At 37.6% G+C, this 144,179-nt stretch overlaps 1 protein-coding gene across 1 annotated transcript; it reads left to right on the top strand.

Annotated features, from left to right (window-relative positions):
• The first annotated feature begins 40,809 nt into the window (after positions 1-40,809).
• Positions 40,810-42,007, top strand: LOC141632656 (uncharacterized). Its single transcript, XM_074445181.1, has 2 exons — positions 40,810-41,574; positions 41,873-42,007. Exons 1-2 carry the CDS (start codon positions 40,810-40,812, stop codon positions 42,005-42,007), a joined length of 900 nt encoding a protein of 299 aa, XP_074301282.1.
• The last annotated feature ends 102,172 nt before the right edge of the window (positions 42,008-144,179 follow it).

Here is a 144,179-nt window from a genome sequence, read left to right as displayed (position 1 = left end):
GTTCACATGGCGGGATTGAAGGAATAGGTTCCTCCAATAGTTGCTCGGTATTTGGTTCTGGAATCTCCGACAGGTCGAAGGTTCTATCACTCTTTGCATTCTCGAGAAATTCCTTCTCTAAGAATGTCGCACTAGCCGCAACAAAAACACGTTGTTCGGTTGGCGAATAGAAGTAATGACCACGTGATCCTTTAGGATAACCTATAAAGTATGTCTTGACCGATCGCGGGCCGAGCTTATCTTCAGGTCTCCACTTGACATAAGCCTCGCAGCCCCAAACCCGTATAAAGGACAAGTTAGGGACCGTTCCCTTCCATAGTTCATATGGAGTCTTGTCAATGACTTTAGACGGACTTGGTTAAGTATTAGAGCGGTGACAAAAGAGCATAACCCCATAACGAATCGGGTAAAACCGTGTGACTCATCATGGATCGAACCATATCAAGTAGTGTTCGATTTCTCCGTTCGGACACACCATTGAATTGAGGTGTTCGGTGGAGTTAACTGTAGGGCAATCCCACAGTCCTTTAGGTGTTGATCAAACTCGTGAGAAGGATACTCGCCACCACGATCTGAACGCAGTGTTTTAATCTTTCTACCTAATAGGTTCTGTACCCTATTCTGGTATTCTTTGAATTTCTCAAAGGATTCACTTTTGTGCTTCATTAAGTAGACATAGCCATATCTACTCAAATCGTCCGTGAAAGTGATGAAATACCTATAGCCTTCTCGTGCGGTGATTGACATAGGACCACATACATCCGTGTGTATGAGCCCTAATAGGTCAGCAGCGCGCATTCCAACACCTTTGAAGGAAATCCGAGTCATCTTACCGATGAGACATGATTCACACGTGCCAAATGATTGAAAATCAAAGGCCGAGATAGCTCCATGTTTGATGAGTGTTTTCGCGTTTCTCATTAATGTGTCCCATACGGCAGTGCCATAGATACGTTTGATCTTTGTCACCAACCTTTAACTTTTTATTCATTACGTGTAATATTTCCGAGGTCTGATCTAAAACATAAATTCCGTTCATGGAAACGCGCTTGTCAGTAAATCATATCGTGTAATGAGAAAATGCAAGCATTGTTTTCTATTACAAATGAAAAACCAAGTTTATCAAGCGCAGAAACTGAAATAATGTTTTTGGAAAGACTAGGTACATAATAGCAGTCATATAATGACAACTCAAATCCGCTTGGAAGCTGGATCACATATGTCCCCTTGGAGATGGCAGCTACTCTTGCTCCATTCCCAACATGCGAGTCCACCTCACCCTTTACGAGGGGTTCGATGTTTCGGAGCCCCGGCACATGATTACACAGATGAGAACCACAACCAGTATCAAGTACCCAAGTTCCAGTAACTTGCGTGGTTAATCTCAATCATATGAATAAAAGTAGAAGAGAGAGAAGACATACCAACAGGTTTAACACGACCTGCCTTTAAGTCCTCATGATAAACAGGACATGTGCGTCTCCAATGCCCAGTCTTGTGGCAATGATGGCATTCCATGTTTTCACTCTTGCTCTTTGTCATGCCCGATGAGTTGCTCGCCTCACCAGGACCACTCTTCCCCGAACCCGACTTCTTGAACTTCGCCTTACCTCTTTGTTAGGTTTGCCGGAGCTTTGCCCTTACCTTTCCCTTTGTTTGACACAACGAGAACATCTTGTTTCGAGCTCCCACTGAACTTCATGTCCTTCTCGGTCTGTACGAGGAGGGAGTGCAATTCATGGGGAGTTTTCTTCAAATCATTCATATAGTAATTCGCTCTGAATTGCGAATAACCATCGTGGAGTGAGTGAAGAATACGGTCGATAACAATATTCTCGCCGATGTTACGATTAAAGGTCTCCGGTTTCTCGACATTCTCAATCATCTTTGAGAATGTGTGGGCTAACCGGTTGGCCCTTTCGGAGTTTCGCATCAAAGAAGCGAGTGGTATGCTCATAGGTCACGATTCTCGGTGCTTTCGAGAATTCCTTAGTGAGCGTGGTGAAAATCTTGTTTGCACCTTGGGCTATGAAGCGTTTATGCAAATTGGGTTCCATTGCAAAAATGAGTACGTTCTTTACCGCACTTTTGCTTCTAAAGCGAAATCGTTATACTCGTTGATTTCGTTAATTCCCGGCCGTGGGGCCTGGGTTTAACGGCATGGGCTCAAGCGGATATCCGAGCTTCCGTCGGCGGCGGCGGCATTCCGTAATGCCGCCTCCCGATCCGCGAAGTTGGATCCGTCATTCTTGATCGAGTAGGCGATTCATCGACTCATGAAGATCCTAAGCCAGGACTCACGGTCCAATGTGGCACTTGGCATTGGGTTATCACTTGAACCAGACATTTGTTGTTTAGCGAGTTTAATACGTGATCTACACTTTGAAAAAGAAGAAAAACAAAACGAAATAAGCAACTCATCGAGGTGATTTAAGTCTATTTTAAAATTCATTTTAAACATGTAGACTCTTGCACTTTGTATAATTGATCTCCCTCAAGAATGATACAAGTGATCCCAAGACTCAATTCGATAAATTGATAAGCCAACTGTTTAGCTAATTCTTAGGAAGAACTCTTGGTCGATAGATTTCGTAAATCCTATCTATAGTCCACCATGATCACAGGATCGTACGAGTGACCATAGTGTTGAGATAAAATAGGTCAATCGGTTCCAACTTACCCGACGTAGAAGGGGTCATAGTATGCCTACCGACGAAGAAGGGACTCATTGGAGTTTGACCTATAAAGACCGTTCTCAATTTTTTTGGTTTATACGAGGAAGATCCCATCAACAAAATTATAATTCATTTTAAGTGAACGAATAACTAGCGTCGGTCGTGAATGAATTTATTTGGATGATGGCTTAAAACGTGTGACATGAGAATGTCAATGAAAACTAACTCGTGACCTCTATATGTGTCAGTTTTCATGCAATAATTAGGTGGTTTGGTTTTTAGGCGGAAAATGATGCAAGTTATCGTAACAAAAAATAAATAAAGTAATGCAATACGTAAATAAAAATTTCCTAGTGTGGCCTATCCTAGTAAAAGAACATAATACAACTTTGGAATCCACCGTTGGACCCGAAAAGCTTGTCTTGATGTTCCATCTTGATCCAAGTAGCGGGAGTGAGCATCTGGTCTCCATCTTTGGTCTTCTCAAAAATTACAATTTAAAATTACAAATATAAACCTATTTACATTCTAATTAAAACTGTAATTACAAGTGAAAAATCCAAAACCGAGATGCGAGATCTCAAAATACAACCAAGACCGTGTTCCATCATTACGGTAACACGTTCTACTAAGGCCACACTAAGTTACAATCAATTGTAAAAATTAAATACGTAATAAAAAGGCATTCACGGCATTCATAATTAACGATAAATAAAATGCATCAACTAAAAACAAATTCATTCGTGACATAATTCCGTAATTATGTTAAAATTATCCAAACCACCTTTTAATGATTAAAATTCATGTGATAAAACCGCTTCTATCATTTAATTTTAATCCATTATAATCCGTCATTTTAAAGACGCTTTAAAACAACTATATGGTACGAGAGTGAACCGATTCACTATTAAGCGAGTGTACTATATCCGTATAAAGTACATATTGAAGCCAAAAGAAAATTTAAATCAAAAGAAACAAATTTTCAAAGTTGTCAAAGCAAAAAACCCTCGATCCAGTGACACAAGTGTTCGATCGAGGACAAAAAAACTCGATCGATGAACGCAAGTCGATCGAGAAGGTTGCCAAAGAGAGTGCTCGATCGATCGAACTGGTGGTCGATCGAGTACTTTTATCACTAATCTGCTCGATCGAGTACGAGGACAACTCGATCGAGCAAAGTAGGGTTCGAAGGGTCGATCGAGCACAACGGGGACTCGATCGATCAAAAACAAGACATAAATGGCACTCGATCGAGTAGAAATACGCTCGATCGAATGCAAAATTGGCTGAAACTTCAAAACCCTCGTGAAACAGTTTTGGCGAGACAAAATCAATTGCAAATTCGATCAAAAACGCATTAAAACAAATTTGACAATTGACAAAAACTTGACATGTTGCTATAATCTCTGTATAAAATAACAACATGTAAAAACAACATGAAATTTGAAACAAAACAGCCGTGTAAAACATGGCACGGTTTGGTTTTCGAGACAAAACAACAACAAGAGCAATCGTGTAAACAAGACACGGTCCCCAATGCAACCAAAAAAAACGCAGCAAATTAAAAAAATTTCTGCCGAGTAAAAAAAATATGGTTTGCCGAGTGAAAAAAATGTGAGCCGTGACATTTTTTAACCATAATTCATCGTTTCAACAATCGTTTGATGAAAAACACATATAAAATTTTACGTGGCCTCGCTCTGATACCACTTGTAGGTTAATATCCGTATACTACCCTTTAATTGCAGGACTATAACGTAAAATTTACATGCAATTTATAGTCATAAAACGATAAACACAATGAAATGATTAATGTATAGAAATAACCTCGGGTCCTTTAAATTGCGGCGTAAAGAACAGAAATCAAAGCAGATTTCCTCCTAATCGTTACACCCAAGACTTTGTCCGAGATATGCCCTTGTGCTAGAACGGTGTTCTCCGATTGCCTTGCAATATAGGGAGAACTGATGTGAGTTTTGTCGAGATGAGAGATCTCGGGTTTTTCGAGGAGAATGCTCTTCAAAACCCTAGTTTTTCTGCAAATGAAATTGTCTAGGTCAAAAAGGAGAGGGAGTCTCTCCTTTTGTTTGGTTCGGCCGGACCGAGTGCATGCATGGGGAAGTGGGCTTCCACTTCCTCTTAATTTTAGCTCGAGGTCCAGTTCGCCAAATGCTAAAATGTATATGACGGGTTTATATTATAAACTGTTATCGGTTATCGGAAATTTAGGCATCAGCTAATAATACGGGTTAGCTGAATTATTAATACGTGTCCGACAAAACAGTATTGTATAATTATTTTTAATATACATTTAATTAAATATAAATCACGTATATTTAATTTTACGAATTAACTGGTTAATTCGCCTTAGCCCATGATATTTAATCCGTATTAAATATAATATCTCAACATCACATATTTGACTAATTACTAGTCAAATAACTCGGACTAACTGGTTAGTCAATTTTGGCATCTACATGACAGTATTTTCATACCGTCACATCTCTCGAACGTATCCTATAGGTGTGACTTTTAGGGACCAGTTGATCACCGCCATCTGTATGACAATAACGTCAAACTTATCTAGCAAGCCAACCGTTATTGATAAACGTGGATCAACTGATAATAATACCAAAGTATGCCCTTTGATCCTTTTAGAGGTTTATAAGTCCTTGCACTAACTGTTAAGGACACCAACCCCAACAGGTTTAGCTAACATTGAATTACCCGAAGATATACTAATACAGCCTAGATTAGATCCAATAGCTACCATTGTAGAGAGCACGTACCCATCTTTAAAAGATCACCTAGGTGACCCTCGATACTTCACTGAAAGAGCTGTACTAGCACCTACTCATGATGTCGTCGAAGTGGTAAACGATTATGTCTTGGATCAAATTCAAAAGGAGGAGAAAGTTTACTTAAGCTCTGATGAAATCAGCAAGGAAGAGACCAATTGTGGGGTTCGGGAACTTTACTCTACTGAGTTTCTCAATTCTATCAGATGTTCTGGTTTACCCAATCACAGCTTAAAACTGAAAGTTGGAGCTATAGTCATGCTTCTTAGAAACATCGACCAAGCAAATGGATTGTGCAATGGCACCCGAATGGAGGTAAATCATCTAGGAAATCGAGTGATAAGTGAAACTGTTATTTCTGGAAGTCATGTTGGTAACAAAGTCTATATTCCTCAGATCACGTTGACACCTTCCGACACTACCATGTTCCCAGTTAAGTTCGAAAGGAGACAATTTCCTTTAACGGTTTGCTTTGCCATGACTATTAACAAAAGTCAAGGGCAATCTCTATCCCGTGTTGGACTTTATCTTCCTAGACCAGTCTTCACCCATGGGCACTTGTACGTTGCCTTTTCTAGGGTTACAAGTAAGAAAGGTCTAAAGGTCCTTCTTCTAGATGAAAACAAAGGAGTGACTAATAAAACATCTAATGTTGTTTACAACGAGATTTTCGACAAACTATAAATTTGTCTTAGATTTCCCTAATTTGATACACTATTCTATTTTTTTTTGTATTAGAAACTTATTTAAAGTAATTTATCATTATTTTAATTAATTTGTTCTTTTATTTTCCTTTCTCATTCTTCTTATAAATCTAATAATTTGATGCAACTAATATAACCACAATATTGACTATAATGTTACATTATGAAAAGCTATAGCATGATTATTAGAGAATAAAAAAGATAACCCTAATTGACTTATTGCCAATATGATCGCCCATTAAAATCCATAAGATAACCAAAATATGAGACCTTGATAAGAAACCCAAATAGTTCAACCTGCTGATCCAAGTCGCCTAATTTTACCAGTTTACCAAACAAAAAAAGCTCTACTGAAACCCTGATTGAACAGCCAGAGATGGGATTTGAAGAATTTCAAGTACACCTATCTTAATCCTAAGGCCCTAACTAGAAAAAAGCTACTTCCCATGGATATATTTACGCCATTTCCCACAACTTTTTACTACATTCATCCCAAAGGGTTGCCCACATTTACACATCAATCATTCATCGGAAAGGACTGACCATAGATACATTCATCATTTACCATAAATTAATAAACCCTAAATCAAACAAATAAAAAAGATAACCCTAATTGACTTATTACCAATATGATTGCCCATTAAAATCCATAAGATAACCAAAATATGAAACCTTGATAAGAAACCCAAATAGTTCACCCTGATGATCCAAGTCGCCTAATTTTACCAGTTTACCACACAAAAAAAAGCTCTACTGAAACCCTGATTGAACAGCCAGAATCTCATCAAAGATGAATTCGAAGAATTTCAAGTAAACACTATCTTATTCCTAAGGCCCTAACTAGAAAAAAGCTACTTCCCATGGATATATTTATGCCATTTACCACAGCTTTTCTACTACATTCATCCCAAAGGGTTGGCCACATTTACACGTCAATCATTCATCGGAAAGGACTGACCATAAATACATTCATCATTTACCGTAAATTAATAAACCCTAAATCAAACAAATGAAAAAGATAACCCTAATTGACTTATTGCCAATATGATCGCCCATTAAAATCCATAAGATAACCAAAATATGAAACCTTGATAAGAAACCCAAATAGTTCAACCTGATGATCCAAGTCGCCTAATTTTACCAATTTACCACACAAAAACATCAATTAACATACAGGATTGAGTGAAAACAACTACAAACACAAAAATAAGGAAACCCAATTGAGCATTTTGGCCATTTCAATCCTTCTATCATTTTAATATATACTCCCTCCATCTCAATCATTTGTTTACCACGCAACAAATACAAAAGGTAAACAAATAATTGCGACTAAGGAGTAAACATAAGTCCCTCAAAAGTCAAAACCTTTGATTAACACCAATACAAACCTAACATTCATACTCCCAAACCTCAGTACATCACAATATCCAAAAAAACATAAATTATCAGCAGATTCAGCACTACACTAAAAAAGTACGGAGTATATACTTAAAAAAATTAAAAAAATGCCATCTTTTCATAAAAGTGCGATCTTTATGTAAAAATACAACAAACCCAGATGAAAAAAGTGCGATAGAGATAAAAACTTTAAAGTAAAAACAGAGATTAAAAAGAGTACAAACCAACAGAAGAAGGCAGAGGAGCACAACTTACCAATTGTTGGAATAGTACTGACTATAGTACAAATTTCTGATATGACCATTACCTGTTGATCAAGTAATGAAGAAAATTTCAACCCATTGTAATTAAGAAATTTATTAATACTTTACCGGAATTAAAAAAAATAAAATAAATAAAGGCAAAATTGTTAATCAGAAAAAACTAACCTTGATCTACAATAATAACCTTAATATCAACAGATCCATCATTTTAGAATATCTGGAGTGGACTTTCAACAACTTCCAACAACATGCAATAAAAAAAAACAATTATAGTACAAATTAAAAAACATGGACTACTACCTTACCGGAATTTAAAAATAAAATAAAATAAGGTTATTGTATATCAGAAAAAACGAACCTTGATCTACAATAATAACCTTAATATCAACAGATCCATCATTTTAGAAGATCTGGAGTGCCTTTGCAACAACTTCCAACAACATGCAATAAAAAAAAATAATAACCTCTTAATTTAAAAACGTGGACTACTACTTTACTGGAATTAAAAAAAAATAAAGGCAAAATTGTATATTGACGTGGGCGTGTCGTTGTACACCCAATCAAAACACATTTATAATACTCAACAAACTACTAGTTAGTGGTAAGTCGAGGTCGATCCATGGGACGGTGTGCTTTGGGTTCTAAGTCTATCTATCTCAATTAATGCTAGTGTCACAATTTGTTTTGTTTTGTAGTTGTGTCTAGACAAATGCAAGCAATAAGGTAAAACAAGTAATAAAAAGAAGGATGTGAACAATTGATTGAAAGTGCTAGGATGTCATGGGGTCATAGGGGAGTCATGGTGTTGATCATACAAACATGTTAACAATTATAAGCAAGCAATTAGTGTTGTGGAGGAACCGAGTTGGTTTATGTCTTACGGTTCTTAGGAAGAGTTGGGTCCCAGAGCCGAATCGATTAGATTGTACAACACCTACAAGTCGACTTACTTTCCTCCTATTCAACTTCTATGCATGGTGCAACAAGACTCGAGTTGGTTTATATCTTACAATTCAAGTTGAATAGATAAGAGATGGTTGTAAATGCAAGGATTCATAGGCTTAGCATTTCATCAAACCTGACATGTGCATAAAGTTGACATCACAACAAGCAAGCAATTTAATTATGAAAACATATTAGATTAAGCATGAATCAATCCCATGTTTGGTTTCCCTTAGTTACCCACTAATCCTAGCTAAGAGACTACTCACTCATTATCAAGTTTAACATGCTAACAAGGTTGTCAATCATATTAACAAGGTAAAACACGATGAACAAGTAAGAAAGATTAACAATAATTAAAACAAGGATTAAGAGAATTATACCTATGGAGATTCCAAAATAATAATGCAAAGGATAAAAGAAGAAACTTGATTGATTGATGAAGGGTTGTCAATCCTCCAATAACCCAATAATCTTCAATTACCCAAAAGTAACAAACTTAAACAATAATTAAGGAGAGATTAATATGGGATTTGTGAAAAGATTAAAGAGTAATCTATTCTAATCTACTCCTAATTGAATCTAAGAGGAATTTCTAATGTGGAGGCTTAACCTAATCTAAAAACTCTCCCTTTGATTATTTACAAATAGGGTATATATAGTAGAGCTTCATTAGGTTAACTAAGGCTAAATTAGTAATTACATTTTTGAGTTTTAAGAAGGGAAATGCTAGTCTTTTTGGAGAGATGAGCATCTCGGCTGAAGACGTTGCGGTCCGTCCGTCCCGGAGGGGAAGACTCTCGGATTCTCGCAGGGGTGGACGGGCGTCTTTCTGCAAATCCGCTTGGATTGTGGCGGAGGAATCCGAGCGTCTTCGTGGCTTGGACGCTCGGATTCTTATCTGAGACGGGCGTCTTGCCTGTTTGGCCGCTCGGATTCTGCTTCAGAATCCTTTTTCTTCACTTTCTTCTTATTCTTGAAGGATTGGTCTTTAGTTCTCGCTTCCTCTTCATACTAGTCCATCAAATATCGTCAATAAGTTTCCAAATATGCACGAAAGACGGGAATTTCCGCCTAATTATCTTCTTTCCTACAAAACATACAAAATGCACTAGGAAAGCAAATATGAAGGTTTTGACGGATAAAATGGCCATGAAATGATATAATAGTATGCAAAATGGGTTCAATTAAGGGACTAAACGTGCGCAAATAATGTTCACATCATATATCAGAATAAACGAACCTTGATTTACAATAATAATCTTAATATTAACAGATCCATTATTTTAGAAGATCTGGAGTGCCTTTGCAACAACTTCCAACAACATGCAATAAAAAAACAATTATAGTACAAATTTAAAAACAATTTTGCCTTTACCGGAATTAAAAAAAAAAAAAAATTTAACACAAAATTGTAGATCAGAATAAACAAACCTTGATCTTCAATAATAATCTAATGAATCAACCATTTTCACCATTATTATTGTCATTTTTCGATGATTTCGTAAATTAATGAAGAAATGTCGAATCTGGTTGAATAATCTTCAATCGCAAAGTGGTGACTGAGATGGATCGAGTTTGAGAACGAAGGATAGAAGAAGTTTGAATTCATTAAGTTGATTTTGATGATGATTTAAGTGAAGGTTGAGGATAATGAATAAGATGATATTGATTTTTGTAATTTCCATAATTTGATTGTAAAAAATGATTATGTGTAATGAATTCTCCAGAATTTTTGTGTTTGGGCTGTTCAATTTGGGCTCTAACCACGACCCAATTGGAAATGAAAATAATGCATACGTATGTCTGACCTCTAAACACGACACATAAAAGCTTATTTTTTTTTGTTCTTTCAATTAAAAATTCATTATGAAAAGATTTTTCACTTAAAGTATTTAAATTTGTAAATTATAATTTCCTTTTTCAACTATGTCTTAATTGTTTCATTTTACTCCCGTCTTACAATTTACTCATATTAATATTATCATGTATTATTTTATTAATTTACTTATCTTAAACTTCTCAAATTTGAATGTTATAATTTCTGTATATATATTTTTAAATAATACACATGTTCAGTAAATAAAATTGGTTATATAATTATTTTCAGTACGCCTCCGGTTAATATTGTTATTTACTACTCCTTTTTTTTTTTAAGATTAACTTCATTATTTCTTTAATTTTATCAAACTCGAAACCGATCCCCAACCCAACCCGTTATGGACTCAATTAAATTTATAACCCGATTATTATTAAGCTCAATATCGATCAATTTGAAAGTGAATTACTGGTTACTCCTATTAACATTATCGTATGTTATCTTATTAATTAATTTACATATCTTAAAGTTATGAAATTTGAATGTTATAATTTCTATTTTTATATTTTAATATTTATAATGACATTATATTATTTCTTTTTTATTTTTAAAAAGTACACATACATGTTCAATAAATAGAAATGGTTATATAATAACTAAAATTTATAGTGATCTTTAGAAAAAAAATGTACACAACTCCGTGATTTTTCACGGGTGTTACACTAGTTAATTAACTAGATTATCTTAGTAGTTAACCTTAAAATATAATCTATTATTATTAATGTTACTACCTTAGTAAACTTATAAGAGTATTAGATCTAGAACAATTTTATTCTAAAACTGATTTTTGAGAGTTTTCCTTTAGAGAGAATATAGAGAATATTATAGAAAGACTAAAGAAAAAATAAAAATGAGAAGTCCTCATAATGGAGGGAGTGGCCGGGTAGCATGCTCTAAAGGAGTCAATGCATGATCTTCTCACTTTTCCTTTTTCTCTTATCAAAGTCTATTAGCGTGAAGGCTAGTCATGTAGGATTATGATTATGTTCTATTTAAAATAAAATAACAAAACATAATCTCCCACTAACCACCCATAAAAAACGGTCCATTACATAAAATGGATTTCCATTTTATTTTTGTCAATTGTCTTATGTCACACATTGTGTAATATGGTATGTCGTTAGACACCTACCATGTTATTTATTCAATTTAATGCATATTTAACAAGTTAAATATCATTACTTAAATAAATAAATTACACTTGACAAATTACCTAGTAATTCATAATTACAAGTATATAAAATGGGTTATGTTAATATAATCTACAACCCTATGTAATTATAATTAACCATTCTCTCTTAATTGTTTCATAAACAAATTTTTAGTAATATAACCTTTTAACTACTAAAACGAATCTTATTTAATCGAATTACAATATGATTTAATCTGTATCAATATACAATTAATTAATTTATCTATTAAGGGAATCGTCCTTTAGGTGTGACCATAAGGAATCAACTGATCACCACCGTCAACCGACAGTAATGTGAAACTTTAGTCAGCCGATTATTACCGATTAATGTTGACTAGTTGACTTATATAAATGAATCACCCCTTTACGTATTCTTGTCATGAGTTTTAATAATGTGATCGCAGTATTGTTGAGGACACATACTCCAACAACGGCGCCAAAATTTGATAGGCTATCGCACACCTATGCAAAAATAAATACCCTAGACACAATTGAATGTAGTACGTAGGGGTCGAATCTACAGAGAGACGGTAGTTGTTAATTAGTTGTTATGGAGTGAATTTTGTCTTGAGTCGATGCGGTTGATTGATTGATTTGATTTATGTTGATGTAAAACCAATAATAAAGAAAGAGTCTAGGGAAGTCGGGTCACACATGCAAATAAATGTAAATGCTTTATGTCAAACTCGGATTAGATAGCAATGATAATTGTTTAGGCTTAAAGACACCCACCTCTCGATATTAGTGTCAACCATAGAACGGGTCCTAACGATCTCTCGATATGGCTAGGTCGTCTACTAAAACATAGTCTAATCCATTTTCGTGCCTCTCGACTTATAAAAAGGAATTAACAAATTTAATCTAAGACAATGGCCAATAATCAAAGATTAACAATAAGGTACAAGCATGTTATAGAAACTATTATGTGATCACTAAGCATCCTAATTTATCATGTTACAAATACTTTTTATGCATGGCTCCCTTTATCCCCTAGACAAGATATACTACTCTTGCATTATGTAAATTAAGCTAATGATGAACAAATTGATAAACATAATGATAAATAAATAATACTAGAAATCAATTACTTCAATAATGGAAATGGAATTGGAATTGAAGAACAATGCAAAAGGAAATAACTTGGAAAGACTATTCTCCAAACAACAATTCCAGTTGGTCCTGGAGGAAAATTTGCCTGACCAAATCAATTTTCTATCAAGCCTACCATCAGAATATGTGGTCAACTGAAAAAGGGAAAGAGTACACCATAGCAAAGGGATATGAGGTCATCAGAAACAAAGGAGATTTGCAGGACTTGTCGTCCCTTATTTGGGGTCCATTAACTATTCCTAAACACAGAATACTAGCTTGGATGTTTCATCACAAAAATATGAACACCAATGAGAAACTGCATAAACTGGGACTAAGTGAAGACGATACCTGCTACATTTGTAGGAATGGGGTGGAGGACTTGGACCATCTGTTCTTCAACTGCTGCTACAGTACGCAAGTTCTTCATCTTATGGTGAAGAGATTGGGTATCACACTGCCTCATCAAGACTCAGTTGGTTGGAGATTACAAATGACAGGATCTAAACTTCGAAAAGCAATCATCAATGCGAGCTATAATGCCTGCTTGTATTGGATTTGGAGACAAAGAAACTTGTGCAAACATGAGACGATTTTGATAAGACCGGAGAAGGTGATTCACAATATTGTGAAGGAATTAAATCTTCGGCTCACGAATTACATCAATCACCCAATTGAAGCAAAAGACCGGCAGATTTATCAGAGAATGATGGAGGGTGTTTGATTGATTGATTTAGATGATGAAGAATTGGTAGGTGATGCAATCGAAAGAGGAAAGGGGATCTGGGTTTTGTTGTCTTTAATCTTATCCTTGATTTTTGTTTTCTGTTTTTGTTGCCTAAATACGGAAGTGGGCTCGGGTGGCCTGAATAAGTTGGTATGTTGAGATTGGCCCATTGGCATCTCATTGTACATGGTTATGATTTTTATTTAATATACTTACATTTTATCGAAAAAAAAAAGAAATAACTTGGAAATGAAATTGTAATTTGTAATACTTAAAGGAAATGATAACAAACTAATGAAAACTAAACTACACTAAGCTAATCTAACTACTGAAATTTAGAGAGAATTCTATGTGGAAAATGTGTGTAAGAGAGATGCCCAAAAAGTGTCGACCAGAGCTTCTATTTATAGGGGAACAAGGAAGTAACGTTTGGGCATAGAGGGGTCTAACCCCGATCGGGGACACCAAACCCCGATCGGGGTCGTGGCTTTCCAGCTCCGTCTTCTTAATTCCTCTAGTTAATGCTCAAGGAATCCAAAGTTAATGTTTAATGCCTTGTTTAATCACCCGATTAGGCTCTTAAAACATGGCATCCAATGTATTTTAGTATCCTAAGCTTCCACCTAGTTGGACTTCAAATCTTGGGCTTGATTTTTGATTTCATTTGTGCATCAACCCACTTCACAATTCTTCATGCTTGGACTTGTTATTTCCATAATATCCTACCATGGTCCATCTTGCCTCCACACTTAGCCTTGTATACTAGTTCTTGCAAATTTTTTAGAAATAAACTCCTAAGAGCTCAAATTCCTACAAAATGTGACAAACCATGCAAAGACAACTTGAATACAATATTAGCTCATAAAACCACTAGATTAGTGCAAATGACATATATATTAGAGCTAAAGTAGGGGGTTAAAATGTATATAAAATGGACTTATCAGAGGAAGTCGTACATTCCCCTAGAAGAGATGAACATGAAAGTGAAAACAATGAAAAAGGCAAATTAACAACTATTCAAAAAGGAGAAACGAGTGAGTCAAGGAGTTTACTTCGTGATTATTGTCAGAATTATTGATGGGAAATGCACATTCCCAGAATGTGCACTGTGGGTATCTCAGAACTTAGGTTGTACCGTAAAATGTGGAGAACCAAATAAGCAAATGAGACTACTGTCAGAATTCTTAATGGGAAATAGACGGTTCTTTGAACCGGTTTTGAATATAAGGAAAGAGGTGATGGATTATTATTTCATTCATGATCATTGATAAGGCTAAAGTCGTATCACCTCAATCAAAGTAACCTAAATTACTACTAACTAATAGCTAGCGGTAAGAAGGGTGTCGTATCCACATAGAGGCGGTAATAATCTATTTGCTAATGTCTAAGTCTGTCTTAAAGTAACAATTTATGGGGGTTTTTGATTGTTTGTATGCTAACAACTAATTGCAAGTAAATAATAGATGAATAACAATATATTTAAGAAGTCTAGGGTTTAGGTTCACTAGGTAGTTATTCGGGGGTGAGATTTAACTTATTGATAGAGAATTTATATTGTTTAAGGTCATAAGATCGGTCAATTTTAATATGTCCTTTAGATCTAATCTAACATGCAATTGCTATCATTAAATTAGTTCTATTCAGTTGTCGTAGCTTTTACTAGTCTTAACCCGATCAGTGAAAATCCTAGTTTATGCAATACTAATTAATTAACCCTGCAGAAGCTAATCAACTAGATTCAAACCAACAAACTGAACAACAACAAAGAGCAATTTAACTATCAATTCATCAATATTAATCCCCTTCTAACAACCTGGATCCCAATTCACCCTACATAAGAGGTTTAGCTACTCATACTAATAGCATTAACAACAATAAAGGTAGATGAAAGCATGATTAAAGATATGAAACAAGAACAATTGAATAAAGGCATAAACTTGATTAACAATTAATAAAGAACGATTAAATACCTTAACAATTAATGAGGAAAGATTGATAGATCCAAAAGTAAGAACAATAAACTAAACTAAAGTATTTTGAGAGTTTTTTAGGGCAATTCTACTGTAGCACCGAAAATAAAGCGTAAATAAACTTAGGGCACGATTTAGGTATTTATAGTAAAACATAAACGACTTAAGGAAATTGCGGAAAATACTGGAAAATATAGGTTCTCGATCGAGCCTATGTGCACTCGATTGAGGCACCAATATTCAGAAATCCCAACTCTCGACATTGCATATTTTAATTAATTAAGTTGGTTCTTTGATCAATCCCCGACGTCACTCGATCGAGCACCTAGTTCCTTGATCAATCCTCACGGTACTCGATCTAGGCACCTGCTTAATATCCACTTTCTCGTGTTGTCTTCTTTATTTCTCTTCCTTTACTCTTCCAGATTTCCGTGTCATGCTTCGTGTATTCTTCCACGCCTACTCCGCGATGCCCATTTCATTCCTTTGCTCCTCAAATGCATCATTCCTGCATTAAACATCAAATAGCGGAAGTATCAACTATCTAACATAAAAGGCATTTAAATGACATAATCTAGCTCGAAAACCATATCAAAAGCAATTAAGGGGAGGAATAAATATGTATATAATTATAACTCATCAAACTCCCCCAAACCATCTCTTTGCTTGTCCTCAAGCAAAGCAATACACAATACAAAAGGCAATCATACAAATGACGAATAAATAACTCAGAGCTAATGTTTAATGCACATACAAATCCCAAGCTATCCATATCTGTAACAAAGCAATGACCAAAGTGTTTCAATAAAACAAATTCAAAGGTACGGGAAATAGAAAACGCAGCTCAAGTCTCATGTCACCATAGTATAGACAAATGCCAAATACCTTTCAATCTTGCAATACAAATTAGTCGGATTCTCGTGGATTTCACTCATGCACTCATAAGTATGTAAGGGTCAGTTATATGTAAAGATATATAGAAGTAGAAACACTCACTCGACTTATGAAACATGCATGCAATCTAATGTGATAGAGATTTCCCCAACTAATATGTGATCGGGACAAGAGTTGGTCGTCACACATCCAATCAAACACATTTATAATACTCAACAAACTACTAGTTAGCGGTAAGTCGAGATGGATCCATGGGACGGTGTGCTTTGAGTTCTAAGTCTGTCTATCTCAATTTATGCTAGTGTCACGATTTGTTTGGGTTTGTAGTTGTGTCCTAGGCTAATGCAAGCAATAAAGTAAAACAAGCAATAAAAGGAAAGATGTAAACAAATGATTAAAAGTGCTAGCAATTAATGTTGTGGAGGAACCGAGTTGGTTTATGTCTTACGGTTCATAGGAAGGGTTGGGTCCCGGAGCCGAATCGATTAGATTGTACAACACTTACAAGTCGAATTACTTTCCTCCTATTAAACTTCTATGCATGGTCTAACAAGACTCGAGTTGGTTTATATCTTACAAGTCAAGTTGAGTAGATAAGAGATGGTAAAAATGTAAGGATTCATAGGCTTAGCATTTCATCAAACATAATATGTGCATAAAGTTGACATCATAACAAGCAAGCAATTTAATCATGTGAACATATTAGATTAATCATGAATCAATCCCATGTTGGTTTCCCCTACTTACCCACTAATCCTAGCTAAAAGACTACTCACTTATTATCATGGTAAACATGTCATTAATGGTGTCAATCATCACAACAAGTGTAAACATGATAAGAGAAAGAGGAAATAAACAATAAAGAGTAAAGGGTAAAAGAATTATACCAACTTAAGATGATCCAAATAATAAAACAAAGAATAATAGAAGAAACTTGATTGATTGATGAAGGGTTGTCAATCTTCCAATAATAACCCAATAATCTTCAATTACCCAATAATAAACTTGAATAATAAACTTGAACAATAATTAAGGAAAGATTAATGTGTAATTTGTGGAAATATTCAAGAGCAATCTATTCTAATCTACTCCTAACTGAATCTAAGAGGAACTTCTAATGTAGAGGCTTAACCTCCTAAAAACCCTCCAAAAAGCTCTCCCTTTGCTTATTTACAAATGAGGTATATATAGTAGAGCTTCATTAGGTTAACTAAGGCTAAATTAGTAATTACATCTTTGAGTTTAGAGTAGGGAAACGCTAGTCTTTTTGGAAGGATGAGCATCTCGGCGAAAGATGTTGCGGTCCGTCCGTCCAGGGAGGGAAGACGCGCGGATTCATGAGGTGGTGCACGGGCGTCTTTCTGGGAACCCGCTCGGATTGTAGTGGGGGAATCCGAGCGTCTTTGTTGGTTGCACCCTCGGATCGTCACCCTGGACGGGCGTCTCGCGTGTGAGCCACTCGGATTCTGTGTCAGAATCCTTTTTCTTCACTTTCTTTTTATTCTTGTAGGATTGGTCTTTAGTTCTCGCTTCCTCTTCATACTAGTCCATCAAACATCGTCAAATAGCTTCCAAATATGCACGAAAGACGGGAATCTCCGCCTTATTATCTTCTTTCCTAGAAAACATACGAAATGCACTAGGAAAGCAAAATAGAAAGCATTCGACGGATAAAATGGTCATGGAATGATACAATAGTATGCAAAATAGGCTCAATTAGGGGACTAAATATGCTCAAATAATGGTCACATCAAATATCCCCAAACCGAACCTTTACTCGTCCCGAGTAAAGAGGTGATAAAAACTAGACCTTTATTTAAATTAACCTACTAATATAGCCGACATGAGACAATTAGCGGGTTTCACTCTGCCCCTTCAACTCACAACAAGACAACCATGAGGTAGGATGTCTTCTTGCAAGGCAAGGTGGGTCTTGCCAAAATGGCGACGCATCCAAACATTAAGCACACAAAATCAAATAATGGATGCATCTACAAAAGAATAGCCACTTTCCTCATCTAAGTGGCGGAAATTATCTACAAGGGAAGCAATTCAAGGGTATACACTCCTTCATAGATGCAATTTCTTCAAACTACTAAGCCTAGAAGGATACCAATAAATCACCTCCAAATTGTGTCAAGCTAGGGTACATTTGTCCTCAATCGTTTAATGCTTTTGTCAAGAATAGACTCCCTGTGGTGTTAGAAACACTGGAGGATCGCGGAATTCCCCCTCTTGCCTAGACAAGAAGAAGGGTCGTCCCCTCTGATGTGACCATTATTTGCGCACATTTAGTCTCCTAATTGAGCCTATTTTGCAAACTATTATAGCATTTCATGGCCATTTTATCCGTCAAAACCTTCCTTTTTGCTTTTCTATCGCATTTCATATGTTTTGTAGGAAAGAAGATAATAAGGCGGAAATTCCCGTCTTTTGTGCGTATTCGGAAGCCATTTGACAATATTTGATGGACTAGTATGAAGAGCAAGCGAGAACAAAAGACCAATACCACAAGAACAAAATGGAAGTGATGGAAAGGGAAGAATGGAAGAGAAAACGGGAACTGCAATCCAACCCATGCGGCTTCTCTAGAATCCGGCCGTCCCCAAACGACAGAAGACGTGCGTCTTCACCCAAATCCGCCTGTCTTCCCCTGCTCCAATCCGCCCGGATTCTCTCAAACACGCCCGGGCAGAGACCACCGAATCCGCCCGTCCCGGCCCAAAGACGCCCGGATTCCCTCACAGCACAATTTCGTCTTCTTCAAGCTTCAAAGAAACACGCCCTTCCTTCGAAAAATACCGGCGTTTCCCTGCTTTAAACTCAAAAGTGTAATTACTAGTTTAGCCCTTAGTTAACCCTAATGCATCCACCTAATTTCTACTATAAATACCCCACTTGTAAATAATCAAGGGGGATCCTATTATAAAGTTTTATTAGATTAGAAAATGGCTCTCTTAGTAGAAAATCCTTCTCTTAGATTAGATTAGGAGTAGATTAGAATAGATTAATCTCAATCTTTCCACAAAATTACACATTAATCTCTCTTTAATTAATATTCAAGTTTTTTATTCAAGTTTATTATTGGGTAATTGAAAATTAATGGGTTATTAATGGGAGATTGAAAACCTTCCATCAATCATCAAGTTTCTTCTATTATTCTTTGCATCATTGTTTTGGAATCTCCATAGGTATAATCCTCTTAATCCTTGTTTTAATTATTGTCAATCTTTCTTACTTGTTCATCATGTTTTACCTTGTTAATATGATTGACAACCTTGTTAACATGCTAAACTTGATAATAAGTGAGTAGTCTCTTAGCTAGGATTAGTGGGTAATTAAGGGAAACAAACATGGGATTGATTAATGCTTAATCTAATATGTTTTCATAATCAAATTGCTTGCTTGTTGTGATGTCAACTTTATGCACATGTTATGTTTGATGAAATGCTAAGCCTATGAATCCTTGCATTTACTACCATCTCTTATCTATTCAACTTGACTTGTAAGATATAAACCAACTCGAGTCTTGTTAGACCATGCATAGAAGTTGAATAGGAGGAAAGTAAGTCGACTTGTAGGTGTTGTAAAATCTAATCGATTCGGCTCCGGGACCCAACTCTTCCTATGAACCGTAAGACATAAACCAACTCGGTTCCTCCATAACATTAATTGCTTGCTTAATTTTGTAAACATGTTTGTATGATCAACACCATGAATCCCCTATGACCCCATGATATCCTAGCACTTTTAATCATTTGTTTACATCTTTCCTTTTATTGCTTGTTTTACTTTATTGCTTTTATTTGTCTAAAAACACAACTACAAACCCAAACAAATTGTGACACTAGCATAAATTGAGATAGATAGGCTTAGAACCCAAAGCACACCGTCCCATGGATCGACCTCGACTTACCACTAACTAGTTGTATGTTGAGTATTATAAATGTGTTTTGATTAGGTGTACAACGACACGCTCACGTCAAAAATGGCGCCGTTGCCGGGGATGGTGCTATGTGATTAAGTTCTTACTTGTTTGTCTATTTTGATTTTGATTTCACCTTGAGGAACTTGTTCCTCAAGGATTGTTCTTACCGTTTTTGTGTAGTTTCTATGCTTGTAGTTGTTTCCTTGTCTTAGCTATGATGGCTCAAGACTTGACACATGGAGTATGTGGTAGATTCTTTGAGTATGACTATGGGTATGGGGAGTTTGAGGAGCAAGTCAACACAAACCTACCTTACAACTCATACAATGAAAATCCTAACTACTACCCCAAATTTTCAAACCAAAACACTCACATCGAATATCCACAACAACCACCCACCCAATACCCACTTCATAATGAGTTTCAATTGCCACAATACAACCGCTTTCACACTTACCCACAACAAGAAGATGAACCCATTCAAAATGTGATTCTCCAAATGATGGGAGATCAACAAAACTTCTTCAAACAAATGCTAGAAGAGAGCCAAAGAAGGGACATTGTTCTTCAAGGCATTGTTACTCATGGTGAGGAGTTGGAAACTCAAATTGCCCAATTGAAAGAATCCTAAGTAACCACTCCTTACCACCGTTCTTTGGACATTGAGCATGAATGTGAATTTGAAGTAGTAACTTTTGATATGGAAAATGAGAAATGGGAAGAGCCAATCTCCTTGAGCTCTTGTGACTATGAAAGTGTTGTGTTCGATGAGGAAGACATGAGGTTGAGTAAGCCAAATACTCTTAACCTTTGTGAGTATGAGGGTGTGTCTTTTGAAGTGAATGTTGAGACATTGGAGAAAGAGTTAAATGAAGCCCCCATCTATGATTCGTATGAAGATAGCAATAATGATGATGAGCCTAACGGATGGACTCATAATATCACCTTGCTTGAGGAGCCTATCCTTGAGACATTTGAGATACCCTATCATGAAGAAGAACGTCCTTCCCTTATTCTTCGTGAAGACCAATTGACACCTATCATGGAGCCAATGATCATTGAAGAGGATATGTTAGATCTTCTTCAAAAGGCCAAAGTATCATACAAGAGCTACTTGGTGAAAAAGCTCAAAGAGAAAATTGATCGTGAAGCCACTTGTGAAGATTCGGCGCTCACAATGACAAATTCTAAAGAACTCGATCATCAATGCCATGAAAATTCTCCTTCCACCTTGGAAGGATTGAAAAATCAAAATGCTATCATCATCACCAAGATTGAAGAAGAAGTTGGTAAGTAGAAGTCTACGGATGAAAATGAACCACACTTCATGCCTAGTGTTGACAAGAATCATGGGCTTGTTCGTTGGAAGCATTGGGAAAGCTCTAGTGCCAAGGACAAGGTGAAAGAAGGGACATATGACAAACTTCCTTGGCCAAATTTCATATTCAAGTTGAGCAACCCATATTCATGCTTATTTGGAGCTTGTTCACAAGCTTTCGATCTCCTTCTAAGAGCCTTGAGCTCTATGGATAAGAACTTCTATGATTTGAACTAGTTTGGTGGAGTCCTATCTCAAACCACCATTTGTAAGATATTTCTTGGACCCTTTAATTTGTATAATATTGTACATTATTGCATTTGCATATAATTTCTTGCATGAGAGTGGTGAGAGAGAGAGTCATCTTACATTTTTAATGAGCAAATTTCAGGAAAAGATAAGGAGTAATGGAAAATCGGTGAAAGGGTATGTTATTGCAAGGAAACGAAAAGAAAAGGAATAAAAGGGAGCTGAAGACGCCCGTCCCGAGGCCTGGACGCCCGTCCAGGACACACGTCAGAAGAATGATTGGCGCTGTAGCAGAAGACGGGCGGATTCTTCACAAGATGCCCGACCTTGGACAAGACGTCTGTATTCTTCACAGGACGCCCGTCCCGTATGTCACCTAAAATAAGATCTTGCGCTGCACCAGAAGACGGACGGATTTAATCCAAGACGCCCGTCCCGACCAAGACGCCCGTCCCAAGTCCCAAGATGCCCGTCTTCTTCCTGCTCTCAAACTTGGAAAAATCCCTGCATCAGAATCCGCCCGGATTCTTCACAAGACGCTCGTCTTCTATTCTCACGAGACGCACGTCCCGAAGAGAATCCGCCCGGATTGTCCCCTTTTCTCAGATAAACCCGACAGGGCCCACCCTTATCCGCTCGGATTTCCCCTTTCTTCTATTTAATCACCCCCTTTCTCCCTCATTTCTTCACCTTATCAAACCCTAAAAACACTCATCTCCATCCTCAAAATCACACCCCCCATCAAAAACACTCCACCCCCCCACATCAAAATGGCGCCATTGATGAACCTCAAGGGAAAGGCTAAGAAATTGGTTGAATCCACCGGAAAGAAACGCAAGGGATCATCCTCTTCAATTCCAAGGGAGGTAGTGCTATCAAGGAACTCCCAACCCATAATGAGGGGAGGAATTGAACAACTTGACTACTTCCAAGAGGTGCTATTTGAATCCGATGACCACCGCAAGAACTTTGTCAAATTACTAGGTAAGAACTACGAACCCACTCAATTCGTAGATACTAGGGTGTTGGAAATCCTTAAGATAAGGTACCCTACCGAGATGTTCTTTGATGGTCTTGGCATTGGAAAACTTTTCCATGCCCATGAGGAGACGTACTTTAGTCTAACCCTTGAATTTTTGAGTAGCCTTCGCATTGTAACGAATACCCACACCAATGTGGGCATGGAGTTTAGGTTGTGCAACCTAGACCATCATCTTTCACTCGAGGAATTCGCCTACAATTTCGGTCTTGAAGTGCCCACCAACTATACCGAAAAACCCGATAATTCGGTGTGGACCTTCTTTGGAAGGCTATCTCCGGGAGGGATTTTACCCATCCAAAGCAATGCTATACCTTCGCCATCCAACATCCGGTGATTCGATTCACCGAGCGCTTTGTGGCCGGTATCATCAACGGGAGGTACGAACAAGATAGGTGTACTCTCATCGATTTAACTTTTCTTGAATCCTATTTGAATGTTCGAGCGGTGAGGCGTTATAACTTCAATACGCCACTTGAGATACTTACTAGGTTCAATGATTTTGCTCAAGGAACCACTCAACTCAAGACCTTCGTGATGGGAGGTCTAATTACTATTTTGGCCCACCACCTTTATCCCGGGTTCAGTGCCCGAGGGACCTATACTCGTCATGAGGGGAGGACTTTGATTGATGAACACACCATCTTCAACCATCACCGGTGGTGTAACTACACTCAAGACGGGAGTGTAGAGTGGTACACCAAAGGATGCACTCCAATGATCCTTGAAGGTTGGAAGATACCGGGCATTGACCCAAGATTGAGCCCATATTCGCCTCCACCAAGCTACCTCCTTGATATCCAAATTCTTGACAATCCCCCTCAAAGGGAAGAGCCGCACCGCCAAATACCTTGTGGAGCACTGGGAAGGCCTATTCGCCCACCTTCCTATGTACCTATCCCACCATACCCTACCCCGTATACCGAATTTAGGCCGGCAATCCCCAATACCCCGGGTATTAATGATTTGATGGCACTCATGAATAGAGTGGACCTCGGGGTATATGAAGGGAGGGTCGACAACTACTTGGCACTTTAGCCCCAATACTATAACATGGCTCAACAAGGGTATGTTGACCCTAATGGTCCTAAGCCCTCTTGGGCACAACCGGAGCTCTTGTTCCCTAATCAAGGGAACCAAGCTTGGGATCGCGACGGCGGAGGGCATTCTAGCCAAGGTGGAGGGTACTCGGGTCAAGGAGGAGAGTTTGACCAAGGAGGGTATTGGGGTCAAACAAGCGGGTATGACCAAGCCGGGAGTTCTCATCGTTATGGCTATGATCAAGATGAGGATGACGAGTGAAAGAGGCCTACCTCACCACCTCCATGTGTATGATACCCATCTCTCCCTCTCTCTTTTGTATATACATTGCATTTAGTGTAGTTTTCACATGCATTTGTATCATATTTCATTTGCATTAGTTAGTTCATATAGTATAGTTTGCATTGTATATATCTCACATGATTCATGTAGATAGGTGCATATAGATTAGAATTCATGCATAGTCACTAATGGCCAAACCTATTCATTTCTACATTAGAAATAGTGTTTAAATCGATTTGGGGAGGTTTGATCATAAGATTTGGCAATTGTGGCAATGTTTGACGTAGTTTCTGCAATCGGCTTCCATGGTGGTCCAATAGTAGCCTAACCGCATTATTTTTTGGGTTAGCATTATTGCGCTCATGTGAGGGCCGCATTCTCCATCGTGGACCTCTCCCATGACTTTCTTGGCTTTGTTGTGATCAATGTAAAGGAGAAGGATCCTCTAGGGTGTTCTTTATTTATAGTTGTTCTTGGTTTATCACGAATTGTGATGCAAGCAAACAGACGGCTCTTTGTCCTCTTATATCGGAGTTGGGAGGGAATTCGTTTTTGGTTTTGTAGTTGATGATGGCTTGGTACGAAGGTTTGATATGGTTTTCATCGTCGTTGTTGATGGCACAGATGTGAGCTACCTCGCTCCTTCTCTCGATACATAGGGGCATCGATGTCACGTCTTCGGGTATGCTGACGAGCGCGACAAGTTTTGCTAGGGCATTAGGAAATTGGTTTTCCTTCCGTGGTAAGTGGAAGTAGTCGACTTGGTCGAAGAATTCAGCCTCTTGATTGATTTTTGCTTGGTATGGTACTAAGCTGTCCCTTCGGATTTTCCATGATCCGAACACCTGTTTGACGATTAGTGAGGAATCGCCGTGGACCCTCAACTTTTTGATGCCAAGTGTTATGGCTGCTTGTAGACCGATGAGGCATGCTTCATACTCGACGGCATTGTTGAAGACGGCGAAGTCTAGCTTGACTGAGATCGGAACGTGTTCCCCTTCTGGTGATATTCGAAGGAATCCTACCCCGAAGCCTCTCAGGTTTGATGCACCATCGAAGTATAGGTCCCATGCGTCAGTGTCGGCACAAAGGATGTCTTCGTCAGGGAGTAACCATGTGTCGGTCGTTGGATCCTCGTTGACGAGATTTTCTGCTAGGAAATCGGCGACTGCCCTTCCCTTGATAACCTTGAGGGTTACGAACTTGAGGTCAAATTCGGATAGCATGATTGTCCAGCTAGATAGCCTTCCGTTTAGAACAGGCTTTTCAAAGATGTATTTGACGGGGTCCATCTTGGAGTAGATATGAACCGTGTAGCTGAGCATATAATGTCGCAGCTTCTTTGTCGACCAAACCAGGGCAAGGCATGTCTTTTCCAGTTGGGTGTATCTTGTTTCATATTTGATGGAACTTTTTGCTGATGTAGTAGATGGCTCATTCTTCGCCGTCGACTGTTTCTACTAGCATTGCTCCCATGGCCGTGTCGGTGACAGTCAAGTATAGGGATAAGGGAATTCCCTGCTTAGGTGGCATGAGGACAGGAGGCTTGGATAGGATTTCCTTTATCCTGTCGAAGACCTATTAGCAGTCGTCGTCCCAATCGGTGTGATTGGAGGCGTGGAGCATCTTGATGATAGGTTCACAAATCATGGTGAGCTTGGCTATGAAGCGGCTAATGTATTGGACTTGACCGAGAAATCCCCGAATCTCTTTCTCGTTCTTAGGCCGAAGCATTTGCTGGAGAGCTTTGATTTTAGTAGGATCAATTTCGATGCCCCTTTTGCTGACGACGTGTCCCAAGAGTTTTCCGGAGGTGACCCCGAATGCACACTTCTGAGGATTTAGTCTCATGTTGTATTTTCAAAGGCGAGCGAAGAATTTCCGAAGGGCGTTGATGTGGCCGTCTCGCTCTTTTTATTTGACGATTATGTTATCAACATATACTTCTACTTCCTTGTGCATCATGTCATGTAGGAGAGTGGTGGCGGTTCTTTTGTAGGTTGCTCCGGCGTTGATTTGATCGAACGGCATGACAGTGTAGCAGTATGTACCCCACTGTGTAGTGAATACAATCTTGTGCATGTCTTCCTCAGCCATTTTGATCTGGTTGTATCCGGCCTACCCGTCCATGAATGATAATAGGGCGTGCTCGGCGGTGTTGTCCACAAAGATGTCAACATGTGGCAGAGGGAAGTCATCTTTTGGACATGCCTTATTCAGGTCCCTAAAGTCGACACAAACCTGAATTCTCCCGTATTTCTAAGGTACGGGGACTATGTTGGCCACCCAGTCAGAGTATTCGGAAACTTTGATGAATCCGGCTTTGAATTGGTTGTCTATCTCTTCCTTGATTTTCAGGGCCCATTCAGGGCGCATACGGCACAACTTCTGCTTCACGGGTTTAGCTCCGGGTTTAATGGGTATCATGTGCTCTGCAATCTCTCTGACGATCCCAGGTATGTCTTTGTAGGACCATGCGGATACGTCCTTGTATTCGTTTAAGAGGTCGATGAACTGATATCTTTTCGAGGGGTCAAGGGTAGTCCATATCCTAAGTTCATAAGGTGTATTGTTGGTCCCTACGTTGATGGATTCAGTCTTCTCAATGATCGGTGTCTTATCCTCTCGTTTGTCAAGTTCTTTGGCTAGGTGAGGTGGGTATTCACTCAAGTCAAATTCCCCATATTTGTTCATAATTGCATTGCAGTTAAATTGAGACGAGTCATACGCAAACTTAGCGTTCATTAAGTCGACCTGAGTGAAAAGCTCGGATTGGACAGACATCTCATAGGTACTCAGAAGTGACATAGTAGAGGAGGTGGCCCCTGGAATAAGCTCCTGGTTGCTACCTTCTACGGGACTGGGGATGACCCTAGCTGACTCAGCCTCTGAGGCAGCCCCAAGTTTGTGATAAAAAAGTGGAAAAGGGACTTTGACCGGGACATCAGGAGTGCTAGTAGCTAAGACAGACTCTGACTCAAGTTTGTAATCAGACTCGGACTCAGACTCAGTCTCATCTTCACTTCCTTCTTTGAACATGCGGCATTCTCCAGTTCTGATCTTGAGAATGCGGCCTTGACGATCGGTCCACTTGACAGTCTTCCTCTAGCCTTGGGTAGCTTTCTCTGGGTCAACATCAGAGATTAAGGTAGTGGGATCGAACTGGTTGTCTTTGAGAGCGCTGTTGATGATGTCCTCATAGTTGAGGTGTTTGATGTTGTGTTCTCCGAAGAGGAGACTCACGGCTTGCCCATCTAGACAATGGGTTGATTCAGATTTGGTTGACGCAGCCTTGGTGTTGTCGGGGATGAACTATCAGTCTTGAAAGACTCCTACGCCCGGGTGTTTGACCTTTGCTATGAGGTCGTAGATTGGCTATGGAAAGCCGTTGTAAAGCTCGGACTCTCCCTCGGGGACGAAGTAGCCATTGAGAGTCAAGTGATAGGGTCGGAGGATGACTCCTTGCTTTTTGCACTTCCGTACTAGGAGGCCCATTTCCTGGATATCTTCGTCAGTCGGTTCATAGCCTAGCCCGAAGGGGATGTTGGGGACCGTGGCCTGTTTCATGGGAGGCAAGGTGCTTTTTAGTGGGTTGAGAGGTAGGCCCTGTAAATAACCCTGGCGCATCAAGATGCGGTTGATTATGAGGTTCGAGAACGGGTCACAATCAAAGGGTGTTGATTCACCGGTTAGGGCATTCACAGCTTGGAAGCCCCACATTTCGTTGTCTTCCTCCTCAATAACCTGAGAGGCTATTCCATTATTCATGATAGCCTTGATTGGGGATGCAGGAATTGTGATTATTTTCCCGTTAAAGGGGACCCTAATTTTCTGATGAAGGGGGGAAGTAACGGCTTTGGCCACATGAATCCAGGGGCGTCCCAGAAGCATGTTGAAGGAGGCGTCGATATCGACCACCTGAAAACTGGCTTGTCTATCCAGGGGTCCTGTTGCAATGGTTAAGGTGACGATCCATGCGACCTTACGACGAGTGCCATTATAGGTGCGTACTCCGTAATTAGTCGGGACCAAGTCAGTTTCCTTGATACCCAGTTTATGAGCCGTCTTGAGGGGAATGATGTTGACCGCAGATCCGTCATCCACTAGGACCATAGGCACGTTCTTCTTCAAGCACTGCACAGAGATGTACAGGGCCAAGTTATGGTTGGCTCCAAATGGAGGTATATCTTCATCGGAGAAGATGACCGGATTGTTCAGGTTAGGGACATTCCTGGTCATGTGTGCTACCACTTTTTCAGGAAAGGAGGTAGAGGGAACTGTCAACTTCCCCAAGGCTTGTAGCAAAGCCAGCCGATGTTCGAAGGATGTGGCGATCAGTTTCCAAATAGATATTTCGGCCTTGGCCTTTTATAGTTGCTTAAGTATCGAGTTCTCAGGAATCCTGGGTTGAATGTCCACATCCGGGACGATTTGGTCATTTGTTGTTAGATTAGCTGTTGAATTGTTCGGATTCTGGTAAGGGCATCCGGATCGGGTAAGGTGACCGATCTCTTTTGCCCGTTTGCTTTTCCCGAAACAATGTAGACATCCTATGTGTCGTCTCTCCAGATACCGTTGATTTTGGGATCGCGAGGGTACCATGGAGAGGTATTCCTCGGCGGATAGTTTTCGTAGGGGAAGTTTTTATGGGGCTCGTTTTTTTGGGGTTGATTATTGTGGGTTTGATTATTGTGGGGTGCATGCTAGAATGGTTGCGGGAGCAATCCTTTCTGGAACTCGGAGCTTTGGTTGCTTGGAGGAACCTCCCTTGGGGGTGGTTTTGGTGTTGGTGGGTTGAATACCAGCCGGTGGTAGGCATCCTCAAGTTGGGTGATCCTTTCTAAGAGACTGGCTATGGCTTCTTCAACCTTCTGGAACATGGTGAGCATGGTTGCGGCGCTGAATACAAACATCCCGTCCGGGGTGTCTTTTTCCAAGGCGTTCACCTTTTCCTCAATAGGCAGGATGGGGTGTGAGCAATCCAGGGTTGGATCGTCATCGGAGATGGCGTGGATTCCCAAGGGGTTTGTCTTGTTATTTGGTTTTGTTGGCGGACGTAAAGGTAATTCTCCTTTCTCAATCATATCTTGAATGGCGTGCTTTAGCTTGAAGCAAGCTTCTGTGTCATGACCTTTGCCCTGGTGGTATTGGCAATAGGCGTTGGGATTCTAGAAGCGGGTTTTCTTGGCCTCGCACGGGTCCGGAGTGGGCCTAATTGGCTGTAGTTTCCCTTGGTCCATGAGTCTTTTTAGGGCGCTGGCATAGGTTGTTCCCAAGTTGGTGAGTGCCCTTTGAGGACGCTCAATTTTCTTTGTAGTTGGTTCGAGGAGGTTGACCTCATCGATCTTGTTTGTCTGACCGTAGGGACGAGATTTCGTTGATATAAACCCCTGGTAGGCTCTACCTGTGGTTTTGGCTAGAACCCCCTTGCGTAGGTCGTCTTCAATGCGGGTTCCGAGGATCTGTAGATTGGCATAAACTGGACGGAGATTGTTAATAAACTTCTCCACCAGAGTTGATTCACTCGGCTTACTGATCAATTGGGTGATTATCCTCCTCCAACGAGTCAAGAATTCTGTGAATCCTTCCTTTTAATTCTTAGTCAGGACTTCAAGAGTGCGAGTGTTGGCTTGTATTTCGACGTTGTCAGCATATTGTTTAGCAAATTCAACGGCGTCTTCGTCCCAAGTGGTAATGCTCTTGGGTTCGAGGGAATAGTACCATTGGCGGGGAATCGGTTCCAAGGATGATGGAAAGATCCGGGTGAAGAGTTCTTTTTTTACCCCCTTGATGGACATGTAATCCTTGAAGGCCCGATTGGGATTGAGTGGGTCCTCCACTCCCTTGAACTTAGGTACATCAGTTAAGGTAAAGTTGTCAGGCAGTTGATCCCTGACGGGTTCGAATCTTCGATTATTCTCGAGGTGGATGTTGTTTCCACGGGCTAGGAGTTGCTCTTCCAAGAGCTTGAGTCTCTTCTCAGTTTCGCTCAAAGGCGAAGTGTTGTGGTCTCCGGTTTCTTTATTTTCCAGGGTGTCATACGGGTCTCGAAACGGTCCAGAGTGACCTTAAGGGCTCTGAGCAGGCTGGCTAGTTGAGCAGTTGTAAGATCTCTATTGTCATCGTTGTTGTTGGACGAAGCTAAAGATGGGGCCATGGCTCTAAGGCAGAAAATGGCTCACGTTACATCCCAATCTGACACGGTTTAACAACTAAACGCAAACAACACAAAAGACGGAAAGACACTTCGGACCCAACGAGACGAGGGCAACCAGGTGTGGTGCCTCAGTGCTAACTCGATTTATGGTGTGACGGTGTTGACCGGACTTTAACTCACGTTCAACGTAAGGGCGTGACGCCGTTGAACGGGTCTCGAGGTGAGACGACTCATAAGTAAAGACCCATAAGTACGTTTGCTTTGACTCGATAGACACGAGGCGGAATCGGAATGGTGGACTAAAATTTTCGAAAATAGAAATTTTCAAAAGATTCATTTGTCGTTTATGTACGGCTTTCGAAGAGTAGGGATCTTCAAAAAGGTCGGCCAGTTGAAAAAGGGTTTTCTTAGGTTTGTTTTCAAAAGACGGTTTGAGTTAAATTTTCGGCAACTTTGAAAACAATCTGTTGTTTCCGAAGACGGCTTTTGAATTCAAAATCGCGTGTTTTGAAAATCGAGTTTTGAAAGGTTTGAAATTGTTGTGGTCTCCAGGACCGTGTACGGTCCTCGGGATTTGAAAAGCCTCGAAAAAGGGTGTGTGTCATTTTCGGGTTTTGAAAGAGCCATTGTATCGGCGCGAGATGGGTCAAAATCCGTGTCTTGACGCGGCGGTTATAACGGCGTAAAAAGGTGTTTTTTGAAACGGTTGTAAAAAACCGGGTTTAAAAATCGTCATTACGATGGCCTAAAAAGGTTCTTTTTGAAACGGTTGTAGAAAACCGAGTTTGAAAATCGTCATTACGACGGCATGAAAAGGTGTTTTTTGAAACGGTTGTAGAAAACCGGGTATGAAAATCGTCATTACGACGGCATGAAAAGGTGTTTTTTGAAACGGTTATAGAAAACCGGATTTGAAAATCGTCATTACGACGGCATGAAAAGGTGTACAACGGTCGGCGAAAGATCGAGGTTTGAAACGGCCATTATAACGGCGCGAAAAGGGTGTTTTGAAAGTTGGAAATGACACGGAAGGACTTATGATCACATAGCACATAAGAACTCGCAGTTCATTATATTATGCATAATGCTGACACGGGTTTTGACTTAGCAAGGGTGGGTTACACACCAAGCGATCAATCCCCGATTTTCGAGAGGGATATCAATTCAAATAAAATGTGTACGGAGGGTGCCCTAGCCTCGTGCACGAAGGAAATAAAAGCTCTTTGACGAAATAGAAGTGTGTAACGTCAATGGTATGCTTGAGTTAATCGGGATTCGAAACGCGGGGATCAGAAAACTCACGCCGATGGGACGAGCCAATTGGTCGATAAAGGTTAGGTTGTGGGCCCGGAAAAGGAACCCGACTTATGACCGTAATATTAATTAATGCATTTCAACCAAGACCTCATTCGAGTCTCACCATCTAGGGATCATAAAGATACAAGTGTCCTAGTTATCTCCAGCGGAGTCGCCAATCTGTGGACATGGGCCACCCGCGACGCCAATCCGGTCTATGGACGTGCGGCGGTCGGAAAACCACGCTCGACGGCGTATTAAATGCTGTCGACCGGATCGGTTTAGATCGGTTGGTTTCATTTCGGCAAGGGTCTCGAAATGATGTTAGAGATGTTCGGGGTCGCCACCAAGCAATTGTGGGATGCTTGGAAACCGTTCGAATCCACTTTATACCTAGGTCAACCAAGACAAAAAACGGTGTTTGACATAGGTAATAAAGATAAGGAGTCAATGTTGGGCTTTGCTTAAAGTCTGGTTGGATGTGGCTTTGCCTGGCAGTGGGATACTTGAGTGGTGTAGCTCTTGGAGATGCAGGTCTCTCATGAAAAAAAGGATTGTCTGTGCTGCGGTGTTGGCTTTGGTGTATCAGCTGTGGAGGGTCCGCAATGTGTGCAGGGTGGACTGTTACCTCCCTTCTCCTGTAAGTGTTGTTAATTCAGTGCAACAAATAGTGCAAAGTAGAGGTCAGCAATGGAAGTGGACTTCTAAGTATCAATGTATGAGTTGGTCTCCTTGGATGTAATTTGTTAGATGGTTAGCAGTTTATAGTAGGGTTACTATGTTTGTGTCTATTGGTGAATGTATGACTTTATCTTAATTATTAATATAATTTTCACATTTCACCAAAAAAAAATAAAGATAAGGAGTCGTCCCTCTTTAGCATCCTATCTCTAGAATGACTCTCGTTCGCCCTGGATAAGGTCGTCCACTATCCAAAGTTTCTGTGTAAGAGGTGAAGGTACGTATTGGGAAGCCCTTTAATCGGACACCCATTCCCACTCGCGGTAGCGACCTCTACTGATCGATCTTGGTTGTTTGAATGCAAAAATTGATAAAACGGGTAAATGCATGAATGCGCATCGACAAGTTTAAACCTAACTTGTGAAGTTTACTATTTCGGTTGTTATCCATTTATCAAGTAATTGATGTCGATTTGGATTTAGTGTTTATTTAAATGCAAGGCGGAAATTAAACATCCATTTACCGAGTTAGGTTTATGGTGCATAACGTGATCCATTTGTCTTAGAAAGGCATTTTGCAAATACCAAGTAAAATGCGGACTTTGTCAATCTGATCCGTCCTATATTCGAGTTAAACGAAGTCAGGATCGTCCTAGACAAGTGCTAGAAAGGAAGCAGGAACTGCATCAGGCAGCCTATTGAGGCGCGGGCCTTAGGGAAATGCAAGGGGACCTGTCCAGGTTTGAAAACTGGAAATTAGTGGGCCTGTTTAGGCGCGAGGTAGTAGACGACCAAAAGGGGTGTCTCCTGGTTGTTGAAAACGTTTATGTAATGGTTTGTAAAAGGGTATTTGAACCCGTTGAAAAGGTTGTTTAGACCGCTATTGTGCCAATGTGAAGAACGGGACTTGAATAGTCATCATTGTATTGACAATATTCGATGTCGGGTTTGGTTTTGCAAGCTTGACATAATTAGTTTTGAAAAATGTTTATTATGAACTAATTGTGTTAAGTTCATTGTTTTGTAATTAGTTAATATTCATCATCGTACTCGGATTTAAACCGACATGGTATGTGGAACCAAGGATGATTATGCATGTATGACTAATATGGTTGTTTTGGAAAAATGTAAACAAATGAATAAAAGGTTTTAAAGTGCTATTTAAAATGTGATTAACCAAATATTATCACCGAAATACGGATTAAACCGTCATGGTATGAGGAACCAAGGGTGAACATAATTTATGGTTAAAAAATATTCATCATAAAAATGATTTAAAACGGGTAAAAATGAAATGAAAATGGAAAGAATGAACTCAGACACGTTTGAGTTCTGACCTGGACAGCCCATTAAGGCGCGAGCCACCTAGTTGTGACTAGGGGCTTCTGTTTCAGGTCAAAACTTGGTTTTGGCTTATTCGATCCGTAATTTATACATGTTATGCATGTTTTAGCATGATAAGGTCATAAAAAAGATAAACAGACATGAAAAAAGAGGATTGATTATACCCTCATACTTACATGTTAGGTCGTTGGCGAGAAATCAACGGAAGTGTAAAAACTTGTTAGGTCGAAAAACTCGGTTGAAAACCGTTTTAGCAATGTAAAGAGTGTTGTTTTGTTTATTGATTGTGTAGTTGGAAGAAATGGGTGGTCAAGTAATTTAATGCACGATGACGGTACCAAACAATGTATATGGCTTGTATTTTCGATCGGTAGGTCGAAAATACGTGTCGGTTTGTGACTTGAGAAGTCGAGTCTAGAATTTTAAGGGAGAAATGAAGGCGGACACTCGCGTACCTTTAAATGGTGGCATTTGAGGGGTATTTATAGAGGATTGTGTGGTTGTGTGCGTTTTGAGCGACATGGCCGCATGGGCTACTCGAAGAGACGCGAGCCATTTGGCGGCTCTTCGAGCTGTCTTGTCACTATCACGCATTTGAAATCATGATTTGTTTTATCCTAGGTTTTGGATGTCATGATTGTTGCACTTTACCATTCAAGTATACCGGGTATACTTAACATGGAAGCTTTGTGATGTTTATTTTTTGTGTTTGACTCGGGATTTAAATTTTGAGTCGGTTTTTGGTCCGGTGTCGGTTTTGACTCTAGTTAGTGTCATTGTGACCCTGTCGTTGTGCATAAAACAATACAGGTACTTTTGAAAAATTTTGAAAATGTTTTGTTTTCAAAATCATTTTGAGTTTTCCGACGTATAGTTATACAAACTCTCGATTAAACGTAGCGATTCCTAAGCATGTTGTAGTCTGATAATTGTTGGGGATTCAACAAATACTGGGTATCTACAATATTCGGAATTACTCTTGATATTTACTGCTTTGTTATGAATTTATGTCTACCTTCGCAATTTCAAGCTTTATTTTTATTTAATTGTTGTTTTTGCTACATATATTTGCAATTACTTGTCCTCTTACTCCGTTTCTTATGAATTTTTCTAGATTTTCAGTTTTCATACGTTTTATTGGTATACCGTACGAATTTTCAATTTTCATACGGTTTTTGTTAACTATATTTTCAATTTTCTTATGAATTTGCCGTCATTCTAACCTATTGTTTAATTTACACCTGTTATCAGGTGTTTTTATGCATTCTCATACTATATTCGTTTGCAGATCTTGATATTACTTTCGAAGTATTACAATATCAACACATATCCAATATAACATCACACCATATTCAATACAATATCACAGCTATTACAATAACAAATTTTGTCATTAGTCTTGGTCCCCTAATGTTTAATTAATACCCGTTATCTGTTTTAATGCTTCTCATATTATATTCCTTTCCAGATGCTGATAGTTGTATACCTTCTTCTGGACCTACCTCTAACGATACTAGTGTGTCTCAAATTACTTGTATTCCACGCATTGAAAGTCCTTCTGCACCTACGTCTAATGATAATCATTTTCTTGAAATTACTTTTACTCCACGCATTGAACAACCTTCTGTTCGTTATCATGAACATCAACCTTTTTTGGATTCCACACCTGGTGGTACTAAATTATGGACAAGGAATTTCGCAATTCAGTCTAAACCTCAACTTGGTCAGATTTTCATAAAATTGGAAAACGCTATCAGTTTTATAATGTTTATGCAGAAGCATGTGGTTTTGAAACTAGGAAGTCCTCCCAAATAAAGAATGGTGCTATCTTTTATAAACTTGTTGTTTGTAACCGTGAAGGGTTTAGAGATGGTAAGAAGAGGAAGGCTGTTATTCATGATAGTGTAGTGTAGTGGACACTTATAAAGCTGTTTGATATCAAGAACAATAAACTAACTAGGATTGGTTGTGATGCTATGCTTGAATTTCGCCTTATCAAGAATGTTTATGTTGTTGCTCAGTTTCGTGAATGGCATAATCACCGTCTTTGTTCACTAACAAATCAAGAATTTCAAAGAAAAAAGAGACACCTTCATCTTTTTCATAAAAAGGCAATTATTGATCATTCAAAGGTTAATTTAGGCCCAACATTGGCATATAGATACTCTAAGGAACATGCAGATGGCTACGAGAATGTTGGTGCTCAATTGATTAATTTTAAGAGCTTTGGAAGGGATATCAAAATGTTTCATAGGAGATATGGATGCTCAATTGTTTATTAATCATTTTGAGGACCTATCTGAAACCAATCCAGGTTTCTACTTTGCTTATGAAGTGGATTCTTTCAAATGTTTGGTTCGTGTATTTTGGTGTGATGCACAGGCACGTCAAAACTACTATTCCTTTGGTGATTTTGTCACTTTTGATCCAACTTATGGTACAAATAAATATTCTATGATATTCACTCCTTTTACTAGGGTAGACCACCCCAAAAGATCAGTGACTTTTGCTACTGCATTGTTGTTTCATGAGGATGAAGATTCGTTTAAGTGGGTTTTTGAGAAGTTCTTAGATGCTATGGGTCAGCGAGAGCCGCAATGTATAATCACTGACCATTGTCCAGGAATAAAGAAGGCTGTACCCAAAGTTTTCAAGAAGACTATGCATAGATATTGCATCTGGCATATCATGCAAAATGTCACTGATAAGATTGGAAGTACAATATCAAAAGAGACTGATTTTGTGAGTTGTTTGAGTGTTGTAGTTCTGGAATCTGACTTGGAACCCTTAGAATTTGAATCTAAGTGGTCTGAGGTAATTGGTGAACATAACTTGCAAGCCAATTCATGGCTGTCATACATGTATAAAAAACGAAGGAGATGGATCCCGGCTTATTATCGTGATACTCATATGGGATGTCTTCTCCGAACAACTAGGCGATCGAAGTGCCAGAATAGCTTTTTCAAGCGTTTGAAAATATACATGGTACATTTTTTGAGTTTTGGATGTGGTTTCAAAGCGCCTTGGATCAACAGCGCCATACTCAAAAGCAACGTGATCGAGACATTGATTATACTTTACCACAATTAGCTACATCTCTACACTTGGAAGCTCATGCGTTCAAGGTTTATACCCATGCTATTTTCAAAGATTTTCAACAAGAAGCTACTGCCTCTACGTGTTCCCATAGTGTTGATGGCTTCACACTACCTATCAACAGTATAGAGGTCATTGGTGTAGCTGACGCTAGAATACATTAGACCTTACAAATAGTGTTCAATTCTACAACTAACGATATAGAATGTTCTTGTAAGTTGTTTAATAGAAAGGGTATTATTTGCAGACACATTATTTGGGTTTGCTCGGGGAAACAAGTCAACACTTTGCATGATAAGTACATTCAAAATTTTGGAAGAACACTCTAATGGGTAATTTCCTGGGATCTAAACCAAAGATACAACAAGTCGATGAATTTGTTCAGAAAAATTGGAACAATGTTACACGTCCAGTTGTCCAGTACTATAGGAAGGGATGGTACAGTTTCAGGTTTTTCTGTGAGGATGACATGAATGAGATATTAAAGGGAGGGCCATGGACTATGGGTTCTGGTACCCTTATTCTAAAGCAGTGGTCACCCACTTTTTCTAAAGAAATGGATAATGTATCCATTGTCCCTGCTTGGGGTTTATTCCCGGATTTGGATCCTTTTATGTGGTCAGAAAAGGTGCTCAGTAAGCTGGCAAGTGTGGTAGGCAAACCTCTCTTTGCTGATTTACCTACTACTTTTAAATCAAAGCTCTCTTTTGCAAGGGTCTTGGTTGAGGTTGATGTGGCTGGATCATTGCCTACTTCAGTCACACTTTCTTCTCCATATCATGGGAAAGTAGAGCAAAGGGTTATCTATGAATGGCTACCCTATTACTGTCATTGCTGCAGGAAATTGGGTCATGTCCAAGAGAAATGCAAGTTCCATACGATTAATCAAAAACTTGCTGAAAATAAGAAGAAGGTGGTTCAGGAGTTTAGGCCTGTTCAGATTAATACTCCTCACAACACAGATAGTCAGGACTCAGGAAGCCATATGCTAGGCCATATTCCTCCTAAGTCAGGGGAGGTACTCACTACTAACACCTCAGGGACGAGCTCAGAATGTCCTGGACTAGGCTCCTCTCCTGTTGTTGTGGTAGTTAGTTCTCCACCTGATGATAAAGAGGAGGGTCAAGAATGCAATGTGCTAGGTCAGCAAGACACTGTTGTTGTTGAGGTTATTAATCTGTCTGCTGCAGGGACTGATAATTCTGACAGTGAAGAGACTGGGATTCTTGTGAGCAACCGCTTCTCTGTTCTGCACACAGGCAATAATATTGGTGATACTCATTTGGTGGTCCCTTAGGCAGAGGACCCACCAGACCCAGGGAAATGATTATCTCCTCTTGGAATATAAGAGGTCTTAATGACCCAATAAAGCAGATGGAGGTTAGGAGCTATCTGACTAAGAATAAAGTGGAAATTTTAGGACTCTTGGAAACTAGGGTTAAATTCAATAATTTTGCTGCTATATCTACGACTTTTCCTTTATATTCTATTATGAATAACTATTCTCATCATTACAATGGGAGAATATGGGTTTTCTGGGATTATAGGAAGTTTACTGTTCTCTCTTCTCAAATTCATGATCAACTGATTCATCTTGAGCTTTTACATCATATCTCTCAAGCAAAGGTTTATGTTACCTTCATTTATGCCAGTAATGATGCTAACCAAAGAGAAAGGTTATGGGATGAACTCAGAGGTATAGCTGGTTCTGTTACTCAGTGGATTGTTCTGGGAGATTTTAACATTGTAAGGGAAATGGGTGAAAGAATTGGGCCAAATCCACCCTCAGTTTCTGAAATTCTTGCCTTCAAAAAATGTTTATTGGATTGCACCTTGGATGATCTTAACAGTTTTGGATGTGAGCATACCTGGACTAACAAAATAGAGTCTCATGATAGAGTTTGGTCTAGATTGGACAGGGTCTTAACTAATCCTTCCTGGTTAGTTTATTATCCTTCCACCCATGTTCAGATTCTCCATGCTGGGATATCTGATCACTCACCCATATTGGTTAATATTCTTGATGGGCATGTTATAAAAAGGAAGTTTAGTTACCTCAATTGATTGGAAGAGCACAATAATTATAAATCAGTTGTTCAACAGGCTTGGGACTTCACTGTTAAAGGGAACCAAATGTTCAAGCTCTTTGCAAAATTAAAGAATGTCAGGAAAAATCTTATTGCTCTGCATAAGAAAAACTATTCTGGGTTATCTAAGAGGGTTTTGGATGCTAAAAAGTGTCTTGAGGATTGTCAACTGGAACTTCAGAAGAAACCCCTTGATTCTGATCTTATTGGGCAAGAGAAGCTCTTACTGCACAATTATCTCACTATTAGGAAAACTGAAAGAAGCTCCTTGCAACAACGTGCTAAAATTAAAGATGTTAAGTTCAATGATGCACCTAACAGTTATTTCTTTTCTCGAATTGCTGCTAGGAAACATCAGAGCCTTATTGGGAGAATTCAGGACATTCATGGTGTTCAGAGGGAGGGACTGTCTGAGGTTAATGCTGCTTTTGTTGAATATTACCAGTGGCTTCTTGGTCAGAAAAAAGACATTGCTGATTTTGATTCTGTCAGTCTTGAGGGACATACTCTTCAGGACCATGATTGGGGTCCTTTGTGTAAGGAAGTTACTGAAGGGGATATCAGGAAAGCTCTTTTTTCTATGGGGTCCCATAAGAGTCCTGGTCAGGATGGTTTCTCTGCCCAATTCTTTAAGACTAATTGGAATATCATCAAGTCTGATTTTTGTTCAGTTGTACAAGAATTTTTCAAGAAGGGGACAATGCCTAAGCAAGCCAACACTACTCTACTTGCTTTAATCCCAAAAAGCCAGTGGTTACCACTGTCATGGATTATAGACCCATTGCTTGTTGTACTGTTCTCTACAAAACAATAAGTAAAATTTTATGTGACAGGTTAAAAGTAGTGTTGCCTGAGATTATTTGAAAGGAGCAAGGGGCTTTTGTAGCTGGCAGAAGCATATTTGAAAACATTATGCTCACTCAATCTCTGGTTAAAGGTTATGGGCAACAAGGGGTTTCAGCAAGATGCATGATCAAAGTTGATATCAGGAAGGCTTTTGATTCCTTGCAATGGAATTTTATACAACAGATGTTGAAACACTTCAACTTTCCCCCCCAATTTCAGAAGTGGATTATGGACTGTATCACTTCTAGTTGGTTTAGTTTAAAAATCAATGGTGATACAGTTGGTTTCTTTAAAAGAGAGTGTGGGTTGAGGCAAGGAGATCCTTTATCTCCTTTCCTATTTGTAATGAGCATGGAGATTCTGTCCAGGTTACTCAGATGTATGCATTCTAAGCCACATGTATCTTATCATCCTAAGTGTGGAAGACTGGGATTAAATCATCTTAACTTTGCAGATGATTTAATGCTCTTTGTTCGTAGAGATGTCCCTTTAGTCAAGGCTGCTACTCAAACTTTGGAAGAGTTTGCACAGTTATCTGGGTTGTATGCAAATCCTGATAAAACTAACATATATATGGGAGGAGTTTCTGCAGGAGTTCAGGAAGCTATACTTGAGGAGACAAAATTTGTGCAAGGAGAGTTCCCATTCAGGTACTTGGGTGTGCCCCTAAATGAAGGAAGACTTAATAAAGAGATGTTTGCTGATCTGTTGAATAATATCCAAAAAGCTCTTCATCATTGGGCCAATTATAAGTTATCATATGCTGGAAAACTCAGTTCGATAAATACTGTGATCTTTGGTCTGGAACAATTCTGGTGTTCCACTCTACTGATCCCTAAGGGTGTAATTAAACTGGTTACCAAATTTTGCAGTTAATTTCTATGAGATACTGAGGAGGGTCAACGCAAACTTATAATGAAAAGCTGGAGTTCTTGTTGTAAACCTCATGTGGAGGGAGGGTTTAATATTAAGGAAGTCTTGGCTTGGAATAAATGTTTACTGTGTAAGTGGATTTGGGCTATTGAGACTTATGCGGATAGCTCTTGGGTCCTCTGGAATCATACCTATAACATTAAGAATGGAAGCTTTTGGACATTGCAACCAAAAAACTTTCATTCTAAGAGTTGGAGAAGCATTCTGAAGGTCAGGAATATTTTATTAGCAAAGACTGGTGGTGTTGATCATGTTCGTGCCTTGCTGAAAAGTTGTGTTGCAGGTGGGAAGCTGCAACTCAGCCTAATCTATGAACAACTGAGAGATCATGATCATAAAATCAGTTGGGAAAAGACTGTTTGGAACAAGGTTGCTCTTCCTAAGCATAATGTCCTGGTAGTCTTGGCTATGCAACATAAGTTAGCTACCATGGACAACTTGAATCATAGGGGCTTGTATATAGTTAACCGCTGCATTCTGTGCAAAGCTGATAATGAGTCTCATCAACACTTGTTTTTCCGTTGTCAGTTTGTTGCATCAATTTGGCACAGATTATTGCATTGGCTGAAGATAAGGGGGCGAACTGATTGCTTGAAAAGGGAACTGCATTGGTTAGCTGGTCGAAGGAATAGGCGCCATTGGAAAGCTCAGTGGATATCAAGCTGTCTTACTGCATTAACCTATAGCTTCTGGGAAGAACGGAATTCCCGTATTTTTCGAGATGTTGAACATAATGAGGACTATATTGTACGACGTGTCCAATACTTAGTTAGTATAAGATTATTATATGCATTTCACTCTTCGTATGAGGATGAAATCCTAGAGTCCTTTAGATAGAAATATATATTTGGAAGTGTTGTCGGTTATCTTTGTAAGATTAGCCTCTTTTATTCAATTAATGGATGAATAATATAGGCTTGCTTTTCTTGCAAAAAAAAAAAAAAGATAAGTACATTCTTATGTGCTGGACAAAGAATGCACAAAAGATCCCTCTTTATGGTTCACATGGTGAGTTACTTGACGACTTTGATGCCACTGATGTAAGGAAGCTGGAGATGTGCAGGTTATGGTCAGAGTTTTACTCAACTTCAGTGTGCTGAGAACTATGCCTAACAACCAGATAACTGATTTTGCTGACACACTGAAGCAATTTAGGGTCAAACTCAATCCACCAGCATAGTCAATGACAAAAGAGCAGAAGTTGGAAATGCTTCTTGGATGCAGTTCCTCAACTGAGGTGAGGATTCTACCGCCTCGTCAGGCAAAGAACAAGGGTAATGGGAAGAGAATGATATCGACAAAGCAACAATGCATTGCCAAAGCAGAGAAGCCTAAAAAGCTTTGCAATAATTTCAAACAATTGGCTAAAAATGATAAGCGTAACTACCCTAATCCTTTTGTACCTGACGTCGAGAATCAGGTATGCTATCTAAATAAATATATTCTATTACATTGTGTCTATAAGTAAGGGGCCATATGATTCTGTTTATGACTTTAATTTCTGGAACCGTATATACGGTCTGTGCTCATGCGCCGACGACAACTCGCTGTGCTGTTTCTAGTACATTCTATCTATAAATAATAGTCCACACAATCTGTTTATGAATTTAATTTCTGAAACTCTATATACGGTCTTTGTTCATGCGCTGACAACTACTTGTTGTGTTCTTTGTATTTTCATAGGAGTTCAGATGATGATTGAGGGGTTGAATGATTCATGTTCATCAAGCTCATCCAATACATTTCTTGTGTCGTCGTCTCTTTGTTGGAGGATTCATTGTTGATGGAGCTCAATAGATATAGGATATACACCTCATACTTCATTACTAGTATAGCAATAACACTCCATACCTCATTAGTATAGTATAGGATATATGCACTGATATAGGGATTTTATTCGTACATTGCTTGACCTTTGTGTAATTTTGGTTACTATAACTCATAGATAAAGTCTTAAAAATAGTATTATCATAAGTCTGCTATTTTAATGTACATGTTGCGATATTGCATAGTTAGACGTGTGATATTGCATTGGATATGTATTGTGATATTCTATTAGATATGTATTCTTTACAGTACAATATCACAAAATATCTAATACAATATCACACTTGTCTCATATAAATACCACAAGTCTAACACTAATTACATAATAGTAATACTAATCTTTACAATATCACAATGTATTCAGTACAATACCACAAAGTATTCATTATATCTTACTTTTTGGGAAATAATGATTATCCTCTCAGTATTACAATATCAGCTGTTTTGCTATACAATACCACAAAGTATTCAACACAATATCTTAGTTTTTGGGAAATAATGATTATCCTCTCAGGATTACAATATCTGCTGTTTTGCCATACAATATCACAAAATATACAATACAATATCAGACTTTCCGAAAAGAGATTGTAAGTCAAGGGTGAACAATGTTTGCTCAATCAGAGTTACTACATCACATGTTTTAAAGCATTACAATATCACCTAATGTTCGATTTAAAGTTACAATACCATAGTTTACATAATACAATCTTGCAATGTATTCAATACAATATCACACCTGTCTTCTTTAATAGAAATCGCACATGTAAGATGCACAAATAGAAGAATGAACCCTTTGAAATATCCCAAAAATCCAAATTAAATTGAACTTTGAAATAGCACATTAACAGTAGTATGTTATATCTTCATTTCAAATCCATTTTCAAAATTTATCACACGATCTACATTGTACCATTTTTGTTTATCTATTACAGATCAATTTTCAAACCCATTTCCTAACTCAGATCAAACACTTTCTATTTTCCCATATTACTGCCTCTATCTCGACCTCTACATCGACCCCTTACTCTTGCATACTGTGCAACTGTTTTGAACCTCTGACCACCACTTGTGTTTTGCCCTTGCACACTGAGAATACTGCTGCAATTCCGAATATGTGATAGATACTCATTAATATATGTCTATAGTTAAATAAAACAAAAACAAATGTCTCACAAAGTAATGACATTATTATATCCGATGAGCCAAATTTTTATTTGGTTAATTACCTTTTCTTAGGAGACCTACGAAGGACAGGCATTTCAGCATTCAATGGCTTATGCACATCTTCACCTTTGCCTCCTTTTGCAGGCTTTTTGTTTGTCACTGCATCTCTTTTCAGTTTCAGTTGAGGCCAGACTTCATCCTTTATTGCTGTGAACTCTGCTACCCTTGCAATGAGTTGATCCCTAATTCCATTTTTTTCAACCAGCAGTAATGCTGCTGTCATTTCTGCCTAGTAGTACCTGCGACCGACCTTTCCATCAAGATCTGCTTCAAATACTTCTCCCTCATACCTTATCATGTGCAGTATTAGAAAAGTGCCGGATTCATTGTTCTTTTGTTCCGTTTTTTGCCATTTGAAAAATATGTAAACAATGTTAAAACCTATTATTTATTCAGCTTTTGGCCTTTTGTTTGCTTCTAGATAGTCACTCATGCATGAAGCCTGACACATTACAAGCAAATTATGAGAATGAAAAACACATATATTATCCAACAATTTTCATATTTCCATTATCAACTAAACCATTCAACTTACTACAATATCTGCCAGCTTGTAAACACTTGTCTCTTCCCATTTATCATAGGATGTATTGTCTAGGACTTCAACCTTGTCTTTGTTAAAGATTATACAAACACAGAAGTAATGGCCTTCAAATAGCATTGGTACGAAAACAATCTCATCTGTCAAGTTGCATGTACTCTTGTTTGCGGTAATGAAACTATACTAAACTTCGAAAATCCTCAATTAATGAGTTTCATCCTGACTTTTATCCCCTACTTGTTGATATAATGCATGAAAAGCATCCTGTTTGCAAATTAGTTATTTAACAATAACACCACTTATTCATTGTAATAATATTAAATTTACAATGACATATCAAAAATAATTTTAAATAATATTGCATACCATGTGGCGAAGGCCGAAAGACATTAAAGTTGTTGTGCTATGATCCTTGTACTCAATGTCATTCAGTATATGTGCCTAACATTCAGTCATTTTGCTCGTGACATTCACCGTCTGTTGTATTGATAGTATATCCTCTCTGAGGAGTTTTGGTTCTTCGCCGTACACAGCAATGCTCTCACAGCAAGCAGTATATAGGATAAGCATCAGTGGAAATATTCTTTTATATGCTACTAAATAAATGATGAGCATCAGTTAAAATATTTGAGGATATTGTAATAGTTTTCAATGTTACTCTATTGAGAATGTGTGGTCGTCCAATTAGCAGTAGTGTAGACACCTCGTTTTTTCACCTCCCGCGAACCACCCAGTGATAATTGGGTCACATGTTTAATTACGCGGAGTGATTTATGACATTTCGTAAGTTCATCAACAAGTGGTAGCTCAAACAGTCGAGTCAACCTCATGGTTGTCATCTAAGCACCGATATGGTCGTTTTGATAGTACTTAGAGTTCATTTGGTGTCTGGGTCAAAACCGCTTCTATTTTCTAAACCTTCTTAAACCCGAGTCGGAATATTCTATAATTTTCCGGAGTAATATTCCTAAATTTTATCTATTATCACGAAAATATCTACCTTGCCGATTAAGAAAGCCTACATCTTCTCTAATTCCTAAAACCAACCGTGGACATCTTTCTTGCTGAGGAGGAAACTTCCCAAGAGAGAACGCGGCATGTACTGCGCCTCTTGGAAAGGTCGCAGTTCCTGCTAGGCCTCTTCCTGGGCTGCTTATTCTCTTGTTTCCATATTTCCTCCGGATTTCTATCCTATTCCTACTTTTACCATAATTCCTCCGTGTGATTAGTATAAATAGAGGCCTCCGCCTCACATATTTTTCACGCGAGTGTCCGCCCATCTCTTCTCCGTTTGCATTCTAAGACCGTGCTCTTGCTTTTTGACGCCTACGTGGTTGATCTATTCAGCCACGTAAGCTCAGATCATTCTGAATGCCAGTCACGTTTGCATGACTGACCAATTTGACCATTACACTTTAATCAACTTAATCAATTTGTTCTAAATCCTCTTAAGAGGGCACTTTCATATTACACCGAGTCGACGAATCACTAATACGACAACTTAGTTAATCTGGCTTCGTCAAAGATGTAAGTCAGAGGGTGTAAATCCCAATTTATTTAATAACGAAAACCCGCAAACCTATATTCAAAAAGCTTAAGAAAACGGACCACACCATGTGGGACGGCGATTGTCAAAAGGCAGTTGACAAGATCAAGGAGATATTGGCTAAGCCACCAGTCCTAATGCAACCGCAGAGAGATCAACCCTTATCTCTGTACCTCACAGTCACAGAAACGGCCATGGGGGCTATGCTCGCATAAGTCGTCGGGAAATAAGAAAGAGTTATCTACTACCTTAGTAAGAAGTTCTTAGAATATGAGACTAAGTATGCACCACTTGAGAAGACATGCCTCGCTCTTGTGTGGGCAACCAAGAAGCTACGCCATTATATGCTTAGCTATTCCCTCAAGGTGTATTCGAAGATGGATCCTATCAAATATCTTTTCGAGAAGCCAGTCTTAAATGGACGTCTAGCAAGGTGGACTTTGGTGCTCTCAGATTTCGATCTCAAATACGTACCCCTGAAGGTCATCAAAGGACGAGCAGTAGCCGAATTCTTAGTAGACAATCCCATTCATGATACCCAAGTCATAGATACATGGCCATTTCCAGATGAAGACATTTTGCACACCGATGCAGAATCGTGGGACCTGTACTTCGATGGGGCTTCACTTCTAAGAGGATATGGTATAGAAGTGTTGCTCATTTCTCCTGAAGGCGAGCATACACCAATTTATGTCAAACTCGACTTCGAGGTGACCAAAAATGCATCAAAATATGAGGCCAGCCTCATCGGTTTACAAGCAGCAGTCAGTCTAGGTATCAAAAGACTTCGAGTCCACGGCGACTCATATTTAATCATCAATCAAATCACTGGATCTTGGAAAATCCAAAGGGAAAGTCTTGCGCCATATCAAGCCAGGATAGATCAAGTGGCTCAATTCTTTGACCAAGTCATTTACTTGCACTTACCTCGAGAAGAAAATCAGTTTGCAAACGCTCTTGCGAAACTTGCATCCTTGATCAACATGCCTGACAACATGATAGAAAAGCCGTTATGTATTGAATGACGATCTGAGCCAGCCTATGTGCATTTTCTCACTGACGAAAACGAAAGTCAAGAGGAGCCTTGGTATCAAGCCATTCTAAACTACAAGCTCAATGGCATATACCCACCCGATATGGATAAGAGGAGACAACGAGCGATTCGTCTATTAGCATCTCAATATGTCCTAAATCAAGGAGAGTTATACTAAAGAACGCCACAAGGCATCATTTTTCTTTGCCTTGATCATTCAAAGCAAAGAAAGTTATGAAAGAAGTCCATGATGGAGAATGTGGTCCTCATATGAGTGGACCAATGATGGCAAAGAAAATTATGCGTCTAGGGTACTATTGGACAACGATGGGGACAGATTGCATCAAATACATAAGGCATTGCCGCAATTGCCAGGTCTTCGGGAATTTGCAACACGTTCCACCATCTCTGCTATATACGATGACATCTCCTTGGCCATTTTCCACTTGGGGAATTGACATCATCGGGAAGATAGATCCAGCCGGGACGGGTGGCCATTGTTTCATTTTGGTAGCCATCGACTACTTCACAAAATGGGTCGAAGAAGCATCATATACTACTCTGACATCCAAGCATGTGGCTAAGTTCATACAAACCAATATCATTTATCGATATGGGTGTCCACATGAGATAATCGGTGACAACAGATCCCATTTTCAAGCCGAAACAAAACAATTGTTGCCCAAGTACAAATTCAACCATCATCATTCCTCGCCCTACCGACCTCAAAATAATGGTGCAGTAGAGGCAGCCAAGAAAAATGTTGTCATCAATAATTATCGGGACTGGCCTAGCAAGATACCCTTCGCATTATAGGGATATCGAACCTCAGTCAGGACGCCCACTGGGGCTACTCCTTTCTATCAAACCTATGGCATGGAAGTTGTACAGCTAGTAGAGTTAGAGATCCCATCTCTACGTATTCTACTAGAAAGCCAAATTCCGGAAGCAGAATGGAATTGGGATAGATATGAAGAACTCATCCTCTTGGATGAACGAAGACTACGTGTCGTGCATAATGTTCAAAAATATCAAGCACGGATTAGGAGAGCCTTCAACAAAAAAGTCAAACCTCGGAACATCAAAGAGGGAGATCTAGTGCTTAAATCTGTTCAAGCTCTTCTACCAGTTGACCCAAGGGGAAAATTCAAACCAGATTGGGCCGCTCTTTATTTAGTCAAATCCATACTCTCAGGGGGTGCAGTTAGAACTACGGACTTAGAGAGGTATAGGTTTTCAAACCCGACTAATTTAGACCAACTCAAGCGATATTACCCTTAGAAAAGAACTAAAAACGTGCCACGCGGGCCCACGTGCCGCTCTTGCGACACGAAATACATGGCACCGGCCAAATATCAAAACTCGTGCCACCTCTCTCTTGCGTTTTGGCATTTTTATTTATCCTCAGTATCATTAACCTAACTTAATTGCATTCTTAAGAGTAAGTAAAGCACCATGCTTATCCCCTATGTTCATTAAAAGCTCTTGCTTCGAACATTTATTCTTTTACATTTTCTATTTTCGAACTACGTTCTGGTTTCGATTTCATTTTCAATGAATACGTAGGCAATTCTTCACAGGATACAACCCAATCAATTTCTAATCAAAAAATGTAAATAGAAGGACATTTGCTTTCGCACTTGGAATTCGAAAGAATAAATAAAGGGAGCTGATTTTAAGTTCCTAACTGAAAACAATCGATTTATTCATCTATTAATAATACGCCAAATAATATATAAAGGCTAAAATAAAATGCTAGGCTAGGATTCAAAAAATCCCGCCATTTATTACAAATGATAGTTAATAATAATGAATAATATAAATACACGGGCTATTTCTATTCTTCCATCTTCCCCTTGCCTTTGTCATTTTTGTCATATTTCTTGTCTCGACCTTGAGGGGGATGCTCTTGCATTATCTTTGACCTAATCACCAGTGGTCTTTCTCGAGGCCTAGTCTTTCCATTCCGATCTACACTCATCTTCTCAATAGGAGCATTGTTTGGCTTCTTCTTTAGGCGGACGACTAGGAATCCAGCTTCTTCTTCTTCGGTCAAGTATTTCTGGTTCTCTTTCGCCACTTCGTGGATCTTGTAGTCAATTAACTCATGCTTTCTCAACTTCTCGCGCTCTTCCTAGGTGCTATCCTTGACCCACTGCAAATAAGAATCTGACACCCTTAACGAACCAACTGGGACAGGTATAAACCACATGTTCCTTTGAGTCCAGCACAAAGCCTAGTTACGATAAGTCTCAGAAGTATGTGCTAAAGCCACCTGCGGAATGGTATCAAGCTTAGGAATTTTCTGTCTCATACCAACTTGCCTCATTAGCCTCTCCGGGAAAATATAGACCATAAACTCCAGGCCTGGAATGCGAACATATTGAGAAGGATCAAGAGATGATACTCCTATCAACGCCCTAAGGTGCCACCAAGGGACAATCCATCTAATCAGTGGACCTCCTTCATTCTTTAGTTTATTCTCCCAGTAGTTACAAACTCGAGTAAAATAAACCATGTACAGCTTTGTCCTCATCATGATCGATCGTGATCGATATCCAGGCATGTCAACTAGGGGCTCGATCAATCGTAGCCTTTCCATCAGCAAAATCTGTAAAAGGAGACAAGTATTAATATCCCCGTCTTTCAAAAAAAAAAGAAAAAAAAACGGAAAAACGAACGAAAAGAGAGAAATAGACGGGAGCATTTTTACCTGTAAGATGATAGGACTTCCAAGATACGGGAGCTCACGATTCGTCTTTCGATTATCCAATCCTAAGATAGTCTCTCCTAATACCAAGTAAGCTGGGCTCTTGCGCAGTCCCATTTTCTCGATAATACCCAAAAACCGCGGGTCACCTCTCACTTCCGCGTCAACATGGCCCTTTGCGACAAAATAATGAAGAAGGAAAAATCTGAAGGCTCTGCGCCTCGCAGCATAAGAAATAGAAGGGTCCTCCCTATTTATAAAACGGTCCATAAAGTCAAACATCCGTACACCCTTGGAGGTTACAAGACAACCAACTTCAGCTTTGGTCAATCCTATAAAGTCCCTAAATTTATTCTTATATCCTTGGGAGCTAGACGGTAAGGCCGGTAGACTTTCTGTATCCCACCCTCCAGTTGCTGTAAATTCTTCAGGAAAGGACAAATTTCACCTCCAGGAGGCGAAAACATGATACTCCGGGTTCCAATATTCAAGACAAGCATCAAGAAACGGTCTTGCCACTTTCACTTGTTTAAAACTGATGATGGATCCAAAGACACCCATCTTATACTTCTCCGCGTTTGAAAACTCATTGGTCCATTCTTTGAGTCGGGATTCAAAAGCATCCATTTTTCTTGAAAATATTTTTTTGAGAGAAATATTATATTTGATGAGCTATGGAGTAATAAAAGGAAGAATTGTGACAATTGAAGCTAAATCGAGGCCTCTATTTATATTATTCGGCCTTTCCTAAAAACGCTAAGGAAGAGACCACCTAGGGAAATAATGCAGCAAATGCCGCGCCCTTTGGAAGCACCGCAGCTCTTGCTACGCCTTTTCCCCAGCTCGGTTTCCTGCGATTTCCGCGAGGATCTTTCCAAAATTCGGTTTTGGCTTAACTTTCCTATTCCTATAGGAATATGTATACGGAAATTTTTATTTCCTTACCAATTTTTATTCCAAATTCGTTGCGGAATCCTATTTTGACACGGGTTCGCTTTTCGAGACGATATCGTCACTTCACATTTCGTCACAAGTACACTTGCGCATTTTATTTCTTTTTTATTTTATTTTTGGGGAATCATTTCGATCCCTCACTCGTCTCAAAACTTTTCTAAACTTATTTTATTTCAAGCACTCCCATTATCCGTCGCGCGTCGAGTCATTTTTGCTCACTAAAGGGGCACTTTTCTTCTTTTTTATATATATGTATATTTTTCGACTTGATCAAGTTACATTTTGTGCTATTTAAGGCCAATTTTCATGCTATATGTGTTTTATTTGGTTTTTCTATGTGAATTTCGGCAGCATGACGGCATAAACCGTCAAAATGCCAAACCTATTTCCAAGCTAACCTGCAGGTACCAACATTTTACACCCAGAAGCAGCAAATGGCTCGCAGGCCATGATATATATACAACAAAACATTCATATGTACAACAAAATTCGAGCTTATGCCCGAAAGAAAAATAAAATGTACAAAAATACAAGTCTAGCTAAGATGGTCAGTCAGACGACCCCTCAACTCTGCCACCATCGCCTCAAGAATGGCAATGTCGGCATCTCAGACCTCCAGCTCCCTCAACAGGCAGGCCGTCTCCTCGCGTGACTCGTCCAACTCACGCTCCCTCTGAGAGGAAAAGAAAGCTGATAAATGCAAGCACTCCGAAAGTAATTCAAATGTTCATACATATCAAAGAGAAAAGAAAGGGAGGTTCATAACTGTCGACCCTGACCACCGGAAAGAGCCTCCACAGCCGACGCTCGGAGTCGGTTAGCCATCCTCCACAGGTCTGTGTGCCTCGACGATGCTACCTGTGTTTTAATAATAAAACCAGAATTAGAACCGTGTTCTTACACGATCAATTCAAAAAAGGAAGATTAGCCTAAAATGGGGGCTTACCCTCCTCACGATGTGCTGCCACTAGTCGAGTCTAGCCTCTGTCACCGCCTCAGTAAAAGACGGAATCTCCATCAGCATCGTCGTACCAGCCGGCCTAGGGTACTCAAGTGTCTCAGGAAAAACTGGGGGCTCGATGCCCGCCACCTCGATCTCCTGCCAAGTTAAATTTATCATTTTCAAGTTATATTCGAATACGTCATTTCAAATAGCTAAGAAGAAGGTATACTTACCACGATAGACCAGTACGCCAGTCTCCTCCGCATAAACATCGAGTACTCAAGCTCGGTAAGGAAGAGAGCGTCGCCGCTCGCTCCTGCGAGGTCAGTCGTCCTCTCAGCCTCTGAAGGCTCACTAAAAATCTTCCGCGGAGGATCGATGGGAACTACAAAAGCGTCACGGAGGCACTGTCGAGCCAACCGCTCACCCAAGTACCACATATGTCCCATAGGCATCGCCAGAAGCAACCTACTCGAACTCCTAGGTCAGAGAACGTCGGCTATAAAAGCTGGAGCGCCAGCGTAGTCCTCCCAAGGTCTCGACACCCACTGAAAGGGATACCAGAGGTCATTCCTATGATCACTATTATTTGAAAGAAAAGCAAGTAAAAATCAAAAGCAAGGAAAAAATGCTTACACCGTCAAGCTGCACAGCGTTGACACCCCTTCTATAGGTGTCGCAAGAAGACCGCTGGCTCTTCTACCGGTAGATGATCAAGTCTCTAACTACGGGATACTCTCTCGCCACGTTCGAGGCCCTCTTGGGAGCAAAGCCGGGGAAATACGAGTATACTCATGCCTGAAAAGCATAAATGATTACAATTTCAATTCATTCGCTCCTATTTCAAATCAAATCAAAATGATATATCAAATCAAAACGATCCATCGTTTCTATCTGTACTCGGTCGTTCAATTCAAATTCAATTCCAAATTCCAAATTTAAATTTCCAATTCAAATCAAAAATTAGTAATTAAATTCAAATTCAATTTAAATTTCCAAATTCAATTCAAATTCAATTCAAAATTTCAAATCAAATTCAAAATTCAAATTTAATTCAAAAATTTCAAATCGATTCAAATTCAAGTCAAAAGTTTCCACTTTAACTCGAATTCAATTCAAAATTTCAAATCGATTCAAGTTCAAAAAAGTTTTTTCAAACTCAATTCAATTCAAATTCAAGTCAAAATTCCAAATTCATTCAATATTCAAATCAAAAAATCCGAATTCATTTCAATTCAAATCAAAGTTCCCATTACCATCAATTTAAAATGATCTCCCACTCCTAATTCAATTCAAAGCGGCCTTTTATTTCATACTTCTAAATGATTTTTCATTTATGAGCAGTTCTATCATTTCTAAAATCGAAAGAAAAGTTATAAACTCGTTATGGGTGGACCCAAGCCCTATATTTTACCGCCTTGGGATATTTATGTTGGAGTATGTGTCCTCAACAATAGTGCGATCACATCAACAAATCTCATATAAGAATACGTAAGGGATGATTTAATATATATAGTCAACTGATCAATATTAATCGGTAATGATTGGCTAACTAGAGTTTGACATTACTGTCGTTTGACGGTAGTGATCAGTTGATCCCTTACGGTCACACATAAAGGACGATTCCCTCAATTGTAAAGTTAATAGATTGTATGACGATACAGATTGATTAAATCCTTATATTGAACAAATTGATATATAAGAGAAAATATTCTATTGTAATATGATTAAATAAGACTCAATTTAGGAATTAATATGTTATATTACTAAAATTCATTAATGTTTGTGAAACATTTGAGATAAGAGTATTTGGTTAATCATAATTGCAAAATGTTGTAGATTATATTAACTAGACCTAATGTGACCCATTTTATATACATGTAATTGTGAATTACTTGTTAATTTGTTAATTGCAATTTATTTAATATATAATGATATTTAATTAGTTAAATATGCATTTATATTACTAATGACATGTTACATGTCACATGTCACAACTTATTACAAATGAAAAATGACAAAAATAAAATGGAGTCCATTTTAAATGGCCAAAACCGGTTTATGTAAGGGTTAGTGGGTGATTATTTTATGCTAATTGGAACATAATGATGACCCTATTGCATGAAAGATACCTACACCTATTCTAGCTTTTCTTGTGAAGAACAAAAGGCAAAATTAGGAAGAAAAATTGGACTACCCTATGTGCTAAAACCGGTTGCCCCTCTATATACTAACAAGTACATTGTTCTCATTTTGCAATATAATTATTATGCTCAAAATCTCTTCTCTCTACATAAAAATTGTTTTATGCATAAATTTTGTTCATAAATTCTAATATTCACATAACATTACTGTGGTAGTAATATAACTAATATTAGAATTAATATTTAAGGTCACTACAAATATCATCTAGTTAATAATATTTGTAATATTGTGGGATAGTCTTGGTGCAACTAAGAGGAGGTATTCCACTATGAATACTTGAATTTTTTGGAGAATCATCCAAGTATCGTATTTAGCTCAAGATCTAGATTTGGAAGGAGTCCAAATTTAGTGCCCATAAATCCGTCACAAATGTATGTAAGAAAATAGTTTTCTCCTTATTTTTTATGAAAACATCTTGCATGCAACTAGATCCATATGACTATAAATTATGACTAATTTATAAAATCTATTAAATAAGTTTAATAAGGGTTTTAGAAATTTTCAATTGGTATCAGAGCTTTGGTGTTGCATCCATATCATTTTTATTGTTTTTTATGAGTTATTTGATAACAAAATAAAAACTAAAATTTTAGATTTATAATGATAAATCACAAAAATTTTGGCATGTTATACATTCTGGTCCTAAAATATTTTTAGGTCATTTTGATGATTTATGGATGATTATTGCTTATTTTTATGATTTTTAGTGAAATAATTACATTTTAAGGAATAAAATGAACTTTTATTTACTAAAAATAGTTAAACTTCACTACTGGCTGTGATTTTTTTAGTATGACCTCACATGCATATTTTGCATATTGTATGTAATATTTTGGATCATTGTGATTAGCTTTGCATGTTTTATAATTTTATGTGATAAAAATGGTATAAGTGGAGGTTAAATGACTAAAAATAGTTAAACTTCGAAACATACCATAAAACTTTAATATAATGTCACATGCATATTTTACAGATTATATGTAAAATTTGAGATAAATGTTATTTATTATGCATGATTTATAATTTTAATTGTTAAAATGATATAAATAGTGACTATTTTTAGCAAAACTAGCTAAAATGAATTTTATGGCATGAATTTTTTTTCCCTAATGTTGTATATATGATATGGATATCAGATCTAAAGTTTCATGATTAATTTTGATTGATTTGATATGTTTATTGATTTTTATGTGATAAAGTCGATAAAAGGGCAACTTTGTTAGTCATAAAAATTAATTCGAAATTTTTGTTTGAAATTTTGCCATTTCCAGGTTCTGGAAATTATTTAAGAATGTTAAAAATTTTGATTTTGATTTTTTCGTAATTTTTATGTTTAATTTGGAATTAAATGGTAAAAGTAATGTTTTATACGATTTATTAATGAAGTAAATTATAAATATTTTTGTGGGAAAATTTTATTGAGTTTTTGGAATCTTGGCAATATTCCTGTATGTATAAAAATGTGATTTCGAATTTTTCCAAATTTTTATTATTTATTGGGAATTATTTAATAATTGTTATGATTAAAAGAAGTTTAAATAAGCAATAATACAAAACCAAGTTGAATTATTGTCAAATGTTTAGTGAAGACTAATTTTTGAGTCCTAAGAAGGTTAGGATAATTAACTTGGGCTTAAATTTTATTTAAGTATTGATTTGTGATTTTAATAAGTTATTATCACACATTTCCATAAAACCGGATTATATACGATATAAGAGCTAAGTAGGGCAATTTGGCACATAAATTTGGCATGTTAGACACATATTATAATGCTGCAATTTTTATAGATAAATGTCATATTTTAGTTATATAAATTTGAATTATGTAATTTTATCTTAGTATGGCCTTAGTTTTAATCGATATTTCCCGTAATTTAAGGGGATATTGATTCGGTTGTAATTTAATGTGATCGCGTATCACTTTTATTTTTACTAGTTTTTCATATTACAAATGTATAATAGGAATAGCTATGTATTTTATTATATTTGTTATTCTGGAGTTTCTTCAAGATGGTGCCATTCAGAAGGTGTTACGACAAGACGAAGTTTTCTTGGAAGGCATGCCATATGAAGATTCAAGGGACCAAAGGAGTTGGTTTCCGAATTTGTAATAGATAATTATATTTTCTATTTAGGAAGGGCCATACTAGGAAATTTATTTATTGCTTTGCAATTTTCTTTATATGTTACATGCATTGCCAAATTGCCATTAACATCACATGCATTTTTATATATATTTATATCGTCTTTTCGACCGTCTCGATTATAATTATCGTTAGTTCACTAATATAGTTCACATAAAAGTGATAGATAATAAATCGACAAGACCTCTCACATATTTAAAATTGAGATTAGCCTTACCAAATAGTAGGACCCATGAATCCCTTTGACATTTGGGGTAGATTCGGTTTCCCGGAGTACTTTCATTTTTCATTGGGTAAGTGGGGTAATAAAACGTTATTACACGCGAAATGTGGTTGGACTCAACGGGACATCAAGACTAGTCTTATGTTCCGGGGCTAGAGATGAACTTAACGTAATTTCATCGACCGAGAGTTCTAATTGTTGAATCGGTTAAAGAGTTAACCCACCGAGTTATATTAGTGAGACATGTATCGGTTTCCCGGTGCCTTTGTTAATATGGATTTGGATCTCGGATTCATTTATATAATTGGGTGGAGATCATTATATAAATGCTGAAACATGCTAAAATGTTTTCATAAATTAATGATGAATGTTTCTTTTCCCACTATTTCGTTGTTTTATGTTGTTCTTTATCCTTTCTCCTATTATTATACGATATCAATTCGTTTGTAACGCGAGTCTCCGCTTAACCACTATTACTAACGACAAATAGAATCTCTTTCTAAATCCCCAAATGAACTGTTTAAATAAGGCATGGACTAGCTCCATAGGAATCGTTCTATTCCATAGAACAACATAGGAGTTGTCCTATGTCATATAAGATTAGCATCGTAAAGTCTTAACATGCCTATGTATGATTTCTTGTGAAGAAGTGTGAATAGAAGTAATAATTAGTCAAAATATGTTTTGATAATATCATCTATGAGTCCACGGTTCAAAAGTCTTATTGCTCAAACTAAACACTTGTCATCAAGTACTTAAGTTATTAAGAACATGACAATGTTAAATTGGTAAATTGATTTGTTGGAAATTTTGATTAACCAAATACCACAATAGAGTTAACCCTTTTGAAGGATTAACTAGAATTTATATGAAGATAAGTCTTCATCAAGTAGAAATTCTTGAAGTTAGTGGGAGAAATAAAAAATAAGTACCTATCTTAATTGTTAAGGATAGAACTAGGCTCGAAAGAGAAGGTGTTAGACACTAAAATAGATACAAACCCCAATAATTAAAGATCAAGGAAGTTGGTCGTGTGACTACAACATATTCCTTCTTGAAAATCTATGACATTGACATTACATTCTTGCCAAATACCGCATCATGAGTATTTGATACAAATTTTTGAAATTCGTCATGATATTTACCATTATCGTGTGACGACTAGCGAAAATAAGTTCAGAAATTTGCATGAATGGAATTAGGGTAGTTGTCATTTCATCCATGAACATTTGAATGTCGTAGTGTACTTATTTTAGTTTTATATTTAGAATTGTACCTCAATAATTATTATGATGTACTAAGTTTTTGTATAAAAACAAAGGGGTTTCACTATTATACAATTAAAACAAGCGTTGTGCCCTTACTTACCACGATTAAGTTTATAGTGAGACCACACAAATCAGGGTAATTATATTCAAACTAAAAATAAAATGTCATATATATACAAAACTCAAGTTGGTGACCCCAATCATTTCTCAATTCTTGATTAAAAATCACATTTAGAAACTAGTTTTGACTAGTCTCCCAAATCATTTGATTGGGAATCTTTTGGTGTGTGTGAATCTTGTATTCAAAGTAAGAATAATTCATGACTTCTTTCTAGAAAAGGATTAAGAAAAGAACAAGATATTCGCCCTATTTACACTTTAAAGTGTATGGTCGAATACAATTTCAATCAGAAAAGGTTATTACTTCTTCATCTCTTCTACCAACGAACTAGGTAGATACTTGGTATCCACTTAATGAGGTAAGAAGAGAAATTCTTTGAATAAGTTCAATGAATGTTTAAAAGGTATTAAAACCTAAAGATTATAAAACCAAAGTATTAGTACTTTGCTAAAATAGGGAATAATAAAGTGAAGACTTTTATATGCACCAAAAGGAATGTGATATGGTATCACAAGTCCACTTTCATTATGATATGATTGAATCTTTACATTTTAGTTGGAGGTAGTTTCTATTGTATAATTTGTCTAGCATTTAAATTTTCTGCTAATATAAAACATGATTAAAGCAATCATCTACTTTTCATATGAGATATGGTTAGGCATGGTACCTAAATTGTAGCTTGTTTCGATAGTAAAAATGTGCTCTCTCTTCCTACATGATCACGAGAACAAAGGGTTTGTGGCTCGTGATGCTGTCTATTAAAGAAAAGAGGATTATTTCTTAAAGACAGAGTGGGAGAATGTAACACCCCCATACTCCAAGTGCCTTACCAGGACCACTCAGGTATAAGGATACTACCATCTCGGTTGCCCGAGGTACTGAATATCATAAGACAATAAAGAAACGTACTTTTAAAGTAATTATAGATTAAGTGATTACATGTTCAAACCAAAACTAATAAAAGGAATTACAAGGTTCTCATACGGTCTACAGCTAAAACTATCAAAGCTACTAGACTTCGTCGACACGGCGGAAGACTTCTAAGCGCCACGTGATGACTCATCCGGCTATCCCATACGCGTCATATCACACCGCTCAAGAACCGCTCACCACCCCGAATGGATCACCACGATTTTTAAAACATTTAAATGGGGTCGGTACTAATCACACAATTCAATACATATATCAACAATAAGATAAACAGACAGTTGAATCGTCACACACACACACACACACACCACCAACTCCCATCGTCTCAATATCGACCGTCCACTTTGGACCCCCCGCCGATGGGGGACCGCATCGTTCCCACCTAAGCCCCGCTCATCGTACGAGCGATAACCCTGTCCCATTAATGTGCGCATCCCCTTCCGTGGCGGGTTCCACGAAGGGCGAAACTAGGGCGTGAAGTCACTCCCGCAAGTGACCCCACTCACCGAGAACGCATCTCGAGAGCCATAGACAACCAATCACAATCACAATCACAATCACAATCATCATATCAAACAACTAACTACAAAGACATCACCAATATCCCATCATGGGACTAATACCGAGTAGGAAATCCTACCCGGAAAGCACAACACGCAGACGGTATCTACAATTTGTATCAAAACGGCTCCTCTACGAATTCTCCTCCTATCATACAAACACATAAAGACTACACATCACAAACTACACACCAAAACCCCCAATTCCTAAATTAGGGTTTAACCAATCTTAACAAAACATTATAAAAACTATATTAAAAGCTTACCCTCAACGCAAGGAATCCAACGACACGAAAAACGACAAGAACCGACCGTCGAACTCAGGAATTGCTAAGAATGCGATTAGGAAGATGAAGTGGTTGCTTTCTCTCTTAAACGGGGTTTTAGGTTTTGTAAAAGTGAATTAAAACAATGACGAATATGTTTAAATACCTTAATCGCATAATTAACAAAACCCGAGAAAACTCCCCGTAAAAACGGACACTCGATCGAGTACCCAAGGTACTCGATCGAGTACCCCTACTCGATCGAGTACCCCCACTACTCGATCGAGTACCCAACAGTCGTCGAAACTATTCTAAAACGCAACTTACCCTTACTCGACAGAGTAAGGCCTACTCGATAGAGTACCCAAAGACTCATAAATACGGAGTATTACAGTCTTCCCTCCTTAAAAAGAACTTCGTCCCCGAAGTTCAACCCATACATAAAAACAACCATACAGACTCGACCAAGACACAACAACTTAGCTAAGGACTCAAGAACTCGACCGAACATAGAACATGAACTCTTAACACCCACTCCACCAACTATGTTTACTTCCACAACATGACTCACTATATCGTATCTACCACATATATATCTCTCACGACACCAACTCCATACATAACCAACTACCATCCTCTAATGCTGCTAGCTCCATAATATCATCAACTATCAAATCCAATACCAAGACACTCATAGACATCAAACGGGATGTTACATTCTACCACCCTTAAAAGGAGCTTCGTCCTCGAAGTTTACTCACACTCGTAACCTCATCATCCAACTGTCAATACTAGCGAAATATTCTCACACTCCTAAATATCACGCTACTACAAGCACGGTCATGACCTTTAATAAAATCACCCACAACACGAATCGATCTTTTATTCTACATCAAGACTCAACTTCCGAATATATTACCATATGTACAACCATCAAAATCTGTTTTATCGCATCCTACTCCTCTTAAGACAAACGTTACGTCCTCGTAACTCACTAATACCAAACCATATCTATATCTCATTACCCTCTGTACCACCACATGTCTAAGATAACCGTCTATAACCCAAACACTCACCATTCTTATATCCAAGGCTCCCATACATAAACATTTCCCATTCCTCAACTCATTCGGCAGCGCACCTAACCTATACCATAAACTCGTAGCAAATCACCATACCCACTCTTCATTATTACTGCCAAACAACATACCTCTCTACGTAAGGCACTTATCTCCCAGAAGCATAACTCACGATCCGCACTCGTTACGTACACGCACACTAGATCCTCAAATTCTTTCTTTCATTACCGCAAAATTCATACACAACTTAACATGACACTAATTTCCCCAACACCCTACACTCACTGTCTCAACAAAAGATTATGAACTACCTGCCGCTTTCAGATCATTACCACACATGTTCCACGAATTATTTTCCATTACCATGTCTACCGATGTCTCATCTGAAAACAAGATCAAAATTACCGTAACAACCTCTCACAACCGTGTCCCATCAACAGATTATCACTATCCCATGACAACAACGAAACATATACAACTCTATTTCACATCATACTCTACCTCATTCCCAACTTAACCTGGTAAAGAAAACATGAATAAGCAAGACAACTGTCTATCAGCACAAACTGAAACTCGCAGAGAGCAACATCAAACAAAACAACAACAATCTATGTATAATGGTATGTACTTTGAAACTCGAATCATAATCATCCCGCCTACTCCACCACAACCGGTGACGGCATCACAACACCGCCACCAACAGCCACACCGTAGTGCGAAAATACCCGCATCACAGCACTATGTACCGTGCCCGGATCACCACCCGAGGCACCACAATCACACCGATAGACATCACAACTGCATACAATTCCCATAAATACTGACTTAGCATAACTTCTCAGACAAGAAAAACTTACTCAAATCCACTTTATTAAATCACCACGCAACATATTATATGGATAAACAGATAAGCATCTCATGAACATCATCTCTACCATTTCCCGGAATACACATGTGTTATCAATACACATAAAATTATAACTAGCCATGTCAAATCAATCAAATTATTACCTTTTTGGATATTATTAATATAAATTACCGTGTCCAACATATATATTACCGAACATTCATAAAACAATTTTATAATTATCATACCATACCACTTCTTGTGAGGTCAGAACCTCACACAAACATTTACACAAATCACGGACCGTAATCACAACCAACTAGTCAATCCTGACCACGTAAGTCACCACTCGAAAAAGGTTACCTGCCGCCCGAGTTTAACTCATATGCCCCTCATAACATATTCCCCCATTCGCACAACCATCACTTTCTGCCAAATATAATCACACCTTCACTATTCAACTAATAGCGTCCGCCTCATCTAACCACATCTTATACCCTCTCACAATCATACACAACAATCAGGTCCCTACCAAATCAACCTCTTTAGAATTGTTACCTTTCTAATATTCCATCACTCTTAACCATTAGTGATAACACCACAATGCCACCGCTGCTCGTATATCAAATCTCTTACACTCATATCAAAATAACATGGTTTTTCTCCTATTTTTTTTTTGGTTAATATTGCAAATAACGAACATCAAACCCATCCACAAAATTACCTCAACATTATTCCCAATGCTATCTTATTTGTATTGTCATCCAACTCTCCACCAAATATCTCGTATCGTGCCAATACTCCACCAACTTCTTACTCCCTTAATTCCTCGAAACTCATTACCAATCATGTTGCCCTGAAACTCCTATATAACTTTTAGCTAACATCCTCGTGATACCATCACATATTTCTATGATTTCTTATCTTTATATCACATAGCTCTGGTGAACATTTTCCTCAGCTTACTTTTATCCTTCTTTTCTCTTTACACTCAATAATACCAATTAATAGTTCAACTCCTTATTCCTTCTAGCTAACTCTTTAGAAATCTGGTTACCCCTTCGTTGCTCCAAAACTCAATTCCATTATTTTCTACCGACATCATCTCACTCTTTCTTACCATGGATCTTCTCTTATTATGCTATCACTCATACTTGCCACTAATCTATCCATAGAACCAACGTTTAATGTTCAAACAATTGTATCCCCCTTTTTACATCTCTAGAAATCAGAATTCATTTAATACCGTTAATTACCCAAGGAAATCACACAGTAGTTTCATCTTTTAATAAACCAAACCTCCTAAACTCACTCACTGTCTACAAATACACCTCGCGACATGTCTCCACAAAGTTCACTATGTATTACTCTTCTCAACCCCTTTAAACGAACTTTCACTACATAAATCCATAACCCACACGACTCCTAACCATTTCCTTCCATAACTCTTTACACATCTCAAGCTGCCACTATCCACATTCTTACTTTCAATCTTTTCATTCTCACGTTCATTATACTCACATCATCCCTTGCCTATATTCACTTATTTTTACCTTACTCAACACACAATCATATCACTCATCCCGTCTCACAAAACGTGCGCCATGCCTCAATAAACTATACCAATCTTCCTTTTCTTTTTCCACCATCTATCATAATCACATATAACTCATGTCCTCCCCACCGGACTCATACTTATCATAGTGCCACTCTTTACATCATAAGCTTGGGTAACTTACGCTTCAGGACCAACACATACGTAAAACAATGCATAAAGAAGTAATACAACACCTTTGAATTAAACATAATATGCAACGAATGTCAAAAGACAAACATATGACCCGAAATACGCATATGACCTGCACAGACCCCACTCGATCGAGTACCAGGACCTACTCGATCGAGTTGAGGCTACTCGATCGAGTGCCCAACATGCTCGATCGAGTGCCCCGACTCTTAACCCAAACGGACCTTCGGATCTCGACTTACTCGACCGAGTAGCCCGGCTACTCGATCGAGTGACCCCATACTCGATCGAGTTCCCGAGGTACTCGATCGAGTGCCCAAAACACGATTCTGGTCAAAATAACGACAAGTACCCACTCGATCGAATCAAACCCACTCGATCGAGTCATGCAGACTCGCGAATACTACCCGCATGTTATCTCACATACCCCAACGTACTATGCATTCATTATTATTTCAACATTATGATTACAACTACGCATTCAAATCAGCGCGACTCCTCATACAATCAACAAAATAATCTACTTCGTGTTATCAAGTGCCACGTTATAAACAACCATCATGCTTTTCATCCAATTCGTTATATAAAACACATATCATTGAACCTCTATTCTTCATGTTACTACTCACCAAAAGCCAAACATTACCATCTATCATGCTCATATAACATTCAACTTTCTATTACCCGCATGTTTTAAATTTTCATAACTTTTCATAACACAAACCACACCCATACACTACAAATCCTATTCCCATGTTGCTAATACAACAACATTACAAATCCACTTCATCACACATCATCATATACGAACTACTTTCTTTTTCTACCATATCATTCATCATTCTCATATACTTTTCCAACTATTCCAACCAACATGTAAGCCAACTATCATGCAACATGCTTTCAACAAACCATATATAAAGACAATTAACATACACGTCGCACATATACACACGGACTCCACGTTCCCATACCATGTGACTGGCTTAAGTATCATGGGGCCAAGATTTTGAAGTGAGGGCGCCTACTCACCCAAAACCTAGCATCGGTCGGGGCTCCCATTACACATACACCAGGTTCATTTTATTAGACTCCCTATGTTCATTATGTTCATTAGTTACGAGTTCCAAGATCGTCGCTCGATACCATTTGTAACACCCCATACTCTAAGTGCCTTACCAGGACCACTCGGGTATAAGGATACTACCATCTCGGTTGCCCGAGGTACCGAATATCATAAGACAATAAAGAAACGTACTTTTAAAGTAATTATAGATTAAGTGATTACATGTTCAAACCAAAACTAATAAAAGGAATTACAAGGTTCTCATACGGTCTCTGACTAAAACTATCAAAGCTACTAGACTTCGTCGACACAATGGAAGACTTCTAACCGCCACGTGATGACTCATCCCGGCTATCCCATACGCGTCATATCACACCGCTCAAGAATCGCTCACCACCCCGAATGGATCACCACAGTTTTTAAAACATTTAAACGGGGTCAGTACTAATCACACAATTCAATACATATATCAACAATAAGATAAACAGACAGCTGAACTGTCACACACACACACACACACACCACCAACTCCCATCGTCTCAATATCGACCGTCCCTTTGGACCCATTACCCGCGATGGGGACCGCAGCCGTTCCCACCTAAGCCCCGCTCATCGTACGAGCGATAACCCCGTCCCATTAATGTGCACATCCCCTTCCGTGGCGGGTTCCACGAAGGGCGAAACTAGGGCGTGAAGTCACTCCCACAAGTGACCCCACTCAGCCGAGAACGCATCTCGAGAGCCATAGACAACCAATCACAATCACAATCACAATCACAATCATCATATCAAACAACTAACTACAGCACATCACCAATATCCCATTATGGGACTAATACTGAGTAGGAAATCCTACCTGGAAAGCACAACACGCAGAGACGGTATCTACGGTGTATCAAAACGGCTCCTCTACGAATTCTCCTCCTATCATACAAACACATAAAGACTACACATCACAAACTACACACCAAAACCCCCAATTCCTAAATTAGGGTTTAACCAATCTTAACAAAACATTATAAAAACTATATTAAAAGCTTACCCTCAACGCAAGGAATCCAACGACACGAAAAACGACAAGAACCGACCGTCGAACTCGGAATTGCTAAGAATGCGATTAGGAAGATGAAGTGGTCGCTTTCTCTCTTAAACGGGGTTTTAGGTTTTGTAAAAGTGAATTAAAACAATGACGAATATGTTTAAATACCTTAATCGCATAATTAACAAAACCCGAGAAAACTCCCCGTAAAACCGGACACTCGATCGAGTACCCAAGGTACCCGATCGAGTACCCCCTTACTCGATCGAGTACCCCCAGCTACTCGATCGAGTACCCAACAGGTCAGAAACTATTCTAAAACGCAACTTACCCTTACTCGACAGAGTAAGGCCTACTCGATAGAGTACCCAAAGACTCATAAATACGGAGTATTACAGAGAAAATGTTCAAGAGAGCCACAAACTGAGATTAAGACGTAGGAAGATGTTCCTTCTTGGTCAAAATCAGTAGAAATTTATTCGAAACTTAAGTTAATAGGAGTCATGTTACGTTTTGAAAGTAACGAACCTGTAACTTATTAAGATGCTTTATCTAGTCTCAACTACGCAAGAGTCCGAAATAAGAATAAGCATGAAAATGTTTATTTAGCTTGGTTTGTTGGTGGGAAAGGGTTTTGCATGCAACAACAACGCTTCATTGTATTCGGATATGATTTGATATAGTTGGATTTTAAAATCATCTTGCATAAGTTTTGTAAATCGCAACTATCTTAAGGTAGGATACGAACTTACAAAGAAATCTTAAGTAGAAGTCAAGGAGTTGAATGGTATGTTCATGTTATAAACCTTTCTCGATTTGTCGAGTAGTTATGTTTATACATGAAGTTTAGTGGGAGTAAGGTGGTGTTAATAGTCTTATATGTAAATGACATATTGATCATTGTGAATGATGATAAAATAAGGAGAAGAATAATACATCTCTAAGATATCCAGTTCGATGGATATTAGCATAAAGTTAATATTCTTATATTAATAAAAATCTTGACAAGTTCAAAAGTATTGAACATAAAGAAATTGAATCCTTTGCTTCCGCTGCTAGATTAATACATTACGCTAAGATGTATTACTATTCTTAAACCTCGTATACTTGGAGTGTGACGAGATGTTACAAATCAAATCTTTGAGAGAAGTCTCTATAAAGCCACATAGTTCATTAGTTAGTAGTCATGAAGTACTAAAGATATGAAGCTAAGCATTTAGAAATGAGATGGATTTATGAGGATGGTTAGATAATAATCTTAGCTATATTATTTAAGGAGGATATCTTCTAGAAACGTCCTAGGCAGTTGAACAATGAGGTATATACAACAGAAATTGAGTACACTTGCAATAATGAGATATGCAAGAAGGAAGGGATGATATTAGGATTCGGTTTTGTGAATTGGAGGAACTATGGTAGTCCGTTCCAATAACCGAATGTCCTATCCCTACTGACTGTGAGGATAGTGGGAGCTATTCTAAAGCAAGATAGCCTATGTCTAGATTGGATCTAGATACATATACTCAAAAAGTTTTTATAATAAAGATTATACATAACAAAGGGACAAAGTATATAGTAAAGTTAGTAAGTGCAAAATGTTGCTAAGACTTACTAATCAAGGCCTTCTCATAGGCTTAGCATGATGTGTCATGCCATTTCAATTGAATTGAGATGATCCATTATATATACGAGATTAAAAATGAATTATAGATTATGTTGTAATTGATATTGTATCAATTTTACATATGTGATAATGCACTCATCGTTTGAGTTTTATTCAAAACTCTTTTCCTTAATGCTTTGTTTTTTTCCAAATAGGTTGTAGAGACAATTTTAAACCCTATTAAAGTGAACTGGATTGACATAGTATTCGCCCCTAGTCACTTATATGAGGTGACGTCTCCTAGTGACTAGAGTGTGAGTCGATCGATGGCAAGTTCAAGTGCCATAGGGTCATAAGGGATGACTAATCGATCACTTAGGCAGACTGTATAGGACACTCTGTCGGGCAGTGACCGCTTATAGAGTTTTGGCAATTTTCTATTGCCTGGTCGTGGTGAGAGCTACTATAGTATTCTTTTGAGTCGATTCTTTGACTAGAGACTGTTCACCCAAGTCAGCACAGTTTCTGATTGACTTTGATTTTTGCCCCAAGCCATTCTGTCAAAAGAGGTGAGTGTGCATCTTTTGGCTCATGATGAACTGTGGGTGTACGAAGGGAATAGTGCGATAGGAATTATCTATCCCTTGTCAGGGTTATTTGAAATCTCAAGGCCACTCGAAGAGCAGTGAACTGGAAATGCGTGGCCACGCTCGGAAGGTATCTACGGTAGATAATTCCGGTCAGACAGTTACTCTCTAGATCGAGGAAACCACTCTAGATATAATCAAATGCAAGTACGACCTGCAAGACACCTTGCATTGAGTGGGAGATTGTAATAGGACAAGAGAATTTGTGACGCACACTTGTCTCGGACAAGTGGGAGATTGTTGGAGTATGTGTCCTCAACAATAGTGCGATCACATGAATAAATCTCATATAAGAATACGTAAGGGATGATTTAATATATATATTCAACTGATCAACATTAATCGGTAATGATTGGCTAACTAGAGTTTGACATTACTGTCGTTTGACAGTGGTGATCAGTTGATCCCTTAAGGTCACACCTAAAGAACGAATCCCTCAATTGTAAAGTTAATCGATTGTATGACGATACAGATTGATTAAATCCTTAAATTGAACAAATTGATATATAAGAGAAAATATTTTATCTTATTGTAATATGATTAAATAAGATTCAATTTTGTAATTAATATGTTATATTACTAAAATTCATTAATGTTTGTGAAACATTTGAGATAAGAGTATTTGGTTAATCATAATTGCAATATATTAACTGGACCTAATGTGACCCATTTTATATACATGTAATTGTGAACTACTTGTTAATTTGGTAATTGTAATTTATTTAATATATAATGATATTTAATTAGTTAAATATGCATTTATATTATTGATGACATGTTACATGTCACATGTCACAACATATTACAAATGACAAATGACAAAAATAAAATGGAGTCCATTTTAAATGGCTAAAACCGGTTTATGTAAGGGTTAGTGGGTGATTATTTTATGCTAATTAGAACATAATGATGACCCTATTGCATGAAAGATACCTACACCTATTCTAGCTTTTCTTGTGAAGAACAAAAGGTAAAATTGGGATGAAAAATTGGACTACCCTATGTGCTAAAACCGGTTGCCTCTCTATATACTAACAAGTGAATTGTTCTCATTTTGTAATATAATTCTTATGCTCAAAATCTCTTCGTCTCTCTACATAAAATTTGTTTTATGCATAAACTTTGTTCATAAATTCTAATATTCACATAACATTACTATGGTAGTAATATAACTAATATTAGTATTAATATTTAAGGTCACTACAAATATCATCTAGTTAATAATATTTGTAGTATTGTGGGATAGTCTTGGTGCAACTAAGAAGAGGTATTCCACTATGAATACTTTAGGTTTTTTGAGGATCATCCAAGTATCTTATTTAGCTCAAGATCTAGATTTGGAAGGAGTCCAAATCTAGTGCCCATAAATTCGTCACAAATGTATGTAAGAAAATAGTTTTCTCCTTATTTTTGATTAAAACATCTTGCATGCAACTAGATCCATATGAGTATAAATTATGACTAATTTATAAAATCTATTAAATAAGTTTAATAGAGGTTTTAGAAACTTTCAATTTCCACTAGTGCTACGGGTATTTTTATTCCGTGCATTTTCTACGTGTATACTTTTTCACCCATTCTGTAACACTCCCATTTATTTAGGAGCCTTTAGCTAGACATTCCCAAATAAATAAGACTGTTACCATCTCGGTTTCGCGAGGTAGTAAATAACAAAGTATAACAAAGCAAAGTACTTTAATTAAAACTTAGCATTTACATGTTTATTACAACTTAACCAAACTAAACTTAATATGAAATAAGATACAACTCGCAGCAGAAATAAATAAAGTGATTAAATAATATATGTGGTCTAGACTTCTAGGTAGACTGGCCAAGTCCTCACGCATCCCATAGCTCCTAAGTCAGCTAATCTTTAGCAGCTGTCAAATCTGATCCCCATTATGGTTCATCACAAGTATTCACGAATACACTGTCAACCACGAGGTTGAGTAGGAATAGCTAAACAACAACAATAAATGAATACAAGACAATATCAAATGCAAATGCAATGCATGCTCATGATCAATCCTTCGACGCTCCCGTTCATCCCGCCAATCCGTGGTCGGGGTAGTCTCATCATCCCAACCGAAGTTGAGGTAGTCTCATCATCCTAAAAACAAGTCCTGCAGAAGCTGTTCTGAGGTATCCAATCCAAGTGCTCATGATATGAAAATGCAAACAATTGAGCAACACAATTTCTTACCATCTCAGACACGAAGCCGAGATACCCAATAATCATCTCAGTCACGAGCTGAGGTAGTCAATAATCAAATCATCTCAGTCACGAGCTGAGATAGTCATTAAACAATTTATATCAACGCAACCAACCAACAATCATATATCATCCATCACAATTCCAAATAATTCAACCTATAAAATCAGATAATACCATTCAAGTAAACGTTAAAGTGATTGAGTAGCTATCCTACCTTTTCGCAAATAATCGAGTCACTCGAGTCACACAAGCAATCAAAACTGATCCTTTAAAAATTCATAACCTACATAACATAATTATGTACAATTACTATATGACCAATAATCAACCAACTAATCATGCACTTATCCTATGCCCATCACGTCCTAATCCCTCTGACAACTTCAAAGCTAAATCTCTAATTCTACCGTTTTACAGCACAGTTCAGTCACGCTATAAAATTCATAATTAATTCAATAAAAATCTAAACGATGCAAGACAAGTGGGGTTGGAACCCTAAGACACATATCTACAGTTCTTGTAAAATAGACTTTCCTCAAATTCCAGACTTATCAAGGTGTTCTTGAAAGCTTTATAAATACTGACGAATTCTGTCGCATAAAAAGTATCGATTCATAAAACAAGTTTAAAATATTATTTTTGATAAATTCCAATGCCTACCATCATCTATACTCTTCAAAGTTAATATATGCAAAAGACCAAACGAAATTTCAATTTATAACTTAGGTTTACGAACCAAACTTCAGACTACTAGTGCATTCGTGGATTCTTAGTCGACATGTTTATAACGAATTTATTCTGGAAAATTTACACAGTCAATGGCTACGAAATTTACTGGCATCAACTAGGCTTTAAAATAACCTAAGTCTATTCTTTACATTTTTGAAGATAATGACCTTAAAATGGTCTGATAATTCGGTTAAGACAACTTACAAATTTACAGAATTGCTGTAACTTTATTCTTTAACAAACTCGTCACAACTTTAACTATAGATGATTATATTTAATCTAGACATGATTAGCTGATGAACTAAAACTTAAAACATGCTTATAAGGATTAAAGATTAAAACTTTGAAAGATTAAAGATGAACTTACGAAATAAAATATTACATCCAATAAAAGTAGATGCAAAATCCTCAAATTGATTCCCAATATCCCTTTTCCCTTTTTTTCTTCCTTCTTATTCTCCCTCCCCCTCCCTAACTTTTATGTGATGTTGTAACAGTGAATAAGTGATTTATGAATAGGCTAGCATGATAGATATAGTAGTAAGGTAGTATTATTTTACGAAAGTTTCGCTCTTTATTATTATTATTATTATTATATTATTATTATTGTAACTACTACAACTATTATTACTATTACATATTATATTAGTCTTTCCATAAGTAGCATTACCACATACATCATTTACTAATTTTATTATTACCATAACACTAATATTATTAGGATCATTACTATTATAATTATTATTACCTTTAACTATTATTAATTTCCTCATTAATATTTTATTAAATCCCGAAACAATTCCCGACCATACTCATACTAGGCCTAATATAATCGGCCCACTTATCTTATACACACGGCCCAAGGCCTTATTACAAGCCAAGTCCAATTCCTGACTTTCTTACTTAGTTTATTATTTAATTAACGTCTTACTTGCAACTATTATTAGAAATGCTATTAATTAATTATTTAAACTACATAAATTATTCTCATAAATCATTATTATATTACGAGGTCTACATTCTCCCCAGCGGTTGCAATATTTTTTACCCCAACGAGAGTTCATTACCGCTATACAGCCCATGTATTTCTTTAAATACGAGTTTGATCCATGATTCTCGGAAAGTATCATCCTCTATTAAATAAAATAAATCTCAAAAATTTGGTTCCCGGAAAGTCTTGTTTTCAAGACAATTATTATCCTGCCGTTCTCAGAAAGGTCCACCTCCTTCAAGTCATTTATTATTCAGCGTTTCTCGGAAAGCCTCGCCTTCTACTCAAGTCAATTATCCTTTGACAGTTCTCGAAAAGTTCTTCCCTCAAAAAAAATAAGTATCGATTAGCGTTCTCAGAAAGTCTCGCCTTCTATCAACGTCAAGTTCCTTCGGCGGTTCTCAGAAAGTCCTGCCTCTGTTCCGGCAGTTTCTTTCAACGTTCTGCTGGCCTTCATATTATAACATCCTCGAATTTCTCATTTTGACATTTTATAATTTATTTAACCATTTAATTACTTCATTTTATATTTTTAAATTATTCAATTCAATTAATTCATTTTAAACATGATTTTTATAAAAGTAATATTTTTAAAGCTTAATTTATATAAAAATACTTATTATAGTCGGATAGTAATACTAGTGACAGTAATAATAATAGTTTTCCGTCTTAAGTTAATATGGACTTGAGACATTTTCTTGTCTAGCATAGGACCGTCACAATTTACTTGTAAGGCTAAGTTTAATTTTGGACCAATCAAATCTTGACAACACTCATACCACTCACCTCACACACTCTACATTTATATATATAATCTTATTATTATTATTATTATTATTATTATTATTATTATTATTATTATTATTATTATTATTATTATTATTATTATTATTATATTTATTATTATTATTATTATTATTATTATTATTATTATTATTATTATTATTATTATTATTATTATTATTATTATATTAAGGATGCGCGCAACTTTCATTAAAAAAACAAATAAAAGTTTACATGAAATTGGTGGGGAGCCGAGAGACAATCTTGGCTCCCACACCCTTATTATTATTATTATTATTATTATTATTATTATTATTATTATTATTATTATTATTATTATTATTATTATTTTTTTTTTTTTTTTTTTTTTTATATATATATTAAGGATGCGCGCAACTTTCATTAAAAAAAGAAATAAAAGTTTACATGAAATTGGTGGGGAGCCGAGAGACAATCTTGGCTCCCACACCCTTATTATTATTATTATTATTATTATTATTATTTTTATTTTTTTATTTTTATTTTTATTTTTTTTATTATTTTTTTTTTTTTTTTTTTTTTATTATTTTTTTTACCCGTCCCCACCCCTGCTTTTTCCCTTCTCTTTCGTTAAATCAACATCAACAACAACATTCACACAGCAACAACAACAGTCAAGCAGTAAACCGAAAACACCATTTCCGTCACCTTCAACCTCAGATCCCGACCTCATTTCTGAACTTTTTTCGCTAATTCTCGCGCCATTAGCTTCCCCTTCTCGTCCTTCTTCTCTGCATGTAAGAAAGACGCCAACTTTTCCCCTGTTTCTGTTCGGCCGTCCATATCATGGCTCGAAAATCCGTGTTAATCTCGTGTTTTGTGATGTCTAGGTGTAAGCTTGGACGACTCGGAGTGGTTTTGAGTCGGAATCGCGTCCATTGAAGAAGTTATAAGGTAACGATGATAGGTTACTCGACAAATGTCGAAATTTCCGTCTTTTGTATTGATTTATATGCTCTTTTTTTGATAAAGTTTGGTTCTTTACATTTTTCTCATTGGTATGGTAATTTCCGTCTCAATTTGATGGTTGAAATGGACTGTTTGGAATGGTTTCGTGGAGTTTGCAAGCGGTTTTTGAACTGTTTTGGAGCCGGAACGGGCTGTTCTGGTACCGTTTTGTTGGACTGTCTTTTTCTTATGCAGTTTTACGGACTGTTTTACATGGGTTTTCGAGCATTGTTAGGATGAGTGTAATGGTTGTTATTCGTGTTCTAGTTGCGTTCTGTTTCCGTCTCAAACTTATCTACCATGCCATCTTAATCGTGACTTGATTTGGACAGTTTTTATGCTCCGTTGGGTGTCGTTTTTGGGTTGCGTGATGGACGGATAACGCGCTGAAGCAGGAGAGTCTGTACTCTATTCCTTTTAGCCGTGGGAGGTGGTGTGGTGGCCGTCAAGACCTGGTTGGGTTCCATTCTAGCAGCTTTTGCAGGTGTGGTCTCGGTATGGCAGTGTTCGGTACCGTTTTTGTGACTGTTTAACAGGTTGTGGGAACAGTTTATGGTCAGTTAAGGACGGTCTTGTATGGGTCGTATGAGTTGTCTTTGGCTCGGTTTTGGGACATAAATTTTGAGTTTGCTTGACACGGTTCTTGGGCTGCTCATGGCTGCTTGTTTGGGCGTTATTATGGTGGTTGTTTGTGGACTGATTTAGGGCGAGATATGGAGTGGTGTGAAGAGTGGTTATGGGTAGTCGAGTGGTGGGTGTTGAGGTCGAGTATGAGGGCTGCCTAGCAAGTCTTCAAGTCGTGGATTTGAGTGGTTTTGGCACTAGTTAGTTTAATTGAAATATTTGAATTTCCATCTTGTGTTTTATATAACGTAATTCGTTAAATATCGTTCATTATATATATTTTTCTCTCATGATCAAAGTGTTGGGTTTCACATGATTTAATGGTTGGTTTTTACATGAGTGATTTGTTGGACTTTATCATATGACTTAATTGTTGGGCCAATCTTATGTTTTGTAGTGGGCTCACAAATGAGTCACTTGTGCTTGTTCCCATTTTATCCCGTAAATTTCACATAACATAAATTCTTCATTATCGCTTGTTATATTTTATTTAACCGGCATGTTTAATTATGAAATGAGATATTTATTAATATATTAAAAGTATGAAAGAATTATTATAAGTAATTACTTGTAAAGAGTCGTAATCTTGTGAAAATGCCATAATGTTATGCCTTCTTGCGTGCCTCACATTTACGCCCTACTTGTACTGTTCTGGCAAGTGCGGTTTGGTTAGTTGTGTTGTTCTGGCAAGTACGATTTTGGTCACTTGTGTTGTTCTGGCAAGTGCGGTTTGGTCACTTGTGCTGTTCTGGCAAGTGCGGTTTGGTCACTTGTGTTGTTCTAGCAAGTGCGGTTTTGGTTACTTGTGTTGTTCTGGAAAGGACGATTTTGGTCACTTGTGCTGTTCTGGCAAGTGCGGTTTGGTCACTAGTGCTGTTCTGGCAAGTGCGGTTTGGTAACTTGTGTTGTTCTGGAAAGTGCGGTTTTGGTTACTTGTGCTGTTCTGTCTAGTACGATTTTTGTCACTTGTGCTGTTCTGGCAAGTACGGTTTGGTCACTTGTGCTATTCTGGCAAGTGCGGTTTTGGTCACTTGTGTTGTTCTGGCAAGTGAGTTTTATCATAGTCGTCCTACCAGGGGAATTATATTTAATGAGCAGTAAAGGTCTTGCTTGGTTATAAATATTGTCATTGTTTGGATGTAAGAGTCTTTGGTCCTATCAGATACTAGAGGTGAGATGCAAGCCTTCTAGTTGCGATATGATCGTCGGGATTTATGTTCCCATCCGTTCTTATGGTGAGATGAAAGCCATATGTATGAATGTGATATTAGTAGCCACGTCCCGTGCAATGTTTGCTAAGTGGTTTTCCAAGTAATGGCTACGGTTTCTATTCTTGAAATTTGCATTGATTGATCCCTTACTTAACTGCTCCACATGATTCGGATTCTAATCTCATATCTATGTTGTATTTCCTAGAAATGCATGTCTTTTGTATAAATGACCGTATTCTTGTCTCTCGTATTATTTAATTGTCTCACATGAATGGTTGAATCTTTATTATGCTAATGTTGATCTATCTTGCCATGTTTAAATATAAACTTGATATTTATATCTTTTGTAAGTATTTTACATGACTTACCTGTTTTAGTTCTTTGTTATGTTCATTTTGAAAATTTGTGGCTGGGAGAACCTTGAGTTACTCCCCATTGACTGTGGCGTTCATGTTTACATGAATGACAGGTATTAGCTGGTGCATTTATGGGGTGAAGACATATGTGAGCTAGCGAGCACCTTGGACTTGTAGTCGGTTTAGTAGAATTGCTTAGACTCACCCTTTATCATTTGTCATTCGAGGGATATATTTTTCCTCACCTTGACTATCATGTTTGTATAATTTAATCTTTATTTCCGCATTCTTTATTTGTGATTTAGATTTTAATGAACCTGCGCTTTAAATTTGAAAAGTTTCAAAAATTTCCTAATTTCCGCTTGAATTTATATGTTATATTTTCCGCGTTATCGCAGGGTATCACACATATGATTCCCCATGGAGTTCGAGAGAAACAGCTCCCGAACAGTTCACTAACCCTTTCAGATAAATTCCTTTAGAAGTTATCTTCAGTTAACTTTCATAAGCGTTCTTATGTTCCGTCCTTCAGAGAGATACCAAGTCATCTTCAGACAAAGAAAGCTTTTGCCGAAACGCCTTCAATCCCATTTCACCTAGGGGTGTTACAGGTATGATTTCTTCTTATGGCTGGCGATCCTCCTTACGTAGTCTAATGGAGTTTAAACGACCCTCCCCGATAGTCGACAAACTCTAAAATGTTCTCGACGACAGGTCCTTGGCTCAGACCCTTTGAGCCGCCTCGCGTCGCCATAGTCTTCAGGTTGTAATCATTGATTGACCTAGAGGCTATACTTTGAATTTTGCCTAGTCCAAGCCTTAGTCAAAGTGGGGGCTCTGTAGACACCACGTTTCTGCACCTCCCGCCAACCACCCAGTGATGATTGGGCCGCATGTTTAATTATGCGGAGCGATTTATGACCTTTCGTAAGTTCATTAACACGTGCTAGCTCAAGCAGTTGAGTCAACCTCATGGTTGTCATCTACGCGCCGATACGGTCCTTTTGAAAGTAATTAGAGTTCATTTGGAGTCCGGGTCAAAAACCGCTTCTATTTTCTAAACCGTCTTAAACCCGAGTTGGAATATTATGGAATTTTCCGGAGTAATATTCCTAAATTTTATCTATTATCACGAAAATATCTACCTTGCAGAATAAGGAAGCCTACATCTTCTATAATTCCTAAAACCAACCGCGAAATCTTTCTTGCTGAGGAGGAAACTGCCCAAGAGAGAACACAGCAGGTACTGCGCCTCTTGGAATGGTCGCAGTTCTTGCTGCGCCTCTTCCCGGGCTGCTTTTTCTCCAGTTTCCAGATTTCCTCTGGATTTCTTTCCTATTCTTACTTTTACCATAATTCCTCCGTATGATTAGTATAAATAGAGGCCTCCGCCTCATATATTTTTCACGCGAGTGTCCGCCCTTCTCTTCTCCCTTTGCATTCTAAGACCGCGCTCTTGCTTTTCGATGCCTACGTGCTTGATCTATCCAACCACGTAAGCTCAGATCATTCTGACTACCAGTCATGTTTGCATGACCGACCAATTTGACCACTACACTTTAATCAACTCAATCAATTTGTTCTAAATCCTCTTAAGAGGGCACTTTCATATTACATCGACTCGAGCAATCACTAATACGATAACATACTTAATCATCATACATGTAAGTCTGAGGGTGTAAATCCTAATTTATTTATTGTATTTTATTATGTATTAATTAATGTACGAGTTTATACCACAAGTACGCTTAAAATCGTTTTCAAAACCCTTCTTTCAAATCTTTTTTTTTTCAAAACAGCATTGAAAGACGTCCTAGAAGAAACGCATCAATAGATGCGCCTTCTGGATGGATCGCAGCATCTGTTGCGCTTCTTCCAGGGGTTGCTTTTCTGCTGCTGCCTTTCTTCTTCTTTCTCGAGTATCTGTTCTTTCTTTGTCTTTCGTTTTCTCTTCTTCTTTCTTTCAAAATTCTTATATTTTCAGTTTGAAATTTGTTTTCATTAATACCTTTCAATTATTTTCGACCTAAATCCCTTATAACCGATATTTGCGGGTTTTCGTCATTCAATTCAAACCCGGATTTAAAAGGCTCGATTTGTTTATATCAAGTTTGAAATTCTTATATTTTCAGTTTGAAATTTGTTTTCATTAATACCTTTCAATTATTTGTTTTGTATGTAAATCTGTTTCCGACATCGCATGATAACCAACTTGTAGTATTTCGTTTTAATTCTTTTTTTTTATCGCTTTATGACGGTTCTTAATGTATGTAATCTGACTAAATCACCTTCACTCGAGTTGTATAATGGTAATCAACCTTAATTAATCAATGAACAATAACGATTCAACGAGTCTGACTTTCACAGTCATAACCCAACTCAAGAACAGACGCACGGTCTGATGCACCTCTTCAAAGGGACGCATCAGATGATGCGCCTGTTCTGAGGTGGATTCTGCCTCTGAACTTATCTCGTTCAGACGTAGGCTTTCTAGTTAGGTTTTAACCGACTATTATTTGTATTATCGCTAATAACTCGACATATTATCATATTTTCTTTAATTATTTTACTTCTTCTACCTTTTTATTCAAAATCCTTCTTTTTCAAGCGTACTTGTGACGTAAATTCAAGTTATCCATTGTAATTCAATTGTAATTTATTTTTTGTAATTTTCTATTTACTTCGTATTATGTATGATTTATTTACTTGACGATCAAATTTAATTAATCTAATCTCCTACTTCGGCTCAATTAAATTGCTAAAATTGTTTGTTCACTGACTTAGTCTAATTCTCACATGTTAGGATTAAAACGTGGATGTTGCATTGCATGCATACAATTGACAACATATCAAGTATAGACAACTTTCCTGATCATTAGTAGAGGCCGCTATCGAGGTGGGCGGGATTAGGCGTTCAAATAAACGAGCTTCCTAATACGTACCCTCACCCCTTACTCAAGCTCTGTGTAAACATCCGTGTTCATTGGCATCATGAGAGTCATTCTAGACATAGAATGCTAAGGGTAACGAATTTCTTAGTGTTCATGTCACTACTTTGTGTCTTGACATGATATGAAGTATTCAAAAGGTTCCAATTTTCCATAAAAATTGGTGGCGACTCCACAAAAGCAGGCTTTTCAAACCTTTCACAAGTTTCAATGCCTTACAAATCGGTAATGGCCCATGACGTGCCTCGGCCTCGCGCCGGAGTTCCATGGGAGAAGTGTCGCCGCCTCAAAACCAACGCGCGAGTGCACGTGGCGCGGGTGGCTGTGTCCACAAGTAGTCAAGTACTTCTTTTCTTAATTTCAACAAGCTTGCCAACAGTGCTTGATTACTCCTCATAAATTTGGATACAACCAGCACATAACCAGCTTTGCCACAGTTGTATGTGCACCCAAGACCATCTGAATTTCCTTTTTGACGGCTACCTAAGAAACTAGTATTGTAATCATTGTCGTCTAGTTTTTTGAACCCTAAAGAACAGTTCAGATGATGCAACCGTTTTAGTACCAAATGCAACTAGGTTGTTTACAAAAAAACGAGTGCCTTAATAAAAGTATTTAACCTTTGATTTTTGACTTGGGTGTACAAACTTTCTTCCGACTGTTTGCTTTTGCTTTTTCTTCCTCTTTTCTCTTTAGCCTCCTTTTTTCCAATAGGATTGGTTCCAACGATTCCTTTACTTTATTGAAGTTTGAAATAGTATCCATTGTTTCAGTCCTGGTATGGTTATAATCACTCAAAACTAATGCTTCTGCTATCTCAGCTGGATTTAATTCCCTCTTCATTTCATCATTCAAATCACAATCAAATTGATGTGACTCATATTTGAGCACATTTAGTCCCCGAATTAACCTCATTCCTATGCTTTATAGCACTTATTTGGGTCATTTACTATCTTTAGTTTCCCATTTTGCATATTCTTTGAGGTTTTGTCTCCTTGGTAGGAAAGGATTGCTAACCTTGCATTTATGAGGCGAAATGGAGCTAAATGGATCGCATCCAATGACCAAGCATCAAAGAGAAGACCAACACTAGAGGCCTAAGTAGATAATAAAGTGAAATGGGCAATGATGAAAGGATCCTTTCATCCCCGACATGATACTTGCGGATTGTTAAGAATCAAAAGAAGAGAAGCATGCTGTCCAGGAAACCGAGCGGATCGAGCATGATTCGAGCGTCTAAAAGCACCAGGAACCGAGCGTCTTGTTCCCAGGACGAGCGGCTTAAAGTGCCAGGATCCGAGCGGATCACAAGGCAGAACAGCCCGTGCCATATCACGGGACGAGCGGACCGATGCAGGACTAGCATGGAGGATCCGCTCATTTCCCTCGGGAGTAGTGATACCGTCGTCAGGTACCAAAAATAAAACCTAGATACACTAACAGAAGCAGCGGTAAGTAGGGTCGATCTCCACAGCGAGGCGGTCACTATCTACTTGTTAATTCGGTCTGTCTAAGGTCACAGGATGGGGGTTTTAATTGATTTCTAAACTACTGAAGATTAAGGGAAAGAGAAATAAAGGCAGAAAATGTGATAAATATAACAGATAAGAGAGAATATGTCAGGATTTCGGTTCACCATGGTAGTCAATTGATTCAATTGCAATAGCCTAGACAATCTACTGTGAGAAGGATAACGGAAAGGTCCTTCCTGTCCACTTTCTATCCTAGAATTCCACTAACTTAACTTCCGTCCTCATTAGGGTAGTCTACTGTTCATAGCGGGTCTGTTCATTCCAATCTTCCGATCCAAGAACGAAATTAACCAAATTAAAGGGTAACTTAGAAGCAGGCACTCAACTAAGTCGGTATTATAATTAAATTGCCATAGGTACAGATTCTCACAACTAAGCCGTCTAGTCTATTCGCTACATCGTCTTTATTCTACCATAGATCCCCTAATTCCAACATGAATGACTTTAGCTACTCATATTGCTAATGTTGTCAATAATAAGAATAATGAAATAACTAATAAATTATTGTAATAAAAATGCATAAACTAATTAGGGCAGAAATTAATTAATGAAGAACAAAGGAATTAAAGCAAACAAAGTATGAGATTAAGATTTAAAGAGAGAAAGATTACATTCACGAGAATTCCGGCGTAAAGAGCAACAAGATCCAAGCGATAAAACCCGAAAAGCAAAAGTTACAAGGGAAATGTTTGGGGATAGAGAAGAGTAAAGAGTGGCGTCAGTAAAAAAGTGTGTTTATGACCTAATCCCGACTTCCTTTATATAGGGAAGTCATTATTAACATAAAATAAACCTAACACGGGTTAAAAATCCCGAGTATATAAGCTAATCACTCGATCGAGTAACTTATTAAATATGCAGTACTCGATCGAGTAGAAAAAGGAGTCGATCGAACACAATTGTACTCGATCGAGTACTTTCCAGCGCACAATTCCTGCTTCGCGCACTGAACTTCAAATGACTGCCATTTCTTCGTTACTTGGGCAAACAGGGCGATTCCAGTGGCGTTAGAAAGCTAAGAGTACAAAATTTCATGTCCATTTGGAATAACCTAAAAATCGGTTGTAAAACTCGAGATATAGCTCTTAAAAGTAGGCACTAGCAATTTGAAGTTCTTCCTTTACTCGCCTAGCTATCTTACTTCTTTACGCATCATAATTAGTAGTTTCCAAGCTCCGACTCAACTTATTTCCTAAATGAATGTATAGGGACATGTATTAAGCTTGATTATGCTCCTTTCCGATTCATACCTGCAAATAATACAAGACAAACCAAAGTAGACAATTCGGGGGACATTTGTAGCTAAACACTACACAAAATACATAGAAATGCGTGCAAATGAAGTACAAAATACTTATATAAATTACACGCATCAAATCTTCCCAAACCAAACCTTTACTCGTCCTCGAGTAAACTAAATGCAAACTAAGGGAACGGAAAAAGAAAGCTCAGAGCTAGCTACAAATTGTCAAGTTAAACCAATTTAATGTAGCAAACTAACACTTATAGCAAAACGTCTGATGCAAACCAGTTGTAAGATGTTTATAATAAAGCTGAACCGTCGACCTTGCAAGACCTTTAATAATGGACTCTCACGGGTCACTCTTCTCTCATGAAGCAAAGGGTGAACATATATATGTAAGAGAGAAAGAAATATAGTCGCTCACCTAAACTACGACCCACATAAACATGCATGCAACTAATATGATAGACAATTCTAACTACCACACATACATTCCAACCAAACAAGGTCTGTCACAGCCGAGGGCTTACAAAAATATGGTAATGTGAGGCAATGGGTAAGAAAAGGCAAAACATTTATGGAAATGTGGAGGTATATGCGGCCAAGCTAGTACCTAAACAGAACCATATAACAACATCCATTTCCAACTCAATTATAGAATTAAACACAATGCCCTTCATTTGGCACAAAACTCACCAAACCGAACTGAAAATACTCCTTAATAAATGTAAATAAAGCATAGGAGCGAAACCGTCTCATCAAACAACATCTTTTTCTTTCTTTTTTTCATCACGGCTTCTTTTTTTTCGTTTTTTTTTTTCGATTTCTCTTTCTTTCTTTTTTCTTTTTCTTTTTCACGTTTTTTTTTTCCTTTTTTTTTCATCCTCCTTTTCTTCATTAAATACCAACTCCAAGTCAATGGATACAAGCCAAATTTGGCACATAAATTATATACCGCAAAATAATCTTAACTAGCTTGACAAGACTGGCTAAATTTGGATGTAGCTAAGGGTCACAGGCAAATTCGACTAATTTGGAGTTAAATGGGTAAAAATGAAAGAAAGGGGAAATGTAAGCACCTCCCTGCATGTGACACCAACCACTAACCCGGATGTATGTAGGCAAAAAGCAATTGAATTTCATATACGTGCAAATTAATGATATATAATATGCAAGGAGTAACTACTCACAATCCTACATGAAACTGGTCACAAATGACACCAGTTTATAAGGCTCTAATTCCTTAGAAATTATAAGTAGGTTGCCAAAATTTCAGGTCAAGTCTATTCGTTCAGCTAAATTTTAACATTAACTCGTAGATATGCAATAAGACAAGGCTAAAGATATTAAGTTTTATGCAAGGCTTAAGTAAAAAGGACAATTATAGTGCAATTTCATCATTGAAATCAACCGTTCCGACTCAACCTATATGCAAAAGTAGACGTGAAATTTTTGAATTTTTCAAATTTTCTAATTTTTATGAGATTTTTGAATTTTATAAAAATAACAACAATGCATACAGAAAAATTAAACGTGATAACAAAAATGCAATAAAAACATAAATGCAGACACATATATGGATGCATAACCTCCCCAAACCAAACGGTACAATGCCCTCATTGTACTCAAAAATAGGGAAAGGTAATGCAAACTGAAAAGGAGAGAGTGGAGATGCAGAAAACTTACAAGAGTACGCGAAGTAGAGACCTCCCCTAACCAGCCAACAACGTGGGAGGTCGCAAACAGCTGCCAAAACATCGTCACAGGAAGCTAATCCAAGCAATGGGCATCTTAAAACAGCTCGATCGAGGAGATGGGGCAGTCGAACGAGGGATCACCTTTGGCAGGTTATCGATCAAGAAGGATATACGCTCGATCGAGCGAAATCAGCAGCAGAAGTTCTCGATCGAGTACAAAAAGTACTCGATTGAGTCATCCTCCGTAGAAACTTGCAAAGACGCAACAAAAACGGCCCGCAAAACTAACAAAGCAAGCATAACTGAAATAGTCTATGGTATGAAAACCAATTATTACACATACGACTAAAAAAAATGTTTGAAAAACAACTAAAAATAAAATCTCTCCGGTTTGCCTCCCGAGTAGCGCTAGCTATATACAGGTCCCAGCTCGACCTTCTTTTCTTCAACAGCTGCTCCAGTCAGTTAGAATCAAAGCAACTCAAAGCTCTTAACAATAGATCATATAACTGCGCATGTGTTACACAAGAGCATAAGTAGCACCAAAGTATAATAGAAACATAGGAAAATAACATGTATAAACGTTTAAGTCTAACAAATTTCCTATGAGAGCTCCTAAATTTGTCAACAAAATAAAGTAGTTCGGGAGCAATTATCAATAATCTAAGGCTCCGTTTCAGATTAACAAAGTTGTGACGACAAGTACGGCGAAAAACTATTAAATTACTTGTCCAGCTAGGAGGGGGTATGGCATTAAAATATGGAGCATGAGTCAAATGAGGCAATGCACTATTTAAACAAGCACTAATATAATGATCGTCAACTACCTCAGTTTGGTCGCTCTTAGTGATGAATTATCGACAAAGGAAGATATTACCTCTTCCGTGCTAGGAGTGATAACTGACTCAACTGTCTTCTCATCACCCTCCTTAGTAGAATCCGTCCCGTAAATCGCAGCCTGAAGCGCATCCAGCTCGACCTTGAAAACGGGAGATTCACCGTAACCATTGTCCTCATCAAAATCGTAATCCAAAACGAACCAAGATGACATTTCATTGCTCTCCATGGCCAAGATCAAAGGTACTCAAGCCTTACCTTTGACGATCTTTTACTTAGAGTTGTCTAGGTAGGACCTGTAGGACCTAACAAAACAACACTAGAGAAAACGATGAGAACTGCCTCATGGAACTAATCCCTTGAGGCTAAAGACAGACAAAAAAATAGACAAGCAAATAAAATAGTTGCATCCCCGGCAACGGTGCCAAAATTCGATACGTCGTCAGGTACCAAAAATAAAACCTAGATACACTAACATAAGTCAGCGGTAAGTAGGGTCGTTCTCCACAGGGAGGCGGTCACTATCTACTTGTTAATTCGGTCTGTCTAAGGTCACGGGATGGGGGTTTTAATTGATTTCTAAACTACTGAAGATTAAGGGAAAGAGAAATAAAGGCAGAAAATGTGATAAATATAACAGATAAGAGAGAATATGTCAGGATTTCGGTTCACCATGGTAGTCAATCGATTCAGTTGCAATATCCTAGACAATCTACTGTGAGAAGGATAACGGAAAGGTCCTTCCGGTCCACTTTCTATCCTAGAATTCCACTAACTTAACTTCCGTCCTCATTAGGGTAGTCTACTGTTCATAGCAGGTCTGTTCATTCCAATCTTCTGATCCAAGAACGAAATTAACCAAATTAAAGGGTAACTTAGAAGCGTGCACTCCACTAAGTCGGTATTATAATTAAATTGCCATGGGTACAGATTCTCACAACTAAGCCGTCTAGTCTATTCGCTACATCGTATTTATTCTACCATAGATCCCCTAAACCCAACATGAATGAAATTAGCTACTCATATTGCTAATGTTGTCAATAATAACAATAATGAAATAACTAATAAATGACATAATGAAATTGTAATAAAAATGCATAAACTAATTAGGGCAGAAATTAATTAAGGAAGAACAAAGGAATTAAAGCAAACAAAGTATGAGATTAAGATTTAAAGAGAGAAAGATTACAATGACGAGAATTTCGGCGTAAAGAGCGACAAGATCCAAGCGATAAAACCCGAAAAGCAAAAGTTACAGTGGTAATGTTTAGGGAAAGAGAAGAGTATAGAGTGGCGTCAGTAAAAAAGTGTGTTTATGACCTAATCCCGACTTCCTTTATATAGGGAAGTCATTATTAACATAAAATAAACCTAACACGGGTTAAAAATCCCGAGTATATAAGCTAATCACTCGATCGAGTAACTTTATATCACTCGATCGAGTAAATCCAAGCTAAAACCTCTCGATCGAGTAATTTAGATACTCGATGGAGCACTTATTAAATAGGCAGTACTCGATCGAGTAGAAAAAGGAGTCGATCGAACACAATTGTACTCGATCGAGTACTTTCCAGTGCACAATTCCTGCTTCGTGCACTGAACTTCAAATGGCTGCCATTTCTTCGTTACTTGGGAAAATAGGGCGATTCCGGTTGCGTTGGAAATCTAAGAGGACAAAATTTCATCTCCAATTGTAATCACCTGAAATTCATTTCTAGAACTCGAGATATATCTCTTCAATGTAGGCACTAGCAATTTGAAGTTCTTCCTTTACTCGCCTAGCTATCTTACTTCTTTGCGCATCATAATTAGTGATTTCCAAGCTCTGACTCAACTTATCTCCTAAATTAATGCATAGGGACATGTATTAAGTTTGATTATGGTCCTTTTCGGTTCATACCTGCAAATAATACAAGACAAACCAAAGTAGACAATTCGGGGGACATTTGTAGCTAAACACTACACAAAATACATAGAAATGCGTGCAAATAAAGTACAAAATACTTATATAAAATACACGCATCAAGTAGCATTTCCTCAACTTTTATTAGGGTCTTAATAGTCATTTAAGCCCTTAGTAACCCTAATCCTTGTACCTAATCTTTAGTATAAATACCCCTTTGTACTACCTAGATTAGCATCAACTCTTATGATCTCTTAATAAAGTTGTAATCCTCTCTTAATCTCATCTTAATACTCTCAAACTAGTATTAATTTAGTTGTAATACATTTCTTAATATTAATCACATCTTAATCTCTCCTTAATTTCTCTATTGTTCTTCCTTTATTTTGGGTAATTAGAAGATTATTTGGGTTTATTTGGAGGATTGACAACCTTCCATCAATCATAAACTACTTCTATTATTCTTTGCTTTATTATTTGGAATCATCTTCATAGGTAAAATTCTCTCTTAATCTTGTTTAATTATTGTTAATTACTTTTATTTATTCATCATGTTTTGCTTTGTTGGTATGATTGACAACCTTATTAGCATGCTAAACTTGATCATGAATGAGTAGTTTCCTTATCTAGGGTTAATGGGGAATTAGGGGAAACAAACATGGGGATTGATCTATGCTTAATTTAATATGTTTTCATAATTAATTTGCTTGTTTGTTGTGATTTCAACTTATGCACATGTTATGTTTCATGAAATGCGGGCCTATGAATCCTTGCAATTTTTTATCCATCACCTATCTCTTCAATGAGGCTTGTAAGCTTATAAACCAACTTGATCCTCATTATACCATGCATAGAGTTGAATAGGAAGGATTAAGTCGACTTGTAGGTGTTGTATAATCTAATCGATTCGGCTCCGGGACCCAAACCTTCTTAGGGATTGTAAGATATACACTAACTCGATCCCATCATAACAATAAATGCTTGCATCTGATTGAGAACATGTTTGTATGATCAACTCCCATGAATCCCCTATGAACCCCATGACACCCTACTACCTTTAATCAATTGTTTATAAACCCTTTTTTTTAATTGCCTTGCTTTGCTGTCATTACTTTACTTTTATTTTGTTGATTAATTTAGATTACACATCACCTCAACCCAAATTATGACACCCTAAGACCTAGCTATTTGCAATTAGGAATCCTACATCAATACCCGTCCCTTGGGATCCGACCTTTACTTACCTCTTTACTAAGAGTAGTTTGTGAAGTTATAAATATTGTTTTGGTTGGTAGCTTTTGACGACGAGTTTTAAACCCACACCAAAAATGGCGCCGTTGCCGGGGACGGTGTTAAATTGATTTGATTTTCATTAATTGTTTTTAGTTGTGTCTTTCTTTACCTTGGGGAAGTCAATCTCCTCAAGGTTGTTCTAATTGTTTTCGAGTTGTTTGATATTTTGCATGACTAGGAGATCATAAGATAATGTATTACCTATTGATTTCGAGATTGAAAGGACCTTAACCAACAATAGAAGAGTTGCTAGAGGTACTTCAAGAGTTGTAGGTATTGGAGAGATTGTGGACATTCAACCAAATAGCATTGAGTTTACCAACCCTTTTGCAAGAGAAGGAGAGGACAACCCAATACAAAACCCACCACACAATCAACCCAGAATGGCTAAATTTTCATCACATTCCATACCAACCGAGGAGAACCTACCAAATGGTACTCCTACACCACCACATTTAACCGGTAATTTCATTGCCAAATCCGTATTCATACAACTAGTTGAGAGAACTCAATTTGGAGGGATGCCTAGTAAAGACCCTCATTCACATATGGGGACTTTTTGTGACTATTGTGATGCGATTTCTCAAACCGGAGTTACTCAAGATCAAATCCGATAGATATTATTTCCTTTTTCTTTGATCGGTACCGCAAAGTAATGGTTAAAGAGCCTAGACAAGGCTACCCTTGGTATTGATTCATGAAAGAAGCAAGCATTTCTTTTTACAAGAAATTCTATCCTCCGGAGAAGACCAATATGTTGAGAGCCAAATCACCGGGTTCAAGCAAAGGGATGAAGAATTAGTGTATGAGACATGGGAGAGATTTAAGGACACTTGTCGTTCTTGTCCACACTATGGGCTTAATGAGTGGTTCCTTATGCATCAAATTTGGAACGGTCTATTTGAAGATTCCCGTAATATCATCAATATGGGATCCAATAGGATGTTTACCGAAGTTGATGATAATCAAACATAGGCCAAAATCGAAGAGATGGCGGTTCATAATTCGTAATATAGTAGGCCTCAAAAGGCCACTAGATGAGGAAAGCATGAGGTAGATTCCATCACTCCATTAGCTGCTCAATTAAGTGCTCATATTGACACCATCAATTTGAAGTTTGAGAAGGCCATGGAGAAGCTTGATGAAGCTTCTAAATCACCCAAACAACATGTTAATGCTATGGTGGCATCATCCTCAATTCCAAGTGGAGTATGTGGAAGTTGTGGAACTTTGGGACATGACCAGAGTGAATGTAGGGGAACAAGTGAACAAGTGAATGCTTTCCAAGCATAAAAAAGTGGCACCCCATGTTCCAACTATTACAATGAGAATACCAAATTCTATCCAAATCTTTCATACAAAAGCCAAAATGTTCAAAACCCTCAACCAACATACACCTCACCTCCAATGAGAAATCAAGCTCAAAGACCCTTTTTCAACCAAAGCCAAGGTTATCAAAACCAACCTTCATACAATCAAACCAATGACCAAGGCTTTGATGTTCAAAAAGCGGTCCACCAAATGCAAAAGAATCAACAAGAATTTTTCACCCAAATGCAAAAAAATAGCCAAGCAAAAGATATCACCATCAACAACATACTAGCCCACACCAAGATGTTGGAAACTCAAATGACCCAATTAGCATCTTCTAGCTCTCAAAGACAAAAGGGGCAATTACTACCTCAAGGTAATCCACCAAGACATGAAACGGTGAGTGACATCCATTTGAGGAGTGGTACAAGTTATGAAGGGCCGAAGAGGCCAATTAATGAAGATGTTGTGAATTCTAGTGACAAGCAAAGAGTTGTGGAGAACTCTAAGGAAGAAGAAGAACCCACCACCAATGAAGTTTCAAAGAACAAGAATGAAGAGAAGGCTAAGGAAAAAGAGCCTATTGTGATTAGACTTCCATTCCTAATTCGTCAAGCTAAGCCTAAGTTTGATGAACAACTTGGAAAGTTCATGGAGATTGTAAAGAACTTAGAAGTCTCAATCCCATTCACAAAATTGATCAATCATGTTACGGCCTATGCAAAATACATGAAAGACATTCTTACCAAAAAAGAAATCCATCTGGAAGCTAGAGACTATTGTCTTTACCAAAGTGAGTAGTGATATTCTTCAAGGAAGTTCCCCTCACAAACTCAAAGATCCGAGAAGTTTCTCTATTCCATGCACCATTGGCGACACTACAATCAACAAAGCATGATCTGACCTTGGAGCAAGTTTAAGTATCATGCCATACTCGGTATGCAAGAGGCTAGGAATGAGAGAACTCAAGTGTACTAACATTACTTTTCAAATGGCGGATCGATCAACAAAGATACCTTTAGGGGTATGGGAGGATGTGCCCGTAAAAATTGGCAAGTTCTTCATCCCGGTAGACTTTATCATTGTAGACATGGAGGAGGATTCCAACATTCTTATCAGTTTAGGAAGACCTTTCTTTGACACCGCGGGAGCGGTAATTGATGTGAAACATGGAGAGCTCACACTTGAAGTGGGGGATGAGACAATCACTTTCAACCTTGACAAAACAATGAGAGCTCCCCGACTACATGAGCCATGTTTCATGATCGACCATTATAGCCGAGAAATTGATAGAAAGAAGTTGGCATCTCAATACAAAGATCAAACTATGGGTAAAGAATCACCACCCATATGGAAGAACAAAGTGGATAATCTTCAAGATGCTCTATCCGGAGAGCAAGAAAATTTCAACAACAATGAGAGCTTGTATAGCTCACCACCAATCATGACAAGAAATGAGGAAGGCCTCATTGGCCATGACAACAAGAAAGAGGAGTTGTTCTTGTCAACTCATGATACCATTAGGGAGCAAGTTGATGAAGTTTGTGGTCTATGGGATGCTGAATTTGAAGGATTAGGCAATCCTTATATTGGCAATACTATGACCTTAGACCAAGGATTTGGTAATCCTTGTCATCATCTTGACTCAAGTCATCACCATAATGAAGAACACAATGTGCAAAGATCTATGCAAGATCTTTATGATGAGAATGAACAAGCCTTTGACTACTTCTACAAGGTGTTGAGCAACATCAACAACACCTTGGCTATGCCCCCTTGACATCTCATCCAAGAATGAGAGTTTGGTGGAGTCCTCCCTAAACCACTATTTGTAAATATTCTAACCCCTTAACTAGCATTTTATTTCTTGTATTGAATTTTTGGTCATTTTTGGATTTGCATTTTTGTGCTTTGATCTTGATTTTCGTTATGAGAGAAAGTGAGGGAGGTGTTTTAACGTGTTTTGATGTGTAGTGTTTGATCTAGTATGGGGATAGCAAATGCTTAGGCAAACCGAGCCTTTTTAGTGCACCCACGATGTTGAACAAAGGAAATAAAGAAAGAATGATATGGGAAAAGGAGATCCCTACGGGCAGAACTGAGCTCGTGGGTGCAGAGTTGAATCCGAGCGTCCCAGGAGGGAATCCGCTCGTGCTGCTGATGATTCGGGCGTCCCAGCGAAGCATCCGAGCGTCCTGACCTTAGGACGTGGGTCTTGGGAGTTCTGGAATTGAAGAAAGGGGACTGTTACAAAATATGAGCATATCACATACAGGACGAGCATCCCAGGCCATGAGCCGCTCATCTTGAGAACAATCTGCGTATCCTGGTTGCTTCAAATAATTTAAAGTTCACGCTGTTTATAAATCCGAGCGTCCCCAGGTGAAGCCGAGCGTCCCCAGCAGTCCAATCTGCTCGTCTTAGCAAAGATCTGTGCGTCCCAGCACGGGTTGAAAATTCCAGAGCACACTGACTGAGGATCCGAGCGTCCCCAGTCCAATCCGCTCGTCCCCCGCTGCTACTTATTGAAAACATGGGATTCAAACCCTCCTCCCCTAATTCATTTGTATCTTTTACAAACACAAACACACACCCTTTCTCCCTCGAAACCCTCAATCCCCTTATCAACAAAACACAAATTCCTCAACTAAATTCACCAAAATCAAAACAAAACTTTCTCAAATCAAAATTAAATCACTCATTTATCAACAAAACACCATCCAAACATCAAAATCCTCACGAATTGAATAGATTTTATAGGGTTTGAAGGCAATTTCGAATTTCCCAAAATCGATTGGGAATTGATTGAAGCTTGAGGAAACAAGGAGCATTCAAGCACAATATTGTTTTGTTGATACAAATTTAACAAGGAGAACAACATGCAAGAACAAAAGGTGGAAACAAGGCACCCAAAACTTCAAATCTTTCCAAAAGGCAACAAGCTCTTCTAGCCTCAAAGGCTATGGTAGTGCATCAACCAAGGGTGGAGATTCAAGAAATTGCTACTCCTATGGTGGAAGCTACACCTACTCTGGCCATAGAACAATTACAAGATTATCTGGAGGTAACTTTCATAAACGATTATCATAGGAAAGCATTTGTATCCCTTACTAGGAAGACTATTATAGCTACCAAGTTTATATGTCAAGATGCCTTAGAAAAGTTGGGTGTGCTTGAAAGAACTAGGAAATTTTTCGAGTCTATGAAATTCCTAACCCTCTTCGAAATGGAGGAATTGACCTACCCTTCATTAACCATGGAGTTTGTAAGCTCCTTGAAGGTGACTAAGGTAGAGGCTCGAAAAAATGTTGAATTCCGCCTTGAGAACAAGGATAGACGAATGTCTTTGAGAGAGTTTGGTGAAGTGTTTGGTCTTTTAGAACACTATCATTATGAGAAAAGGCCTTTGAAATATGATGCCGCACCCCTTTAAAAAGCGCTAACCGGGCAAAAATTCGAGTCTTTCCGGGAGTGCCATGTTCTTTATGTTCACCATCCGGGCATTTGAGTATGGCACAAGTTTTTGGGCAACACTTTAATTGCAAGAAAAGGCACCAACCACTTTACCGAGCTTGACTTTGTTTACCTTGAGTCTACTATGAATGTCAATAGCAAGTTCACCAAAGAATACAACATCCTTCAACTCTTACTTGATCGGTGGCTTGAAATTGACAATGGAAAAGATGGGGCGGCTTTTATTGTGAATAGAGGATTAGTGACGAGGTTAGCCAAGCATTTTAACCGAGATTTCAACAAAGATAACACATACAAAGCGGTTAAAGGGAGCAACCTCCTTGATTTGGCTACTATGATTAACAAGTTCCATTGGGTCAAAAATGAAAATCTTGACAACAAGTTTGAGTGGCTCATCAAGGATGCTAAGTCCTTCATCTTGCCTAACAAGATATGCCGCATCACCGTTCATAGCCCAAACTACCTACTACCCGTCTCCGATGAAGCCGAAGTGATTATGAAGCAACATAGGGAATCAAATGCCAAGCCCTCCTCCTCCTCCGCTGTGACTCCACCATATCCATTTGCCTACCAAGAATTCAAACCAAGTGGCTCAAATGTCATGGTAGGCAACGACTACTTAACCCAACTATTGCAACATATGCATAAGGATGCTCATGAAGATCGGGTCAGTGCTTACCGTGCTCAATACCCTCCCCTCCGACACTTAGCTAGGCAAGGACTACTTGATCCATCATGTTCTTTGCCTATTTGGGCGGATAGGGAGGTATTCTTCCCAAATGCTTCTAGAGATGCCACCATGGATAGTAAAGTTGCTAGGGGGAAGGAGCTTGTTGTTGTTGAGAACGGGGAAGGTAGTGACTCTTTCCAAGAAGAAGAGGAGGAAGAAGAACAAAGCTAAAGTGATGATGAGAGTGGTGAAGCCTTTGGGTCAATGGAGGTAGATGATGAAGATGGTGAGGAAGTTGATGATGAAAGCAATGATAGTGATGAGGATGTCGCAATGAGCGATATTGAGGATTGACAAGCTTTATGGAGGATTCCATTGTGAGTTTCCTACACCTCCTTTAGCTTTGTCTTTATATCATTTTAATTTTATCTTGATCATTAGTTTTGAGTCCTAGCAACACTTAGAGGACTCCCACCTCGGTTTCATTGAGGTGTCTCATATTGTTCCCACTTTTGAAAATCCAAAATGACAATTAGTTTCATGCATTGAATACTTGTGCATGAACTTCCCTTTTTTTGACACTAGAAATAGTGTCTTACTCGGTTTGGGGAAGTTCAAACACAAGCATTGGGAGTTAATCCAAATTAGCTCTCCAACCAATAAAATCATGCATCATATAGTATAGTATAGATTGCATCACTTGTATATATATATATATATCATGTAGCGTGCATATTAGTGTAGAAATCATGCATTCTCATTTAGCTTGCATAATTTTCTAAAGTATTGGCCATTGAGGACAATGCCTATACTAGTGTTGGGATGGAAAATTTTAACTTGACTTTTAAATAAAAAACCATAAAAAATTGAAAAAACCAAAAACATGTTCATTTCTTTTATAGTGTAGAATTGTATATTGTGTATATACTTGTTTGTTTGTCTATCCTCCTATCACATTGATCAACTGCGCCACATCGGAGGCATGAGGATTATGAAGACTGCATGGTGTGATCTTTCCAATCTCCTTTTTTCTCTCTATGTTAATGACTATGTGGCTTTATTTTGATTGATGCGGTATTAACCAATGTGATTCTAGGAAGTTGCATTTAGTTTATATGGCATATTAGTTGATAGAAACATTTGCATTAGGTTGTATAAATGTTAGTTGCATCATGGCATGTAGTTGCATTACAAAAAAAGTTTGTGAAAATATCTATTTGGGAAACTTGATAAGTGTATATAAGGCCCTTGTAGATACTTTTTCTTCTTAAGACTTTGCTCATTAGAATGCTTCTAAAACACCCTAGGATGTGTCATGCTAGTATCCTTTAACCCATGGATTAAGGCCAAGTCAAGAGTACCTTATGGTGTGATAACTCTTTGGCTACCGTTTACTCCAAGGTGACCCTTGAAACCATGCAACCATCTTCCACTTCTATCACATTTTGTCAACAAAAAGGGAATGGGCACAAATATTTATCAATTTGAGTTCAAGCATTGAAATGAAAATCAAGAAGTTTGCAATTTGCATCAAAGAAAAGAGGAGTACCAAAAATAAGAACTTCTATGCTTAATAAAAGCACCCCCGCTACAAATGGGGTGGCTTTGAAAATGTTTAAAAGAAAATGCAAACATTTGAAAGTTGTCAAGTGTTGAAATGCCAAACATTAAAGAAATGGCAAAAAGAAAGTGTTCTAAAAAATGTCAAATGCCAGAAGAAATTGGCGAGGAACAACAACATCAAAAGCAAACTACCGTATGAAACTCAAAACACATTGATCCCTTTATCCATCGAATCCACTTTTGTGCATGGTAGAGAGGGGACGACCCATCTTCTTGTCTAGGCAAGAAGGGGAATTCCGCGATCCTCCAGTGTTTCTAACACCATAGGGAGACTACTCTTGACGAAAGCATTTAACGATTGAGGACAAAGGTACCCTAGCTTGACACAACTTGGAGGTGATTTATTGGTATCCTTCTAGGCTTAGTAGTTTGAAGAAACCATATCTATGATGGAATGTGTACCCTTAGATTGCTTCCCCTATAGATAATTTCTGCCACTTAGATGAGAAAAGTGGCTATTCATTTTTGTAGATGCATCCATTACTTTCTTTTGTGTGCTTAATGCTTGTATGTATCGCCATTTTGGCAACCCCACCTTACCTTTCAGGAAGGCATCCTACCTCATGGTTTTCTTGTTGTGAGTTGAAGGGGGCGGAGTGAGACCCGCTAATTGTCTCATATCGGCTATATTAGTAGGTTAGTTTAAATAAAGGTCCTAGTCTTAGTCACCTCTTTACTCGGGATGAGCAAAGGTTCGGTTTTGGGATGTTTGATGTAATTCATATTTGAGCACATTTAGTCCCCGAATTAACCTCGTTCCTATGCTTTGTAGCGCTTATTTGGATCATTTACTATCTTCAGTTTCCCATTTTGCATATTCTTTGAGGTTTTGTCTTCTTGGTAGGAAAGGATTGCTAACCTCGCATTTATGAGGAGAAATGGAGCTAAATAGATCACATTCAATGACCAAGTGTAACACCCCGTAAATTTGAAGACCTTTATTATATTTTAAAAGTAATATTTTATTCTATTTTAATTTTATATTAATTTATTTTAAATCAAATTTATTTGATAAAATTTAATCTTATTTTATTTTGAAGAAATGTAATTATTTTTGATAGTTTAGAAATGTTTAAAAGTGATTTAAACTATATTTAAACCTTTTTCCTTTGATAAAATAGATTTCGGATAAAAGTCGTACAATTGGGATTTTCCCATTTCTTACGGTCGTTGGGTAAACGAGTTTGGATATTGGGCATATGAGTACTTAATCTTTTAGTAAAATCGTGTTTAAGAACTTTAATATTCTCGGAAATCGCGTTCGACGAATAATTCTAATTATCGTCGAAGCGAACCCAAAACGTAAATAATTGACCACCTTTCCACACCATTTGGACCGACCACCTACCCCCATTTTTCCCCTCTTTCAATTCTCATTTCCTCCATAATTCACTCTCTCTCTTCCTTTCATCAAACACCAAATTCATCTCAAAAATCCTCCTTACAATTCCTAAATCCACCATAAATCCTTTATTTCTCCACCAATTTGCATAAAAATTATATAATTGGAATCCTCTCTTCAATCCTCATCTACTAGTAAGCTTTATTTTCATTTCTCCCAATTTTGTTTTAAGACTCATCTTTTAGGGTTTTCGAATTTAAGCTTAGTAATTGTGTTTTTGTTGTTCTTATAGGTGAAGAATATGAAGATGAGTTAGGAGACTCATATATTGTAGAAGATGATGAGTGATTTCGGTTTCTAGGGCTCTTTCTCAAGTGTTATTGTTCTCTTTTTCTAGCTTAAGATAACTATTCCGAGTCACTCGACGAATTAATGTCACATTAGTAGTTGTATTTGTTGTATTTGTTGTTTGTTGTTGTTTGTTATCGTTTGATGTTGTTTGTTGTTGTTTGAGACGGTCTTGTTGATAAATGAATGAATGGAGTAAGATGAGTATGCTTATGTTTAATTTATGTTACCCATTTGTATATTATTGTTTGGAACAAATTTGGATGAGGAATTATGTGTTGTGACAAGTCCGTGTTTTGGCTGGAACGCGTCAGTACCGGATCGAGACTGTTTCCAATGTTTCCAAAAATATGACAGATTGAAGGGCATCGAAAAATTAGGTGGTTTAGCCACTTGAATCACTCAATTCGGAGTCCGTATGAGTAAATGGCGTCGTTTTATCGATTAAAAATTTATAGAAAAGTTTACCCTTGTGTGAGACGGTTATTTATGCTATTTTATTATGCGAGAATTTTGTGGAATTAGTTATTTTGTAAGTTGGAATGTTTTCTTTATGTTGATAGTGTTCGCATGATAGAAATTGGAATATTGCATGAGAATGATATTGTAATGACTGTTGTGATTTGAGCCAAAATGGGCCAAGACTCCGAGCCATGTTATTCAAGAAGAAATCCCAGATTTGGAACCTAACTTGGCTTTGGAAGATAGGCCGATCCGAATCCTCGAAAGGGCAAACAATCAACTTAGAAACAAAGTCGTGCCCCTAGTTCGTATCCTTTGGCGTTGTGGAAATGTCGAAGAAGAAACTTGGGAGCCTGAATCTTCTATGTTAGTTAAATATCCCGAACTTTTCTCGTGAGGTAATTCTCTTTCCTTTATCTAATTCTTGTGAGTTTTAGCTATCCTTTCGAGTGTTCCTCTCCTTCTCTTAATTACTCTTCGCGTTAGTAGTCCTTGCTTAGTTGTTTAAAAGTTATAGTTAGAGTTTGGTCATAGCTAGTGGAGTTATTATCCTTATTATAGAGTTTCGAACTAAAGATTTTTGAAAATGTTTTAATGTTTTCCCCTGGTTTTAACGTCAATGAGTGGTAAAGCTCATTATTGGAGACGTCCGATAATTGGTTTTCTCATTTGTTGGTGTAAAAATATATATTTTTATGTCTTTGATTTGGAATGTTGATGTTCTTGAACGGCCGACGAGGATATTCCGTTCCATTGAAAAGACACTTATATTTCATACGTTCATATTATGAAGATTTTGTTTACTTGATTTTAAAGAGATAGACCTACATATATACAATGTTCCTTCTTCTAAGTTTCGGGGACGAAACTTCTTAAAAGGAGGGATGATTGTAACACCCCGTAAATTTGAAGACATTTATTATATTTTAAAAGTAATATTTTAATCTATTTTAATTTTATATTAATTTATTTGAAATAAAATTTATTTGATAAAATATAATCTTATTTTATTTTGAGGAAATGTAATTATTTTTGATAGTTTAGAAATGTTTAAAAGTAATTTAAACTATATTTAAACCTTTTTCCTTTGATAAAATAGATTTCGGATAAAAGTCGTAAAATTGGGATTTTCCCATTTCTTGCGGTCGTTGGGTAAACGAGTTTGGATATTGGGCATATGACTACTTAATCTTTTAGTAAAATCGTGTTTAAGAACTTTAATATTCTTGGAAATCGCGTTCGTAGAATAATTCTAATTATCGTCGAAACGAACCCAAAAGGTAAACAATTGACCACCTTCCCACACCATTTTGACCGACCACCTACCCCCATTTGTCCCCTCTTTCAATTCTCATTTCCTCCATAATTCAGTCTCTCTCTTCCTTTCATCAAACACCAAATTCATCTCAAAATCCTCCTTACAATCCCTAAATCCACCATAAATCCTTCATTTCTCCACCAATTTGCATAAAAATTATATATTTGGAATCCTCTCTCCATTCCTCATCTACTAGTAAGCTTTTTTTTCATTTCCCCCAATTTTGTTTTAAGACTCATCTTTTAGGGTTTTCGAATTTAAGCTTAATAATTGTGTTTTTTGTTGTTCTTATAGGTGAAGAATATGAAGATGAGTTAGGAGACTCATATATTGTAGAAGATGATGAGTGATTTCGGTTTCTAGGGCTCTTTCTCAAGTGTTATTGTTCTCTTTTTCTAACTTAAGATAACTATTCAGAGTCACTCGACGAATTAATGTCACATTAGTAGTTGTATTTGTTGTTTGTTGTTGTTTGGGACGATCTTGTTGATAAATGAATGAATGGAATAAGATGAGTATGCTTATGTTTAATTTAGGTTACCCATTTGTATATTATTGTTTGGAACAAATTTGGCTGAGGAAGTATGTGTTGGGACAAGTCCGTGTTTTGGCTGGAACGCGTCGATGACGGACCGAGACGGTTTCCAATGTTTCCAAAAATATGACAGATTGACCGGCATCGAAAAATTAGGTGGTTTAGCCACTTGAATCACTCAATTCGGAGTCCGTATGAGTAAATGGCGTCGTTTTATCGATTAAAAATTTATAGAAAAGTTTACCCTTGTGTGAGACGGTTATTTATGCTATTTTATTATGCGAGAATTTTGTGGAATTAGTTATTTTGTAAGTTGGAATGTTTTCTTTATGTTGATAGTGTTCGCATGATAGAAATTGGAATATTGCATGAGAATGATATTGTAATGATTTGTTGTGATTTGGGCCAAAATGGGCCAAGACTCCGAAACCATGTTATTCAAGAAGAAATCCCAGATTTGGAACCTAACTTGGCTTTGGAAGATAGGCCGATCCGAATCCTCGAAAGGGCAAACAATCAACTTAGAAACAAAGTCGTGCCCCTAGTTCGTATCCTTTGGCGTTGTGGAAATGTCGAAGAAGAAACTTGGGAGCCTGAATCTTCTATGTTAGTTAAATATCCCGAACTTTTCTCGTGAGGTAATTCTCTTTCCTTTATCTAATTCTTGTGAGTTTTAGCTATCCTTTCGAGTGTTCCTCTCCTTCTCTTAATTACTCTTCGCGTTAGTAGTCCTTGCTTAGTTGTTTAAAAGTTATAGTTAGAGTTTGGTCATAGCTAGTGGAGTTATTATCCTTATTATAGAGTTTCGAACTAAAGATTTTTGAAAATGCTTTAATGTTTTCCCCTGGTTTTAACGTCAATGAGTGGTAAAGCTCATTATTGGAGACGTCCGATAATTGGTTTTCTCATTTGTTGGTGTAAAAATATATATTTTTATGTCTTTGATTTGGAATGTTGATGTTCTTGAACGGCCGACGAGGATATTCCGTTCCATTGAAAAGACACTTATATTTCATACGTTCATATTATGAAGATTTTGTTTACTTGATTTTAAAGAGATAGACCTACATATATACAATGTTCCTTCTTCTAAGTTTCGGGGACGAAACTTCTTAAAAGGAGGGATGATTGTAACACCCCGTAAATTTGAAGACATTTATTATATTTTAAAAGTAATATTTTAATCTATTTTAATTTTATATTAATTTATTTGAAATAAAATTTATTTGATAAAATATAATCTTATTTTATTTTGAGGAAATGTAATTATTTTTGATAGTTTAGAAATGTTTAAAATTAATTTAAACTATATTTAAACCTTTTTCCTTTGATAAAATAGATTTCGGATAAAAGTCGTAAAATTGGGATTTTCCCATTTCTTGCGGTCGTTGGGTAAACGAGTTTGGATATTGGGCATATGACTACTTAATCTTTTAGTAAAATCGTGTTTAAGAACTTTAATATTCTTGGAAATCGCGTTCGACGAATAATTCTAATTATCGTCGAAGCGAACCCAAAAGGTAAACAATTGACCACCTTCCCACACCATTTTGACCGACCACCTACCCCCATTTGTCCCCTCTTTCAATTCTCATTTCCTCCATAATTCGGTCTCTCTTCTTTCATCAAACACCAAATTCATCTCAAAATCCTCCTTACAATCCCTAAATCCACCATAAATCCTTCATTTCTCCACCAATTTGCATAAAAATTATATATTTGGAATCCTCTCTCCATTCCTCATCTACTAGTAAGCTTTTTTTTCATTTCCCCCAATTTTGTTTTAAGACTCATCTTTTAGGGTTTTCGAATTTAAGCTTAATAATTGTGTTTTTGTTGTTCTTGTAGGTGAAGAATATGAAGATGAGTTAGGAGACTCATATATTGTAGAAGATGATGAGTGATTTCGGTTTCTAGGGCTCTTTCTCAAGTGTTATTGTTCTCTTTTTCTAACTTAAGATAACTATTCAGAGTCACTCGACGAATTAATGTCACATTAGTAGTTGTATTTGTTGTTTGTTGTTGTTTGGGACGATCTTGTTGATAAATGAATGAATGGAATAAGATGAGTATGCTTATGTTTAATTTATGTTACCCATTTGTATATTATTGTTTGGAACAAATTTGGATGAGGAATTATGTGTTGGGACAAGTCCGTGTTTTGGCTGGAACGCGTCAGTACCGGACCGAGACGGTTTCCAATGTTTCCAAAAATATGACAGATTGACCGGCATCGAAAAATTAGGTGGTTTAGCCACTTGAATCACTCAATTCGGAGTCCGTATGAGTAAATGGCGTCGTTTTATCGATTAAAAATTTATAGAAAAGTTTACCCTTGTGTGAGACGGTTATTTATGCTATTTTATTATGCGAGAATTTTGTGGAATTAGTTATTTTGTAAGTTGGAATGTTTTCTTTATGTTGATAGTGTTCGCATGATAGAAATTGGAATATTGCATGAGAATGATATTGTAATGACTGTTGTGATTTGGGCCAAAATGGGCCAAGACTCCGAGCCATGTTATTCAAGAAGAAATCCCAGATTTGGAACCTAACTTGGCTTTGGAAGATAGGCCGATCCGAATCCTCGAAAGGGCAAACAATCAACTTAGAAACAAAGTCGTGCCCCTAGTTCGTATCCTTTGGCGTTGTGGAAATGTCGAAGAAGAAACTTGGGAGCCTGAATCTTCTATGTTAGTTAAATATCCCGAACTTTTCTCGTGAGGTAATTCTCTTTCCTTTATCTAATTCTTGTGAGTTTTAGCTATCCTTTCGAGTGTTCCTCTCCTTCTCTTAATTACTCTTCGCGTTAGTAGTCCTTGCTTAGTTGTTTAAAAGTTATAGTTAGAGTTTGGTCATAGCTAGTGGAGTTATTATCCTTATTATAGAGTTTCGAACTAAAGATTTTTGAAAATGCTTTAATGTTTTCCCCTGGTTTTAACGTCAATGAGTGGTAAAGCTCATTATTGGAGACGTCCGATAATTGGTTTTCTCATTTGTTGGTGTAAAAATATATATTTTTATGTCTTTGATTTGGAATGTTGATGTTCTTGAGCAGTAAGACGAGGATATTCCGTTCCATTGAAAAGACACTTATATTTCATACGTTCATATTATGAAGATTTTGTTTACTTGATTTTAAAGAGATAGACCTACATATATACAATGTTCCTTCTTCTAAGTTTCGGGGACGAAACTTCTTAAAAGGAGGGATGATTGTAACACCCGTAAATTTGAAGACCTTTATTATATTTTAAAAGTAATATTTTAATCTATTTTAATTTTATATTAATTTATTTGAAATAAAATTTATTTGATAAAATATAATCTTATTTTATTTTGAGGAAATGTAATTATTTTTGATAGTTTAGAAATGTTTAAAATTAATTTAAACTATATTTAAACCTTTTTCCTTTGATAAAATAGATTTCGGATAAAAGTCGTAAAATTGGGATTTTCCCATTTCTTGCGGTCGTTGGGTAAACGAGTTTGGATATTGGGCATATGACTACTTAATCTTTTAGTAAAATCGTGTTTAAGAACTTTAATATTCTTGGAAATCGCGTTCGACGAATAATTCTAATTATCGTCGAAGCGAACCCAAAAGGTAAACAATTGACCACCTTCCCACACCATTTTGACCGACCACCTACCCCCATTTGTCCCCTCTTTCAATTCTCATTTCCTCCATAATTCAGTCTCTCTCTTCCTTTCATCAAACACCAAATTCATCTCAAAATCCTCCTTACAATCCCTAAATCCACCATAAATCCTTCATTTCTCCACCAATTTGCATAAAAATTATATATTTGGAATCCTCTCTCCATTCCTCATCTACTAGTAAGCTTTTTTTTCATTTCCCCCAATTTTGTTTTAAGACTCATCTTTTAGGGTTTTCGAATTTAAGCTTAATAATTGTGTTTTTGTTGTTCTTGTAGGTGAAGAATATGAAGATGAGTTAGGAGACTCATATATTGTAGAAGATGATGAGTGATTTCGGTTTCTAGGGCTCTTTCTCAAGTGTTATTGTTCTCTTTTTCTAACTTAAGATAACTATTCAGAGTCACTCGACGAATTAATGTCACATTAGTAGTTGTATTTGTTGTTTGTTGTTGTTTGGGACGATCTTGTTGATAAATGAATGAATGGAATAAGATGAGTATGCTTATGTTTAATTTATGTTACCCATTTGTATATTATTGTTTGGAACAAATTTGGATGAGGAATTATGTGTTGGGACAAGTCCGTGTTTTGGCTGGAACGCGTCAGTACCGGACCGAGACGGTTTCCAATGTTTCCAAAAATATGACAGATTGACCGGCATCGAAAAATTAGGTGGTTTAGCCACTTGAATCACTCAATTCGGAGTCCGTATGAGTAAATGGCGTCGTTTTATCGATTAAAAATTTATAGAAAAGTTTACCCGTTCGTGAGACGGTTATTTATGCTATTTTATTATGCGAGAATTTTGTGGAATTAGTTATTTTTTAAGTTGGAATATTTTCTTTATGTTGATAGTGTTCACATGATAGAAATTGGAATATTGCATGAGAATAATATTGTAATGAATGTTGCGATTTGGGCCAAAATGGGCCAAGACTCTGAGCTGAGCCAGTTTGACCGAATGAGTTTGGTCAAACTAGGTTTAAACTGGCCAGCCTCGATTTGACAAATGACCCGTCGCGGAACTCGGGTGAGGGTTTGTCTTTGAGGTGAGATTGGTTTTTATTGGATGTTTTATGTTGATGCCTTGATATTTGTGATTATCATTTCACATGTTGGTTGTTGGATGCTTTGGATGCCTTATGCTTGAGTCTTGTTGCCTCTTTTCCATTTTAGCTTGTTCTCATGGATTATGGTACTGTTGGTTAGCTGGAATTTGGATTATTATTGATATTGGAGATATTGTTGGATTGTCAGCTGAATATGCTCTTGTGTAGCCTTTCATATGCTAGGGTGTGTATGATCATTTGTGTTTGCAAGTTTGGACTCTTTGCCCCTCTTATGGTTAATTGGGTGTCCAACTTGTCTTGTGTGGCGTGGGCTAAAGTATTCAAGCTGGGACTAGGTCCTAGGTGAGTATTTCGGCCTTCATAATAGATAGGCCATTATAGTCTTTGACGAGTGTATGTTTGCGGCTTAATAGCCTTTGTGTCTTAACTTGGTGGGTTTATATCCAAGATAGGGTATGACCTCCTGGCGTACTCTTAGAAGTATGTGGTCAGCTTAAGTACTAGCCAACCCTTTGGTGGACTCCTTAGGGGTACTCATGTATTGTTATCATGGGTCTTGGATGAGGTAGTTTTCCGCATGTCGCTAGGTCTGCGCAGGTTTAGGACTAGGGTGTTTACCTTACCTCGTGGTATAGACTCGATTTACAGAGTGACTATTGACCGTCCTAAGAACTTATGCCTGTCTCTAGATATATTGTCCTTTCTTGTTTGATGATTCTATGAATCATAGAAGCTGAGATGCAAGCCGGCTATGGTTGATAGAGTTTGGATTCCTGGATGTTATGTGATTCACATGATAATGTAGTATGAGTCGGTCTAGTATTCACATGCTAGGACTATGTGTTGTTATATTGTTGTTCACATGATAAGCACGATTGTCTAGCATCTATATACTAAGGCTATGCGTTATTCATATTCATATTCTTATGTTTACATGTTATATTAATTATGACATTTCGTGGCTGGGAGAACTCGGAGTTACTCCCCACTAACTGCGGCTTTCGTATTTGTATAAAATGCGATTGATAGGTAGGTGATGCATATATGGGGTACATGGACGAGCAAGCGAGGAAAGTAACCTTGGAAACTAGATTGGCTTTATTTTATTGTGACCCTTAAATACTTTTTATGTTATAGACTTTTAGGGACATATGTCTCCCTTTTTCATATATGGGTTATATAACTTTGTTTCGCGACTTTAGCGATGTTTTATTTATGAGATTTATTTTAGACCTTGCATGTTAGACACCTTCTTATTTGGATATTTTTATAACAGGTTCAGGTTTCGTTTTCGGTTTTAAAAATTACAGGTTTTTAACCAAATGAACCTATTACAAACATATCCATGGAGTTTTTATCTAGAATTATGTGTTTACTTTTCCGCAATGAATGAGGGTGTCACACCAAGCATAAAAAAGAAGACCAACACTAGAGGCTTAAGTAGATAATAAAGTGAACTGGGCAATGATGAAAGGTTCCTTGCATCCCCGACATGATCCTTGCGGATTGTTAAGAAGCAAAAGAAGAGAAGCATTCTGTCCAGAAAACCGAGCGGATCGAGCACGATCCGAGCGTCTCCTAGCACCAGGAACCGAGCGTCTTGTTCCCAGGACGAGCAGCTTGAAGTGCCAGCATCCGAGCGTCTTCCCCAAGATCCGAGTGGATCACAAGGCTAACAGCCCATGCCATATCACGGGACGAGCGGACCGAGGTAGGACTAGCAAGGAGGATCCGCTCATTTCCCTCGGGAGTAGCATTTCCTCAACTTTTCTTAGGGCCTTAATAGACATTTAAGCCCTTAGTAACCCTAATCCTTGTACCTAATCTTTAGTATAACTACCCCTTTGTACTACCTAGATTAGCATCAACTCTTATGATCTCTTAATAAAGTTGTAATCCTTTCTTAATCTCATCTTAATACTCTCAAACTAGTCTTAATTTAGTTGTAATACATTTCTCAATATTAATGACATCTTAATCTCTCCGTAATTTCTCTATTGTTCTTCCTTTATTTTGGGTAATTAGAAGATTATTTGGGTTTATTTGGAGGATTGACAACCTTCCATCAATCACCAAGTACTTCTATTATTCTTTACTTTATTATTTGGAATCATCTTCATAGGTATAATTCTCTCTTAATATTGTTTAATTATTATTAATTACTTTCATTTATTCATCATGTTTTGCTTTGTTGGTATGATTGACAACCTTATTAGCATGCTAAACTTGATCATGAGTGAGTAGTTTCCTTAGCTAGGGTTAATGGGGAATTAGGGGAAACAAACATGGGGATTGATCTATGCTTAATTTAATATATTTTCATAATTAATTTGCTTGCTTGTTGTGATTTCAACTTATGCACATGTTATGTTTGATGAAATGCGAGCCTATGAATCCTTGCATTTTTTGATCCATCACCTATATCTTCAATGAGGCTTGTAAGCTTATAAACCAACTAGAGCCTCATTAGACCATGCATAGAGTTGAAAAGGAAGGATTAAGTCGACTTGTAGGTGTTGTACAATCTAATCGATTCGGCCCCGGGACCCAAACCTTCTTAGGGATTGTAAGATATACACTAACTCGATCCCATCACAACAATAAGTACTTGCTTCTAATTGAGAACATATTTGTATGAGGATCAACTCCCATGAATCCTCTATGAACCCATGACACCCTAGTGCCTTTAATCAATTGTTTACAAACCCTTTTTTTTAATTGCCTTGCTTTGCTTTCATTACTTTACTTTTATTTTGTTGATTAGTTTAGATTACACATCACCTCAACCCAAATTGTGACACCTAAGACCTAGCTATTTGCAATTGAGAATCCTACATCAATACCCATCCCTTGGGATCCGACCTTTACTTACCTCTTTACTAAGAGTAGTTTGTTAAGTTATAAATATTGTTTTGGTTGGTAGCTTTTGACGACGAGTTTTAAACCCACACCAAAAATACTTCCCCATTGTAAAACATCATGTGCAGCATCATAAATACCCCACAGTCTAACTTAAAATCATCTGTTTGCCACTTGAATTGCTTATTAACTAAGGGAAACATCTGCACTTTCTCGCCTTGCTTTATACCTTTGCTGCACATGTAACTCCCAAATGTCTATAATTTTTTGACAAAAATTAAATAAATCTCATTAGCGTAAAGCAACTTTTCTCCAATTTAATAAAACACATCAATTGTATTTTGCAGTAAAGATTGAGTTACGACTTACAGCCAACTCAACAATGTAAAAATATTCTGATTCTTAGAAGTTGTCATAGACCCTATTGTCTAAGTAGTCCAATGTCTCATTTTCAAAGTTGATGCATATACATAAATAATGTTCGCTTATCAGCAAAGGCAGGAACACCTAATAAAGTTTACGTGAAAAAATTTATCAGTTTAATCAGTAAATAAATGTCATAACACAAACAATTGCGACAATGCTAGTGTCTTACCAGATCTGAATTTAAGTCCAATGGCTGCTTGCAAACATTTGTCCACGTATCCCATGTTCCAGCTAATTCTTTAGTAAGTGTTTCCGTCTTCTCAAAGTCTTCTCCATTTAGCATTAATATGGTTTCTAGAATTTTCTGTAACATTACAATAACACAATAGGTTCCACTCATTGGTATAACAATGTTTTCTCAATCAGTATTACAATAACATCTGTCTTACACTACAATAACACAAATTCTTCAATACAATATCACACTTTTTGAAAGAATCTTTTTCAGTCATGGTAGAAAAATGTTTTATCGTTCATCTTATAATAACAACTGTCTTACATTACAATAACACAAACTATGCAATACAATATCACATGTTTTTGAAACAATCTTTTTCAGTCATGGTTTAAAAATCTTTTGCAGTCCTGGTTTAAAAATATTTTACAATAACACAAACTTTTCAATACAATATCACAATTTTAAGAAATAGAACCTACTGCATGTGCAAGCCCAAAGAATCATTTTAGGTGCTGGTGCTTCTTGTTCCTTTTTTGACAACTCATTCATCAGAATTGACCACGATTCAATCACAGATGACTCAATCTTCACATTAGGCAATAATGATTCTATATCTAATCTTGAATTTACATGGTAAGTCCCATATGTTGCAAGTGTTTCTCTGTTATACATTATCAACCAAATTAAAGATCAATTACTAATATTTTTAAAAATAGCAGTAAGCCTTTTAAATGTTTAAATGTTTGAAAAGAGACTTATGATTTTTCAATTGTATGATTGATGAGTCATAATTATATACATATTTATGCCTCCCCTTAATTGCTTTTGATACGGTTTTTGTGCTAGATTATGTCATTTACATGCCTTTTATGTTAGAATGTTGATACTTCCGCTATTTGATGTTTAATGCAGGAATGATGCATTTGACGAACAAAGGAATGAAATGGGCATCGCGGAGTAGGCATGGAATAATACACTAAGCATGGCACGGGAATCTGGAAGAATAAAGGAAGAGAAATAAAGAAGACAACACGAGAAAGTGGATATTAAGCAGGTGCCTCGATCGAGTACCGTGAGTATTGATCGAGGAACTAGGTGCTTGATCGAGTGACATCGGGAATTGATCAAGGATCAAACTTAATTAACTAAAATATGCAATGTCGAGAGTTGGGGTTTCTGAAGATTGGTGCCTCAATCGAGTGCACATAGGCTCGATCGAGGAACCGATATTTTCCAATATTTTCCGCAATTTCCTTAAGTCGGTTATGTTTTACTATAAATACCTAAATCGTGCCCTAAGTTTATTTACGCTTTATTTTTGGTAGCTACAGTAGAATTACCCTAGAAAACTCTCAAAATAATTTAGTTTAGTTTATTGTTCTTACTTTTGGATCTATCAATCTTTCCTCATTAATTGTTAAGGTATTTAATGGTTCTTTATTAATTGTCAATCAAGTTTATGCCTTTATTCAATTGTTCTTGTTTCATATCTTTAATCATGCTTTCATCTACCTTTATTGTTGTTAATGCTATTAGTATAAGTAGCTAAACCTCTTATCTAGGGTGAATGGGGATCTAGATTGTTAGAAGGGGATTAATATTGATGAATTGATAGTTTAATTGCTCTTTGTTGTTGTTCAGTTTGTTGGTTTGAATCTAGTTGATTAGCTTCTGTAGGGTTAATTAATTAGTATTGCATAAACTAGGATTTTCACCGATCGGGTGAAGACTAGTAAAGGCTACGACAACTGAATAGAACTAATTTAATGATAGCGATTGCATGTTAGATTAGATCTAAAGGACATATTAGAATCGACCGATCTTATGACCTTAAATAATATAAATTGCTCTATCAATAAGTTAAATCTCACCCCCGAATAACTACCTAGTGAACCTAAACCCTTGACTTCTTAAATATTATTGTTATTCATCTTTTATTTACTTGCAATTAGTTGTTAGCATACAAACAATCAAAAACCCCATAAATTGTTACTTTAAGACAGACTTAGACATTAGCAAATATATTCTTACTGCCTCCATGTGGATACGATACCTTTCTTACCACTAGCTATTATTTAGTAGTAATTTAGGTTACTTTGATTGAGGTGATACGACTTTAGCCTTATCAAATTTGGCGCCGTTGCAGGGGAGGCAACAATTTTCTTGTTTGTTTTTGTTTATTTTTATTTTTTGTCTCAGGGAACATCAGTTCCTTGAGACAGTGTTATCTTTTCTTGTTGTTTTCGTGTATGCTCAGGTCTAACAGGTTAGAGATTATACCTTTTGATCCCAAGCCAGAGAAGACTTTTCAGTACATGATGCGAGTCCGTTTCGTGTTCACAAATTAAGATGTGGTCGTTGGGTCACGGTCGAATTAAAACACAATTTATAGCTTCACAAACAACTCTACAATTAGTAAAGAGGCAAGTAAAGGTCGGATCCCAAGGGAAGGGAGTTGAAATGAGATTTCTATTGCAACTAGTGGTATCTAAGGGGTGTCACAAATTAGGTTGATGTAGAAGGTCACTAAACTAAAATAGCAATGAAAATAAACAAGCAAGATGAATTAAAAAGGGATGTAAACAATCGATTAAAAGCACTAGGGTGTCATGGGATCATAGGGGAATCATGGGATATGATCATACAAACATGTTCTCAAATTATAAGCAAGCAATTATTGTTGTGATGGATTGAGTTGGGTTATATCTTACAATCCTAGGAAAGTTTGGGTCCCGGAGCCGAATCGATTAGATTGTACAACACCTACAAGTCGACTTAATCTTCCCTACTCAACAACATGCATGGTCTAATGAGACTCGAGTTGGGTTATGTCTTACAAGTCTCATTGAAAAGATAGAAGATGATAGTAAATGCAAGGATTCATAGGCTTAGCATTTCATTAAATATAACATGTGCATGAGTTGAGATCAAAACAAGCAAGCAAATAAAACATGAAAGCATATTAATTTCAGCATGAATCATTCCCCATGTTGGTTTCCCCTAATCACCCATTTAACCCTAGCTAAGAGACTACTCACTCATTATCATGTTGATCATGCTAGCAAGGTTTTCAATCATACCAACAATATGAAACATGATGAATAAATGAAAGTAATTAACAATAATTAAAAAGGGATTAAGAGATTATACCTACTAATGATTCCAATAATAAAGCAAAGATAAAAGAAGTACTTGAATGCTTGATTGAGAGGTTGTCAATCTCCTAACAATAACCCAAATAATCTTCAATTACCCAAAATAGAGGATGAACAAAAGAGACATTAAAGAACTAAAACTTGGATTAAAACATGATTAATACTTGATTACAATATTAAAGAGAGATTTGATTGATATTAACTACACTAATTATTGATAAGAAGAACATGCTCCTCTAATTAGACTAATGGGGTATTTATAGTGGAAATTACGGAGGATGCATTAGGGTTAACTAAGGGCTAAACTAGTAATTACACTTTTTAGATTGAGCAAGGAGGAGCCGTTATTTTTCGAGAGAAGGGCTTCTTTCTTTGTAGCTTGGATAAGAGGAAATCGTGCTGTGCTGGAATCCGGACGGAATAAGGTCGGGACGGGCGGAATCTGGCGTTGGAATCCGAGCGGATTCAAGGGAATCCGGTAGGATTGTGGAGGTGGAATCCGAGCGGATTCAAACAAAGCCGCACGGATTGTGCAGCTGCGGGACGGACGGATTGGTGACAATCCGAGCGGATTGTCACTCAGCAACATATCTTCTTCTTTTATTCCCTTTTCTTCATAAATTCCTTGGGGATTTCCTTGGGGACTCAAGGATCCTTTCTCAACATTGCTCTTCTACTATAATATGTACAAAGGCCTTCTAATCTTGTCTCTCCTTGATGCTTGGTCATTGAATTCGATCAATTTAGTCTCGTTTTGCCATGAAAATGCAAGATTCTTACTCCTTTCCTACCAAGGGATCAAAATCTCAAAGAATATGCAAAACAAAGAACTAAAGATAAGAAATGACCCAAATATGCACTAAAAAGCATGGGAACAAGGCTAATTCGGGGGCTAAATATGCGCTAATTATGGTCACATCAGTACAGACGAAAATTTCAAAGAGAAGTAAGTCAGGTGGAAGACTTGAGTACACTTGACTACGAGCGGTATACTTTTGCAGAAGATTCATCCTTTGAAGAGGACACTCTTATTTCTGCACCGGTTGATTCTACGACATCAAAGATGCCGACCTTGGCAAGTCACTCCGAACCCACGGTTGCTTCTATTCCTAAAGGCTTCAAGATCCCTACCACTGATAAGGGGACTTTTGAGATCAAGCTTTCCTATATAAGCTTAGTCAAGAGAAATATGTTTGGAGGAAAAGCAGGAGAGGACCCCGCAAAGCATATGAAGAAGTTTGTTACTTATTGCTGTTCTATTCCTTTAACAGCTGGGGTGACTCAAGATCAGGTGAAACAAACTTTATTTCCTTTCTCTTTGAGAGATGATGAAGCTGAGTGGCTTCGGGACTTAGACATGGAGACCGACGCAGTTACTAATTGGACTTCTCTAGCTCTTGCATTCTACAAGCGGTATTTTTCACCACAGAAAGCTAATGCACTTAGAAGTCAGATTACAAGTTTTAAGCAAGGTCCCACTAAAGATTTTAATGAAGCTTGGATTCGTTTCAAACGACTAGTCCGGTCCGTCTCTCACCATGGTTCCGAAATTTGGTTCCTTTGCAACCAATTTTACAACGGGTTGTATGATGATCATAGAGCCTTGCTTGATTCAGCTACTAATGGGAGATTCCAAGATAATACTAATGATGGTAATGCTTGGAAGTTGATTGATCAGATAGCTACTCGCACAGCTGAGTATGGTAACCCTAGACGAAGTAAGAGAGGAAGTGGGTCAGATAATGCTATTGCAGCACAGCTGGAGGCTCTAACAGCTCAAATAGCCGAGTTGAAGACTACTCAGTCTTTGGGTAATAAGGAAGAGACGGTTCACATGGTTCAACAAGAATTGTCCTGCGAGAGACGTAGGATAGATGGCCACACTACGACCAAGTGTATGAGTACCATTGAGCAAGTTCATGCCTTCGAATCTTCTAAGCAAGGTACTCCTTATTCTAACTTCTTCCCTGAAAGGAGTCAGAATGCCTATGCTCAAGCCCCGCCGCAAAACACTTATATTATTCCTCTAAATCGTGGTAACCAACCACAAGGAAGCTTTGTTCGGTAAAATCAAGGTGGTTTTCAACAAATTCAACCCCATCCATAAGCTCCAAGTAATGAGATGTCGGAGTTGAAAGCTCTCTTACATCAAACTTTGTCAATGCAATAAAATAAAACGGCTCAAATCACCGAACTCATGGCTCACAACAAGATGTTGTATACTCAAGTTGCACAAATGGCGGCTCAAAATCCTTTAAAACAGTCCGGTCTTCCTCTCAAGGTAAACAAGCACATATGCAAGTTAATGCTATTTCTTTGAGGAGGGGTACTTCTTATCAAGGTCTGGACATGCCCATTAATGATGATGAAGTTCCCTACATACATCCTAAGGGATTGGGAAATTTGGAGCTAAGTGACGATGAAAAAGAAATTGACGAAATTGAAATATGGGATTTGAAGAAAAGCGAAAAGATGAAGCAAAGCATGGTTCCTTGATCGAGTAAGCATGGGCTCGATCGAGTATCACCCGTACTCGATCGAGGCACCCCCCCGGATGGTCATTTTTCGCGTGTTTCAGCTACGGCATTGAAAAAAAAAATGTTTCTCGATCGAGTGACTACTGGACACGATCGAGTCACTCCTGTAACTGACGATGATGCTTCCAAACGTACTCCTAATGCAAAAGAAGCCGAGCCAATCAAAATTCCACTACCTTTTCCCCAAAGATTGCAGAAATCTAAGCTCGAATAATAGTTTGGAAGGTTGATGAAGGTAGTAAAGAATCTTCAAGTGACAGTGTCGTTTAGTGAATTGGTAACACAAGTGCCGACTTATGCTAAGTTTTTGAAAGAGATATTGCCAAAGAAGCGGTCTTTTGATGAAGTGGAGACTGTCATGTTCACTCATGAATGCTACGCCGCATTACAAGCCAATTCTCCACCTAAGCTTAAGGATCAAGGGAGTTTTTCTATTCCTTGTACTATAGGCCCTTTATCTATTGACAATGCTATATGTGATTTAGGAGCGAGCGTCAGTGTTATGCCGTATAAAATTTTCAACCAATTAAACATGCTTAAGCTTAAATGTACTAATATGACTATTCAATTGGCTGACAGGTCTATTAAGCACCCTATGGGTATCTTAGAGGATGTGCCAGTTAAGATAGGGAAATTTTTCATTCCAGTCGACTTTGTAGTGATAGATATAGCTGAAGATTCTCGTGTTCCTATTATTCTAGGACGACCATTCTTGCATACTGCTAGGGCGGTTATAGATGTTAGACATGGGAGTCTTACGTTCAATATTGGAGATGATACTATCACTTCTGGTCTTGACAAAGCATCATGTCCTCCTGATTTAAAAGCTTCTTGTCATATGATTAATGCTCTTGATCCTACATTTGATGATTGTCTTGCTTTATGTTTTGACAGGAATCCGCCTGACGCCGCTGTTGTTGCGTCATATCCATGGAGCAAGGAAATGGATGAGATAGAAAAGATGATTTATGGAGATAAACCTCCTCCTGATATGGTTTATAGCTGTGATGAGAGTGTTGACATAGAAGCCGAATTGGATGCTTTGGAAGCTGAGATTTTCAGAGAGGAGCCAGTCAAAGTTTTTGATAAAGCTCCTATAACGGATGAAGTGCCCTATTTCCTAGCAAGTGATGATGACTTGAAGAACGATGAACATTGCTCATATTTTATATTAGACTTTGACTTTGATGAGCACGAACTTTATTTGTCATTTATTTTCTCTTGGACTATTTATTGGTGCTACTTATGCTTGTGTGTAGCACATGCGCTACTTTTTGATTTACTATTATGCGCTTTAAGTTGTACTGATTGTAATTTGTGTGCAAATTTGTTTTAAATGCAGAAATCTGCTTGACAGGAAGGTTCCTCGATCGAGTGTCATGGGGCTCGATCGAGTACCCAAGTTTTGGTGTTTATTTTGTGGCCTGACGATGATAGGGATTGCGCGGTTGATATTTTCCGCTATTTTTACAGCTGGTTTAGGGGAATTCCTCAGCTCTTACCCGGTATTCTCTTCCCTTGTACCTTCTTTTATTGTATTGTCTCTCTCTTTTCCATTCCTGTTGTTAGTTGTGTCCTTTAGGTTGCTGGATTTATGTGTGATTACTATGTTGTAGGCATCGCAATGAGGTTGCTGTGACATTTAAGTTTGGGGGAGGAGTTTAATTATGTTGTGTGCATTTATATAAAAAAATCCTATAAAAATTAAAAAATTAAAAAACACAAAAACATGTTTTTACTTTGTTTTAGGTCGAGTCTTGGTGAACTAAATAACAATGATGTTAAATTGCATTGTTTTTTGCATTTGAATCCCATATAGTTGTCCATGTACATTGTTTTGACCCATTATCCATGAAAACAAAGCTCATAATTCAAATCTTAACCGTATTGACATGCCGTATACTAATTAGATTTGACACAATTATGTTGGTAAACTACTTAAATTCTGAGGTCAATAGAGTTTCCTAGGTCAGAAACATCAATAAACTGGTCTCATTTGTTATTTAGGCTTGAGTGTGGTTTCTCCTTGTGGAATATGTAATATCAAACTGCATAAGTGTGACATTGATTTCTGGATACTTTTATTGCTTTCATTTGACTAAGTACATGTGGATAGGCGGTTCTTACCATTCAAATAAGCCATACATTACCTTGTTTTGTTATCCCGTTTGAACCTTGTAGCCATTTCATATCCTATTTAATAGCTACGATCTAGAATTTGCATACCTTATCGGGACAGTCAAAGTTGCTTGTTTATCATGTCTATTTTACTACTATGGTTGGGATTGGGACTATTATTGTCAATTTGTGGGTGTAGTAGAATTATTTAGCAATTGTGTTGTATCCTTGTGTTGGAAAAAGAAGAAAATATGAAGAAAAAGAAAAGAAAAGAAAAAATAAGAAAGAAAAAACTCGAAAAAAAAGGAATAGAAAAGAGAATTGAAAATTGATTGCTTCAACTGGTTTTGTCAAGGATCAAAAGGATGGTCGTTAGAGTCTAATGCAAATTTGGAGATTACTTCATTCGCTCTCATGTGTTGTAAAGTTGAGATCATTTCTCTAAGTTGGGTTCATTTGTTATTTTAAGATTTGGTTTTGGTTAGCGCCGCGACTACCGTCTTAGCTCCATATATCCATAACGTGATTTGGCACAAACCATTTCTATCCCTTTAACCCATTTGCCACCCTTTTTGTCCTTGATACATGTACTTTTGCCTACATGGTGATTGCATATTGATGTGACCATTATTTGAGCATATTTAGTCCCCTAATTGAGCCTATTTTGCATACTATTGTATTATTCCATGACCATTTTATCCGTCGAATGCTTTCTATTTTGCTTTCCTAGTGTATTTCGTATGTTTTGTAGGAAAGAAGATAATAAGGTAGAGATTCCTGTCTTTCGTGCATATTTGGAAGCTATTTGACGACGTTTGATGGACTAGTATGAAGAGGAAGAGAGAACTAAAGACCAATCCTATAAGAATAAAAAGAAAGTGAAGAAAAAGGATTCTGACACAGAATCCGAGCGTCTCACACGCGAGACGCCCGTCCAGGGTGACAATCCGAGCGTGCAAGCAACAAAGACGCTCGGATTCCCCCACTACAATCCGAGCAGGTTCCCAGAAAGACGCTCGTTCACCACCTCATAAATCCGCCCGTCTTCCCTCCCTGGACGGACGGACCGCAACATCTTCCGCCGAGATGCTCATCCTTCCAAAAAGACTAGCGTTTCCCTGCTCTAAACTCAAAGATGTAATTACTAATTTAGCCTTAGTTAACCTAATGAAGCTTTACTATATAAACCCCATTTGTAAATAATCAAAGGGAGAGCTTTTTGGAGGGTTTTTAGGAGGTTAAGCCTCTACATTAGAAGTTCCTCTTAGATTCAATTAGGAGTAGATTAGAATAGATTGCTCTTGAATCTTTCCACAAATTACACATTAATCTTTCCTTAATTATTGTTCAAGTTTATTATTCAAGTTTATTATTGGGTAATTGAAGATTATTGGTTTATTATTGGAGGATTGACAACCCTTCATCAATCAATCAAGTTTCTTCTATTATTCTTTGTTTTATTATTTGGATCATCTTAAGTTGGTATAATTCTTTTACCCTTTACTCTTTATTGTTTATTTCCTCATTCTCTTATCATGTTTACACTTGTTATGATGATTGACACCATTAATGACATGTTTACCATGATAATAAGTGAGTAGTCTTTTAGATAGGATTAGTGGGTAATTAGGGGAAACCAACATGGGATTGATTCATGCTTAATCTAATATGTTCACATGATTAAATTGCTTGCTTGTTATGATGTCAACTTTATGCACATGTTATGTTTGATGAAATGCTAAGCCTATGAATCCTTGCATTTTTACCATCTCTTATCTACTCAACTTGACTTGTAAGATATAAACCAACTCGAGTCTTGTTAGACCATGTATAGAAGTTGAATAGGAGGAAAGTAAGTCGACTTGTAGGTGTTGTACAATCTAATCGATTTGGCTCCGGGACCCAACCCTTCCTTTGAACCGTAAGACATAAACCAACTCGGTTCCTCCACAACATTAATTGCTTGCTTATAATTGTAAACATGTTTGTATGATCAACTCACATGAATCCTCTATGACCCCATGATATCCTAGCACTTTTAATCATTTGTTTACATGTTTCCTTTTATTGCTTGTTTTACTTTATTGCTTGCATTAGCCTAGGACACAACTACAAACCCAAACAAATCGTGACACTAGCATAAATTGAGATAGATTTGAGGTTTCCTTAGCAATAAATTACTTCCACATCCAAAATCTTTGAAATGAGCACTTCAAACTTATTGATAGAAAATATTTTTGGGTTGCCTTACCACAATGTCAATCAAGGTCACCTAGACAAGTTAACCAAGTCCACATCGCATCACGGGGTTGGAATAGGTGACTCACATGCAAACTCTTGACTAAGCTTTGGGTCATGGGTCAAAAGACATTAGTATGACACTATCAAGGGTGTTTTACAACCATTCTAGTAGGCGAAGTCTTAAGTTGAAAAAGTATTTGTAATGGCTTAGTTGCTCTTATCAAAGTTCTCAATTAGGCACTTTTCAAAACTTTTTATCTAAATGCAACTATATGCCATGATGCAACTAATATATACATCCTAATGCAAGTGATTCTACCAACTAATATGACATATAAACTAAATGTAAGTCCTAAGTTCACATTGTTATACCGCATCAATCAAAATAAAGCCACATAGTCATTAACATAAAGAGGAAAAAGGAGATTGGAAAGATCATACCATGCGGTCTTCATGATCCTCATGCCTCGGATGTGGCGTAGTCAATCAATGTGAACAAGGATAGAACAAACACAATATATACAAGAATATATACACGACTACACTACAAAGGAAATGAACTTGTTTTTGGATTTTTCAATTTTTCAAATTTTTATGGATTTTGTTTTTATGAAAATAAAAGACATATTTTTGTGATTTTTCGAAATTTTTCAATTTTTATGCATTTTGGGATATAAATTCCCATCCCCCACTTTATTTTGGACATTATTCTCAATGTACATGTAGGAGTAGGAATAAAAAGGAAATACATGTTTTTGGATTTTTGATTTTATGGAAATTGAAATGCAAATGCAATGTTATGAATGAATGCATGCTCTAACTAAATGCAATTCTTTAGGACATATATAACAAATGAATGCAATTTAAACTATACAACACATACCACCATCCCTTTTTTACACCGTGACGTCGCCTTGGCCTTTCTTGACCTGGGGCATCGACATCATCAGAAAAGTCAACCCGATAGGCACCAAAGAACATTGCTTCGTCCTCATCGCGATCGACTATTTTACCAAATGGGTGGAAGAACAATCCTATGCAGTGTTGACCGCCAAACAAGTGGCCAAGTTCATCCAGGACAACATCATCTGCCGATATGGGGTACCCCATGAAATCATGAGCAACCAAGTCTCCCACTTCCGGGCAGAAACACAAGCCTTGCTGGACAAATACAAAATCAAACGGCATCGGTTACCCTCTTATCGTGCCCAAACCAACGGAGCGGTACAGGCAGGAAACAAAACACTTGTCACCATCCTCAAAAAGATGCAAGACAATTACCGCGATTGGCCAAGCAAACTCCCATTCGCACTCTGGGTATACCAAACCTCCATTCGAACACCAACAGGAGCAAAGCCCTTCTACCTAGCATACGGTATGGAGGCGATACAACCAGTAGAGTTGGAGGTCCCCTTTCTATGCATCCTACTGGAAAGTTAAGTTCCTGAGGCGGAATGGACCTGTCGAAGGTTCAAACAACTCAGGCTCCTAGACGAACGGCGGCTCAACGCCTTGCACAACGTCCAGCTATACCAACGACGTATACAACGGGCATTCAACAAAAAAGTCAAACCCAGAAACATCAAAGAAGGCGAATTGGTCCTCAAGTCGGTTCGAGCACCATTACCTGTCGATCCGAGGGGGAAATTCAAACCCAGTTGGGTCGGGCCATACCTGGTTAAGAAAATACTTTCGGGGGGGCGGTGAGATTGAGTGACCTAGACGGGGAGGATTTCACAAACCCTACCAACCTAGATCAACTCAAGAAATACTACCCGTGAACCTTAGCAACCACAAACCTTTCCCTAGTTTCACAACTAGTGACCACAATTAACCTTTCAAGTCAATTTCTCAAAGCGTTCTGATTTGAAATTGCATGTTTCATCGAGTCTAAGTTACGACACCTTGCCACGTTTCGAATAGCCTTTGATCTGTCAAAGGCAACATCTATTTACACATTCAAACACCTGAACTACGAGCATGGTTTGATTCCACCTTTTTAGGTGGATACGTAGGCAGTCCTTTCTTACACAAGAAGGACACAACCACAACACCCAAACAAAACTAACAAAACATTCGAACTACGAGCATGGTTTGATTTCACCTCTTCAGGAGGATACGTAGACAATCCTCTCTTACAACAGAAGGATACCACTATCCTCACAAAAAAAAACAATCACCTATACAAATTCCAAAAAAGGGGGGAAACATTCCCTTTTCCACTAAAAAAGCAAAAAAGATGTAATACTACAAATGTTTTGAGTTATTATTGTGATACCTTGTGATAGGATTGGCGTGGTTGATAATCGTAAATGGATAATTGTGTTATCATATGTTGGATGGTGCTCAGTTATGTGGATATTTATAAGTGTTGTCGTAGTAATTATGGGCGAACTTCGGGACGAAATTCATTTTAAGGGGGAAAGACTGTAACACCCCGTATTTTGATAATAATTTATATGAATAATTTATGTAATTCAAATAATTAATTAATGGCATTTCTAATAATAGTTGCAAATAAGACGTTAATTAAATAATAAAGTAAGTAAGCAAGTCGGGAATTAGGCTTAGCTAGTAATAAGGCCTTGGGCCGTGTGAAATAGATATGAGCTAATTATATTAGGCCTAGTATGAGTAGTAGTCGGGATTTGAAGCGGGATTTAATAATAAAATAAGTATAATAATAATAATAATAATAATAAAAGTAACCATAATTATGATATTAATAATCCTAAATAATATTAATGTTATAATAAATTAGTAAAGGAAATATATAGTCATTTTACTTATGGAAGGCTAATAATAATAATAATAATAGTAATAATAATAATAATAATAATAATAATAATAATAATAATAATAATAATAATAATAATAATAATAATAATAATAATAATAATAATAATAATAATAATAATAATAATAATAATAATAATAATAATAATAATAATAATAATAATGATAATAATGATAATAATGATAATAATAATAATAATAATAATAATAATAATAATAATAATAATAATAATAATAATAATAATGTGGTAATAATGTGGTAATAATGTGGTAATTCCTAATAATAATCGGAATAAGACAATAGTTTCCTAATTGGCCTCATATACTCTCTAAACCCAGACTATACATACTAAGATCTGAAAAATAATTCACAAAAGGGAGAGAATTGGGATCGACATTCGATACACAAAGACTAACATCGCTAATTAACTTGAGGTAAGACCGTCTCATGTATACTCTTTGCTATGCTATAACTCGTAAACTAGACCACCGTAGGACAAGCCGTGACCATCATTATGACCGTGGACCACCAGGGACCTGACCTCCTTGGACCACCATTGACCGACGGGAGAGGGGTGTTTCAGGCGTGTTTTTATGGGTGGTTGGTTATGATTTTTCACGTCTTTTATATTGTTTTAAACCCCTATCCAATCGTGACTGAGCTGGGTTTGTGTTAGGGTGGTACCTAGGGTTTAGTCGGCCACTGTGGGTGGTCAGGGTTGTTTAAAGGTGGTGGTTTGCACAGTGGGTGGCCGGATTTTCGTGGGTGGTTATATGGTTGATGAATTCGAATAAAACACGGGTTAACCTCTTGCTGTGACTTGACCGGACTTGGGTCTAGGTTGGTGGGATTCAGGGTGATTAGTCGACGTGTGTGGTTGGTAGCCATTGTTGTTGCTACTGTTGATTTGATAATGGGTTGGATATCAGGTTTAGCCTGGCTGACATCATGGTAAGAGCCTTCGGGTGATGTGATATAATCTTACTGGCTAAGGTAGACATCATGGTAAGATCCTTCTGGTGATGTATTATAAACTTATTGGCAGACACCGTATAATACCTGCGTTGTGGTGTAAGGCCCCAGGCTTGTTTTGCAGACCTGTCTCTGGTGTGTCTACTCAACTGGAGGTTGAGGGCTGAATTGTGACTCAACGGGAGGTTGAGGGCTGGATTATGAGAACAGTTGATTGGGCATTTGTGATTGAAACCTTACACTATTTATATTATTTGTTTTAAGATTATTATCCTACTCAACCTCGTGGTAGACCGTGTATTCGTGAACACTTGTGATGAACCATAATGGGGAGCAGATTTGACAGGTACTAAAGATTAGCTGACTTAGGAGCTTATGGGAATGCATGAGGACTTGGCCAGTCTACCTAGAAGTCTAGACCACATAGTTTATTATTCACTTTATTTAATTTCCGGTGTATGTTTTGTAATTTAATTTATTAAGTTATTTATTCAACAGTTGTAATAAACCATTTGAGTTAATTATTTAAATAAAGTACTTTGGATTGCTATACTTTGTTATTCACTACCTCGGGAAACCGAGATGGTAACAGTCCTATTTATCTAGGAATGTCTAGCTAAACGCTCCTGAATAAATGGGGGTGTTACAATGTGGTATCAGAGCAAAACGATCCTCAGGCCTAACCAATGAACAATAATGAACATAGGTTGTGTCTAATAAAATGAACTCCGGGTAGGAACTGCTAGGAGCCCCTCTTAGTGCGGTTAAGAAGCGCGCCTTAATTCGTATCTTGGCCCTTCCAGTTTTGAACCGATTACCTTGAGAGATATTAAAGTTTGGGGTAATTTAAAATGAATATTGTGTATTTTGTTTTAGGAGTTTTGGTTGCCTTGTTTGAATATTGTTTTCATTGATGATTGCGGTTACGGGGACGTAACCTTGCTTTTACAGTGAAGGGATGTGATGTGATTTTAACATTGGTATATGCACGTGGTTATGAGAAAAGTATGTTGGCATGTATCTGGGAGGCGTAACTATGATTAACATGTGAAGTATTACGGAAATTGCGTGAAATTGTGAGGAATGTGACTTGGTTGATTTCTCGTAATTTTACCCTTGATTGCTTTGGCTGACATTTATTGCCTGTTTAGTGTCTGTACACGAAATTTTTATGTGTGATATCCTTGTGAGTTAGCTTTCATATGCCTCTGGTCTCATACTTAAATAATATACGGTTTAGGAGAAATAAATATTTTAGTGGACAGTCGTCAGAATATTTCTGTACAGTTATGTTTTCGTCCCATGTTTTTGTAAAATTTGCCATTTAAAAATTACTTATCGTTCATATATGATTCCAACTCCACTTTTTAAAATATTCGTATATGTTTCTAAATTGATAAGCCACGTTACAAGATAATATTGTGACAATTTATAGTGATTTTTCCAAGTTGACCTAAGTTTCTGACAAGTTGCTGTAAAATTTCTGTTTCGACCAAATAATTTGTAAAATGCATTATAAATTGACCTTATAAGTTTTTGACTTGATTCTTTCTCTCATGAATTTTTAACTCTTTGTATTTTCTAAAAAGTATAAGTTCTCAGGAATTAGTTATGTTATTAATTATTAACGAATTTTGAAAATCGTAACATGTTTTCCTTATCCTTGAAAATGGAATTTTATGCTAAAGTTTCTAAAAGTTATTTTCTCATCTCTTAATTTTCGGATGTTGTAAATTATGTGAAGTAGATTACCATGTCTAGTGATATGCGGAATGTGTTGCCCTTAGCCTATATATATGTTCACAATAATTGCATCCATGTTTAAGATTAGATGTCGTTAGTAAGAAATAAACGTGCAAGTAGTAAGTTTAAATAATGTTAGTTCGAATATACTATATAATGTGGTTTTGCTATTTAGAAGTAAATTGAAGATTGTTGTTATTAATTTATCCATCAATTGATGTTGTGTTGGAAATAATAGTTATCTTATGTTACAATGTGTATTAAATGTTTTGTGATGTTACAATAAATGGTTTGTTTATTCCTATTGTTTGATATCTCAAACTTCGAGGACGAAAATTATTTTTAGGGGGAATGAATGTAATACAACAAATGTTTTGAGTTATTATTGTGATACCTTGTGATAGGATTGGCGTGGTTGATAATCGTAAATGGATAATTGTGTTATTATATGTTGAATGGTGCTCAGTTATGTGGATGTTTATAAGTGTTGTGGTAGTAGTTATGGGCGAATTTCGGGACGAAGTTCATTTTAAGAGGGGGAGACTGTAATACCCCGTATTTTGATAATAATTTATATGAATAATTTATGTAATTCAAATAATTAATTAATGGCATTTCTAATAATAGTTGCAACTAAGACGTTAATTAAATAATAAAGTAAGTAAGCAAGTCGGGAATTAGGCTTAGCTAGTAATAAGGCCTTAGGCCATGTGAAATAGATATGGGATAATTATATTAGGCCTATTATGAGTAGTAGTCGGGATTTGAAGTGGGATTTAATAATAAAATAATAAGTATAATAATAATAGTAATAAAGGTAACCATAATTATAATATTAATAATCCTAAATAATATTAGTGTTATAATAAATTAGTAAAGGAAATATATAGTAATTCTACTTATGGAAAGCTAATATAATAATAATAATAATAATAATAATAATAATAATAATAATAATAATAATAATAATAATAATAATAATAATAATAATAATAATAAGAATAAGAATAAGAATAAGAATAAGAATAATAATAATAATAATAATAATAATAATAATAATAATAATAATAATAATAATAATAATAATAATAATAATAATAATAATAATAATAATAATAATAATATATAGTAATTCTACTTATGGATTTATTGCTTTATTCTTGGGACAGGGGGCGTGATGTGTGCGTTGACTTGACAGGTTCTTCTCCTTTGACTCAGACTGGGATGACGGATTTTGTGCCTGGCCGGGTTGTCGCTGATGCTGCTCAGCGAAAGTGTGCTAAGTATGGGGATTTGTGCGCGGTAGCGGGTTATGGTTTCCTTCCTTTCTCTTTCTCTTCACTTGGGGAGCTGGGTTCGAATGCTGTTGCCTTGCTCAAGCGGATCCAGAAATTCTCGGTATCTCACGATGCGGGGGCTCGGGTGGCCGCTTACATTTTTACTAGACTTAGCTTTGCTGTTGCTAAGGGTGTGGGAGCCCAGATTGTCTCTCGGCTCCCCACCAATTTCATGTAAACTTTTATGAATCTTTTAATGAAAGATGCGCGCATCCTTCCATAATAAAAAAAAATTAATAATAATAATAATAATAATAATAATAATAATTTGAGAGAGGAGAAGGAGAGTGCGACTGGCGATCGTGGAATCGTGGAACCCTAGTATGCTGTCTGCCACGCTGCTGCCACTATCGCCTACTGCCACCACCATCAGCACCTTCACACTGTCCGTGGTTCATCATCGGTGCTGGGTTGTTAGTTTGCGATGTTGGTTTTCTAGATTTAGAGCCGATAGTTTCTACTGCGATCAACAGTTAGGGCTTTGGGTTTATGCGTCGAGTTGCCGCCGTTGGCTACCAACATCCACCCCACGTCGACCTTTACAACTCACGTCGCCGGTCAGGGGACGGTTTTGTTGGTTGTTCCGGCGGGGGTCTGCTGTTAGGAGGGTTTTTTTCGCGTGAAGTAGAACGTCTTTTTCAGGGAGCTTTGTCGCCTGTTTCTGCGACCAGTACACATGCGCCACCACTACTAGGCCATAAGACCTCACGTCGCCGGTCCTTGACGTGGTGGCCGACGAATGCCAGCGTTATTCCCTTTCTATCACCGGTGAGTTTCTTGCTGTTTTTACCGTAGGGTTTTACGTTTTTCTTTTCTTCTTCTTGTGCTGCTGGTTTTTGTTGCTCTTTTTTCTTCGTTGTCCGGCCACCTCTGCCGCTCCTGTTGGGTTGGTTGTGTGGGTGATACGGGCTACGGCTACTGTGGAGCTTGGGTTCCTTCTCGGCTGCCTTTGTGGCCGTGTTGGTATTTTACGTTGATTATTGATCACCACTGGAGTGGGTGGTGCGTTGGTGGTCAGCTGGGCTGCCCTTTTGGTTGCTAGTAGCGGGTACGTTATGAGCTCTTAGGTACTTGTGTGTGCGCCTGTTGAGTGGTTTCCGCTCAGGTGGTGTTTGTTGGTGGCTCTATAGTTTTATGTGTAATTTGGTGGTGTGTTCCTTCATGCCCAAGCTTGTGCGGTACCATTGTCCTTTTTCGAGTCTTCATGCTTGTCGGGATGGTTTTGGTAAGGGCCTTACTAAGGCAGCTTGGCAGAAACATTTTCAGGACCGACATTGTCATAGAAGTTAGAAACCTAAGAACTATCACAAACACAAATGATAGATGGTGCGTTGGAACTTACGCGTCAGACTCTTGCTGATAGTTTGACTTTTTTTTCCAATGCCGAGAGTGTTTTGAGACGGATGGGGCTCTGTTTGTGTGGGGTGTGTTTTATGACCCATACCACTCGCGCTAGATGTCGGCATAGTCGGAGTGATATTGTGGTGCATCCGGAGTGTGTTGATGGCCTCTACAGTTTTCATATTTATGATATTCCGAGACCTTTGGCTCCTTCTTCTTCGGTATCTTCTGATGATGGTGTTGACCTTGTTCAGTGGTCTATATCTTCACTTGATCGTTTATTGTCGTTGGGCCTTCGCACCGTGAAATCTATTCCTCCAAAGTGCCGTCTTAGGTTTGCTCGGGCTTTGAAAGGAGCCTTGGATGATATGGCTAGTTCCCCTAGTGATCTCTCCCGCTGGGTTCGTTTGCTTGTTTTACCGCTGTGTCTGCTTAAGACTTTCACTCCTCGGAGTAATGTTGAGTGTAGGACTGCTATTCGGCGTCAGCGACAGAAGGAGAGTATTACCAGGGCAATCCTTGCTTGGGGGGTACCCGGGGGGTTTGCAGCTGTTGCAAGAGTGTTTAGATGAGGGTCCTTCTTTGTTTCATGTGGAGGAGGATCTGGATTTGAGTGAGCTTAACCTCCGTCAATGTCGGCGGAAGATTTGTGATGGTCACTATACTGCTGCTGTTCAGGTGCTTTCTTCCTCTAGGGTCGCCCCCTACTCCGATGCCACTCTTATGGCCTTGCGTGAGAAGCATCCTGTCACACCACCTCCTTCATTGACTCCTTTGTTTGGGGATCATCATCCTCTGGTTGCCTCTTCGGCTGTGGTTTTGGATATGATTCGGAGCTTCCCACGCGGTACTTCTTGTGGGCGGGATGGTTTTCGTGCCCATATGGACTGTTTGAGTGGCGCTGCTGTGGCTATCTCTGATGATTTGATCACTTCTATTACTAGGGTGGTTAATCTTTTTCTTGAGGGCCGGTGTCCTCTTCCTCTGGGTGAGTACTTTGCCAGCGCCCCTCTCACGCCACTCGTTAAACTGGGTGGTGGGGTTCGTCCTATTGTTGTTGGCACGGCCTGGAGACGACTTGTCTCTAAGGTTGGTGCTTTTATGGTTGGTCCTTCTTTATCTTCTTATTTTGATGGGCTTCAGTTTGGGGTGGGTGTGTCCGGTGGAGGAGAGGCTATCTTGCATGCCTTGAACCGGCTCATTGAGGCTCGAGGTACTGAGGTGGGGCTTTCTATGTTGCTGGTTGATTTCCAGAATGCGTTCAACCTTGTTGATCGTGCGACCATGCTTCAGGAGGTCCGCCGTCGTTGCCCGGTTCTTTCCCGTTGGGTGGAGTTTTGTTATTCCAGGCCTGCCCGTCTTTTTTATGGGGAGCACAGCTTGTGGTCTTGTCAAGGTGTCCAACAGGGTGATCCGTTGGGCCCTTTGCTTTTCGCTTTGGTTTTGCATCCCTTAGTAGCATGATCCGGGACACTTTTGATCTCACTATTCAGGCGTGGTACTTAGATGATGGCACCATCGTGGGTGATACTTTGGAGGTGGGGAAGGTCTTGGATTTGATTATGGTGGATGACCCTCGTTTTGGACTGCATCTTAATGTCTCCAAGACGGAGGTCGGAGGTCTTTGGCTGTTGAGGATCCTCTGAGTCGGCTTCTGGGGTCTTCCCCCCCCCTTCTATTTCTCGGCTATTACGTGGTGTTACAGTTTTGGGTGGACCCGTCAGTACTTGTCCTGGTTTTAGCAGTGAGATTGTGGCGAAGAGAGTAATTAAGGCCATTGAGCTAATGGACTTGGTTGCGAGGATTGAGGACCCGCAATGTGAGTTGCTTCTACTTTGAGCTTATACTGGTATTTCTAAGCTCTATTTCTCACTTCATACTTGCTCCCCTAGTGTTTTTCGGTCGATCCATCTTCCTTTTGATGTCGCTCTTCGTTCCAGCTTGGAACGTATTGTCACCGCGTCTGGGCCGGGTTTTGGGGATTGGCAGTGGCGCCTTGCTACATTCCCTTTTCATCTTGGTGGTCTTGGTGTCTATGCGGGGGGAGATGTTTTATTTTATGCTTTTAATGCGTCCCGTTTCTAGTCTGCTAGTTTGCAGGCTAAGCTCCTCGGCCCTTCTGGTATTGTAGCTGCTGGCCCTACATTTGATGATGCCACGCGGGTGTTTACTGTGACTACAGGTTCTGGTATCTTAGGTAACCCTTGTGAAATTGCTGCCCCTAACCTTAAGAAGAAATTGGCAGACATTTATTTCGCGACGGTTGTTGCTGCCTCAGAGTATGATTTCTCTTTGACACTACGCCAGGTTGCTTTATGGTAGTCTTAGCAGGGTTCTCACTCCTCTGATTGGTTACGTGCGGTTCCTATCTCGGGGTTGGGTCACACTATGAACGGGATGACTTACCGTAGTGTGCTTGGGTATCGTCTGGGTGTTCCGTTATTCACGGTATCTAGGCCGTGTCCTGCTTGCTCTCGGGTTTTTGCTGAGGATGTTTTTGGGGACCACGCTATTTCTTGTACTGGTACTGTGGGCGTTAAACATCGACATAACCTCGTCCGGGACTGTAACACCCCCATTTATTCGGGAGCCTTTAGCTAGACATTCCCAAGTAAATGAGAGCGTTACCATCTCGGTTGCCCGAGGTAAATGATACAAATTAAAACAAACCAAAGTACTTTAATAACTTTAATTGAAATAATGATTTTATTACATTGCCAACCGATTAAATTTAAACCTTAACATTACAATATACTACGCAGCGGAAATTACTTAAATAAAATTGTATGAGTCACTAAGTGATCTAGACAGCAACTATGGTCCAAGTCGAGCTCACGTCCCAATGCTCCCAAGTCAGCTAATCTTTAGTACCTGTCAAATCTGCTCCCCATTATGGTTCATCACAGGTGTTCACGAATACACTGTCAACCACGAGGTTGAGTAGGATAACAATCTCAAGACAGATAATATAAATAGTATAAATATTCGAACACCAATGCCAAATCAACTTCTCCCCAATACACCACCACGAAGGTATTAACGGTATCCGCAAGAAGTTTATAATACATCACCCGAAGGCTCTTACCATGATGTCTACCTCAGCCAGTAAGTTTATATAACATCACCCGAAGGCTCTTACCATGATGTCTACCTCAGCCAGGCTAAACCTGATATCCAACTCATTATCAAACCAACTGTAGCAGCAATAATGGCTACCTACCACATCGTCTCAAGAACATCCAATAAAACCGCTTCCAATCACAATATATAGGATATGTATAATCCAAATATCCAAACAGTTCAATTCAATTAACACAACATCCAATTAAATGAGAAGGTACACAATTAATAGGTCGAGTAGAATCGTTATCCTACCTTTTCGGCAAAGTACTCCCAAATAGCAATCCAATAAGATATTTAGAAATATTCCACTTCAAACCGTCTCAACAATTCCGTCACCTAATAAGATATCATTATTCATAATCACTACTAATTCTAATTATATAGATATAAATTATAAACAATTAAACTAATTTTGTATTTTACTTATTCATTAATTAATTAATTATAAATTAATTATATTATTTATGTGCTCGTATAAATTATTACGTAAAACCCGTCTTAAATAATAAAACCAACCAATTACCCAAAACCCATGTTAATCACGTGAAACACCCAATTATACACATCCGTTAAACACAGCTAAAGCCGAGTTCAACACCCTTCCTTCACCCGTCTTTTCCCAACACCACAAGCCACCAACGACACCACCAAAACCCGCCACCTCTAGCCTACACCACAAAGCACCCAACCAGCCCTTAACCACCATCTACAACCGCTTACAGCCGCCACAATATCACGCCCTAGCAATAACAACTATGACACTACTATTACCGAAAACCGGTCACTCTTAAACACAACCCAAACCCCACGCTACTCCACGACAGCCTCCACCCCCACACACAACCGTGGACCACAACCTCCCCATATCTAGCCACGGTAGTCACCAGAAGCCCAGACCAACCCCAGCAACCTCCTCCAAACACGGCTCAAAAGCAGCAGCGACACAACACACATCGTCTCCTGTTTCTCGCTATTCCGACCACCACCGTCATTAGCCACCACGTACAGCCACCACAACCTCCCTGACACTGTCCCTGCCACCCTAGCCATAACACCAACCGACACGACACTACTATTCACGGCCAACAACTCACGACACCACCACCAACAACAACAAACCGAAACTCCTCTGTTTACCTCTGTTTTCGCGTTTTTCCGACCCACCACCGTACCAAACACCACCCAAGACCACCCTTATCCACCTACCATAGTCGACCCATACCCAGGTGCCAACCCAAACCGAACCCAAGTCAAAACGAGTCAATATGGGTTCAGAAATCCAATTTCAGTTCATCACAACCACCCCACAATGTGACCCCTTCAAACACCCCTTCCCGGCGGTCCCTGGTGGCCCTAAATAGTTCCGGTCACACCCTGATATCCCTCAGTCATGGTGATGGTCTTAGTTCGTCATATGGTCGTCTAATTTACGATTTATAACATGGCAAAGTATATACATAAGACCGTCTTACCTCGAGTTAATTAGCGATGTAAATTTCGTCTTTATTCCTTCTACATCTCCTCCTCTTCTCTCAAATCATCAGTTTGCATATAATAAATTAGGGCAAGGTATTTATCTCTATTTATAGGGTAAGTTTATCTCTATAAGAGAGCAATTAGGAAACTACGTAATTTGCCATATTATTAATATTATACAATTACTTCTACTACTACTATTATTATTATTATTATTATTATTATTATTATTATTATTATTATTATTATTATTATTATTATTATTATTAAAATCACGAGTACACACGGCCCAAGTTGCAACCTAATCCAATTCTCGTCTTACTTTATTATTTTATTATTTGATTACGGTCTTGTATACAATTATTCATTATAACGCCTTTAATTAATTATTCGAATTACGTAAATTAGTTATATGAATTCTATTAAATTACGGGGTATTACAGTCTTCCCCCCTTAAAATGAACTTCGTCCCGAAGTTCGCCCATAAGTCTGCAACCACATAGCTCTACAACCACATTTACAAACATCCACACAACTGAGCCTCATTTCAACTTATGATCATTGCAACATAAGTAGCTTACTTAATCATTATCAAACCATATCATACTTATCAAAATGTATCACAAAATTAACTCAAAACACGAAAATGTGTCACAAAATAAACTTAAAACATGAGTTGTAACATTCTACCTCCCTAAAAATGAACTTCGTCCCGATGTTTCGGAACTACTACTACTACTTTATTAAACTACTAACAACTTAAGTACTTATAAATGATAAGACTCCACTCCTCCTAATAAACCCTAGTTACTCTTCTGCCCAGTCCCTTGTACGGTGCTAGCTGTTCCAAATGTCTTTCCACCATTACTCTGATCAACTCCTTTGCCTTGCCTATTATTGTAGCTCTGATTGTAGCTATTATGAAAATTCACCTGATTGCTCTGACCCCCAGTCTTGATTGCTCCCATATCCTGACATAGGAGTATAGTAACCCCCATTCTGATTTCCATTTCCAACACCACTCCCTTGCCTCTCCAAATTTACTCTACACTCAAACCTCCTATGTCCCGTCTTCCCACACCTGAAACAATTCACATTACTAGCTCCACTAGACAACCCTCCACTCGAAAAATATGATTGAGTTTGACCCACACTCTGTTTTTTACTGCCTCCTGCACTCTCAGTTGCAATTTCTACCTTCCTCTTCTCGCCCTTCCCCTTCTTTTCCTCCTTCTCCCTCTTCTCTTCCTTTAACATATCGGCAATCCTCTCTGCGTAACCAGCTCGTTGATAAACATCATCCATGGTACTTGGCTGACCAGCTGCAAGTCTCTTCTTAATAGTAGTTGTTAATCCCTTTTCAAATCTGAGTGCCAACATCTCATCACTAAAATTCAAGTCAGCTACATATTCTGATAATTCCATAAACCTGTTATAATAAGTCTCTACTGTCATCTCATCAGTCATCCTAAAAGAATCAAATTCAGCTCTCATCTTACTCCTAATATGTTCTGGAACAAATACAGCTCTCATAGTCTCCTTAAAACCCTTCCAAGTGATAAAAGGTTCATCACTCTCCCTCCGAGCTTCCCTTAATACCTCCTTATTACGATTCCACCACAAACCAGCTTTTCCCCTCAAATAATAAGCAGCTTGATCTACTTGCAACTCCGCAGGACATCCTAGCAACTCAAAAAGGTTGTCAAACTCCCTATGCCAATCTCCTAGTAATGATGGTTCACCTAATCCGTCATACTTCGTCGGGTTATGTCTTTCAATATTAGCACTCATCTTTCTTTGGATCCCGAATCGACCCCTTAGCCTTGATTAGCGCGATCAAAGCCTCATTCATAGATATCAAACGGTCAATATCCTATTGGGACATGGTAAAGGGTGTAGGTGTAGATCTCTTTGGAGGCATGGTTCTATAAAAGTAAAACAAGACAACATAAGTTTCTACCCGAGTAAAGATGGCTTAACAAACTAAATATTCTATACTTACAAAGATGAGGTGTGGTTAATTATATCCTTTCTATTACCCCTTATTAGGTCCTATTATGATCACTTCAACCCCTCAACTATCACAAGTGAAGGACTTATAAGACATTTATATTAATCTTTTGGAAAGACTCGCGTTTTCGGGAATCAAGGTCAAGCGGTAACTTTCAAAATTCACCATTAATTAACCATTACATTCCACGTTGAGTTTTTATATTTTCCATAGAATATAAAGAGTTTTTAAAGCATGAGAAAAAGAATCAAGTCCAAATCTCGAATAATCAATTTACAAAGATTTTTACAATTCAGTGGGTCGAAACAAAAACTGATCAGCAAAAAGTCAAAAATTTTAGGTCAACTTGTAAAAATCACTATTAACTGCCAAAAATTCACCTTACAACGTGGCTTATCAATTTGAAAACATATTTTAATCTTTTAAAGAGTGGAGTTGGAATTAGGCAAAAATCTTAAGTACAAATTAAATGAGAAATTTTACAAAATCGTTTGTCGAAAACTTTACTGTACAGGAACATTCTGACCACTGCTCACTAAAATATTTATCTCTCCTAAACAATAAAACTTTTTAACATGAGACCAATGACATTGGTAAGCTAACTCACTGCGTTATCACTCATAAAAATATCAACCTTGTATGATAAACGAAGGTGAAATGGAAAATAAATCAAATAGGGGTAAAATTTGACGAAATAAAGTTCAGCTCTAGGTTCCTTTTTACTAGGTCACAAGCCCTTATTAACACCCTCCTACTTCTATATCAACACAATTTGGTCAATAAACTTTCACACACAACTATTATCTATTCTAAAGCATTCATATTACAAATTAAATCATCCAATAATATTGTAAATAGCATGGTTTCGGGCTTCACATAACCGCATATCGCTAGACATGATACTACTATAATCATCCAATCAAAGAATCAATACAAATTCGACAATTACTTTTATGCTCATGATCAAAACAATTCAATATCAAATCCTTATTTCATCCATCCCACTCTCCTTTTAAATTAAGGTTACGTCCCGTAACCTCGGTCATCAACGAAAACAATACCCATCCAAGGTAACAATAACTCCTAATACAATAAATAACATTCATTTTAAATTTTCCCCACTTTTCAATATCTCTCAAGGTAACCGGTTCAAAACTGGAAGGGCCGGGGTTCGGAGTGAGGGTACCTTCTCATCCTAAGCCAAAATGGGCTCCTAACAGTTTCTACCCGGGTTCATTTTATTAGACACATCCTACATTCATTATTAAATTCATTGGTTAGGCCTGAGGATTGTTTTGCTCTGATACCACTTTGTAACACCCCCATTTATTCGGGAGCCTTTAGCTAGACATTCCCAAGTAAATGAGAGCGTTACCATCTCGGTTGCCCGAGGTAAATGATACAAATTAAAACAAACCAAAGTACTTTAATAACTTTAATTGAAATAATGATTTTATTACATTGCCAACCGATTAAATTTAAACCTTAACATTACAATATACTACGCAGCGGAAATTACTTAAATAAAATTGTATGAGTCACTAAGTGATCTAGACAACAACTATGGTCCAAGTCGAGCTCACGTCCCAATGCTCCCAAGTCAGCTAATCTTTAGTACCTGTCAAATCTGCTCCCCATTATGGTTCATCACAGGTGTTCACGAATACACTGTCAACCACGAGGTTGAGTAGGATAACAATCTCAAGACAGATAATATAAATAGTATAAATATTCGAACACCAATGCCAAATCAACTTCTCCCCAATACACCACCACGAAGGTATTAAACGGTGTCTGCCAGTAAGTTTATAATACATCACCCGAAGGCTCTTACCATGATGTCTACCTCAGCCAGTAAGTTTATATAACATCACCCGAAGGCTCTTACCATGATGTCTACCTCAGCCAGGCTAAACCTGATATCCAACTCATTATCAAACCAACACTAGCAGCAATAATGGCTACCTACCACACCGTCTCAAGAACATCCAATAAAACCGCTTCCAATCACAATATATAGGATATGTATAATCCAAATATCCAAACAGTTCAATTCAATTAACACAACATCCAATTAAATGAGAAGGTACACAATTAATAGGTCGAGTAGAATCGTTATCCGACCTTTTCGGCAAAGTACTCCCAAATAGCAATCCAATAAGATATTTAGAAATATTCCACTTCAAACCGTCTCAACAATTCCGTCACCTAATAAGATATCATTATTCATAATCACTACTAATTCTAATTATATAGATATAAATTATAAACAATTAAACTAATTTTGTATTTTACTTATTCATTAATTAATTAATTATAAATTAATTATATTATTTATGTGCTCGTATAAATTATTACGTAAAACCCGTCTTAAATAATAAAACCAACCAATTACCCAAAACCCATGTTAATCACGTGAAACACCCAATTATACACATCCGTTAAACACAGCTAAAACCGAGTTCAACACCCTTCCTTCACCCGTCTTTTCCCAACACCACAAGCCACCAACGACACCACCAAAACCCGCCACCTCTAGCCTGCACCACAAAGCACCCAACCAGCCCTTAACCACCATCTACAACCGCTTACAGCCGCCACAATATCACGCCCTAGCAATAACAACTATGACACTACTATTACCGAAAACCGGTCACTCTTAAACACAACCCAAACCCCACGCTACTCCACACGACCTCCACCCCCACACACAACCGTGGACCACAACCTCCCATATCTAGCCACGGTAGTAACCGGAAGCCTGGACCAACCCCAAAGAACCTCCTCCAAACACGGCTCAAAAGCGGCGGCGACACAACACACATCGTCTCTGTTTCTCGCTATTCACCACCACCGTCATTAGCCACCACGTACGGCCACCACAACCTCCCCGACACCGTCCCCGCCACCCTAGCCATAACACCAACCGACACGACACTACTATTCACGGCCAACAACTCACGACACCACCACCAACAACAACAAACCGAAACTCCTCTGTTTACCTCTGTTTTTCCGACCCACCACCGTACCAAACACCACCCAAGACCACCCTTATCCACCTACCATAGTCGATCCATACCCAGGTGCTAACCCAAACCGAACCCAAGTCAAAACGAGTCAATATGGGTTCAAAAATCCAATTTCAGTTCATCACAATTACCCCACAACAGCCCCTTCAAACACCCCCTTCCCAGCGGTCCCTGGTGGCCCTAAATAGTTCCGGTCACACCCTGATATCCCTCAGTCATGGTGATGGTCTTAGTTCGTCATATGGTCGTCTAATTTACGATTTATAACATGGCAAAGTATATACATAAGACCGTCTTACCTCGAGTTAATTAGCGATGTAAATTTCGTCTTTATTCCTTCTACGTCTCCTCCTCTTCTCTCAAATCTTCAGTTTGCATATAATAAATTAGGGCAAGGTATTTATCTCTATTTATAGGGTAAGTTTATCTCTATAAGAGAGCAATTAGGAAACTACGTAATTTGCCATATTATTAATATTATACAATTACTTCTACTACTACTATTATTATTATTATTATTATTATTATTATTATTATTATTATTATTATTATTATTATTATTATTATTATTATTATTATTATTATTATTATTATTATTATTATTATTATTATTATTATTATTATTATTATTATTATTATTATTATTATTATTATTATTATTATTATTATTATTATTATTATTATTATTATTATTATTATTATTATTATTATTATTAAAATCACGAGTACACACGGCCCAAGTTGCAACCTAATCCAATTCTCGTCTTACTTTATTATTTTATTATTTGATTACCGTCTTGTATACAATTATTCATTATAACGCCTTTAATTAATTATTCGAATTACGTAAATTAGTTATATGAATTCTATTAAATTACGGGGTATTACAGGGACACTCTTTTCGACATCTGTTATAGATCTGGTATTACTGCGGGAAAGGAGGTTGATATCGGTTTGGTTGATGGGCATGGTGGCTCTCTTCGTCCTGCGGATTTGTTGCTTTATTCTTGGGACAGAGGGTGTGATGTGTACGTTGACTTGATAGGGTCTTCTCCTTTGACTCAGACTGGGATGACGGATTTTGTGCCTTGTCGGGTTGTCGCTGATGCTGCTCAGCGTAAGTGTGCTAAGTACTGGGATTTGTGCACGGCAGTGGGTTAAGGTTTCCTTCCTTTCTCTTTCTATTCACTTGGGGAGATAGGTTCGGATGCTGTTGCCTTGCTCAAGCGGATCCATAAATTCTCGGTATCTCAGGATGCGGTGGCTCGGGTGGCCGCTTACATTTTTACTAGACTTAGCTTTGTTGTTGCTAAGGGTGTGGGAGCCCAGATTGTCTCTCGGCTCCCCACCAATTTCATGTAAACTTTTATTTTCCATTTAATGAAAGCTGCGCACATCCTTCTATAAAATAATAATAATAATAATAATAATAATAATAATAATAATAATAATAATAATAATAATAATAATAATAATAATAATAATAATAATAATAATAATAATAATAATAATAATAATAATAATAATAATAATAATAATAATGTGGTAATTCCTAATAATAATCGGAATAAGGCAATAGTTTCTTAATTGGCCTCATATACTCTCTAAACCTAGACTATAAATACTAAGAACTGAAAAATAATTGACAAAAGGGAGAGAATTGGGATCGACATTCGATACACAAAGACTAACATTGCTAATTTACTCGAGGTAAGACCGTAGTTGAGGCGTTTTGGTGCTTAGTCGTTGTCACTACCTAACCAAAACAATATTTATAACTTCACAAACTACTCTTAGTAAAGAGGTAAGTAAAGGTCGGATCCCAAGGGACGGGTATTGATTTAACATTTCAATTGCAAGTAGTTATGTCTTAGGGTGTCACAAATTGGGTTGAGATGAGGTGTAGTCTAAACTAATCAACAAGATGAATGCAAACTAATGAAAACAAAGTAAAGCAATTAAAGGGGTTTGTAAACAATTTATTAAAGGCACTAGGGTGTCATGGGTTCATAGGGGATTCATGGAAATAGATCATACAAACATGTTCTCAATTAGAAGCAAGCACTTATTGTTGTGATGGGATCGAGTTAGTGTATATCTTACAATCCCTAGGAAGATTTGGATCCCGGGGCCGAGTCGATCAAGACTTTACAACACCTACATGTCGACTTAATCTCTTCCTATTCAACTCTATGCATGGTCTAATTAGGCTCGAGTTGGTTTATGTCTTACAAGCCTCATTGAAAAGATAAGAGATGGGTAAAAAAATGCAAGGTTTCATAGTCTAGCATTTCATCAAACACAACAAGTGCATAGGTTGAAATCACAACAAGCAAGCAATTAATTATGAAAACATATTAGATTAAGCATAGATTAATTCTCATGATTGTTTCCCCTAATTCCCCATTAACCCTAGCTAAAGGACTACTCACTCATGATCAAGTTTAGCATGCTAACAAGGTTGTCAATCATACTAACAAAGCAAAACATGATGAATAAATGATGTGATTAACGATAATTAAGCAAAGGTAAAAAAGTGATTATACCTATTGAGATTATCCAAATAATAAAGTAAAGAATAATAGAAGTAAACTTGATGATTGATGAAAGGTTGTCAATCCTCCAATAAACCCCAAATAATCTTCTAGTTACCCAACTAAACTAAGAGCAATTGAGAGAATAAGGAAAGATTAAGATGTGATTAATATTGAAATGTGTATTATAACTTTGATTAAGACTGAATTAAGAGAAGGATTATGATAAGATGAGAGTATATGTTCTAAGATGATAATCTAGGTAGTACAATAGGGATTGTTGAAAATTCCATGCTCTCCGAATAGAGCTAGTTGAAGGTCATCCACTTTCTCCTTCCATATGGGTGATGTTTCTTTACCCATGGCTTGATCTTTGCAAAGAGATTCTAACTTCTTCCTATCACTTTCTCGGCTATAGTGATCAACCATGAAGCATGGCTCATGTAATCGGGGGGCTCTCATTGTTTTGTCAAGATTGAAAGTAATTGTCTCATCCCCTACTTCAAGTGTGAGGTCTCCATGTTTCACATCGATTACCGCTCCCGCTGTGTGCAAGAAAGGTCTTCCTAAGATGATAGGAATGTTGGAATCCTCCTCTATGTCTACAATGACAAAGTTTACCGGGATGAAGAATTTGCCAATTCTCAAGGGCACATCCTCCCATACCCCTAAAGGTATCTTTGTTGATCGATCCGCCATTTGAAGAGTGATGTTGGTGCATTTTACCTCTCCCATTCCTAGCCTCTTACATACCGAGTATGGCATGACACTTACACTTGCTCCAAGATCGCACAATGCTTTGTTGATTGTAGTGTCGCCAATGGTAAATGGGATAGAAAAACTTCCCGGATCGTTGAGCTTTGGAGGGGAACTCCCTTGATGAATAGCACTACTCACTTTGGTAAAGGCAATAGTCTCCAACTTTCGGATGTATTTCTTCTTGGTGAGAATATCCATCATGTACTTTGCATAACCCGGAACATGATTGATCAATTCCATGAATGGGATTGTGATGTGGTTCGTGGTCGTCACACGCCCATCAAACACATTTTTATTCTCAACAAACAAATAATTAGTAGTTAAGTCGAGGTCGGTCCACGGGACGGTGTGCTTTGGGTTCTAAGTCTATCTATCTCAATTTATTCTAGTGTCACAATCGATTTGGGTTTGTAGTTGATGAGTCTAGACTAATGAAAGCAATAAAGTAAAACCAGCAATAACTTAAAAGATGTAAACAATTAATAAAGATACTAGGATGTCATGGGATCATAGGGGAATCATGGTAAGGAAGCATAAATGAGTTATAAAGATGCAACCAATTTATTATTGTTGGATTTTAAGTTAGTTGATATCAAGTAATTCATAAGAACATTTGGGTCCCGGAGCCGAATTATTTGTGACTATACAACACCTACAAATAAACTTAATTCTTCCTATTAAACTACATACATGATAAACCAAATCCTAGGGAAACTTACGTCTCGGAGCCGAGTCGATTAAGACTTTACAACACATACAAGTCGACTTGGGTTATCCCTATTCAACTCTATGCAAGGTCTAACAAGGCTTGAGTTGGTTTATATCTTACAAGCCTTGTTGAGTAGATCAGAGATGGGTAAAAAAAATGCAAGGTTTCATAGTCTAGCCTTTCATTAAACATGATATGTGCATAAGTTGAAGACCAATAAGCAAACATTCATATGAACTCATTAAGCATAAATCCATCCCATAATTAATCCCCTAATAATCCTAGTTAAGTAACTTACTCACTTATTATCATGGGAAACATGTTATCAATGGTGTCAATCATCACAGCAAGTATAAACACGATAATAGATTGAGGAAACAAGTAATAAAGAGTAAAGAGTAAAGAAATTATACCCAACTTAAGATGAACAATTGGAAAGGAAAGAATAATAGAAGAAAACTTGATTGATTGATGAAGAGTTGTCAGTTCTCCAATAATAACCCAATAATCTTCAAATACCCAATAACAAAGCTTGAACAATAATTAAGGAAAGATTAATGTGGAATGATTGAGATTAATCTATTCTAATCTACTCCTAATCTAATCTAAAGAGTCTCTCCACTATGGGAACTTGATGTCCTTGATTAAAACAAATGGAGTATATATAATAGTACATCAATAGGTTAAGCAAGGGTGGATTAGTAAATAATAATGCTATGTTTTCAATAGAGAATTGCAAGTCCCAAGGGAAATGCGCAGATCACGTTGCTACTCCCACCACGATCCACTCGGACAGGCTTTAAGTATGGCCAGTGAAGGAAAAGTAGATCTATATACTTAACATATTCATATATGTTCTAATTTAATTTGTCATAAAATTAACTAATGATCTTATGCATGCAAAATATTAAACAAAATAAGGAAGAAACATTGTTCTCACATTGTGATTTTCGGTTTAATGGGCACAAGAGAGATCACCTTTCTCTCTTGTTCTTGAGCTTTCCCTTTTGGATGAACTAAGACCCAAGTGTAGGATCTCTCCCAAAGTTTTATACCCAAGGCTCACTCTTAATTAAAATTAATATTATAGATACTAGTACAATATTAATCTTGTATGAAATTGACCCAAAATAATTTGGTATTTGTCTCTCTAAAACCGGTTAGGGGAGAAGAGGAAGGAAGAATATTTTTTATCTCTCTAAAATATTTTTTATGAGATGAATGAATGAATAATCAATAATCTTATTGAGTATAAGGTAAAAAGGAGAGGAAAAACCAATTGGTTTTTGCCTCTAGAAAACCGGGTGGGAGAGAGGGCAAATGGGAGCCAATGCATGCATAAATTGTTCTTTACAATGAACATTAGGTTTGCATGGCTAGTGACTAGGGTAATCATCATGCCCTCCACTAATATAATCAACATATAATTAGCTTAATCCTCACCTAATTTTCGGTCCATATGGATAATATGGAATCCATATTATTTTTGTCAATTTATCAATTTGTCACCTGTCATATGTAACATAAATTTGTTATGTATTTTTAACATATTAAAAATCAACGTATTAATAAAAATACGTCATATGCAAAAATCGACTTAGTAATTCATAATTACTTGTACCAAAATAATTTACCAATTTATAAATCGTATTTATAATAATTCATTCAAATTTAATTGTTTCCTTAAACAATAATTTCATCCGATCTTCGATACAATTCGATTACTCGGATCGTATCTCATTTAATCAAATTTCAATGTGATACGTAAATTTTACTTCCAAAATCGTCCGTCAATTTTCAAGTAATTTAATTAACTCGTAACGTTATACGATTAATTAAATGATCAATTAAGAGTGTTGCCCTATAGGTATGACCTAGGGGATCAACTGATCACCACCGTCGCACGACAGTAATGTCAAACTCTAGTCAGCCAATCATTACCGATATATGTTGATCAGTTGACAGTAAAAATACTTCCCAATTGTATTCTTTATAATGAGATTTAAACATGTGATCATCATGATCAACAATCGTGATCGCATTATTGTCGGAGGACACATATTCCAACAACCAGTCTGTCTGGAGATCCGCTCGGATCACAAGGAAGTCGCTTGGATCAAAACTCCCAAATCCGCTCGTCTCGTCTTCGGGCCGCTCGGATCAGGACATGGCAATCCGCTCGTCTGGTGGTTAGGACGCACGGATCTTTACATAGTGTTCCATCCTCTTGCTTCAAAGCCTACGATCTATGTATACTCTTTATTCTTACTTTGTGGGTCGTTGTTCTTGCCTCCTCTTCATAATAGTCCATCAAAGATCGTCAAAAAGCTTCCGAATATGCACGGGAGACGGGAATTCCGTCTCATTATCTCCTTTCTTATAAGACATATAAAATGCACTAGGAAACAAAATAAGAAGGAATTGACGGATAAAATGGCCATGACATGCTATAATAGTATGCAAAGTAGGTTCAATTAGGGGACTAAATGTGAGCAATTAAGAGTCACATCAAACATCCCCAAACCGAACCTTTACTCGTCCCGAGTAATGAGGTGACTAGAACTAGACCTTTATTTAAACTATCCTAATAATATAATCGATGTGAGACAATTAGCGGGTCTCACTCCGCCCCTTCCACTCACAACAAGACATCTATGAGGTAAGATGCCTACTTGTAAGGCAAGGTAGGGCTTGCCAAAATGGCGATACATCCAAGCATTAAGCACACAAAACAAGTAATGGATGCATCTACAACAGAATAGCCACTTTCCTCATCTAAGTGGCGGAAATCATCTAAAGGGGAAGCAATCTAAGGGTACACACCCCATTTTAGATATCATTTCTCTAAGCTACTAAGTATAAGAGGATACCAACAAATCACCTCCAAGTTGTGTCAAACTAGGGTACTTTTATCCTCAATCGCTAAATGCTTTTGTCAAGAGTAGGCTCCTATAGTGTTAGAAACACTGTAGGATCGCGGAATTCCCCCTCTTGCCTAGACAAGAAGAAGGTTCATCCCCTCTCCACCATGCAACAAAAATGAGATCAATGGATAAAAGGGATCATGATGTTTTGAGTTTCACAATGGTTGTTTGCTTTTGTTTTGTTTTTCCCCCCAATTTCTTGTGGCATTTGACTTTTTGAGAACATTTCTTTGCCATTTTTTATGTTTGGCATTTTGATACTTGACAAATTTTTCAATCTTTGCATTTTTGAACATTTTTCAAAGTAACCCCATTTTGTAGAAAGGGTACTTTTATTGAAGCATAGGAGTTTATTTCTGCTCCTCTTTCCATTGCTGCAGTTTTTGCAAACTTTTTGATTTTAATTTTGGTACTCGAACTCAATTTGATTATTTTGTGCCCATTCCCTTTTTGTTGACAAAATATGATGATAGAAGTGTAAGAACGGTCGCATGGCTTCAAAGGTCACCTTGGAATAAACGGTAGCCATGGAGTTATCACACCACAAGGTACTCTTGACTAGGCCTTAGTCCATGGGTCAAAAGATACTAGTATGACACATCTTAGGGTGTCTTGAAGGTATTCTAGCAAACAAAGTTTCAAGGAGAAAAATTATCTACAAGGGCCTTATATACACTTGTCAAGTTTCCCAAATAGGCATTTTCACAAAATTTTCTACCATGCAAACTACATGCCATGATGCAACTAACATGTATACAATTCTAATGCATATGTTTCTATCAACTAAAATGCCATATAATCTAGATGCAACTCCTAACAACACATAGATACACAAAACGCAACAATAAAATACACCACATCCTCCTTAACATGTAAGCCCATCCTCCTCATATGAAAAAGAAATGGAAGGGAAATAGAGATTAGAGCGATCACACCAAGCGGTCTTCATATTCCCTTGCTAATGCCTCAAATGAAGTGTCGTATCTATGTGAGAAGAGGACGAAAAACACAAGTATATACAATTCTACACTACTAAATTAAATAACATGTTTTTGGTTTTTGAATTTTTCGAATTTTTATGGATTTTGTTTTTATGAAATTAAAGAACATATTTTTGGGATTTTTCGAAGTTTTTCAATTTTTTGTATTTTGGAATATAAATTCCCATCTCTCACTTTATTTTGGACATTGTCCTCAATGTACATGTAGGAGTAGGAATGAAAGAGCAATACATGTTTTTGGATTTTTGATTTTATGGAAATTGAAGTACAATTGCAATGATATGATATGAATGAATGCATGCTCTAACTAAATGTGATTCTATATGATATATATAACAAATGAATGCAATCTTCATTATACTAGATGATGCATGCTTAGGTCACCTATGATCAAACCTCTCCAAACCGATTTAATCACTATTTCTAGTGTAGGATAAATGAGCTTTGGTCATTAGTTACTATGTATGAATTCTAGTCTATATGCAACTAACTATATGAGATATATCATAATGCAACTATACTATATGAACTAACTAATGTAAATGCAATATGAAATATAATACAAATGCAAGTGAGGTGCAAACTAAGTGCAAGATGATTGAAAAATGCAATGCAACTATACATGAGAGATAGGGAAAGAGAGTATCATACAAATGGAGGTGGTGTGGTCAAACACCTCTTGCCATCTCACTCGTCATCATCATCATCATTGCGGTACCCACGTCCGCTAGATCCTCCTTGGTCATATCCTCCTCCTTGGCCAGAGAATTCTCCACCTTGGCCACCAAAGTTCCCTTCTTAGTTCCCTTGGTTAGAGAATAAAAGGTGCGGTTGGGCCGAAGATGGGTGAGGGCCTCTTGGATTGATGTACCCTTGTTGAGCCATGTTGTAGTAGGAGGGGTATTGGGCCAAGTAGTTGTCGACCCTCCCTTCATGCATGCCAAGATCGACATTTTGCATGAGTTGCATTAAATCATTTATGTTTGGAGCTCTTGGATCTTGGGGAGTGAATTGTACATGTGGAGTCGGGTAGGGTGGAATGAGTACATAGGATGCTGGTGCATTACCCCATTCCGGCAACTCATGAGGTTGACAAGGTTGACGAGGTGCTTCTTCTCTTTGTGGTAGGTTTTTATAAATCTCAATGGGAAGGAGGTAGTTCAATCTAGGTGAGTACCGACTCAACCGTGGCTCGGTAGGTGGTCTGTTCCACCCCAAGAGGACAAGTGAAGAGCATCCCTTTTTGAACCACTCTACACTTCCGGCTTTATTGTAGGTGCACTATCGGTGGTGGTTGAAGTTAGCATCCTCGTCTATCAAAGCGCCCCCATTGAGCTTTTCATAGCTCCTATGAAGTTTAAACCTGGGGCAAAGTTCAGTGGCCAATATTGTGATTAGGCCTCCCATCACAAAGGTCTTGATATTATAATTCCCTTGAGCATAGTCATTGAGCCTTGTAAGCATCTCAAGGGGCGTGTTGAAATTGTAAGCCCTTGTCCCTTATACATTCAAGTAAGACTCTAAGAAGGTCAGGTCAAGAAGGGTGACCCTATCTTGTTCTAGCCTCCCATTGACGGTTCCGGCTATAAAGCGCTCGGTGATCCGAATCACCAGATGTTGGATGGCAAAGGTATAGCATTGTTTGAAGGAATGGAGTTCCCTCCCAGGAATGGCTCTCCATATGTGGTTAACGATGAAGTCGGAGGGCTTATCGGTGTTTTCCCTCGGCACTTCAAGACCAAAAATGTTTGCAAATTGGTCTAAGGTTAACTTATGGTCTTGATTACAAAGACGAACTCCAAATAAAAATTTCTCCGTGTATTAGTGACAATACGGAGACTACACAAAAACTCGAGGGTAAGACTTAAGTAGGTATCCTCATGAGCATAGAATAACTTCCCAAGACCCAAACCATTGAAAAACATCTCAGTTTGATACCTTATGCCAAGAACTTCTAATACATCGGTATCAATAAATTGAGTAGGCTCATAACGCTTACCTAACAAATGTTCAAATCTTTGGCGGTGGTCATCGCTAGTGAAGATTACCTCGGGGAAGTATTCAAGTTGTGTAACACCGTGTATCTCTATATTTTGACGGCCCCTTTCCTCCCTTGGGGTGGATGAAGTAGCACCCTTGCGCCTTTTAGGTGCGGCATCGGCGGATTTCTTGCCCTTGCCTCTTAGGTTCATCATTTTGTTGATGGAAATGTTAGGGTTTTGGTTGTTTTTGTGATGGGGATTATGTGTGGATAATGATATGAGATTTTTAGAAGATAAGATAAGGAAAAAGAGGGATGGTAGGAGTGTTTATAACAAGGAAATGGTGGGAGACGGGCGGATAATTTGAGAACCCAGCTAAAAACATGTGCCAACCCGAGTGTCCCGA

This window comes from Silene latifolia, chromosome Y (genome assembly GCF_048544455.1).
Source record: "Silene latifolia isolate original U9 population chromosome Y, ASM4854445v1, whole genome shotgun sequence".
Taxonomy (NCBI): Eukaryota; Viridiplantae; Streptophyta; class Magnoliopsida; order Caryophyllales; family Caryophyllaceae; genus Silene; species Silene latifolia.
This window is presented reverse-complemented; position numbering and strand designations above follow the sequence as displayed.

Coding starts and splice junctions, on each gene's coding strand:
- LOC141632656 (XM_074445181.1), top strand. CDS start 40,810: ATGAAAAGCTGGAGTTCTTGTTGTAAACCTCATGTGGAGGGAGGGTTT. Junction 41,575..41,872: donor AACATAATGAGGACTATATT/GTACGACGTGTC, acceptor CACTGATGTAAG/GAAGCTGGAGATGTGCAGGT.